The following is a 144,179-nucleotide window of genomic DNA, read 5'->3' as shown; positions in this document are numbered from 1 at the left end:
AACAGCGGTGAGTCCAACCTCAGTGAGTGGAAGCTGTTGATAGAATCTGAGAACTGGATCGGAACCCCTCTGTGTATGGGGGAGACAGAGAAAAATGAATAAGCGAATGGATAAACCACTGGGGTTACTTAATAAGAATCAGCAAAGCCAATGCCCCATCAGAGGAACTTTAAAAAAAAGCAGTAGGATTTATAATCTGATCATGAGATGGTTTCCAGTTTGACCCCTCAGGTGTGCATCAGGATTGGGTGTGACCCCATCATCAATATGAGTCACGGACATGACTCTCTTACTGCTTTATGGATCCTCCCAACTCTCATGTTTTCTGAGTCTTTGATTCTGTGACCCTCCCTCTCCCTGGAAAACAGGATGTCAAAGAACATTCTCTGCCAGGAGCTGCAGCTGTTCTCCTTGGCCACGTTCATTACCCAGCCAGCTGCTAGCAATCCTCCTTACCTGGAAGACCTCAAGCTGTTCTCACCTGGGCACTGGTCCCCACCAAGGAGTAGGAGGATGGGACAGCTATATCTGAGAGAGCAGACTGTTTTTGTAGCAAGTTTTGCTGAAGGCTGGTGCAGTGTTTCTTCTATTCACTTTTCTCCTGGCCCTAGACTTTCTGACTTCCCGAGGCAGCCAATCTTCCAAAATTATCTTTATTCCCTATCCTATTCTGAGGAAGAAGAGTTGACTTTGTCCTTTGCATGTACCTCTAGCATCTCAGCCTCACTCATTGACCCTTACTGCTATTCTTGTTTGATTCTGGAAGCTGTACTATGCCTTTTTCTAACTGGTCTGTTTATTTAACAGCCAGGTCAAGTCTGGTCTGCTATCCCCAGACAGGCTACAAATGGAGGCCTGGGGTAAATGCAGCCTGTAGCCCCCAACTCTGTTCTTTGACATATTGAGAATGCCTTTTTTCCTCCTAAGTTCGTTTTCTACCAAGTCTGCCAACCTTGATGAACCAAAGGAGGTATACCGAGATATTCTAAGTCAAAGCAGCAAGATACATACTGGGTTTGGGATTGGAAGACCTGGATCCCAGTACTGTTTTCCATCGCAACTAGTTGTATAACCTTAGGTACACAAGTACAGCCTAGGTGTAACAAAATCTCTTTGGGTTTCAGCTTCCACATCTGTTAATGCAAACAAGAATACACAAGCTGTGCTCTCACAGGACAATGGAGAAGTTGGAGCAAGACAATGAATGTAGAGGTGCTTCAATACCCATAAATTCCTCTAGAAGTGAAAAGGTTATGTTATGATAGCTGACTAAAGAACAGTTATAGAGAATAACTCTATTCTCCTCCTCTGCCTTTAGACTCTTATATTAAAGGAGGGAAGTTGGAAGAGAAATAAGTGGGGGAAGGGTCTCGCAATTTGACATCACGTAAGAAGAATTTTATTAATTCAACATTAATTAAGAATGTTGTATTGTATATATTTGTTCTACTGTATATATTTTGCTAAGTAAGGTAGATTCATATCTGATTAAGATCTTGATCCTCACTCAAAAAGCTGAAAGTTTAGTGAGTGACATGGATGGAAAATAGACAAGTTCAATATAGTGTGATAAAGGCAGTGATCAAAACATCCATGGATCATGATTGAAAGCACAGAGAAGGGCCATTGGACCTGACCTGAGAGAGAAGCTGAAAGGAGACTTCTCAGAGGTGTTAATTTTGAGGCAAGTCTTGAAGAGCCAAAATTTGAATATTCATCTCCATACTTGTGTTTGATCTTCCTTTTCAGATGGAGTGGGGAGCTGGTAAGGGTGACAGGCAGTGGTGTTGCAGGAGCCTGAGCTGAGCCCTAGGCTCTGCATCTTGAATATGGGTTGGCAAAGCATGAACCAAATAGGTAATTATTAGCAGCAATGCTCAATGGGACATTTGAGTCATCCAAGAAGTAGGCAGCCCAGAGGCACACCATAAACTCCAAATGGGCGGGATGAAAAGCCAAGAAGTTCAGAAGGATGGGAGCTTACCTGAAGGGTGTTATGACATGGAAGACGAGAAGCAAGAATGAGGCATTCACTGTCAGGTTGGAAATGAGCTCCATATAGTGCAGGGCCATGCCTGGGAAATCAAGTAGATCCTGGGGGAGCAAAGAGAGAGAGCTTGTTTACAATGCATTGTTTTCATAGATGACAACATTAACGCTCAGAGGAAAATGAACGAAACCCACATGAGCCTAAGTTGAAGACACACCATTGCAGAGTATAAATACAGTTGAATCATCAAATATTAGGGATCAAAGGGACCTAAAAAAAATGCATTCATCTAGTCCAACTCTTTATTTTATAGATGAGAAAACAAAATCCACATTTGAGGTGACCTGTCCAAAGTCTCATATTTAGTTAGTAGCAGAATTGGGACCATCAACAAATAAAGCCACCGTTATTGAGTGCCCACTCTGATCTCCTCATCTCTGATCTCCACAAGTCATCCCATCCTATCTGAAAAACCGAAGTTCAGAGAAATCAAACAACTTACCTCAACTCACAGAGCTAGTAAGTCACGGGACAGAGATTTCAATATCGGTCTGGCTCCCCCAAAAATCTGACTTCATTTTGCTACACTGTGCTGTTCTGTGTCTCTCCCAGGGGTTAGAGAAATGCAGAGGTTCACATAGCTCCCAAATGTTCAACTCAGGATTTGAACCAAAGCCAATGCCTTTCCAGTACTCTAAATTTACTTACATGAGCTAATTTTTTAGCCTTTCTGAGCTACCCTAGCCTCAGTCAGACTTTATTCTCTAGAACACGTTGCATCAGATCAGCATAAAAAACTCACCATATTTCACAGTCACAGCAGCTGAGATAAGATGGCTTTGTTTGACCCAAATTCAAGCTTTCTTAGTGACAAAAACATGAAGACAACTTCAGACAAATGTTCCTCCACCACCATACTGTAATTACACATTGTCATTAAAATTGCCTTTATTGGATTTTTTTCTTTTCTGTACATATGGAAATTGGATTAATTAAAATAATAAAACACTCCATCATTTACATAATCCCACCAGTGCACATCAGTTTTCTCAAGACAACAGAGAAAATAACTTTTAGAAGTAGCAGTGAAGAAGGAATATTGGCAATTCTTTAATATGTTTCTACTACTTTGGGTGAGGAGAGAATCAAGGGTTTTTGGTTTGGTGGACATCAGTGAGTCAATAAGCATTGAGCTGAGGCCACTCTGAGCACTGGAAGAGGAGGCAGAAAAATTCAAGACACAGACCCTGGACTCTTGAAGATTAAGCACCTGGAAGGGGAGACAGGACTCATGGAGATAAAACCACAGTCAATTACAGAACAAAGCAATAGATTTATGGGTGAAAAGAACAATGTGGCACAGTGTAGATGAAGTCAGGTAGGATTCTAAGATAACGAACAAATGCCTGCTGATATTCCCATTCATTCATTTAGTCATTCATTAAATACTTAGGGGAGCCTACTGGGTCAGTCATTACTGGGGAGCTGGGGAAAATCATGAAGGAAAAGAGAAAGAAAAACAAAAAGAAAAAACTAGCCTCGTGGAAGTCATGTTCTAGTGATTGGAAATGGGAGTAGGATGTATATACATATCATCATACATATATATGTCAGTTGGTGGCAAATGATACAGAGAAAAATAAACCAGGGGAGAGGGATGAGAGAAATGCTAGGGGGCTGCAGACTAAATAGGCTGTCAGAGAAGGTGCCATTTGAGCAAGAACCTAAAGTTTGTGCAAAATCGAGCCATGTCATTATCTAGGGATAGAACATTCCAGGCAGAAGATAAAAAATATTCAAAGGCCCTGAGGCACAGATATTTAAGAAACAGGAGATCTATGTAGCTGGAATGGAGCAGCTACATAGTAGAGAAAGTAGTGAGTGGCAAAGCCAGAGAGATAATGAGGGAACGCTCTATATCTGTGCTGTCCAGTATGGTAGCCACTAGCCACATGTGGCTACTGAGCAGTTAAAATGGGACTAGTGTGACTGAAAAGCTCAATTCTTAATTTTATTTAATTTTAATATATTTAAATGGAAATAGCCACATGTGGCTATTATATTGGACAGCGAAGATGAGTGTTGTAGGCCGTTGTCAAGATTTTGGCTTTTACTCAGAATAAGAAGAAAAGAAACTGGAGGAAAGCAGAGAAGTGACCTGACAGACTTAGGTTTTAAAAGGATCACTCTAAATCCTCTAATGAAAACAGACTGTAGGGTCAAGGGCAGAATCAGGGAAATCTGAGATAATCCAGGTGAGAGATGATAATGGGGTGGATGGTAACTTAGATGGGGGTGGGGGCAGGCAGTGGTGGATATGGTGAGAAGTGGTCAAATTCTAGATATAATTTGAAGGTAGAGCCCATGGGATTTACTACCAGATTGGACGTAGGATGTGAGAGACAGAGAGAAGTTATGAATGGCTCACAGGTTATCGTCAGAGCATTACACAGAACATTCACAGGAAAAAGATTCTGAGAACTGTAGGCTCATTTCTCTGTGCTTGGTGGCCTGGAAAGTTTTAGACTAATTGGAGATCATGCATATATTGCAAAGTCATTTGAGATTAAGTGAGATCACATATGTGAAGTGTCTAACATGGAGTTCAGCACATAGTAGGTCCTACTATGTTAGTTTTCTCCTCCAGGAAGCCACAGTACAGACGCTTCCAACAACAAGAGCCCTATTGACTAGGAGGGGCTGGTGCTTTTCTCATAAAGAACCAGATAGTAAATCGTTTTGGTCTTGTGGGCCATACAGTCTCTGTCACAGCTACTCAACTCTGTTTTTGTAGCAAAAGCAGCTAGAGACACAAAATGTAAATAAATAGACATGGCTATGTTCCAATAAAACTTTGTTTACAAGAACAGATAACTGGCTTTATTTGGCCTGTGGGCCATAGTTTGCCAACCCTTGGATTAGAGGAAATATTCATTTACTCTACAAGGTCACTTTAGAGAGACATATAAAGTGACCCATATGTCTCGCTTATCAGTGACGGTCCCAGTATACAGCCGCTGTCCAAGCATAATTATTAATACAGACTGCTTCCACTATCAAGAGTGCCCCAGTCTGAATGAAAAACTATGTGGTCATAGGTGTACACCTCTTTGTCCTACACAGAGAAAAGACGGGGTAGCAGCCACTACCGATTGTACAAAAATGCAATCTTGTTGTTATCCCAACCTCAGAGTGTAAAACATGGCTCCTTTTCACCAAGACTTGTACCCCAGTTGGGAAGATCAGGTTGCAATATAAATAATTCTAAAGTAAGTCTGACTATGATAAGTAGTGCAAACAATAGACGTGATAAGAGTTCTTATTGGAAATTTTCATTTTCCGAGCCTCCCGTGAAATAATGGTTTTATTTCCCTTAAGAAAATCACAAGAACTTGCCAAGTGGATACATCATATAGTACTTCATGATCTCTTTTTTCAGAAGTTGGGAAGATTGAAAAATGTCATCTCAGAGAGGACAAAATGACTGAGTTGAAAGGTTTGGTCAGTCAATAAGAATATCCTGAAGGCACCTTGTGCAAAGAGCACTGAAATAAGAATTACAAAAAAGACACAAAAGAAGTAAAATAAAAGGAATGATGATAGTGAGCTCATGCTTTTTATCGGCAAGGCTCTGGGCCCCCACTAGCTGACAGACACACAATTTCTCAAGATGAGTGAAGGCTGATGGCAGCTCTCCCCTCCCTACCTTGACCAGGTGGCTAGAACAAAAAAACCACAAGTCTACTCAGCAGCCCTGCAAAGAAATATATAACACAGTTCTAGGATGAAAAGCAGAATGCAATTGACACTCTTTTATAAAAGGATCCTAAGTTTGTCTACAAAATAAATTTACCTGACATACCTGTGTTGCTCACCTAGATTGTCTCCAATGTGCCAGTGTGGGACAGTTTACTGTCAGGAACCAGAACCACACACCAAGGTTTTGGGCTCCTTTTTCAGCCCTATCACTTATACAGAATAGCTCTCTCAAGTGTGAAGTGATGTGTGTGTAAAAGTTATCAGCATTTGTTAGTTGTCTCACCCAATGATCCTTCCACCCCACACCACATACACACACTCATGTAAAACACATACACACGAATCAGCTGTCTCTGGGGAACCCACATCTTCAAGCCTTCTAGGAATCATCTGTCCTTTACTTTTCAATCAGAACTACTATAGCCCCTATCCTACTTTCTGGGCAAAGTCCAGCACCTGCCGTCTTCCTCTTCGCACTGCTCCCTGCAATGTTTCTCAGGATTCCCATAGAGCTTAACCTGTCCCTTGGTCATCTCATCTGAGGATTCAGCTTCCTGCTTCTGCTGAGTCCTCAATCTCCACTTTGCATCCCTCCTCCTGCAACTGCTCTGTCCTTCCCGCACATCATCAACCCCTTGGGAATCCACCTTGGTCCTTCATTCCACACAAAGTACTACTGACATAAAGCGGACCTGTATAACCAAACATCACTCAAGATTTGAAGCAATGGAAATGGGGCCTATAATATCTAAGACATCATCTTAAAATTGAAAAGTATGGGGCCAGCCTGGTGACATATTGGTTAAGTTTGCATGCTCCACATCGGCGGCCCGGGGTTCACAGTTTCAGATCCAAGGCGCAGACCTATGCACCACTCATCAGGCCATGCTGTGGTGGCGTCCCATATCAAGTAAAAGAAGATGGGCACGGATGTTAGCCCAGGGCCAATCTTCCCCAGCAAAAAGGAGGAGGATTGGCAACAGATGTTAGCTCAGGGCTAATCTTCCTCAAAAAAAAAAGAAATTGAAAAGTAAGACATTTTGCTCCAAAATGCATCCTCTCCTCTCACAATCTCTTGCTGGCAGTGTTTCTTTCCTTAGGCTTCCTGTTAGCTACCTGCCAACCTAGGGGCCTCTCGTTCTCTGTAGCTCCCCTTCACCTGTCTCCTTTCTCCTAGTTCCCTTGCTTCTCACATACCCTATCCCTTCCTAGGTGGCCCTTAGAAATTCAAAGTTCCCCTCAATTTACTAGGTTTATTGTACAGAGCAGTCCTACTGTCTACCCTCCTCTCCTTTGAGATGACATCCTGGGAGGAAGGGTGTTCAAGTTTCACTCTTAAAGAAGCCATCATGGTAGACTCCTAATGCTCCACCTCCTTTGGTGTAAAATAAACTCCTTCCTAGCCTGCAAAAGTGGTTACATTCAATTTTTCTGCTGTTTAAAATGGTAATTTTTCTTCCTGCCATGCAAAAAAAATGAAGAGAAATTTGTTTCACAATTAATATGGCATGCTTTCATTCTCTACATGTTGAGATGTAGGGAATGCCCTGAAGGAGAAGCATTTAAAAAAAATTCTCTAGTCCAATGGACCAGTTCTACACATACCCGGAACTAACTACAAGTTTCTGATGGCACAAATATGCATTTCTGGGTAGGCATTTTTTTTTTCACCTTTCTTTACCAGTGTTATTCTGTATTCTGTTCTCTTGAGATTAGAAAAAAACGAGTCCCAATAACATCAGTATCTAAAGAAAGCAGATTATGAGGAATTGGCACCCAGAAGCTGTAATCTGGAACCAGGAGCTGTCCTTAGATTGCTGTAGGTGTGTTGGGGGAGGTGTTTTTGGCTCCACATCATGATCTGAAGTTAGAACCAAAAAAGAATAAAATTAGGAAGTGTTTCCTCCTTTGTAAATTGGAGGATTTCCAGATCCTGCCGCCTCACCCTCACTCCTCAAGCCCAACAAAACAGAAAAAGTCCTGCACAGAATTTTCAGAAACTTTTCACTGTCCACCCAGGAGTGGTCTCAACAAATCCAACTCTGACAGGCCAAATGATGAAGGTGTGCAGGAAAAATAGAACAGAGACAAAATTCTAGTTGACTTGAGAATTTTCTGTAGTGTCAGGTGATTGGGAATAGGGACAATATTTTGAGGACTTCTTGATCCAAACTCAGGATTTGTGGAGATGTCACTAAGGGAAAAATTATGGATGGGATAGATTTGGGGCTCAAGGACTGTCTTTTCCTTTCTTCTTCACTCACTAGAAGGATACTAAATTTAGCTAACCTGTGTCCACCTACTATTTGAGAAGCTCTGTGCTATTTTATTTGTATCATTTATCCTTTACAATGAACCCATGAGATAGGTACTGTTATGTTCTATTATTATCTCCATTAGCTTGAACACAATTGGACAAATAACCAAATGAGTTTTAAACAATCTAAATCTAAACAGCAGTTGTGGATAGAGCGAATTGTCCAGGGAAAACCCAACAAGGGGAGCCTGAAGTAGGAAGGAGGACGGGGGGACAACTAACATTTAGTGGTACCTACTCAATGTCATGCAAGTTGTGTGATTTCTCCCTTTGTTTCACAAAAACACAAAGGGGTTATTATTATCCACATGGTACAAATGAAAAAACTGACTGCAGAGAGCTTCACCATCTTGTCCATGATCTCAAAACTAGATAGTGGAATTAGAACCGAAGTCTCCCTAATTCCATTGTACCAAAATATCTGGGAACAGAGCTGAAGAGCAACCGTAATTCAACAGCTAGTTTTTCTAAGTACTATTTTGGACAAAGACTTAAGGTTTGCCTGATGAAAAGTCAAAGAATTATGGAGGTACTGTTAGATACATGTACCTGGTTTAAACCACACTGCTCTAGAATAACTAACAAATATCCCAGTCATGCCCATGTGATCCCAGTCACGCACATGTGACCCAGAGTAACCTGAATCCAATTTCCTTGATCACCAGAGAGCATGTTGAGTCTATGCTGCTGCCCTGGCTCCTGCCTCTATTGAACTAAAGGGAACATTCCAAGAACTCAGTGGATGGGACCTCACTCTCTTCTCAACCATCTGCATGAGATAATAGCACGAAGTCACAGAGGTGAGAACAAAGCTGAGAGACTAGTCCCAGAAAGTCTACACCAGGATGACAACAGAGCCTTGGCATTTTGAGACCTATCCCTGATTTCTGATCCAAAGATGACCCTTTCTGTGAGGGTGTCCTGTTTCTCCTCCCCCTTTGGACTTCACAGTCACCATGAACTCCCAAGTCAGCGTGTAGGCACCAGCTCATAGGCACCAATGCTGCTTTCCTAGGTGGCCTTACAAATAGCTGTGGGAGAAAGATCAAATTTTTTTCACGACATGATTTAAAGAAATCATACCTCTGAGATTTGGGGGGAAGGGGTGTCCATGTGCATGTGTATGTGTGTGCACATCTATGTATGCATGAGTGTGTATGTGTCCCTTGGTCCCTTGAATTTCTGCTGTCTTTTGAACAGATCTCAGGATTCATTTAGCAGATGGTCTGCCAAGAGCCTGATAGAGCCTAACCTCCCACGTTAAATGTTTATGGAACTGCCAGAGTAGGAACAGGGTTAATAAGGATAACTCAAAAAAATCCCAGAAAACAAGCAAGTCTTTTTTATTTAAAATACCAAATCAGTACACTTATTTGTAGCACTTTATAGTTTACAAAATGCTTTCACATCCACCATCACATTTGACCCTCTCAACCACCCTTCCATGTATATATTTATTTCAATTTTATATATCAGGCAAATGAGGCTCAAAGAGGAGAAAGAATGGGTCCAAGGTGACACAGTTATTAAGTAGGAAAGAGGGGGCCTCCTCATTTCATGATCTTCTGACCTCAAGTTTCACGTCCTTTTACGGTCTCACTTCCCTGCCTATTCCTGTCCCCCCAAGAGGCACAATGACAGGAACGAAAGGGACAGGCAGTCATCCTAGACAGGATTCCTCATCCTCCAAAGCTTTCTATACACACTTTAAAAAATTAGAATCAGATGGTGTTCTTCCCATGTAGCAACATTTTTTTCCTTCTCAAACTGATTTTTAAATACCAAGGACAACTATAATAGAACAAATCCAAGGAAGCAGAACAGTATATAAGAACAGGCCCAATTGGCAAAGATTTTAGGAAGGCCACCTCTCCCCAGTCAGGGTACAACGGGAAGTTAACTATTTGTTGATGAGAAACTCTAAGACAACTCTCCTACCAATGTATGAAATATTTCCTTACTCTGACACTTGCATGTGAGTGGTGGAGATAAGGAAACAGAGTGTGGGTGTGCAGAGTGTATAGCTGTCTGTGAACTATAGCTGTATAGTTCTTCTCAATCTATGTAACAAAAGGAAGGTAAAGGCAGGAACCCTTGAGTCAGCCAGATGAACCCAGGAAAGGTAGTAACCATTCTAAGAAGAGAAAGAAGAATCTATAGAAAGGTTACACACTCAATAGACCTAGAAAGAAACAGGGTCTCCCACCATCCTACAAGATCGTAGACTAGATAGCAGTCTCAAGGGGAGGGCTGGCTTAAAAGACTCTGGAAGACCTCACTAATCTCAGTGCTGAAGAAGTAATAGCAACCAGAGGCAGAGCATCCAGTGGTCAGAACCTGATGGATACAGTACTGGGAGAGAGATGTTGGGGAGGAGTCGAAGGTAGAGAAAGGCCTGAGGGAAGAAGGAATCATTATGACCGGATAGTGTAGATACAAGATTCCCTACTGTGTTATAGCTTTATGAACAGGCTATAGCGATATTTGTGCCCATAAAAACATATGCTCTCTGGTGAGAATAATGAGCAATTAATTCTTGTCTTGAAGGCTCCAACTCATTTTTAAGGAAGCTATATGAGATAACACAAAGGATCAGATTGTCAAGTCAGACTAACATGAATCAGAGATCTTACCCAGTTCTCAAGCTTTCCTAATAATTTCAAAGATACAGATAATCATGAGGCACAGATAAAGCAAGGAAAGGCTTGGAGACTTCTGATACTGACCCCAAGTCTCTTGTTCTTGCCCCATCAGGTCCCACTCCAGGCCCAGATTAACCTATGAGTCTCTAAGCAATGTGTGCAGTTCACATCACTTACACAGAACAGGTCATCTCAAGCTCAGGTAGCAACATAGCTTACCTGCCATTTTCCAAGGAGCCATGACCTATAAATCCACAGACTCAGGTTTGTGTAGGACAAGAGTCCTGGAATCCTTCTAAAAGCATTCTATAAATAAGGACTAAACTTATTTTCCAAGAAGCCTGGCATTAGCACGTTTACTAGGAAATTTGATGGGGTCTCTTGCCTTCTTTCTTTCCCAGAAGTATCGCCCCCAGTAAAAAGAGAGATAGGACTGCAGGCCTCCTCCTGCTGACCCTTCCCTTCTAGCATATGACTACATGTGAGATGGCTGTGAATTGTCCTGCTAGTTGGCCTTAGCTCTGATGATTTGGTACCTTAAAGTATTGCCCTGCTTGTCTCCAGATTCTGACCAGGGTTAGAGTTGGAGGTGGAGAATCAACTTAGAGGACAGATGATTCCTTATTTCATGTTGTTTCCACTTGGTAACCATAATTTTTATTTGTGTAACATTTTTCACTATACAGAGCATTTCTACTTGTATTATTCCAATTGATATGCAAGACAATCCTAGAAGGAGGGCAAAGAAGATACTGCTTTATAAATGAGGAAACTGAGGATCCATTTCAGCTAATAAGTGATGGGGCTGGGATTTAAGCCCAGGTCTGTTTGGCCCCCAAGTCCACGCTCTGTCCGTTGCACAATGCTACAGGTGCTTTGAAGAGCAGACAGATAGTTTGACCAAGGTAGAGAGAAAAATAACAATATCCGTGTTCCTCTTAAACTCAAAGCATTTTCCCCAAACTCTGCTTGCACAAAACTTTTCTAACTTTGTCACGGTCGTGGTAAGGGCTAAGAGTGCTGTGATGGAGGACTGCTCTGGCACCATGAATCACTTTTTTAAGAACACTCTGGTGGAAAGAGATGGATGATCTATCTCTGCAGCCTTCATCTACCTTCTGACAGGTATGACATTGGTAAGGGGAGTTGGATGCACGTTCCTTCTCCGGCCTCTCTGTTCATCCTCTTCAATAAGACGTTGATGACTGGCTTCTGGCAGATAAATGAGCAAAGGAAAACTAAGAGGGATGGATGGAAAATTATCTTTATAATCAATTTATACATTCAAAAGACGGGATGCTATGTTGATCCCAAACAGGGACAAAGCATGAACTGCAATATCCATGCCATCCTCCTGGTCTGGCGTCAGGCCTGCTTGGCTCCCAATCCCAGCACAACTGCTTCACCCCACAGTAGGGCCCTTTGAGCCCTCAACTGCCAACCTGTCCTAGGACCACACCAGTTCTGAGTCAGGAGGTTACCTAAAGCTCTTGCCCAACATTCCGTGATCCAGCTTTGTCACCTGGATTGTAAGGTAGCTCTGGCCTTAAACTCTGTTCAAGTTATAGAATTCCTCTTTTCTAAATCAAGTGACAACCTTATGCCCTAGTCTGGCTAACTGTCCTTCTGCCTTTTTGCCTTCCTAGGATCCCAATCTCTTTAGGTCCTTCAACCATCTTACTCTTCTAGGTAGAGAGGAACTAGAATCCAGGTCCTATATTCATAATCTCTGGACATATGCAGTCTTCTGAAAGCCTTCCCTGAAAAGCTGACCACATCGGTTGGCTCACAACAGCCTTCTATTTTCACACTGTATTGTACCACCTGTTGGGACATTCCCATTCTTTCTTGTTGAAACCCACCTCTTGTATCACCCAATATTATCACATTATCTAGTGTTTGTTGCTGTATTATTTAGGAACCACGTTATACATTTAGGCTGCATATTTTTCCAGCTTCACTCTGTTCCCTAAACTGCTAGTTCATCCCAGTAAGCAGATAATCCTAACTCTGGTCTCATCCCAGTCAACCTTACTTCATGGTTCTCAGCAAAAACATTCCATGCCTGGCTGTGTAAAAACACCCCGCACAGAAGAAGGTTCTTTGCCACTAAGGAAGTACTGGCCAATCTTCAGGGAGCAACCCTACTTTATTGGTTTCATTTTATGATACTCCCTCTTCCTAAAAAGGTTTTTTGAATTAATTTTCAAATTAAATATATTTAATTACCTGTGAAAAAAAATTTTGTGGCAACCCTGGGTAAAACTGACGACATCTGGAGGTATTACAAAACTAAAATTAGGACTCTTCTTGAAGTTAATTTTAAGTCAGGGTCAAAATGCTGAGTGAATAAGTCTTAATAATCTTTCCTTTCCCAGATCCTAATCAGCAGCACCAAGTCATATCATACCCACAAGTATATTCTGACTTCTTTATCAGCCAGAAGGAGAAGAGAGAAATCATCATTTCATCAAGACAAGTGTTCTGAGGGGGTGAGGGTGAAGAAGAGCACAAATCATTTATAACGTCTCTTGGCAGCAAGATGAGGGCCCATCAGAGAATGAGAGAAGTAATGATGGCTTTCCAGATGCCTGATTCACTCTCTTCATCCTTCTCAGGGAAATAGTCAGAAATGGTAATAAACACCAGAATACAAAAAGAGGCTCTTTTTAGCCTTCAAGAGATAATTCAACAACTAATTCAATAGTAGAAGAATGTTTTAAATAATACACAACATTGGAGAGAGCATAGTTTTTCAATCACTTGCATACGTTGTTGATGGAGTGCATTTTGGGACTTTCAGTCTGAAAAAAAACAAAATGCTTTTTGTAGTATGGCTCAAAAACCTTTAGAAGTTAAAAGTCCTCAACTCGGTACCTCTTCTAAGAATCTATCTAAAAGAATAATCAGAGATGCAAAGAACATTCAAAAAAGCACTATTTATAATAAAGAAAAATCAATACAAATAGTTAAATTAAGACACACCCAAATAATGGAATGCAGGTAGCCATTAAAATTATATTCTAAAAATATTTAATGATGTGGGAAAGTTTTCAAGACATAATGTTAGTGAGAAAAGCCTGAAACAAACAGAGTATATCTTGTAATCTTATCTGTACACAAGATTGTGTCTGGAAGGTTAGATTATAGGCAATAGAAAATTCTTCTCTAGACTTTTCTGTATTTTCTGAATGCAGAGAATGGCTCAGACACTGACCAAGCCAAGGACTAGACTCCCTGCTCTGTAACTGTCCTGTCTACTCAGCAGAAAACTCCTTCTACATGGACTCCACTCTCGAGTGCTTTTGCTGCCTCCCCAAGAGCTCAGATTGCACCACTGCAGCTGGCTGTTGGGAAAAGAGAACAAATCTAATTGTCCTGGTAATTTCTCAGCCACCAGCACAGCTTGAAAATGGGGCCTTCCTGTTCACACCTTTGGCCTCACACCTGGCCACAGTTTACAATGCTTATTTTTGGAAATACAATGGGTGAAGAATTTCACGGAAACAGAAGAAATTAGTTGTTAGGCTGGGTTCTGGGCACATGGCAGGTTCTTAATAAATATATGATAAACAAGAGAATGAATGACTGAACCAAGCAATCAATCAATTTATCAGTGATACTGGATTCTTGCCATACACATAAGTTATTCAGGGAACCGGGATAAACCTCTCATCAGCCAGATTTCTCTCCTGTATGCTCTCAAGTTCTCCAGTGACAGACTGGAATTCACTAGTCATCAAGAACCTCAGGCTCTTGGCTTCATTTCAATTCTGTCCCCTGCCTTCCATCCCAGTCCTTTTCAGACATGGACTCATGAACAGGCTGCTCTATTTGGTGGCTAAATCCCACAGGTGCAGATGTTGAAAAATATACTTTGAGAGGATACCTTGAATGCCCCCTCTTTCTCTTGCGAGGGACTGTGAATGGCCCAGCTGCTGCCCAGGGACCTTCAGGCAGCGTGATGAACAGCAGGGGCATTACAGCAAATGCTGAAGGGGAAAGGCAAGGTTTCAACACTAGACAGCCCTGCTACAAAACCCTAGTTCTGAAGACCAGAGGTGAGGTCAAGTGCATGGTTATAGAGCCAAGAGATCAGAGGATGAAGATCAGAAACTAAAGAAGATCAAGATCAGGCAAATGGTAAGGGGCAGGGGTGGGGAGAAGTTCCAGAGTGGTGGCTACAACCACACACAGTTGTTTTGTTTTGTTTTTTTAAATATTTGGCTAAACTGGCCTGGTATAAAGAGCAAGAGGCAGAGCAGACAATAACGATGGGGCGGGAGGAGTCGATCAGGTACTAATAACTCACTGCTTTGGTCCTAACTACAGTGTATAGCTCCAGAGGATTAGGAACCCCAGCATCATGCATTCTCACTGGCCAGGCAAAGCCCAGAAGTTAGGAACCAGCTATGGAGAAGTGAGAAAATACGCAGACAGAAGCCCTGAGGAAAATCTCAAGTTTCTCCCTTAGAGCCATGTGGCCCTGATGTCTTCCCTTGTCTGTATGCACAGTATGGGACACACAAGTATGCCTGGCTCTCAGTCAAGACTCAGGAGACGCTTGCTGAGGGCTGTGTGTTTGATTGTAATATTATGATGTTAACCAGGACCTCAGAGAAGAACAACCCAAATGATTTCATCTTTGGATAAGCGTACAGAGGGTTGGGGATTATGAGAGGATACACTTGACCTAGAACTGCAGAATTAACAGCACCTCTGGCAGCCATGGAGACTGGGTACACTCTCCCCATCTCTCTCATGAGCTGTATTCCCTCTGTCTCTCCCAGTTTCTCTCTAGCATTTAGTCTGTTCCCTTTGCTTCACTAACCAGTTTTCCTCTGCATCAAGAATGTCCACATCCTTGTAACTCTGAAATGCCATCACATCCTCCCTAGATCCTCTCTCTGCTTCTGCTTCTGTTGCTAAGTTAGCACTGTCTCTCTCTCCCCCTCTCTCTCTTTATCTCTCTCTCTCTGTTTCCTAATTCCCAAGAGCAAGGATCTGATGGGTCCAGCTCATCTTTGAAGTCAAGGCCATATTATAAGTCATTGGCAAGCCTATGGTTCAACTGAAAAAGGAGCAAACTAATATCTACCTTGTAGGACCATTGTAAGGCTTAAAACAAGGTGAAAATGTGTAATGTACCTAGCGTACGTTGCGCATATAGACACTCGAAAGTTGCTTTCTATTCCCTTTTGCTGTTTAGTGGCATTCATAATCGCCTGTCTCTCCCACACCCCTTTCTCGGTGAAATTGCCCATCTAAAAGCCCATGACATCCCCCTCCCCATTTCCAAGGCTGTTCAGAACATAAGTATCTGCTCTTTTTACAGAAGAGGAAATTTAGGCCCAGAGAGGGTAAGTGGACTTTCCCACGCTGTCGGTAAGTGGCAGAGCTGGGATCCAACTAAGCCAAAATCTTTGCTATTTTAATCGTGCCACGAGAAACTGTCTTGAACAGCGGGAAAATACTGATATGAGAGAGAACCATTTCATCCAACCTGGCACAAAAGAGCCAAACTAAAACAATCAGAATCCCTCATTTATAGATGTTTAAAATTTCCATTCAGAGACAGCTTCTGACAGGAAGACTGCAGATCAAGTGAGAGCCTCCAGGAGACAGTTGCTGCCTGAAGCACACAAAGAAAAAGTGCAAAATCTCAAGGTGTGATATCAGAAATAGGTGCAAATCGATGGCATGGGTTGCTAAATCATACCTACTTCAGCTTCTGGAATTCCAAAGTTTATAAAGCACTACTTTTTAAGGCAGAGTGGTTTAGAGAAGGGATGAAATAATTTAAGAGAAAATTATTTGACTTAACCAGGTTCAAATGTACTGTTCTACTTATTATATTATGAATTCGTATAAAGTTTTACTAAGCAATCAAATTAATCATTTCCTCCGACTTGTGTCAGCAAATCAGTATGCCATAGATAAGTATCAGTTCAGTTTCTTCCCTTTTTGAGGTTGTTTCCTCAACCAGGGAAAACATGGACACACTAATTTTGGATTATCTGTAATCTTCTCTAAGTGAGTTTTTTAAAAAATCATTCTTATTTGAGATTATCTTAATCTAGTAAGATAATCATTGTGGCTGGGAAAATCCAGGCACTGTGGCCCAATAGATCTTCAGCCATGTGCAGAGAAAGAAATGCTCAGTGTGCCAATGGCCCGTGAGCTGCACCTATTGGCCCAACTTTCTGGAGCTTAAGCAAAGATGATGCAAATGACCACTGGCTCACCGCCACCACTGCCTGAGGAGCCAGACTTGTAATGAAACAGATTGAATTTACAGGAAAAAGACTTCAAGAAAAGAGATGACCCTTGTCAATCAGAGGAAAAGACAGATGTTGCATATGTCGAGTATAACTGGTGACTCTCTGCAGAGCAGGGTTCATTGCCAGCAAGTTAGGACATATCCTAGCCAAGTGATTTAAGAGGAAATCCTGGCCTCTTTGTTATTTTCATCTATTTACAGTTTATCCAATATTTGACCTTGAAGGAGTCAGAAGCCTTGCGTTGTTATCATATTGAAGCAGTGATGCAATTAACAAGAAAACTATAAACAAACGTAAGTAAAGAATATAGTTTGTGGTAAAGGAGGGGATGACCATTCATTGAGGTCTTCTGGGTGTTACATAGCACAAGAGGCTTCACAACAAGGTTTCTCAACCACAGCACTATTTATTGACATTTTGGGCCAGATGATTCTTTGATGTAGGGAGCTGTCCTGTACACTGTAGGATGTTTAGCAGGATCCCTGGCCTTGACCCAATACATGCAGTAGCACCATTGCCTTCCCCAACTGAAAGAAGCAAAAATGTCTCTAGACATTGGCAAATGTCCCCTGCAGGGGGAAACTTCCACCAGTTGAAAATTTCCGCTTTAACAAAAATACTAATAGCTAACATTTATTGAGAGTATACCACATATCAAGCATTGATTTAAACCCTTTCTTTTATTTTTATGCTTTTTATGGTCAAATACATTATCCATAAAGCATAGTGCACAAAACAGAAATGTATAGCTTAACTTATCAAATAGGGAACATCCAAGCAACCACCAGCCAGGTTAGGAGAAAAAAAAAAAAGAACATTGCCATCTTTAGAGGCTTCCATTGGACCCCATCCCAATCTCTACCCACTGCTTGCCCCACAATGTGACCATTATCTTAAACTTCCTTGTTTTACTTTATAGTTTTCCTACCTAAACATGTATCTCTATCGTTTACCTTTCATGCAGTGTTTCTCAGGCATTTACTGGTGGATGTGTACTATCAGAAAAAAAAAGAGTAAACCAAAAAGAAAAAGATTTGGATTCAGGAAAGGGGAAAAACAACACCAGAATTCCCAAGAAGATGGGGAACGGTAATTCCAGAATAGCAGCAATCAGTCCACATTGGAGCAAGTAAGACAGTTCCGGGACAGATTTCTTCAAGAAAATGAAATCTGGGGACGGCCTGCTGGCGCAAGCAGTTAAGTGCGCATGCTCCGCTGTGGCAGCCCGGGGTTCGCAGGTTCGGATCCCGGGAGCGCACCAACACACCGCTTGTTAATCCATGCTGTGGCGGCGTACCATATAAAGTAGAGGAAGATGGGCACGGATGTTAGCCCAGGGCCAAACTTCCTCAGCAAAAAAAAAAAAAAGAGGAGGATTGGCATGGGATGTTAGCTCAGGGCTGATCTTCCTCACAAAAAAAAAAAAAATGAAATCAATATAATGCCTGATGCATCTGAATATATATTGAGAGGTGAATTGGACAGCTGATGGAAATTTGGGCTTGATTTTGGGAAAGTTACATAGAAACCTATGCAAACAAATAAAAGACAAAATTTCACTGTTGAAAACAAAAAGCAGTGCAAAATAGGTATTCTAGCATGCTACCTGACTCAGCAGTAAATATTACATTGTCATGGTGTAAATCCTGAGTATTGATCTAACTGATATTATGATATAATTTTAGTAGTAGGACAGGAGAATGGGAAGTATGGTGATGGGGAGTAGGGGGATTAAAAGAGAGTTAAATTCTCAAAAGTTAGGAAGTCAATAGATAATGCCTAACAGAAAAATGTTATTTTAAAATATGGTGGTAATATCGAAAGAATCCACTAACAGAGATGAAAATGGTTGTCTCTTAAGAGGAAGAAATGGGGGTAGAGTGAGGGTTACTGTTTTTCATATCAAACCTTGTAAAACGGTTTGACTCTCTAAATCATGTGCATGTAAACTTTTGATGAAAACGAATACTTTAAAAACTGACTTAAAAAGAGCTACTTATGATGGAGGTGAATCCGTAAGTGGTACTTGAAGCAAAATGAATAGGAAATAGTTTGGTATGTTCACAAACCCAGATTTAAGGTAGCTTTTCCTGAATGACCATTTGCAAACAGGTTATGAGGTGGTTTGAGATGCTCCAGGAATGAAATGAAATGGCAGTCAACTCGTCTCATTCCATTCAAGTAAAGACTTGCAGATGTGTTTTCAAGATCCAGGTCACCGAGGTACAGGGAAATTAACATGCTCAGGACGAAAGCTCTTCTTCCCAGTGAAATATTCACTCATTTTCCATATTTTAACATAACCCTTGCATTCTAGGTCACACTCGTCAGAAGGAAAACCATCAAGAACTTGGTAACTATTTCAATTATCTCAATCTTGAGAATCCCTGGCACCGCAAACCTCCAAATCCTCTATTTTTCCAAGGAGGGATCTGATATTCCTCAGTGGCCATTGAAAGCTTCCTAGGGTGGACACAGGGTGCAGCCAAGTGAGCACAGATTTTTGGATCAGATGTATTCTGGTTCAAATCCCAGTTCTACTCTTAATAGGTGTGTGACCCTGGTAAAATTACTTAATCTTTCTTAATCTCACTTTTGAAATCTAAAAATATAAGGATAATAATGCCTACCTTGCTCAATGGTTCTCAAGATCACAGAGATAATTTTTCTAAAGCCCTTGGCACATAGATTATTCTCTAGTAAATTTAGCTAATGTTATAATTATTGTCATTGTTAAAATTATAATAACCGTTATTATTACTACTGCTGTTGCTAATGGTGTTCTATCCAATTCACTGCACAGTGACTTGATATCACAGCTGCTGCTTCCTGTGTCTCATTCTCCAGGGACTTTCACCTTGCTGAGGCCACTGGTGTTATCCATGCCATTTCTGCCAACTGGGGTCAGGGTCTGTCTCACCATTGTCACCAGCAGCTTTATAAGGCTTCCTATAAGGTCATGTGCTTTTTAGTTTTTTTTAGTCCTCCCTCTTACTGAACTTGGAACAAATGCTTCTGAGGGTTGGGTCAGATGGAATTTAAATGACAGTATTCATTGATAGGATAAACATTCATTCAGCAACTACTATGGATCCAACAGTGTTCTCTGTGCAAAACATTCAAACACAGATAAGCCATGGCCTCTGATGCTCAGAGGCTCAAGTGTGGTAGAGGTTAGCCACTAAACTAGCATTTAGAAGTGTCCCTTTCTAACACCACCCTGTGGTTTTCAGGTTTCCCAGTGGAGCAGACTGTGTTTTCCAAGAGGACTACAAGATCTCTCATCCCACCAGTTCTTCTTACAATATGACACTGAGATTCCTGCCATAGAGAGTTTGGGTCTATGTTCCCTCCCCTTGAATCTGAGGGAGTCTGTGATTTTAGAGAAAGTGATGCTATATGACTTCCAAAGCTTTGTTGTAAAAAGTGATACCTCTTCTATATGTAAACACACACACATACAAGCCAAAACTTATTATTTGGAAAGAACAATAATCATTTTGCTCATGAATCTTCAATGTGAGCAGGGCTCAAAGGAAACAGTTCACTTGACTCCAAGTGGAATGGCATCAGATGGGAAGGCTAGACTGGCCTGGAGGATCCACTTCAATGGTATGTTACTTGTTCCACATCCACCCTTCCAATGGATCCCGTAGTGAAGGAGCCTTGTCCCTTCAAGAGGACTGTTCCAGGGAGTTCCACGAGCGACCAACAGCAAAGCAAGAGAGGACCTACCCCAGTTAATCATGATGGAGTATCGGATGAGTGGCTAGTAGTTTGGAGGAATCCATACTTGAACACAGAACAGATTCAACAGTGAATACAACCACAAGCTGCTCCATGATTTGCTGGCAAATGGGATGATGATGCTATGGCACCATCTCTATTATAGATATGATCTTAGCTCATTTTTTCAAATGATCTCCCCTAGAAATATAAGTACTTCCTAGTCGAACCTCTAGATGCATTTCTAGTTAAAACTATCTATGTAGCTTCAGTCAATCTTAACTATCTTGAGCAACTCTCAGTCTCTAAATCATTGGAAATACGTTAGTGCACTAAGTGAAGAGGCAAGGGAGAGGCCAACATAATGAAAATAAGAGTCAAATTGATGTGCTGGGAAAGATTAAAAACAACCAAACTTATATTGTTTGAAATAACCCTCAGAATTGTGAGAAAGGAGAAAAGCTATTTAGAATGGAATACGTAGCCATACCATTTCCTATGAAGGTTTCAATTTCCCATTGTAATTAAAACAATCCGTAAATTCTATATTTCTCTGTCTTAGGTCCCTATGAACAAAGACAATGTCCAATCCATATTACATGCTCCAAGCACCTATCAGATGTTGAGAGTCCTGTTGGTCCTTGAAAAGCAATATTGACTAAGGATCTTAAGCTGATTCAAATGATGAGTTGCCTTGGCTTGGACATAGTCTGAAAACACTATATTATAACAAAATGTTTTTAACCTCGTTCTGAGAAATAACCCAAATCAAATTTCTAGTCAACTGACTTAAATAATGAAATTTGAGAACCTGTGTGTGGGAGTGAGGCAAACTCAGTTTCGCTGCTGGATTTTGGATTTCTGCTCGCCTGTAGAACCTCTCAGCTAGCATTTTGACTGCCCGTTTCTAAGCATCCATCGTTCCCTGCCAGGAACAGCTTTGAAGACTGTGGGATGAGCCTGACGCCTGGCTAAATCATTCATGATACCAACTTGGAACAGGTCTGACTCTCCCTATAGGGTTGACTGAGAAAAATTTTTGTCTCTCCATTTATAGATACCCAGTGCTTAGTGTGTTACTACTAATGGCTACTTCCAAATTTACATCTTCAATCCAGAGTTTTCTTCTAAATCCTACACTTTAACATCTAGCCACCTATTTAACAACTCTGCTTCGATGTCTAAGAGGCATCTCAAATTCAACATGTCCAAAACTAAACTAAATTTGAGATTTTCCCTCTCAAATCTCCTCCATCCAAGACTTAATCATCTCAATTGATGGCATCTCCGTCCTTCCCATTATTCAGGTCAAAAACTCTAGAGTTATCCACGACTCTTTTCTTTCTCTCACACCACAAGTCAATCCAACAGCAAACACTTCTGGCTCCATACCCGGAATATCTCATCACCTCTTTGTCTGGGCACAGAGCCCTGACGGGGGTCCCCGTTTCTCTCCTGGCCCTCTTATAGTCCATGCCCAAACAGCAAACAGAATTATCTTTTGTAGATATAAATCAAATCATGTTATTTGTCTGCTTAAAAATCCTCCAATGATTTCTCCTCCTATTCAGAATAAAAAGCCGAAGTCCTTTACAATCATTTACAACATTTAATTATAAATTTGGAACTCTTCTGACCTCATATTCTACCTTCCACTCTTCATTTACTCCACTCCAGCCTCTCTGGACTCTGCCATTCCTTGAGCGCACAGACATACTTCTACCTCAGGGCCTTTGCACCAGCAGTTCTCTCTACCTAGAACACTCCAGGTAGAGAATATTCTGGAGAATACTCTAGAATACTCTGCACCCCCAGACATCCACACAGCAGAGTCTCACTACCTTTAAGCTTTTGCTCAAAAAAGCCTTTGTCCAAACTGCCTAGGAGAGTACCTGGAATATTATAGGTGCTTAATACATATTTGCAGAAGAAAGGGAAGGAGGGAGGACAGGAGTGCAAGATTTAGTCATTCTTGAACAATTCAGTTCAATTGCCCTCTCTGGGCCTCACTTTTCATCTTGAAATACAACAAAGAAGTTGAAGCAGATGAACTCGAAGATATCTTCCACTTTTATAAGCAATGATTCTATGAACCCTGTATATCCAAGGGGGTTCACAAACAATGTAAAGAACATTTGGGCCTTATTATGATGCAGAATCTCAGAACAAGCAGGAGGCCTGATAAACTATGGCTGAGACTCCTTCCCTCTTATTCCCAGCCTGCCATGATGCTTTCCTGGCTGAGTCACTTCAGCCGTCCTCCAGACAACACTGATCCTGGAGAAGCTGGAGTGTCTATCCCACGCCACCCCCTGATGTACAGGCTATACAACCAAAGACTCCTTCATGAGATCTCAACACATGTCTCTGCCAAATTTAAGTCACTGGAAATTACCATTTGATGTCCCCTGGTTAGACTGTGAGAGCTATACTTCTGCCTTTGACCCTATGCCCCATGACTTTTTGGTTTGCATCATGTCAGAGCTGCTGTGAACATCACCCCTGCCCTGCTCAGTAGATCATAAACTGCTCCATATCAGCAAAAGGCTCTATGAATCTCACTGCTCTTGAGCACAGAGTCCCTGGAATAGACGCTGCCACACCTGCTTTTCCCCCATCAGACAAATGCTATTTCCTGAGAGAAGGATACAGGGTGAGCTGCAGGAAACACAGGTTCCTGGCCCTGTGGGACACTCACTATGCAGAAAGACAAGATCAGCCTCTGCTGGCTGATTGCATCCCCACTGCAGGGGCCAATGGAGAATTGGCAAGGAGGACCCAGACTATCGAGAAGTCAGCAAGATACTGCATCATGGCGTAAAGAGCAGATGCATCAGGGAGGCTTCTTAAGACCCAGAGAATGACTTGTTCCTAAAGGCTTGTCAAGGGTCAAACTTGCTATGGACAATGAAGATGAAGCTATGCATCTTCTTATAAAGTCTGACCACTGACTCCTATAAGAGGTGGACTGGTCTTTCTGCCCGCAATGTCTCCTACCTGCTTCTCCACCCAGAGAACTCCTACTCATCATTCCAGACCCCAATAAAATGTCTTCTATGAAAACTTTCCCAATCCTTCTCCAACCTAAATACACACACACACACACACATCAATAAATCTTTGTTTTCTCTATAATATCTCAACACTTTGTTCACAATTTGGTTAGTCAATCCACAAACACCTTGAAGAAAAAGGCCCGTATTACAAATGCTTAATTGTGACAACTTCTTATCTCATTAATTGAATATACATTATATATTTTAATGCCACTACCGAGTGATGAACAACTATAATAATGAGTAATAAAAACATATTTTCAGAGCAAACAATAGCTAATACACATACACATGGCCATTTCTCTTTAGTCCTCAAAATTAGCAATTCTCATTTGCTTTTATGTAAAGATTTTTAGTTCCCTCCACAAGAAACAACTAAGAACAAAATGCCAGACAGTGTAACATAAAGTGACACAACTTCACAGTTTTTCTCTTAACTTTACCGGATGAAAATTACTTTCCTGCTTAACAATTTTCAACTTTACCTCAAACAGAAGCTGCTCACGCTTGCCAAGAATATAGATATCAGATCTAGAGATGACAGCCATATCAATATTAAATTCTTATTCAAAGTTAGTTTTCAAGCTTGAAATCCTATCTTATGTCACTGCCATTTTGAAGATTGGAGAGAAGAGAAGAGCAGGAATGTTCAGTCCAGCTGGTGGGGGGATAACGAGACAGCTAGTTCCTGCAGCAGATTGACATTTGGTGGAGATCTATCAACAGACCTTCATTAGACACTGTGGGTCCAGCCTATGAGTAAGTGAATTGTCTCTAGTCTGGTCCTCACAGAAGGTGGAACAGTGTCCTCATGAAAGACACTTTTAAGGAGAAAGAGACTTGGATCATGAATGGGAATGAGAGGGCAGTCCAAGAGAATGGACAAAACTAGGGAGTGTTCCTCCATGCCAGAGGTTGACAAACTTTTCTGTAAAGAGCATATACTAAATATTTTCAGTTTCGTAGGACGTATGGTCTCTGTAGCAACTACTCAACTCTGCCATTGTAGCGTGAAAGCAGCCATAGACAAGACAAAACTGAATGGACCTAGCTGTGTCCAAATAAAACTTTATTTTCACAAACAGGCAACTAGCCGAAGCTTGCTGAGCCCTGCTCTAAGCCAATGTTTCCCAACATGTTGTATACATCCCACTACGGGTACATGGGTACACTGGGTGATTTTAGGTAACTCACAAAGAAATACTTAAATCTTAAGTTATATTTGTCATTTAATGTCTACTAGAAAGAAGTATGTAATTACCTTCTCAAACTCACAATGTCATGGACATTATTGCTTGGGATAGGCTAAATTTATTAAGTGGAAAAAATGAGTTGACTTAGAGGAAAATAATAAGTAAATAACAGGAGCATATTAATATTGCAAAAATCTTGTAGGTGATATATGAATGGCCAAAGCCTGGAAACACTGCTCTAAGCTGTACTTACATCCTCCCCACCAGCACATATGACCTCAGTTCATTTTATGATCACTATTATCATTATGCTGAGCCAGTCGAAAAGCCACTAGGAGGCCACTTCAGACCTTTGGACTAGATTTTCTCTCTAAGGAAGGGCTAGTACTCACAGATGGATTCACAAGAGTGAACTATGGTTTGTCTTGAAGTCTTTCAACTATTATAAGACCATATCTATAATTCTATTTGCAATAAATTTTTGATGATTTTAAAATTAAAGAAAAATAGACATTCCATCTTTTTTTTAATTTAAAAAGAAAAAAGTCATTCACTTTATTAAATCACAGAAACTTTGTTGAAAGGGAAATCAGAGATCATTATGTAAATAGCTGTGTGGGGTTTGCTTGAGGTGGGGAGTAGGGAAATTGTTTTTTGTTTATATTTTTAGCTCCTAGTATGCCACCATCATGTTTCAGCAGATGCTATGTCTCAAACCATAAAGAATAAAAATTAAAAGGTCAAAGAATGTAAGATTTTTCTCACTCTCACCTCTTTTCTGGATAGTTAAGCCTTTTGACAATTTACTCTCAAAGTCCCCTTAGACTTCTGGTAGAGGCTTAATTCCTAGGTGAGATAAGCTGCCTTCTTCCTAGAAGAGAAGATCAGCTGAGCATAGGTATCAATCCCACTGTGTTCTCATTGGCCTTTATTATTTGGACTTCTACAGTCAGTGTGGAACAAGGAATAAGTCAAGCAGAAGTCTAGACTCAGGAACAAGACATAGCTGGATTCAAACTCCAGCTTGGCCATTGTGTGTCATACTTTGTAGAATTGCGGTAAATATTCAAGATAACCTATGTAAAGTTCCTAACATGGTTTCTGACTAGGGTTGTTAGATTTAGCAAATAAAAATAGAGGCAATCTGTATTTTATCTGGCAATTCTAATCTGGCACAGTGTACACTTGAAATAAATTTTAAAAATTGTTATATTTATTGGAAACATAACCTTTCTGTCTGTTCATAGTTTTAGTTTCAGGAAAAATAAGAACATGTCTTGCAGTGAGCACTTAATTGACTTATTTGTTTTCTCAGAAACAGAGACTTGACTTTAGATTTAGAAATAAAGAGGAAGGAAAGACAAACTCTGCATTAAACAAAATGGATGTTGAAAAGGAGCAAGCAAATTGAAAAAAAATAATAATGCTTATCAGAAAAATAGTCTCTGGGAAGGTAATATAGTTACATCCCTTGACTGCAATTTTCTCAAAATTTTGCATTGAATCGAATCCAGTTCTTGATAGCTTTCTATGGCTTATTTAAAATGGGACATTTTACCTATTTTAGTAAAAGAGGATGAGATTAAAGTTCAAGAGGCACCTGAAGGCCCCACCATTTTTCCAGAGTAGAGAACAGGGCCCAGGCTTTCCAGCTGACACCACGTTCATCTCTCATAGAAGCTATGACCATGAAAGTCACGTTTGCTTCTAACCATGGGACAACATGTGCCGGTCAAGTTGGTTGCTGTACAGCATCTTTTTCTTCTTCCCAAGATGACTGAGTAAAAAGAAGTTAATGTCCTCCATCCCAAGGGAGTATAGAGAACCAATGATGCTCTGTAATTGGCTTGTTTTCTAGGATATTTCTTCTTATAAGCTTTCTGAAGATAAATGACTGATGGTATGTCTACACTCACTCTGTCAATACAAGATAAGCAGGGGGAAAAGGCTGCTCTCAAACCTACTTCAACTGTGAACTTGAAATAATGAATTACTTGTCTTAACCATAACAAAAATATTCAGATGTGACTTATCTGACCATTTCTAGGCACAGTATTTAAAGTTTACAAAAAAAAAAAAGGAACAAAACATATCTGCTTCCTGCAGTACGGCTAATAAATATTCTGAAAAGCACATTCATTAAAATATAATTAGATCCTGAATGAACTACAAAATCAATCTTTTCAAAGCATTGCTGAGCTCACAAGAAAGTAAGGCACATCACCAAAAGGTTAGGTGGAGGAAGGGTGGGAAAGAGAGAGTAAGTTATAACCAGAAAGATGAACAATGAGGAGGAGCAAAAGTCAGTGTTTCCTTGAGGGAAAATGCCAAAACCAGGCTTTGAAAGGGAGACTAAACCTAGGGCAAGATGGGAAGCTAATCCCTGTATTAGGCTTAGATTCTCAAAGGAAGTTAAAGTGGTCCCAGATTAGTAGCCCCACTGGCTCCCAGTAGAAACACATAAAAATCCTGTCTAGTGACAGAAACTCCGAGTTCTGTAATCTCAGTAATCTCACGGAATAAGATCAATTAAATAGCATCTCACAGCACAAAATTACCAATACACAGGGAAACAAATCACTATGAATAAAAGTAGCATGAAAATATACTGTGTTATCAGATATGAAACATGAAATATGAAAAGAATGATTAATGAAATAAAAGATAAAACTAAAAATGAACAAAAAAAAGGCATATCAAAAAGCCTTTGTGGAATTTAAAAATAAGCAAATTGAAGTTTTGCAAATAAAAAACATAATAGCTGAAAATAAAAACTCAGTAGAGGTCTTAAACAGAAAATTGTTTAATATAGCTGAAGAGATGTTACTGAACTGAACAATAAATCATGTTGGAACATTGGACTTTCATACAAAAAAAAAAGACTGATCCATACCTCACACATCATACAAAAATTAACTCAAAATGGCTAATATACCTAAAGATAAAACCCAACCTTACAATACTTCTAGAAGAAAATATAAAAGAAAGAATTTTGTGATATTGAGTTAGGCAAAGATTTATTAAATACAATACCAAAAGCACAATTGATAAGAGAAAAAAATGATAAATTGGAATTCAGCAAAATTTATAACTTCTGCTCTATCTTTTGAAAGACACTGTTAAGAGAATGAAAAGATAAGCCACACACTTGGGAAAAACATTTGCAACTTATATTTCTGATGTGGGATTTTTATTCCAAATATATAAAGAACTCTCAAAACTCAATAATAAGAAAACAAACACCCTCCCCAACAAAAATTGGACAAAAGTATGAACATACTTCACCAAAGAAGATATACAGATAGAAAATAAGTCATTAGTCATTAGACATCATTAGTCAAAATTATTAGCCATTAGAAAATACAAAATTAAACCACAAGATACTACTTCACACACAATAAAATAGACAAATGAAAAATAATGACAATACCAAGTGCAGGCAAAAATGCAGAGCAATTGGAAGTCTCATACATTCCTTCTGGGAATTCAACATGTTACAACCATTTTGGAAAACTGTTTATCAGTCTCTTACAAAGTTAAGCATATGCTTACCATATGACCCAACAATCCCACTCCTAGGTATTTACCTAAGGGAAATAAAAACTTATGTTCAGGGCCGGCCCCGTGGCTTAGAGGTTGGGTGCGCGCGCTCCGCTGTTGGCGGCCCGGGTTTGGATCCCAGGCGCACACCGACACACCGCTTCTCCAGCCACGCTGAGGCCGTCTCCCACATACAGCAACTAGAAGGATGTGCAGCTATGACATACAACTATCTGCTGAGGCTTTGGAGGGAAAATAAATAAATAAATAAAAATTATAAAAAAAAAAAAAAACTTATGTTCACACAAAAACTTATACATGACTGTTTATACATCTCCATTTATAATGATCAAAAACAACCCAAATGTCCTGCAACTGACAAATGGATAAATAAAATGTGGTACATACATTCAATGGAATAATACTTAGCAATAAAAAAGAAAGAACTACTGAAATACACAACAACATGGATAAATTCCAAATGCATTATCCACCATTTGTTCAAAAGACTATCCTTTCTCCATTTAATTTATTTTGCACTTTTGTCAAAAATAAATTGGCCAATCATGCAGACAGAAAAGCCATAAGGAAACATCAAACTTAAATTCCATGTTAAATCAAATGGACTTAACAGATACTTACAGAACATTCCATCCAACAGCAGCAGAATACATAGTCTTCTCAAGTGCACATGGAACATTCTTAAAGGTCGATCATATGTTAGGCCGAAAAACAAGTCTTAACAATTTAAGAAAATTGAAATTATATCAGGCATCTTTTCTGACCACAATGGTATGAAACTAGAAATCAATTACAAGAATAAAACTGTAAAATTCACAAATATGTGGTGATTAAACAACATGCTACTGAACAACAAATGTGTCAAAGAAGAGATCAAAAGAAAAATCAAAAAATATGTTGAGACAAAAGAAAATGGAAATACAACATACTAAAACTTATGGGATGAAGCAAAATTAGTTCTAAGAAGGAAGTTTATTGTGATAAATGCCTACATTAAGAACAAAGAAAGATCTCAAATAAGCAACCTAACTTTACACCCCAAGGAACTAGAAAAACAGGAACAAACTAAACCCAAAGTTAGTAGAAGGAAAGAAATAACAAAGATCAGAGTGAAACTGATACCACACAAATACAAAAGATCATAAGACTACTATAAATAATTATATGCCAATAAATTAGACAATCTGGAAGAAATGGATAAATTCCTAGAAACACACAACCTATGAAGACTGAATCATGAAAAAATAGAAAATCTGAACAAACCAATAACTAGTAAGGAGATTAAATCAGTAATCAAAAACCTCCCAATAAAGAAAAGTCCAGGACCAGATGACTTCACTGGAGAATTCTACTAAACATTTAAAGAAGAATTAATACCAATCCTTCACAAACTCTTCCAAAAATAGAAGAGAAGGGAAACTTCCAAACTCTTGGGATGAGGCCAGCATTATCCTGATACTAAAAAACCAGAGAAGGATACAACAAGAAAGAAAAATTACAGGTCAATATCCTAGATGAAGATAGATGCAAAAGTCCTCAACAAAATATCAGCAAACCAAATTAAACAACACATTAAAAGGATCACATATTGTGATCAAGTGGGATTTACTCCAGGGATAGATGCAAGGATGGTTCAATATCCACAAATCAATATGATACATTACATTAACAAAACAAAAGATAAAAAATTATACGATCATCTCAATAGATGCAGAGAAAGCACTTGATAAAATTTGACACACTTTCATGATAAAAACTCTCAACAAACTGGGTAGAGAGGGAACGTATCTCAACATAATGAAGGCCATATACGATAAGCCCACAGCTAACATAATACTCAATGGTGAAAACCTGAAAGCATTTCCTCTAAAGATCAGGAACAAGACAAGGATGCCAACTCTCACCACGTTTATTCAACATAGTACTGGAATTCCTAGCCAGAACAATTAGGCAAGAAAAACATATAAAAGTCTACCAAATCAGAAAAGAAGAAGTAAAACTATCTCTATCTGCAGATGACATGATATTACAAATAGAAAATTCTAAAGATGCCACACACACACAAAAAAACCTGTTAGAAACTAATAAATTCAGTCAAGTTGCAGGATACAAAATCAATATACGAAAATCATTTGTGTTTCTATACATTAACAATGAACTATCAGAAAGAGAAATTAAGAAAACAATGCCATTTACAACTGCATCAAAAAGAATAAAATACCTAGGAATAAATTTAACCAATGAGGTGAAAGATCTGTACACTGAGAGCTATAAGATATTGATGAAAGAAATTGAAAACATACAAATCAATGGAAAGATATTCTGTGCTCATGGATTGGAAGAATTAATATCGTTAAAACGTCCATACTACTCAAAGCAATCTACAGATTCAATGCAATTCCTATCAAAACTCCAATTGCATTCTTCACAAATATAGAAAACACAATCCTAAAATTTGTATGGAAGCATAAAACACCCTGAATAACTAAAGCAATCTTGAGAAAGAAGAATAAATCTGGAGGCAGCACACTTCCTGATTTCAAACTAAATTTGATATTTGACAAAATTACAAAGGTATTACAAGCTATAATAATCAAAATAATATGGCATTGGCATTAAAACAGACCTATAGATCAATGGAACTGAATAGAGAGCCCCAGAATAAACCCATGCATATATGGTCAATTAATTTATAACAAAGGAGCCAAGAATACACAGTAGGGAAAGGTTAGTCTCTTCAAGAAGTGGTGTTGGAAAAACTGGACAGCCACATGCAAAAGAATAAAACTGGATCCATATCTTACACCATACACAAAAATCAACTCAAAATGGATTACAGACTTGAATGTAAGACCCCAAACCATAAAAATCCTAGAAGAAAGCACAGAACATAAGCTCCTCGACATCAGTCTTGGCAATGATTTTTTTGGATTTGACACCAAAAGCACAGGTAACAAAAGCAAAAATAAAAAGGTGGGACCAAATCAAACTAAAAAGCTTCTGCACAGCAAAGAAACCATCATCAAAATGAAAAAGCAACCTACTGAATAGGAGAAAATGTTTGCAAATCACTGATAAGAGGTTAATATCCAAAATATACAAGAAACACATACAACTCAATAGCATAAAAACAAACAATCTGATTTTCAAAATGGGCAGAGGAACTGAATAGACATTTTTCCAAAGAAGATATACAAATGGCCAACTTGTACAGGAAAAGATGCTCAACATCACTAATCATCAGTGAAATGCAAATCAAAAACACAATGAGATATCACCTCATATCTGTTAGAATGGCTGTCACCAAAAAGATAAAAGATAACAAGTATTGGTGAAGATGTGCAGAAAAGGGAACCCTTGTGCCCTGTTAGTAGGAATGTAAATTGGTGTAGCCACTATGGAAAACAGAATGGAGGTTCCTCAAAAAATTAAAAATAAAACTACCATATGATCCAACAATTCCACTTCTGGGTATATATCCAGAGGAAACTAAAACAGGATCTTGAAGAGATATCAACAACCCCATGTTCATTGCAGCATTATTTACAATAGCCAAGACATGGAATCAACCTAAGTGTCCATCGACAGATGAATGGATAAAGAAAATGTGGTGTGTGTCTATATATATGTATACACAAATATATGTGTATGTGTGTGTGTATATATATATATACACATATATATACAGGATTATATTATATAGAATGGAATATTATTAAACCATAAAAAAGAAGAAAATCCTGCCATTTGCAATACCATGGATGAAACTTGAGGGCAATTATGCTCAGTGAAATAAGTTGGACAGAGAAACACAAATACTGTATGTGGAATCTAAAAAAAATGAACTCTTGGAAACAGAGAACAAATTGGTGGTTGCCAGAGTGGGGGTGGGGATGGAGGAAATGGGTGAATTGGCCTAAGTTACAAACTTCTAGTTATAAAATAAGTAAGTTCTGAGGATGTAATGTACAGCTTGGTGATTATAGTTAACAATACGGTATTGTATATTTGCAAGTTGCTAAGAGAGTAGATCTTATATATTCTCATCGCAAGAAAAAAATTGTAACTATGTGAGGCGATGGATGATAACTAAACTAGTAATCATTTCACAATATATACATACATAAAATCATTATGCGATATACCTTAAACTAGTACAATATTATATGTCATTTATATCTCAATAAAACTGGGGCAGGGGAAGCAATTCAATGGAGGAAGGAGAGCCTTCTCAACAAATGGTCCCAGAGCAATTGGACATGCCTAGACAAAAAATGAAGCTTGACCTAAACCTTACCTATAATACAAAAATAAACTGAAAATAGATCATGGACTTAAACGTAAAATGTAAAACTATAAAATTTTTTTTTAAATAGGAGAAAATATTCACGTCCAAGGGCTAGGTGAAGAGTCTTAGACATGACACTAAAAGTATGATCAGTAAAAGGAAAATATGATTAGTTGTATCTCAACAAAATTAAAAACTTTTGCCCTGTGGAAAACCCTGTGAAGAGGATGAAAATACAAGCTACAGGCTGGGAGAAAGTATTTGCAAACCACATATTCAACAAAGAACTTGTATCTAGAATATGTAAAGAACTTTCAAAACTCAACAGTAGGGGCTGGCCCAGTGGCACAGTGGTTAAGTTCACGTGCTCCACTTTAGCGGCCCAGGGTTCACAGGTTCGGATCCTGGCATGGACCTACACACCACTCATCAAGCCACGTTTGGCAGTGTCCCCACATACAAAATAGAGGACGATTGGCACAGATGTTAGCTCAGGGACAATCTTCCTCAAGCAAAAAGAGGAAAATTGGTGACAGATGTTAGCTCAGGGCCAATCTTTCTCACCAAAAAAACCAAAAAACAACAAAACCTCAACAGTAAAAAAGCAATCCAATTAGAAACAAGCAAAAGATAAAAACAGACATTTCACTGAAGATTATACACAGATGGCAAATAGGTTCATGAAAAGGTGTTCATCACCACTAGCCATTAAGGAAATGCAAATTGAAACCAGACTGAGATATCACTACACATATATCAGAATGGCTAAAATTAAAAATAGTGACAAAACCAGATGCTGGTGAGGATGCAGAGAAACTAGATCCCTCATTTATTGTTAGTGGTAACATAAAATGGTGCAAACACTCTGGAAAAGTATATGTCCATTTTTTCCAAAATTTAATATGTGATCCAGCATTTGCACTCTTGGGCATTAATTCCAAAGAAATGAAAACTTATGTTTACATAAAAAACCTGTGTACAAATGTTAATAACAGCTTTATTTGAAATAGCCAAAAATTGGAAACATTCCGAATCTCCTTCAGCAAGTGAATTCTTAAACAAACTATGGTATATCCATACCATTGAATACTTTTCAGCAGTAAAAAGGAGCAAACTATTGATACATACAAAGATTTGACTAGATCTCAAGAAAATTATGAGGAGTGATGAAAAGCCAATTTCAAATAGTTACATACTGTATGATTTCATTATATTACATTCTTGAAATGACCAAATTATAGTCATGGAGAACAGATTAGTAGTCACCTTTTTGAATCTCTAGGTTTGAATCTTTTGCAAAATTTTGGACGATATGAGCTATTATTTCTTCAAATTTTTTTCAGCCCCACAGTCTTTCACTTTTCCTTTTAGAACACCAATAAAAAAAATGGAGGATCTTTTGTTATTGTCCCAAAGATCCCTGAGGATCTGTTTATTTTTTTCCAATTCAATTTCTAGCTGATGTTCAGATCTGATCATTTCTGTTGATCTATCTTTAAGTCCACTGATTCTTTGATCATCATTACCTTTCTGTTAGCCCATGCAGTGCTTCTTTATAATGTTGTGTCAATTATACCTCAATAAAAAAAAAACTATATTTTATGAAAAGTAAAGGATAGTGTCAGGGCTCGCCCAGTGGCACAGTGGTTAAGTGTGCTCTCTCCGCTTTGGCGGCCAGGGGTTTGCAGGTTCGGATCCCGGGTGCGCACCGATGCACCGCTTGTCAAGCCATGCTGTAGCGGTGTCCCATATAAAATGGAGGAAGATGGGCACAGATGTTAGCCCAGGGCCAATCTTCCTCAGCAAAAAAAAAAAAAAAAGAGGAGGATTGGCATTGGATGTTAGCTCAGGGCTGGTCTTCCTCACACACACCAAAAAAAGGATAGTGTTTCCCTCTGGGACAGATGGACAGATACAGGTAGAATGGAATGAAGGAGGAGCACACAGAGAACTTCATGGTACTGGTAATATTCTATTTCTCAACTTCAGTGGTGGGTTCACTGAATTTGTTTTATTATGCTTACTAATTGCATATATGTCACATGTTTTTATTTATCAAATATTGTGTTCCTATCTTAATTAGATCCTATACATGCCAATATGTAAATATCGGTAAGACACAGTATATAAAAACAAAACAAGGCTCAGACTATTATGCATAGTATAGTCCTACTTTTATAATATACTTTGTATGTTTACATTTATATAATTATACAGAAAACCATAGAGGAAGTCTGGAAGGATGTATCACACTCTTAAGAGTGGTTAAGTATAGCAAGTGAACAAAGTGGAGGTAGACTCTCCCTAGTAACTTTATGTACCACTACATAGTTTTGTTAGTTTTGTAGTGATATGTTAACATTATTATTTAAAATTTTTTTAAAAAGGAAAGGAAAGGAATGTCATGTGAACACCTGTCACAAAAGACTCTTTGTTAAGTCACATGAGCTCAAGATGTTAAAAGGTAACATCAACTTATTTCACCCACATGGTTTTCCTTTTATTGGAGACCTTTCAACATCACTTCCCAGCCTGGGGAGGAGCTGTAGGAGATCTCACCACTAAAGCCAAGACTGAAATCCACATCCTCTGAGACTGGGCTTGTTCTCTTCCTCCTGATCACATGATTGTGACCTGCTGCCTTTTCAGAGGACTTTCAGGTGCGTTGAAGCAGAGGGTGAAACCGCAGCCCGTGGCAGGACCAGCCTGCGGATTCTGTCTTGCATACACAGCGATGACTTGCTTGGTATTTAATTTTTTCTTAATATGTTGTTAATACTAAAAATTAATCATCTTCACATAAAACCTTCACTTCCCGTTTCTCTTTAAAAACATCAAAATATGACAACACAGAGCCTACATTTTCACATGGCAGAAATCTGCTCTGGGCGTGTAGCAGCCACCCCTGCAAACAAGGCAGGAGTTTTTAAATTATTCACAGTCCCCACCCATCCCTTTTGTCTCCTTTACACTGAGACTGAGCAACAGTTTCCATTTATCACCGCGCTTGTGCTGCCATTTTTATTAAAGAAGAGTTAAAAGTAAGATAGTTTTTGTCTCCACATCTTTAAAACAAGTTGCAAGATTTAAAAAACAAAAAAGAAAGAAAGAAGAAGCCCAGTGTTTTAAGAGAATAAGAGAGAGCATATTTCCTTGTTGGAGGGGTTTCTTTCCCTGTGAGTTCAATATAAAAAAAAATAGAAATAAAAGTTAATCTGAGTTAAATAAATGTAATTTAAGGTGCTCCAATGAAACGAATCATAACAAAGACTCATATCTGAACAACTTCAGATATTTGAGTTTGTGACTCTGAATTGAAAGAATATTGAACATTTCCCCCTAATAATAATATCCATAATAGTTTCCAACTCTCTTTACTAATGATTTCTGTATTTGTCTAATCCAGAAGTCTTTGCTCTCTCATCTCTACTATGACTCGCTATATGACTAGGCTAAGAGAACATGTCATTTATCCAAGAATAGGTACCAAATATACTTAGCCATCCACTCAGATACATAATTTCCACATGTTTGAGATAAAATGGAAAGGAATGACAGTTACCTATTTCCTTAAGATTTTGAGCCTCATTTTAGTCCTGGTCTGATTCTCTTGGGGTTCTGGGTGAATAACAAAGGCTAATGTATTGGCCATATATGCTATAATTGGAAAATATTTGAGTTTTAGATGAGAAGATTCCTGTGAAATACTTTAAGTGTTCAGAAAGGTTTTTATTAAACTTGCTAAAATTATGTCCTTTCAGAAGGCTGTTAGAATAGAAGTTTATTTCCCTCAATTCTGCTTATGAGATTATGGCCTCTATCTACAAAATAATTCATGATTTTATTATTTTCCTAGAATATTTCAAATGGAGATGGAAAAGAACAAGGGAATAGAAAGTGAATTTTGGCAAAATACCAGACACTGGTACACAGCATTAGTTAAATCTCACAGCAACCACAGAAAATAAAGAATTTTTTGTCCCGTTTGTGCGTGCTTATACCGATGAAATAACTTGCCCAAAGTCACATAAACAGTAAATGACAGAGTCAGAATTCGAACTCATGTCTGTTGCAAAACCTCTGCTCCTTCCACTACCAAGGCTCTGGAAGTGTAGGCCCAGCGCCATCAGCACCAACAACACCTGAGAAGTTGTTACAAATGTAAATTCTTGGGCCTCACCCCTCACCTTCTGAAAAAGAAACTCTGGGGCTGGGACACAGTAATCTATGTTTTAATAGGCTTCTGGGTGATGCTGGTGCACACTCAAATTTGAGAACCACTGCATTGTGCCAGACCAATTCACAAAAAAGCAGGGACACAGGCCTAGTGTTTAAAAGAGAAAAGGTGCTGAGCAGGGCAGACTCTTCATAAAAAGAGTGCAGACACCGGGTGGCCTCTAGCTTAGACCTGGGAATAGCCTGCGAAAATGATTCCTATTTATAAATACAGTCACGCGTCACTTAACAACAAGGATACGTCTGAGAAATGCATCATTAGGCGACTTCGTCATTGCGTGAACATCCTAGAGTGTACTTACACAAACCTAGATGGTACAGCCTACTACACACCCAGGCTGTATGGTACTAATCTTATGGGACCACCGTCATATATGTGGTCTGTCGTTGACCAAAATGTCATTATGCAGCACATGCCTGTACACTTTGAGAATGAGACTTCGAGGGAAAAGAAACAGGCATAGCTGATGCCCTAAAGGGAAATGGAATCATTTAGCTGTTCCTTTTGTAGAATTTTAAAGCTGGAAAGAGACTGATAACTAGTCCAGTTACAAGACTCAGAAAGCTGAACTGATTTGCTCCAAATCACACAACTAGTTGGTTAGCAGCAGAGCCAGGCTTGGACACAGGCTTCCTAATATCTAGCTCGTGCTTATTCTATTGAGCCTCCAATTCTTTTGCTCTACTTCCCATTAACCATGAGATACAACGTTGCATTTTTCTCTTCCCAGTCACAACATGGAGCCTGAGATGAATTTAACTTTGAAATCCTGACAACAATTCCAATTTTTTACTCAACCTTTCTACTTCCTGGCTCTTGGCCAAGGAAGCCAGCCACCTGTTCTTAATCCATTTATATCAGCTGGAGAATAACTGAGTGAGAGATGCCAGAAGTAACCTGGTCCAGAAATAGGGCATGGGGCCCCCTGTTAAGGAAGCTGCAGTCGGCAAGGAAATCGTGGGGACAGATGGCAGGCAGAGATGTAATCAAGAATGAAGACACAGCGAGTGCCTGCTGTCATCTGGAACTTTTTTCCTTCCTAGGTTTCCCACCTCATCATAAGCCACCTTTGTTGGAAGAGGCACAATGAAGAAATTAAAAATTAGATATGAGGGACCAGGAACGTTGTTGCCAGTAACAAAAGTGTAGAGGACAGAGATAGAAAAATAGGTCCAAGGCAGTAGGGAAGAATTAACTAAAACCCTGATTGGCTAGACCCCTGGCAGAGAAGAGTGGGAGAACAGAATTCAAGTTGCTACATAGGTTTTCCAGATGAGAAAGGGATGGAGAACAGGGAACAGAATTCATGCAAATCTTAGGAACTACTAGGTGGATATGAAAGGGGAGAAAGCTATTTGTGCAACTGCAAAGCAAAAACGAGACAACGAATCTGACTTCCTGATTTGGAGCTGAGAGAGGTGCTGCAGGGGACCAGTGATAAGCTGAATGTGAGATGCAATGCCAGCCTGATAAGTTAGTCTTTGTTACAGATAATTTAAGGTTGGAAGAGAAATAACATTCTGGTTATGTTTTGTTCCAAACAGAATTGAATTGTGGATTTTAAGGTGATATAAAGATGAGGAGGTAAGTTGGTACAAAGGAGATAGCATGACTTGCTCCCCATAAGAGGTGGCCCAGGGTAATGAGTGGGTGGGGCTCACTAGGACAGGAGTGGGGGCACATCAAACCAGCAACTATGTTGGAACCCAGGTGCCAGATCAAGAAGAGAATTGAAAATGGTCCCAAATGTGGTCAAATTACAAAGATGTGCAGAGTCAGAAATAGGGATTCAGGGAGAAAATATAATAAAGTAGGAGGTGAGTATCAAATCACCAAAAATGTCAGCTCGCATTTGTGGCGTTCTACGTTAAGCAGGAGCTGGTTCCATAAGTGGGTTTCCTGGTTTAATAAGTTAGGGTCAGAAGTTGGGCAAACACTGGTTAGGTGGCCTTAACTAAGTTCTCTTTCAACAGCAGTCTGCTTATCGACAAAGAACGACTGAAATTTTTCCTCCTGGTGCCACACTGCAACCCCCACCAAGTGATTGTGAAAATCAGATTAAAAGTGACTTCTGTAGAAAAGGCTCTGAAATGCAAGGGGCTCTTCAAACGCAAGGTGATGATATTATGATGTCATCATTTCTCTGACTCCACTCTGGGCATCGGTTCAGTGAGGGGCAGTGTGCTTGTGAGCTCGTAGGCTGCAAGGGGAAACAACTTGGAAATGATGCTCTTAGGGCAGCGGGTAAGTGAAAAAAATACAGTGAAAGTCCCCTTATCTGGCCAGGATTTATACTCCTGTTATCAAAGCCACCAACCGTTAGACTCTTGATTGTTTCCCGTCACAACAACAGGAGGGTTGATTCTCACTTTCAAGATGCAGCACACACTCTAATTCCTGTCTCTGACACTTACTGCGAAATGGACGATCTCATTCTTAGGGACTCTATGATTCTTTAAGACAGAGGAAAGAGAAGCAGAGAGTCTAGCTTACCTCCAGGACTTTTTGCTGAAGCAACCCACTAGGTTATAAACTCTGCCTTGTTCATGTCTGTATGAGCATAAAGCAAGGCATCCTCCAGGATATGTCTAAGCATGAGAATAGAGAACTTATTGCTAAAACTACGCGATGAATGAATTCCTGACAGAGACATTGCTCATTGTCTACCCAATGGCCCTTCCTCCCTCTCCCACCACCTACTCCTCTGCCCCCCAACTCACACACATACTTCTTCCTTACTAACCTGATTTGTTCAGGTTTGCAATACAGCCATTTAAAAATAAGTAAATTCCCAACCTTCCTTGTGCACAGCGGTGGTCCTACAGCACACGTCTGACCAGTGAAATATAGGCAACAGTCCTTTGACCATGGGGTGACAAACAGGAAGATGAAGCCCAACCCAATAAGGAAAGGGATGGGGAAGACAGACCCTGAGTCCCCAGGGGCATCGCTGGGCAGCTGCACAAGCCTGCCTCTATGCTTTTTATTAGGTGAGAAAAACAAACCCCTTGTTTAAACTTCTCTCGGTTGGCCTTTCTTTTATTTTCAGATGAATATATTCCTAATTGACAAGAGAAACTTTCTAAGGGATTTTGGGACTTATTAGCCACGTCAGTTCATTTGAGGCATTTACTGGGAAGATAGTGACGGCAAGTAAGAATGATAAAGAAATTCAGTAGAGATGACACAGAGGGGCTGATGTTTATCAATACATCATCATTTTGACATAAGTAGAAAAGGCTAATGGCATTTTAAAGGCAGCAAACTGTGGACATGACTCTTGCAGGGTTGCTCAGTCTATTAACCTATGAATATTTACTGAGCCCTGTTCTGTACCCAGTGTCCTCTTCCTCCTCCTTTTGTCAATACCATCCTTTGAAACTCCAAGATTATTCATTGGTAGAAAAGGAAGGATCTTACCTCCAAGGATCCTAAAGTGCTTCAGCAAAATCCGTAGAGAGAAACACCATACACTGGTGTACTGAGAACTTTCTCTAAGTTACCCACTCACCTAGCAATGGAAGTAGAAATAGATACACATCTATTCTACTTTTTCTGAAATTTCTATTGATTCATTCATCCTATGTGGACAAGAAAATTTGAAAGCCAAGCAAAAATGAGCTGTGTTTCCAGCCCTAATAAAATAACACATGGAATGCTAACCTTAATCATGTGATGCTGCTTTGTAATTATGCGTAAGTGATAACTAATACACATGGATGATGGTAATTACTTGTATGCAAACAAGCCACTTTGTCGGTCTCTCTCCTTGTTTTGTTGGTTTTCCGATGTCTAGAATTAGCAGCAAAGCCCATGGAATTATTATTTTAGCATCATCATATATGCACACGCATATTCACTCAGAAAAATATAAAAGATACCAAATACCTGGACTTTCTCCAGGCAAAGGAGGGGCCGGCCCGGTGGTGCAAGCGGTTAAGTGCGCGCGCTCTGCTGCGGCGGCCCGGGGTTCGCTGGTTCGGATCCCGGGAGCGCACCGACGCACTGCTTGGCAAGCCATGCTGTGGCGGCGTCCCATATAAAGTGGAGGAAGATGGGCACAGATGTTAGCCCAGGGCCGTCTTCCTCAGCAAAAAAAAGAGGAGGATTGGCGGATGTTAGCACAGGGCTGATCTCCTCACAAAAAAAAAAAAAAAAAAAAAAAAGAATTAATTCTCCAGGCAAAGGAGAGTGCTTCTTGTTCATAGCCTGCCTTCCCATGGCCCTGCCCACTCATTGCCCTCTAGGGCTGAGGTTTTCTCGCCTCCACCCACGTACCAGAATCCTACCAACCAGTCCTCTCCTCCCTACTCACTTCAGAGTTACTGAAACGCCAAAGTGGTAAGTCCCGGATGCCAGAGAGCGGGGGAAAAAAAAGCAAGATTTCCAGGCCATTGGACTATACAAACAAAAACATCACCTGTGCAGCGCAATGTGCTTAGCACTCTTCCAAGTGTCTTACATACATTCACGCATTTAATTTTCATAAAACCACCCGTGAGGCAGATACTCTTATCATGCTCATTTTGTAGGGAAGGAATGGAAGTAACACAGCTAGTAAGTGGCAGAGACACGGTTTGAACCTTGGCAGCCTGGCTCCAGAATTTGGGCTGAAAATGCTACTCTCTACACTCTCCCTCCTGGCACATTGTAGGAACCCTGCTGTTTATTCTGTCTCCCTCTCAACCCCTAGACCCAGTTTTCACTCTTCTCTGCCCTTTTCTGTGTCTTGGCAGGCTGAACCTTACCTGCATCTCCCAGGCTTTTCTCCTTGGTGGCTTCCAGTTGGATGTGGCCAATGTAAAGGGCTGGCAGGAAATAAAATGGTGGGAAGAGGATATTTATTCCCCTCTTCAATCCTTCCCACTCCCTCCTTACTTCACAACAGTTCTAGCCATGGCTACAGCTCCTGCTAGGCAGCCACTCTTCCATCACTCCTCTTCTGAGTGGAACACTATCTCCTCTTCCTTCTCTAGGCCTAGGGGAGTTGATAGCCTCCTCTGGGGCCCATCTCGGGGTGTTTCCCCATCCTTTGTTGTTTGCCTAACTCTGTTCACACTTTGTAAGTAGTTGCTTAATTAAACTCTCTTCACCTAAAATTTTCAAGTATGTCATCTCTTTTCTTCCAGGATCCCAATTTATACAAAGGTTCATATGACAAAGACACCCTCCCTGGTCAAGGGTGAGGGTCTCGCAAAAAGGACACACCACTCTGACACTCAGCTCCATATCCTTAGCAGCATCTTAGTTCTTTAAAATAGGTTAATGGGGGCCGGCCCCGTGGCTTAGCGGTTAAGTGCGTGCGCTCCGCTGCCGGCGGCCCGGGTTCGGATCCCGGGTGCGCACTGAGGCACCACTCCTCCAGCCATGCTGAGGCTGCGTCCCACATACAGCAACTAGAAGGATGTGCAGCTATGACAGACAACTATGTACTGGGGCTTTGGGGGAAAAATAAATAAAAATAAAATCTTTAAAATAGGTTAATGGACTGGAGACAAAGAGAGACCATTTAGATTAACAAAAGGGTAAATATGTCAGGAAGATATAATAATTATAAATGTATATACATCTAATAACAAAAATTCAAAGTATATGAAACAAAAATTGACAGAACTAAAGGGAGATAGACAAATCCACAATTCTGGCTGGAGATTTTAACACATCTCTCTCAGAAATGATAGAATAAGTAGATAAAAAATCAGTGAAGGCACAGAAAATCTGAACCACTGACCCCTCTTCACAGCGTTACCCACAATACCTATACCAGGAGACACATCTTCTGTTGGTATTTAGAGATAAAATAACTTTAAATGCTAGCACACTGGTGTTATTGTCTATCCATCAAAGTGCCAATGAACTATGAAATCCCTTAACCAGGAGGATGTGAAAAGTAGAGGGCTCTTGAAACTTGGAAAGGCATGTAAAGGGGAAACTTATGAAGAACCACATGAAGGAGATGCTGGAGACTCAAAAGACAGAATATCGTTTATGATTCAATCCATTTATATAAAGTTCTGAATTTCGTCAATATGTTAGAAGTCAAGTTAATGACTATTCTTGGGAGATGATGACTGGAAGATGGCGTGAAGTGGACTCCTAGGATACTGGTTATACTTTACCAATTGATCTAGGTTCTGATTACACTGCTGTGTTCAATTTGCAAAAATGCCTTAAGCTATACCCTCGTGATTTGTGCTTTTTTTGGGGATGTATATTATTCTTCAACAACAAAACATTTTAAAAAGACAAACTCTGTGAACTTCACACTTTTATTTCAGTTCTTGGCTTGTCTTTATGAATGTTATTTGGAACAGAGAAATAACACATGCAAAGATATTTCAGATCCCATTGTGCTTGGCATGTGTGCACTTGAGGGAAGCATTAGCCCTCAGCGCAGTACCACAAATCACAAAGTGACCTGCAAAGTGAATAAGTAGGAATTACATTTAATAAAATAGAACTTTCATAAGTTTAGGTCTCCCTGTTAATTCCTGGCTGGGATTACTGGCCCCAGTTCTCCACCCTTCCCTGTATCCACGTACTATGCTATGAGCCTTTGAAAAAAGAAATTTCCTCCTGCCTCCATTGGCGGAGCACATTTCCCCCATCCTTGCCTTTGGGCTTGATCACGTGACTTTCTTTAGCCAATTAGAAATGGGCAGGAGTGCCAGTTCCAAGACTAGGCCTTCAGAGGCCTCATGTATTTCTATTTACTATTTTGTGCCTCTGTCGGTGCCGTGAGAAGCGTTTTCTCCAGGTAGTTGCTCCCCTTTATCCTGAACCTCAGAATGAAACACATGGAGCATACCTGAGCCAGCTGGACCCTCAACTTGAAGCAGACACACCCCAACAAGCCAGCAGACAGATGAGCTAAGTAAATACTTATTGTAAACAACTGAGATTTTTATAGTTGTTTGTTACACAGCAATAGTTAACCACTACACTAGCCAAGAGCCAGAAATATGCAATTGAAGCAAGTCGTACAACTCTGTCTGATTCCTTCAAGCCATAAGACCTACTCATATACAATATAGCTTGCACCAGATTTTTAAATATTTAAATATTAAATATTATAATAAATATTCTTATGATTATTGCAGGCTTCTGATGTTCATGCATGGTTCACAGTTTTAGGGTAACTAAGGGCCCAGATGAAAACTAGAGAAGTATGCCGGATGTCAGGTCAGAGAGGCAAAGGAAAGTTGTAAATAGACCACAGAGTGCCTGAGTTTCCTAGCTTCTGGCTTTGTGGTCTCTTTACAAATGTCTGCCTTCTGCAGTCCTAAGTTAAGACTTCTACTGCCCAGAAAAGCCTTGTGTACCACATTCTTTGAAACAGGCCTCACCTTCCTCCCCTACACCTTTGAGCCGTGCCTCACCATGGAGGCTCTGGCATGGCAAACAGATCCCAGGAAAATTGAGCAAAAGAGCCTTTCACTAGTGGCAAAGTAGGCCACTCCTTCACATCATGTCTAACGAGAGGGTTAACACTTTCCTCTCCCAGACTGCCATTTATTCTCCTCCCTCAAAACTACGTGCTCTGATCCTGTGGTATTAGAACCCCAGCTCAGGTCTGCCCCTCAGAGGCCGTGAGTGAGTCACTCACCTTCTTACCAGTCCACATCTCCATCATTTCTCTCAAGCTGCAATGAGAAAGAATGAATTCTGCCTTGGCAAGCCCTGGAAGCTCTTTGGTTTTAAAATTTTAGAAGGCATGTGGTATTAGAACCCCAGCTCAGGTCTGCCCCTCAGAGGCCGTGAGTGAGTCACTCACCTTCTTACCAGTCCACATCTCCATCATTTCTCTCAAGCTGCAATGAGAAAGAATGAATTCTGCCTTGGCAAGCCCTGGAAGCTCTTTGGTTTTAAAATTTTAGAAGGCACTCCTGAGAGCTTGAGCAGCGTTGGCAAAAGGGAGAGTACATCGATAGTCTTTGGCAGAAGTGCTGTCTTCCCGACATTCAGAAGCTCTTGGAAAGGCTTCATTTGCATACTCGGCCCTGTCGCAGAACTGGGCCTTGTAAATCCAGAGTCTAGCATCTGTCAAAATAAGAAGGCACTTTAAAGTATCTGATAGGAGTCTGAGGAGGATGCCCAACATGGATTTCAATTCACAGAGCAACCTACTTTTTCTTGGGGATAAGCGAATCAGAAAGGAAGTAAAATTTACTAGAGACCTAAAAGTGCCTGGCAAAGTGCTTAGGATTTTCATGCATCATCTCATTTAACCCTCAAAACAGCCCCATAAGGTCATTATATTTTTTTTTCCTTTAGGGAGGCTCAAAGAGATTGAATGACTCGCTCAAGGTCACGTGGCTAGTAAAAATGAGAATGCAAATTTGAACATGGATCTATTCCATTGTGTTCTTAGAACTCAAAAGACGAATGTGACTACAGAAGAGCTAAGATAAGACGTAAGAAAACCACCAATGACAGGTATTTTCCAGAAGTCCACACTGCTTTATCTGGATGGTAAAGGCGGGTATAAGTCTATCCCTAGAATTCAAGCTGGACCTTTCAGTTCACTCTGTAACCAATCAAAGTTAGTAGTGTTGCTATCCTACAGACAGATGCACTGCGAAGATACTTTGAGGGGAAACAGGATGGACCTGCCTCCATCCCAGAGAAAGGATGGCAATTGTGGAGTCTCACCAAGACACATCTGAACACCAAGAACAAAACTCTGTGATATTCATGTGCATTCTGCCTCTCTACATTTCAGAACCTAGACAAGGGCCGCTCTATGAAGCTTGTTATGATTTTGAAACGAATTTGGATTCCAAAGTAAGTAATACTTGCAAGTACTAATTATGTGCCCATCACTGGGCTGGGACTTCCACCTGCATTGCCTTGTTTATCTTCCTTGACAATTCTGTGAATGAGGACTCATTATTGCCTGAGAAAACTAAGATTCAGAGATAAGTATCTTGCACAATGTCACATAGATAAGAATGGTAAAGCTGCATTTCAACTCAGCTCTTTTGAAGAGTAGTTCAGAATTCCTAGCTCCAAACTGTGGTGGCCTAGGTTGTAATCACTTGGATTTTTTATAACTGTAAAAGTAAGAGTCCTACAATATTTTGAACAAGTCCAGCATCATTGGAAGAAAGATGCTACCTCCAAAGGTGGGAATTTGAATTATAACCAGACTGTACATAAGAGCAGAATTCACATCTGACTCTTTTTAATAAATATTCTTAAATGAATGCTTTTTAAAAGAAACGCAAAGCAGGGCTTACACATCTAATTCTAACAGCATCTTACTTTACAGACATCCGCTGTGGGTTTATAAGGTCCTTCCTTTGTGGAGCAATACCACCTCATTGATCAGTCAAATGGCCAGCCCTAAAGATCCCCAAATCCAGGAAAAAATAGGTTTTAGGAAGGTTTTGGGTTTTTTTGTTTGTTTTGTTTTGCTTTTTGTGAGGAAGATCAGCCCTGAGCTAACATCCATGCTAATCCTCCTCTTTTTGCTGAGGAAGACCAGCTCTGAGCTAACATCTATTGCCAATACTCCTCCTTTTTTTCCCCAAAGCCCCAGTAGATAGTTGTATGTCATAAGTGCACATCCTTCTACTTGCTGTATGTGGGACACGGCCTCAGCATGGCCGGAGAAGCAGTGTGTCGGTGCGCGCCCAGGATCCAAACCCGGGCCGCCAGTAGCGGAGTGCACGCACTTAACCGCCAAGCCACGGGGCCGGCCCCGGAAGGTTTTGTTTTAATTCCTTTTAGGAAATTAGATCCATGATCACCAGATGGATTCCTAGGAGATTCCTAGGAGTTCTCAAAGGTGTGTTATCAATGTCTTATCCTCAAACATGTAAAAAGGAAATGGTATGCTTACTAGGATATGGTCATTTAGACCAACGGATATACCAGGGTATTTTAGCTGGAATTATATCAACTCATCGACTAGAGGGGCTGGTAGGAAGCCATGATCAGCAGGTGGAAGGATAGGTAGACATATAGGCACACTGAAATAGGGAAACTAATTCATTATTACTTATCAATTATAAATTTTCCAACAAAATAAGTTTGATGGAAAAGATAAAAACAGTAATAAAAACAAAAAATGAGCAAAAAAAATATGAATAGGCAATTCATAGGAGAAACCCAAAATCTAACATTACTAATAATCAGAAATGTAAGTCAAAATAAGATGCCACTTTTTGGTCATCACATTAGTAAGAAAGTCAGATGATAGCAAGTATTGGCAAGAATGTGCAGAAATGGGAAACTTCATGGACTGCTACTGGAATTGTGAGCCTGTTCAACCATTTTGGAGATAATTCTGCTTGTAGATAATGAAGATAAATGTCCAGCATCCATACCCTAGCGTGTAATCCCTAAAGAAATCCTTGCCCAGGTCCAAAAGGAGTCAAGTATGTTCATCAGAGTTCTGTTTGTGGAAGCAGGAAATTGGAGGCTGCCTAGTTTATTCATGAGGGAAATGGAGAAACAAAACGTAGACTCAAACTGTGGAATACTCTGCTGGAATTAGAAACAATGAACTAGATGTTTAACATGACAAAATGACATGACTAAATCTCAAAGAGTCAGTGTTCAACGATAAAAATAAAAATCAGAGAGCCAGCCGTGATGGTCCAGTGGTTAAAGTTAAGTGCTCTCACCACTTCGGCAGCCCAGGATCGTTTCCTGGTCGCGGAACCACACCACCCGTCTGTCAGTTGCCATGCTGTGGCAGCAGCTCATGTAGAAGCACTAGAAGGACTTACAACTGTGATATACAACCATGCCCTGGGGCTTTGGGGAGAAAAAAAAGAGAAAGATTGGCAACAGATGTTAGCTCAGGGCAAATCCTTCCCTGTAAATTAATTAATTAATTAATTAAAATAAAAATCAGAATAAAAGCAGTAGTGCAATACTATGTGTGCCAACTTAAAAAATACACACACACGCTATATTTTCTAAGAATCCACACATTGTCAAGGACATGTATCTGACACGTTAGAGAGGGGGCATAGGGAGGGATAGGGCCACAGACAAAGAAAGGAAGTGAGGCTAAGGCATAGAAGAGAAAAGAAAAATAAAACAAGAGAGGGAACTGTGGCAATAGTGTGCCATGAACTGAAAATGCCAGTCTTCACTCTCTGCACCAGAGGTTCAAATAAATCAAGTACAGACCGCGTAAGGTGAGGAGAAGGAGCAAAGTAAAAGGGGGAGTAGAAAACCACTGAGATCAATAATGACGGTCAGGCTCTTTCCACCAAGATTTCACCATTATCAACAGGATAAAATTCTCAGGATCACAGGGAGCACTGATTGTGTCATTTAGTCCCAATTTCTCCTCTGTGACTCTGCTAAGGAGCTCCAAGACACACAAGGTGTCCACTGAGAGCCTAGTCCCATCCCCAGCTCCCCCAATATTTGTCCTCCCAATACAAATAACTGTCATTGTCACATCTGAACTTGCACCCCAGTTTAGTATAAAACAAATTGCCTTGCCATAGACAGAAAGGAGAAAGGGAAACACTGGCTTGTCTTGGGGAGGAAAACACAGCATCTCTCATTGCCCACCAGTGCTAACCCATCATTCTACATTTGCCACCAAAGTTGAAACTTGATTAGCAATGGCTCTGTTGTGGCTTCCCAGTTATCCCCAGAGTAGGTTAAGAAATTCCAGGAAATACCAAGTCAGGAAGAGACACAAGTCCTCAGAAAGATAACTGGAGGTAATTAACTTCCTAAACCACCATCCAGACTGCAGGCTCCCCCTAGCTCTTAATAAACAAGCAAATAAAAAAATCAGAAGCAGTTACATTTGCTGCCAGGGAGCAATAAGAAAAAAAGAAAATAGGCTCTACAAGTGACCCATATTTTCTAAATCATAAGTCAAAACAACAATGGGAGGAATTTCGTTGAGGTGTGCAGTTGTCTAAATATGCGTCAGCTGAAGAGTCCATCATATAAAGTGTGGAGGGCACAAGATTAAGGAATATACTACAACAAGAATTTCAAAGGTTAAATAACTACTAGCGTCCAAGTTCATATTTAAAATCAAGCTCCAGACATTCATTTAGTTAACACATACAGTCATAGGGTGGCCAAAAAAACCCAAAATTGCTATGGATAGATTTGCAAATGTCAGGTGAGAAAGTCATTTTTCAGACAACATATTATACATTTTTAAATATTTTTAAAAAGTGAGGACTGGGGTTACACTGAATTGAATCAAATGAAAATTCAAGGTCAATGCTTAAAGCTGTTGTCAAATGTTAGAACAAACCTAGGAAAATTTCAAAATTCTAGGATTAAGAGGATGGGGAAGATAAATAATTTCTAAATAATCTAGAAGTTTAGGGGACCTATACTACCTATGTGACTTTATGAAATACTTTTTCATAACTGGAAACGTTTTTCTTAACTCCCATTCCCCAAACACCACCACCACCACCTCATCATTGTCCCATTTAACTACATTAAACATTCAGAGATATTTTACATGCTTTTCTGATGGGTTTTCATCCTTTGTATGGCAATGGTTCCTAACACTTTGCAATCAATCTGCTCTAGCCCCTATTAGAAAAATTTCAAGTAATATGTGATCATTATATCTTTTCAATTTTCTAGGTGAACTAGAATCAAAATGAAATCTAAATGAGTTCTTTACTACTTGAAGGGGAAAAAAAACCCTGCATTTTCACATAGCTTAGAATCAAATGGGAAAGACATTGAAGTAGAAGGACAATACCATACAGCGTAATAAATAACATAGCAGCAATAATCCTACGGGGGATTTTATGGGGAATATAAACCATACTTGGGAAGGGAGGAAGGAAGGTCAGAGAGAGCTGCCTGGAGGACATCATGCCTCAGCAAAAACCAGCAAAGCAGGCCAGAGACAGGCAAGGAAAGAACAACACGGACTGAGTCATCATCTCAATTTTCTATATCCAAACGTTTCAATACCCCAGGACATTTAAGATCAACATGGCATATAAGTGGAACTTTATAACAACAGGCCAATAACTTGCAAGTGCTTATGTTGCACATCTACTTAACTAATACCAGAGGCCTCTATGCAGTGTATTTAATAGCCTATTAAGTGATGCCGTATGGGCCATCACTGATTTTTAGAATCACCATTCTGGAAATCTCACCCATCTTTGGTTTTCTCTAAGAAGCTGTAATGGTTCTCTGCACCCTGGATCAACATTCCCTTCCCTTCTCTAGAATCTAGAAAAGATAATATAGGCAATCAATAGAAATTATAGTATTTTCTCTAGCCACATTTTCAGACATAGCTTTATTGCATAAAAAGAAGAACACATGGATAGAAATATTAAAAAACTGGGTTGTAGTGGCAGCTGCACAATTCCATAAATTTACTAAAACCGTTGTATTTACCTGTACAATGGGTGAAGTTTAAGGTATGTAAATTATAACTCAATAAAGCACACTTAAATGTTGAACTTTTAAAACTTTATATATTATTTTAATGCATTTTCCATGCATTTCTGTACACATTATTTATTTTATAGAAGCATTGGCCTTGCTTCTGCATCCTCGTTCTCACCCCAACCAGCTCTGTGACCTCAGCAAGGTGGAAATTTCTCTGAAACTCAACTTCCTCACATTAAAGATGGGTTTTAATATTATTTATGCACCTTGCTCATAGGGCAGGTAGGAAGATAAGTGAGAAAGTGAAAGATCAATGCCAAGCAGGGTCCTAGTAATTAACAGAAGCTCCACAAATATTAGTTTGCTTCCTTCCTTCTCTTTCTTGAAGTGTAACATTTGGTAACCAATTTGCACATTGCATCAATAACACCCCTTCTACCAAGGAATTTGCATCCCTGCCTAAGAAGCTATTAGTATTCCATAGCAGTGACTTGCTCCCTATCGTCTTGGCAGAATGCATCCTTCCACCTCTCTGGTCGATAACCTGCCTGGCCTGTGGCTCCCTGCTCCCCGAGAAGTGACAAATCCTCCCAGCTTTCCTCCTTCCCAGTGGCCTTCTGAAAGTGATATCATTTTGGTTTGCACTTTTCATTTAAGATACAAAAGCTTGTTTCAAGCAACAGCAGGCTTTCAAAAGTGCTTCCAGGATTCTTAATAGTAGAGGTCATGAGATAGAGAATTGCCACTCAGAAAAGAAAGAATCAGCTAGCATGCTTCTCCTCTGGCGGCACCCAGAGTTCACCAGCACCCTCGGACTGTATAGTTAACGCCTCACCCAAGGAACAAGGGGGAATTAAGATGTCTTGAATGAGAAGCAGCTGAGAATGGGAAGCTTTAGCCCTGACGCCAATTGCAGCTTAGACCTGACGTGCCAATGTGCATTTCTCTTCTCCCATGACTCATTTTGGGCAAATGCTAACAAGTACCAGTCACTCTCCTCATCTCAACAGGCTCCGGTGAGGGGCTGGGATCATTGCTGCAGCCTTCTGCTATGCCAGCAGCTCAAAGCAACCCTTCCTTTGTGGGCTTTAAATTAAGTCAGGCAAGGCCACTGAATTTTTGGTTTCTCCTCTTTTACCTTCGAAGCCTGCAGCCCCCTTGTCCTCTTGGTCTGCTAAGTTCTCTCTAGTGACCTTCTGAAAATCTGGCCGGCCTGACATGGAAGAGAAAGAATGGTGTACTTTCCAGAAAAACGGATGTTTCACATCACTTCTTCTCCGTCACTAACCAGCTGGCCAATACCTGAATTTCACCGAAAGAGCTTTATTCCTTTAGTCCAAGGCTTTTATTCTCAAAATATAACTGTCAGGATGTTTATCATAGGATTGCACATTACATTAAAAAAAAATGGAACCAATGTAAATGAGCAAAAATAAAAATATAAAAGAAATTTTGCACAGCCGTATGATGGAGTATCAAGTAAACAGTAATCAAAAACCTCCCCAAAAATAAAAGTCCAGGACCAGACGGCTTCCCTGGTTAATTCTACCAAACATTCAAAGAAGACTTAATACCTATCCTTCTCAAACTCTTCCAAAAAATTGAGGAGGGGGGGAAGCTCCCTAACTCATTCTACGAAGCTGACATTACCCTGATACCAAAACCAGACAAGGACAACACAAAAAGAAAATTACAGGCCAATATCACTGATGAACATCGATGCGAAAATCCTCAACAAAATACTAGCAAATCGTGATACAACAATACGTTAAAAGATTATACACCATGATCAAGTGGGATTTATTCCAGGTATGCAGGATGGTTTAACATTCGCAAATCAATCAACGTAATACACCACATTAATAAAATGAAGAACAAAATCACATGATCATCTCAATAGATGCAGAGAAAGCATTTGACAAGATACAGCATCCATTTGTGATAAAAACTCTGAAATAAAATGGGTATAGAAGGAAAGTACCTCAACATAATAAAGACACATGATGAGAAACCCACAGCTAATATCATCCTCAATGGTGAAAAACTGAAAGCTATCCCTCTAAGAACAGGAACCAGACAAGGATGCCCACTGTCACCACTCCTATTTAACACAGTACTCAAGTCCTAGCCAGAGCAATCAGGCAAGAGAAAGAAATAAAAGGGATCCAAATTGGAAAGGAAGAAGTGAAACTGTCACTATTTGCAGATGACATGATTTTATATATAGAAACCCTAAAGAATCCACCAGAAAACTTTAGAAGTAATAAACGAATATGGTAAAGTTGCAGGATACAAAATCAACATACAAAAATCAGTTGCATTTCTGTACACTAACAACGAAGTAGCAGAAAGAGAAATTAAGAATACCACCCCCATTTACAATTGCAACAAAAGAATAAAAATACCTAGGAATAAACTTAACCAAAGAGGTGAAAGATCTGTACAATGAAACTATAAAACATTTCTGAAAGAAATTGAAGAAGACACAAAGAAATGGAAAGATATTCCGTGCTCTTGGATTTGAAGAATTAACATAGTTAAGATGTCCATATCTTCCTAAAGCCATCTATAGATTCAATCCAATCCCTATCAAAGTTCCAACAACATTTTTCACAGAAATAGAACAAAGAATCCTAAAATTTATATGGAACAACAAAAGACCCTGAATAGCTAAAGGAATCCTGGAGAAAAAAAGAACAAAGCTGGAGGTATCACACTCCCTGATTTCAAAATATACTACAAAGCTATAGTAACCAAAACAGCATGGTACTGGCACAAAAACAGACACACAGATCAATGGAATAGAAATGAAAGCCCAGAAATAAACCCACACATCTATGGACAGCTAATCTTTGACAAAGGAGCCAAGAACATACAATGGGGAAAAGAAAGTCTCTTCAACAAATGGTGTTGGGAAAACTGGATAGCCATATGCAAAAATGAAAGTAGACCCTTACCTTACACCATACACAAAAATTAACTCCAAATGGATTAAAGACTTGAATGTAAGACCTGAAACTGTGAAAGTTCTAGAAGAAAACATAGGCAGTACGCTCTTCGACATCGGTCTTAGCAACATCTTTTCAAACACCACATCTGACCGGGCAAGAGAAACAATAGAAAAAAATAAACAAATGGGACTACATCAAACTAAAAAGCTTCTGCACAGCAAAGGAAACCATCAACAAAACGAAAAGACAACCTAACAATTGGGAGAAGATATTTGCAAACCATACATCTGATAAGGGCTTAATCTCCAAAATATATAAAGAACTCATGCATCTCAACAACAAAAACTACTAACCCAATTAAAAATGGGCAAAAGACCTGAACAGACATTTCTCCAAAGAAGATATACAGATGGCCAACAGACACATGAAAAGATGTTCAAAATCACTAACTATCAGGGAAATGCAAATCAAAACTACAATGAGATATCACCTCACGCCCGTCAGAATGGCTATAATTAACAAGACAGGAAACAACATGTGTTGAGAGGATGTGGAGAGAGGGGAACTCTCATACACTGCTGGTGGAGTGCAAACTGGTGCAGCCACTATGGAAAACAGTATGGAGATTCCTCAAAAATCAACGATAGAACTACCATATGATCCAGCTATTCCACTGTTGGGTATTTATCCAAAGAACTTGAAAACACCAATTTGCAAAGGTACATGCACCCCTGTGTTCATTGCAGCCTTATTCACAGCCAAGGCACTTGGAAGCAACCTATAAGTGCCCATCAAGGGACGTAATGGATAAAGAAGCTGTGGTATATATACACAATGGAATACTACTCAGCCATAAGAACGATTGTAAATCCAGCCATTTGTGACAACATGGATGGACATTGAGGGTATAATGCAAAGTGAAATAAGTCAGAGGGAGAAGGTCAAATACCGTATGATTTCCTTCATTAAGTAGTAGATAATAGCAACAATAAACAAACACATACGGACAGAGATTGGATTGGTCGTTACCAGAGGGGAAGGGGGGAGGGTGGAGGGTGAAAGGGATAATTCAGAGCATGTGTGTGGTGATGGGTTGTAATTAGTATTTTGGTGGTGAACATGATGTAGTCCATGCAGAAATAGAAGTACAATGATGTACACCTGAAATTTTTGCAATGTTATAAACCAATGTTACTGCAATAAACAAATAAGCTAAAAAAAATAAATAAAAATAAAATAAAAAATAAATAAATAAAAAAAATTAAAAAAAATAAATAAATAAATGAATACAGTGGGTCATTTAATTTTCACTCAAGCTAGTTTGAATTGAATGTGAATCCTAAATGAAATAACATGTTTAAATTTCAATGGGATATTTGATTCATGTTTTTTTTAAACAGGCTTCCTTGGCTCCATGAAAATCTAGCAATGTGGTTGGGCACCTGTTTCATTGTCCCCATTTCTCTACGACATTCAAGAGTTGGTCGCTGAGAACATCCAAGCTCTTTAGGGAACAACACTGCCTTGCTCAGTGGGTGCCAATCAGCCTCTTTAATAATCCAGCACAAATTGCTCTTTAAATAAGTACATGCACACACATACAGTTTCTTACACATATTCTGTATATACACACAATCTATGTGTTCAATGTGTCATGTATATAATTATCAAATGTGGAGCAACCAAACTTCTTGTGTGAAGAAGAGTTAATAATAAGTAGTGTCATGGGGTCCCAAGTTGATCACTCAAGGCTGAGTTCCCTTGAGTTCAGATGTCTGGGCATGTTCGGCAGATTGCTGGAATTGGCACGTGTAGAATCAACACGTGAGGAGTCATGACAGCAATAAAAATGCGTGAAAAGCAAAAATAAAATAAAATAAAATAAAAATCATGTTTGCAACTCATATATTAATAGCTAATAAAAAAAGGACAAAAATTATATAGTCATTCTAATCAAAACAATGCACACACACACACACATCCCACACAATATTTTGCATAGAGAAAATTCTGGTAGGAAATGTTCAAAAATACTGACAGTGTTTTTCTTCAGGTGGTAGGACTATGAGTGGCTTCTTTTTTTGTTAAATTTCTACTGTTCTATTTATTTTCCCTTTAGTGAGCACGTTACTTTTCTGATGAAAATAAAAGACTTTAAAAAACAAACTTATGAAAATTCCACACGCCTCTAGAAAAGATAGAACTTTATCTTGTTATTGCAAACTGTCTCTAGGAGTAATATTCATCATTTATGTCCAAGATGTGTCAGTTTCCAATTTTCTAAGGTGCAAGTTTTAATTGAGAGGAGAGAAGACTTAGAGCATTGAGTATTGAGTACTGAGGAAGAAGGAGGTGTGACGTTGGTGGCCTAGGAGGGAGATTGGGGCCAAACTCACAATACATCACCATCCCCTACTCATATTGCCCCTTCTCAGAAACCTGTAAACCTTGACACAGTGATGAGAAGATTGCACATAGGCAGGGAGGGTAGTCTAGTGAGAAAAACACTGGATTAGAAGTAACAAGATTTTTCAGAAAGAAAAAGGCAGCCCCTGACAGCTATCACAGGTTAGCCAGCAGGCACTCACAGACAGACCTTGAGATTCTCTAGTTAATAATGTCACAGAACATTAACATCAGACAAGATCACTCTTGTCCAAGTCAAAAAGACCTCCCAAGAATAGCATGCAAACCACAAAAATATCCTCCCATAGTGGTTATCAATTACAGTTTTGTAACTGTATCTTTATCAATTATAGTTTTGTCACAACACCATTTCCTCCCATCTCCTAAATAAAAATTAAGATACCCAATTGTAGAATTGCCCTGCTTCCTAATAGCACTCAATCCAGAATAAAGCCATGCTTCCTTGAAGCCTCTCTCAAATCTCCTAATCCAAGATCAACATTATAACAAGCTTCTCCTACAGAAATGCCCCTTGTTCCCCATGGTGTGTGCCCTCCTTTGTTGGAAAAAACACCAATAAGCCCAACTTGTCTGCTAGCAGTCTTTGGCTGGCGAATACGGACCTCTTATCTCTTCTCTTTGTTCTGCCACTTACGGATGTGGTCTTGGGCAGGTCAATTGTCTTTACTGAGCTTCCTTTTCCTCGTTCTTAAAATGGTTACAATAATTCCATCCCTCTCACCTCTCAGGGCTTTTGCTCCCAATAACAGCAACTGATAAAACAAAAAATGCCAGGTCTTTGCTGAAGGCAAATTCAAAGGAAATGAATGGTATGATGTAGTTTGGAAAGAGCTAATTCAGTGTGGAGTATCATCCTGGCACCTACACTTGCTAACTGCATGATGTTGGGCAGTTGGGCAAACCACTTAAACTTTCTGAGTGCCATCTATAGGAAAATGATGATAATAATAGTACACCTACCTCATAGGATTTTTCTGAAGCACAAATGAGAGAAATATATAAGAAACTTAGTTCAATACCTGGGACATAGTAAACGCAATAAATGTGCCTAAAAAGATTATATATATATAATGATGATCATATATATATATATGTGATGGTTCTTAAGCTTATTCACCTTGGTTTTCCAGACATCAAAAAAAAATTTTTAATGAGTATATGTGAGTGAATTATATTTGTAATTATTTTATTCACTGAACAAAAAATTTTGAGCACTTTCTACATGACATGCTGTGTTATAGCCTGAGAGTGCAGTGATAAACTAAACGGTTACCATTCCTTTCAGACTAATGAGGGAGATAGACATTTAACAAACATACAAATAAAGTATATTTACAATCGGCACTCCGTATTTGCAGGTTCCACATTCCCGGCTTCAACCAAGAAGGGATCGTGTACATAGTACTATGTTTACCATCTGCGGATCCGGAACCTGTGCATATGGAGGGCTCACTAAGGGACTGGAGCATCCATGGATTTTGGTAGCCAGCAGCATCCTGGAACCAATCCCCGGTGCATAGTGAGGGATGACTGTACAAGTTGTGATAAATGGTAGAGCAGAGTTTCTCAACCCTGGCACTACTCACATTTAGAACTAGATAACTCTTTTTGAGGGAAGCCATTCTGTGCATTGCAGGGTGTTTAGCAGCCTCTCTGGCCTCTACCCACTGGATGCCGGGAGCACCCTCGCCCCTCAAGTTGTGACAATCAAAAATGTTTATAGATACTGCCAAATGTCCTCTGGGTTGGGGGACAAAATTTTCCTTCCCCACTCCACATTAAGAACCACTGCTATAAAGGAAAAAAAGAAGAGGATTGTCTGAGAGAGCCGAATAAAGAGACCAAATTTAGGTTAAGAGTTAAGAGAAAGTCTGTCTGAGGAAATAACTCTGAAGTTGAGGCCCCCAAGGCGGTCAGGATATAGCTTAGCGGTAGAGGAGGACACATATTCAGGCAGGGGTCAGAGCCCAGGTAAAGACCCTGAGCTTGGAGTTCTGGAGGAATTAGAAGTCCTGCGAGGCTGGAGCGCGGTGTGGGAGATGAGACCGGAGAAGAAAGGCCATTCATATGGTCTATTAGATAGGAGGACAGTTAGGACACCTGGGTCCTGCTGTGGTTCTACTGACTTTCCACTTGCAAACATCGTTTCCATCTTCATTTGGTCTCTGCGCTTCACCATCTCTACAACAAGGAATTATGGCAAGTGAGACTAAAGGGGCAGCGTGACAAAGACTGAGAGCTATGCATCAAAATCCAAGTTTTCTTTTTCCTGGGCAAACAGCAAAACTAAATGTACCACTCTTTCAGTCCATTCAGGCTGCTATAACAAAATACCATAAACTGGGTGGCTTATAAACAACAGAGATTTATTTCTCACAGTTCTGAAGGCTGAGACGAACAGGATCAAGGCACAGGTAGATTTGGTGTCTGGTGAGAGCCATCTTCCTTGTTCATAGATAGCCATCTTTTCCTTGTAACCTCACGTGGAGAAAGGGACAAGGGACCATTCTGGGACTTCTTTTATAAGGACACTAAGCCCATTCATGAGGGCTCTGCTCTCAGGACCTAATGACCTCTCAAATGCCCCACCTCCTAATACCATCACCTCGGGAGTTAGGATTTCAATATATGAATGGGGGGTGGGGGAGCACAAACATTCAGACCATAGCAACCAGCCTCCCCCGCGTTGGGTACTCCCATACAGCTGAGTTCTGGCCAATGGAATGTGAGCAGAAGTGATGTGCACAACTTCCAAGCCCAGCCTGTGAGATACTACCGTGCATGATCTTCCTTGCTCTTGCCTCTCATCTGACTAAACGTCAGTGTCAAGGGTAATTATGGAAAGAACGTATTGAAGACGGCAGCTCATCTGTTAGTCTGGGTCCATCAATGACTGCATGGAGCAGACTCCCATTCGCCCACCAGCCTCCTGATCAAGAATAGCCACATTGGTTTGTTACATAAGACAGAAGTAAGCCCTGAAATTTGGAGGTTTATTTCTTACTGAAATTTGCATTATCCTAACAGATATAAGCAATATCTCAGGAAATAGCTATCTCTGGATGGAGGACACACATTTCCCTTGGTCAATCACTTAGCGTAGAAGAGTAAAACATCCTGCAGCCTTCTTAGGCAGCTGTGGGACATTCAGGGAACAGTAAACTCCCAGACAACTCACAACTATAAGAGGGATAGTTTTAGCCTTAAACTTTTCATGAGGAGAATATACTGAAAATGAGCAGGAAAGTCCTCTCTTCTTTTAAAATAGCATGTGGAGAATTTCTTTTGCAAACATTTTAACACTGTAACCAGTCAAAGGAGAAAATCCCAGAACAATAAAAAGTTATGAAACCAAATATAGTATAGCTTAGAAACTCTAAAACCTTCTGGAAAACTACCACTACTACCACCAAATTGAAACTTAATTAATTGCAAATCAATTAAAGGGCATAAAATACCATTTGAAAAGATGCATTAAATCATTTATATTCCTAACCTAAAGGTCTTTTATGCCAGTGTATCTCCTTTTTTCCTACCAGACTTTTCCATCTAAGTTTATGAATCCAAATGTCAATAGCTAGAGGTGACTTCCACTTTTCAGCAATCACACACTTAGCAATCAACCAAGCAAAATGAACAATCTTCTGTATATTTATTCAAATGCACAACTCTGACTCTATGCATAATGTAAGGAGTGGATGTAAAGAGGTTGTCCCAGGGAAGAACTCTTGTAGCATAAGCCAGAATAGACACACTTTCAGCTACAAGTAATAGAAAACTCAACTTTCAATGGGCTGAGGATATTATCACTCAATAAGAAATCTGGTATTAAGTGATAATAGATGTATTTAACATTGCAACACAGTGTATATGAATGTGTGTAAATATGTGTATACACACGTGCATGTGGTTATGTATATATATACTGAAATAAAAGTTCAATGAGACAAAATATACTACATGCAATGTACTCTGATATTTTCTATTCTGTTTTATTTAGTTTTATTTTTAAAAGCTGTTAGTGACAAACAACCCAATTAAAAAATGGGCAAAATATTTGAACAGACACTCACAACATAAGATATACAAATGGCCAATGAACATATGAACAGATATCATTAAAAGATAATCATCAGAGAAATGCAAATAAAATTCACAATGAGATACCACTAACACACACTAGAATGGCTACAATTTAAAAGATCGATGATGTTAAGTGTTGGAGAGAAGGTAGAGCAATCGGGACTCATCATTAAGTTGCTAATGAGAATGTAAAATGGTATACTTTGGAAAACAGTTTTGCAGCTTTTTATTAAGTGAAATACACATTTGCCATAAGACCCAGCAATTCATAGTATATCCCCAAGAGAAATAAAAACACATTTTCTTACAAGGACTTGCACACGAATATTCATAGCAGTTTTATTCATAATCCCTCCAAAAGACAGAAACAATCATCACCTGTCCATTAACAAATGAATGGGTAAGCAAACTGTGATAAATCCTAACAAAGGAATACTACTCAGCAACAAAAAGGAACTGTTGACACACACAATATGGATGAACCTCACAGAAATTATACTGAGTGAAAGAAGCCAGACACAAATAGTACTTATTGTATAATTCCATTTACATAAGATTCCACATAAAAGAAATCTGTTCTTAATGACAAGAAAAAAATATCAGTGATGTCTGGGATCTGGAGGAGAAGACTGACTACAAAGGGGCACAAGGGAATTTTTGGGGGAGATGGAAATATTCTCTATTTTGGTTATGGTAGTGGTTCCATGGGTGTCTACATTTGTCAAAACTCATGGAACTATACTTAAAGTGAGTAAATTAATTTTAGCTGCACTAATAGGTAGTGACTTACCATTTGACAAACACAACTTTATTACTCAAAGTATTTAGACTCAAATAATTTCAAAGGGCTTTCTGGAATCCAAATAATTGGTGTAATAATCCAATAGGCTGTCCTATTACCCGTGATTAGATTAAATGGGGTATGTCTGTCAAACATGAGACCTGGTACCCAATAATTCCAATTAGCACAGGCCCCAGAAATCGTTTTCATCCTTACTTAGACCACAACTAGTAAAGCACACTAGTAAAAATCACTTTACTGTTTGAAGAGAACTTTCACTTGCATATTATCTGACCCGAGCAATAGTCTAGCAAGGCATATATTTTTAGCCTTCTTTTACAGTTGAGGAACTGAGGGTTAGAGCCGCAGGGTTAGTATACACAAGATGGACTAAAATCCACTTGTGTCTGTGGACTGTTTTCCCATTACATCACAGATGGCTTCAAGAGCACTGAATCACGGGCTCTTGACTTTTGGTTTTAATTTCCTTGTTATTAGGACACTCAAGCACCAGAAGACGTTTGGTACATCATATTTGCTTTCAAAAAATAGAGTTTAGTTCTAATGCTATCATGCCAACCCACAGATCTATATTATATGGTTTCTATAAGATCAAATGGAAGTCACCTAAAAATGCAGCTTTAAAAAAAGATGTTCTTTACCTAAACATTTCCATTATTCTTCCTCTGAAGAGTTGAATACTCTTTCCTCAATGGATTTGGCTAGTTAATCAAAAAGAAGAAACCATCCATAGAGGGGATCTATGACCTCTTTGTCAAGGGAAGTCAGATTATTCAATGCCAAGAAAGGCTATTTTTATTTTCATCTGATGGTCTGCAGGATGTTTTAAAGGTCAACACCGTGGAAGTAAAAGGAGAAGCTGTTTAAGAAGAGCTCCCACAAATCTCTCTCCTCTTAACAGCCTCAAGTCTGTGTTATCAGCAGCCAGTTACTTTGGGTAGTTAGAGCACAGTAACATAAAGAGGACAAAGAACTGCGTCCACCCCTTGGGAGGTCATTGAAGTAGCTTTAACATGTTCTGGAGCCACCTAAACCATCGTTGACACCAGCAGTCACAATGTGAGTCCAGAAAGGTGGATCTCCCTTAACTCACGCTGCTACTGGAAACACAAGTCGTTTGGTCAGCTAATGGAAGGTAGGGCATTTGACTGCTCACATTATCCTAAGAGCAGGACTCTGAGGGCCAGGTCTCAGGAGATAAGAAGGATGGGATGTGTTTAGTTGACAAAAAGCAATCACTCTAAGCTGCAGCAAAGGAAAATTTGCAAAAGCCACTCATTAACTCTGTGATTCTAGGCAAACCATTTTGGTTCTCTGAGCCTTAGTTTCTTCATCTAGAAAATGAGACACTCATTCCCTACCTCACGACGTTGTGAGGTTTAAATGAGACAAAGGTGAAAGAGCTGTGGGAATTGTGAAGAGTGGTATGAGCATTCACAGTCATTCTATTCTTTATTGGAATCTGCTTTTTGATAGAAGAAACTATTTTTTGCTCAGGATCTTTGTTGATTCATTTAATAAAGGTTTGCTGAGTGCATGCTATGTCCCAGACAATGGGCTGTGTGTTGGAAATACAGAGGACACAAAATGAGATCTTGATGCTCAAAAACTGTATAGTCTGTGGGGTGGGGTGGGGAGTGTGGGGGTGGGAAGGGAACAGGAAAGGGAGGTTAAGTGTGGTATGATGTGGCACCTAGATCCCCCTTTGGTGTCAAAGGACTTATTCCCCCAGCTGCAGGAAGTACTGTCAGTCCCTTAAGAGGGAATGCCTGGGCTGAAGAGAATCACCTTGCCCAAGGTCACGCCCCTTTCCTGGGGAGTTCATGCCGATAACCAATCGACTTAAGCATGTAAAGGCAGAGTCCCCTTGCTCCAAACTGGGACACTTCTGAAGGGTCATTCCTCTTCAGAATTCCTCATAGAGCTGGCTGACATTGGGCCTGTATCACAGCTCACCTTCTTCCTCTGACCAATCCTATTTCCTTCTTTTCCTTTCCACAAATATTGATCCCAGAGAGCTCCTTAATAAAACTCCTGCACACTGATATCCTTCTCAGAGTCTACTTCTGTGATGATTAACTGGATGTGTCAACCTGGCTAGTCTACGGTACCCAGTTTTTGGTCAAAGACCAGCCTAAATGTTGCTATGAAGGTATTTTTTTGGGTATGCTTAACATTTAAATCAGTAGACTTTGAGTAAAGCAGATTATCTTCCATAATGTGGCTGGGCCTCATCCAATCAGTTGAAAGCCTTAAGAGAAAAGACTGAGGTCTCCTGAGGAGGAAGGACTGAGGAGTCCAGACTGCCTACAACTCAAACTGCAACATCAGCTCTTCCCTGGGTCTCCAGCATATATATGTATATATATATATATATAGTGATTGGTTCTGTTTCTCTGGAGAACCCTGACTAATATAATTTCCCAGAACTCAACTACAATAGCAGGCATTTATGATACAGTGACTAATGATCTGAGTTAGCACTAGGGCTGGCTTCATACAGTCACACAGGGCCCTACACTCAGAAGAACTGAGTTATATGCTCTACTGTCACCATCTTGAAAGTCTCGATTATTTTATCTTCAAATTTGTGTTTCGTAAGTGAAGCCCGATGGGACAATGGAGCATGCGTGCGAGCAGAAGGAGCTACGTATAACATGCATATTCACTGCTCCCTGCCACCCCATTCACATATAGCACTTGTGATGCTCTGTGACCAACTCATTCCAGTGGACCCACAAGGCATGGGGCTCAGTGAGACTCAAGGGGAGCACAGGGTAAGAAGGTTGCTTCTGCAACTGAGTAGGCGAGTAGGGGGAGGGGCGGCTGACAGCTCCGAGAGGCCACACTTCAAGGTCTAACCAACTTGCTCCAAACACAGAAAGAAGGCAATGTCATTCTAACAAACACGTGTGACCAAGAAATGCCATTATATTCTTCTTTATTCACGTTACTTCCCTGTACTAGCCAACCACTTAAGCTGAAAATAATGACACAGAAGGAAAGGAAAATATCCAGCAACCCACAGTCCCTTTCCCTCCAGTCCTTTCTTATTCGTCAGTAAGTGGAAGGTAGATAGTGTTGGTAGAATGTCCATTTCTCGAGAAATGAAATTTAAAATGTTGAGTTAGTGGGTCAGCCCCTTGGCTTAGCTGTTAAGTGTGCAAGCCCGCTACTGGCAGCCAGGGTTCGGATCTGGGCGCGCACCGACGCACCGCTTCTCCAGCCATGCTGAGGCCACGTCCCACATACAGCAACTAGAAAGATGTGCAACTATGACATGCAACTATCTGCTGGGGCTTTGGGGGAAAAAACAGGAGGAGGATTGGCAATGGATGTTAGCTCAGAGCCAGTCTTCCTCAGCAAAAAAAGAGGAGGATTAGCACGGATGTTAGCACAGGGCTGATCATCCTCATACAAAAAAAAAAAAAAAAAAGTTCATTAAAATGTTGACTTAGTTTTGTACATATTTTCCACTGTCTGGTAAGAAAAAAATACATATGCGTGTGCAAGCTATGAAAAATGACTTCTGTAATTTTGGTGATCCTACATATAAGGTAAATGCTCTGATACAAAACTGGCATTGCACAATATAGATATGAATGATAAATTTCATGTTAATTAACAATTTAAAATTTTATTTTTTCTTTGCTTAGCATGGCATTAAATAGCAAACAAATGGACAAGTCAAGAGAGACCACAGTAGAAAAGAAAAAGCTTTATATTGTAGTACCTTTAATGGCACTTTTTTTCCCTACTTTTTAAACAAAGGGTCCCACATTTTTATTTTCCACTAGGCTCTGCAAATTATGTGACCAATCCTGATTAACAACATGTCTTATAGGTACACAGAGTTTGAGGAAAACTTCTCAAAAGCTGAGTCCTAAGAGACTGTCGGAAATAGCTGGGGAAAGTGAGTTGAGGGAAATGGAGGAGGAGGTTCCCGGCAGAGGGAACAGGATGTACTAAGTCTTATAGTCTAGAGAAAGCATGCCTTTCACAGAAAATTAGAAGCCATTTTGTTTATCTGGATCTTGAGTTGGGCAGTAGGGTTGGGGGATCAGGCAAGAGATGAGTCTGAACGCTACAAGACAGATCAGATCACAAAGGGAATGGTACGCACTTTGCAGGTGATGGGAAGCCAATGGAGGGTTTTAAACAAGAGTATGACAAGAGAACATGCATTGTAGAAAGATCTTTAGGACCAGGCTTGATTTTAAGGGTCTCATGCACAGAGCTCTGGGCTGCTGTTGCCCTATGAGTCCTGTACTGTCTAACCTCATGGCCATTGACTTTCCTTTCACCCAAATGTTACAGTCCTAGTCGTCAAGCATAACACCACACACCGATTATCAACCCCAGGGTGAGAGGATGCTAAACACTTCTGCCCACTGCGTCTTGGTATTAGAGTTGCCAAGAAAAACACAACGCAGGAAAGCACTAGAGAGAACAATGCTTTCCCTATATAAAAAAGAGACAGAGCAAGATCAGCCTCAATAGTGGACGACGGTCCCCCATGGCCAACAGGTCTTTCCCAGCAGCCAGATGTAGGGCAATTTGCCTATGTGCACCTCCCTTGTGCTGCAATGGAAGGAAACCTACCCCTCCTCACAGAGGACCGATAAAACAATGAGGTTGGCCAGGTGCCGTGTGATACATACACTTTAAGCAGAGACAAAACTACTTGTTGCATCTGAAAAAGGGAAAGATACTCCCACTCAAGATAATAAGCCCAGCACAGGCTGTGTGGGCTCTTTATCTCCTGGTAAGACCCAGGCCCGTTCTCATGCGGCTGAGTGGGAGTTAAAAGACTACTGGCAGGAGACTGCCTTTCCCAAAACTACCTATCCTTCAAAGTCCATATCAAGTGCATCTCCTCCTTGACTCTTCCAGAATCATTCTAAAAAGTGCCAAGGCAATTCACTGGAGAAAGGGTAGTCTTGCCAACAAATGGTGCCAGAATTATTGGATATGCAAAGAAAATAAACTTTGATCCATATCGTGCATCGTACACAAAAATTAATTCAGATGGATCATAGACCTAAATATGAAACCTAAAACTAAAAATTATAAAAGAAGACATAGGAGGAAATCTTTGTGATCTTGAGTTAGGCAAAGATGTCTTAGATATGATACCAAAAGCAGAATTCATAAAAGAAACAACTGGTAAAATGACTTTACCAAAATTAAAAATGTTTACGCTTCAAAAGCTGCTGTTAAGATAATGAAAAGACAAGTCACAGATTGGGAGAAATATTTGCAAAGTATATATCTGATAAAGAACTTGAATCCAAATATATAAAGAATTATAAAAAATAAATAGCAAGAAAAACAACACAACTTTAAAAAAGTGAGCAAAAGATTTGAATATACAATTCACCAAGGAAGATGTATGAATTTCAAATAAGCACATGAAAAGATGCTCAACATAATTAGCCACTATAAAATTGAAAATAAAATCTCAATTAGATAGCACCACATATTTATTAGAATGGCTAAAACTTTAAGAACTGACTATATCAAATGTTGGCAAGCTTATGGAAGAACTAGAACTCCTACACTGCTGGTGGGAATGTAAAATGCTACAACCACTTTGGAAGAGTGTTGGGCAGTTTCGTAACAAGTTAAATGTACACCTGACATATGATCCAGTCATTCCACTCCAGAATTTACCCAAGAGAAAAGAAAGCATACATCCCCATAGAGACTTATACACAAATGTTCATAGCAGCTTTATTTATAACAGCCAAAAGCTGGAAACAATGCAAATGCTCACCAACAGGCGACTGGATAAACAAACTGCGGTATATCCATACAATGGATTACTACTTATCGATAAAAAAGGATTGGGCCATTGATACATGCAACAACATGGATGAATCTCAAAATAATTATGCTGGGTGAAAGAAATCAGACATTAAAAATAGTACATAATGAGTCCATTTGTATAAACCTCTAGAAAATGTAAGCTAATTTGTAGTGACAGAAAGCAGATATTGGTCACCTGCAGATCAGGAGAAGGGAGGTGGAGGAGAGATTATAAAAAGTTGCCACAGGGAGAGATTACAAAGAGGCATGAGAAAATTTAGGCAGGTGTGAAAAATATGTTCATTATCTTGATCGTGTTGATAGAGTCACAATTGTGTGCGTGTGTGTGTATGTCCAAACTTTTCAAATTGTACACTTTAAATATATTCAAGTTATTCTACATCGATTATATATCAATAAAACATTTTTGGAAAAAAAATCTTTTGTTGCCTGGGGATTCGTAGTACTATTTTGTCCCTTTTTGTATACATTTAAAATAGTCCAGAACAAAAAGTTAAAAAGAAACACCTTTGTCTTTTTGGTACAACCTAATCAGCGTCATGGAACTAGAAGTGGCCCGGAGATGACATCATATCGATTCTCCTCCTCCACTGGGAAAGTCAAGGAGTGCTTTCAATGCTTATGCATGTTGTAACCTAAGTTGTGTTGCTGGAATCTTCAGGAACACGCTGGGCTTGCACAAATTTAATTTGACCCCTAAAATGATCCTCATTTCTTCCGCTCTATACTACCTGCTCCCTGCATGCCGGCAATAACCAAATGTCTGTCACTGCTGGTGGTAAAGATTTCCCCGCAGAGTCTGACTCCCATGAGAACAAACAGAAGCACAGAGAAAAGCGATGCAGAATATACACTTGATTGCTCAATCAGCTGCCGTCTTTCCCCCAGGTAGCTCTGGCTAATTTAAAGTCAGGCAGGGGCTGGAATGACAATCAGACTTGATTTTTCTTTTTGTGTGTGTGTGAGGAAGATCAGCCCTGAGCTAACATCCATGCCAATCCTCCTCTTTTTTTTTTTGCTGAGGAAGACCGACCCTGAGATAACATCTATTGCCAATCCTCCTCCTCCCCCCCACCCGTTTTTCTCCCCAAAGCCCCAGTAGATAGTTGTATGTCGTAGCTGCATATCCTTCTAGTTGCTGTATGTGGAACGCCGCCTCAGCATGGCTGGACAAGCAACGCCTGGGATCCGAACCCTGGCCGCCAGTAGCAGAACGCAGGCACATAACCGCTAAGCCATGGGGCTGGCCCCCGGGGACCTGATTTTTCATCCCGGCTCCACTGTTAACTAATCTACAACCTTGGGCAAGCTGCTTCCCCTCTCTGCACTCAGTTCCCTTCTCTGTGATACGAGGGGCTTGGTCTCTAGTCCATCTCCAAGGTCTCTTCCAGGACTGATAATTACAACTTTTCTCCTTCTTTTTTCTATATCCTCAAATAATAAACTGCAGGGTGAGACTCATCAAAGATTTTACAATATGGACCCTGGGCTGTCACTGGTGAGAGCTGAGAGGAGTGCTCCGAGATGGATGGTCTCATCTGGGTTATAACGTCAAGTTCACTATACTGAAGTTGGAATACGCATCTTGGTCAGGCATCGTTTGTTGAAAAGGATAGAACCCCATTTGCACTTCTCAAGCAAATGGGAAATTCTCTAGAAACTGCAGGGATTTCTTAGAACTGAAATGGATGAAGCACAGCTAAATCTTACAAGAGGCTGAAACCAGGGCCCATAAATTCATGAAGTGTTATCAGCCCAGCTCCCTCACTCTTGTGCTCTTACACTTTCTCTCACCCATATAATCTCTCTCTCTCTCTCTGTCCCTCTTTCTCTCTCTCTCTCTCGTGCACATATATGCACGCACACACATACACACACACACACACACACACACCCCTCTGACTCTGTCTTCACAAAGACCTTACTCTCGTCTTTCTGCAGAGCAGCGTTCTGTGCTTTACTGGCATATGGTGAGAAATGGCTCAAAAGCTCAACAGGACCTCCCACTCCAACACCCAGCACCACTCAATAGTCTCTCATTTGAAATTGCAGATTCCCAGGAGGGGAACTGCAGGGGAGCCAGCTTAGGGTAGGTGGTTCCCTGGGTGAAAACAACAGCTGTTCTGGTGGGGGGTGGGGGGAGGTGTGTCAAGCGGTACATAGAACTGCTCCAGCTGGGGGGAGGGCAAGGGGGAGTTCTTTTAGAAGGGGGCATGAAATGATTGGTGTAGACACCACCTCTGATGAGGTTTGGGAATCCAACTTAATGGCCAGGGAGCAAGCTCTTTCCCTAATAACATAAGAACAGAGTTCTTAACTCCTTAGACCTCTCAGACTTTACAGATGAGGGGCTGAGGTCCAGCTAGTTGTGGCAGCGCTGGATCTGGAATTCTGGCCACTCAATTTCCAGCCCAGGGTGCTCTTTTAGGATGAGTTCTGCCAGAGGCTCTCCTCATGTCCAGATAGTGCTGATGTAGTCAGTCTAGTGTCAGGAAGGATGCTGCTTATGATGATTCTGTCATTAAATCTTAGAAAAAAAGGATGGGCATTTGTGAGAGATTGTGTTTTCCAGATGAGGGCAACATTATCCCTTATCCCATGTGCTCTTCTTACACTGTATCTTGATATCCCTCCAGTGAGCGGTGAGGTCTATGTCCCCTCCACTTGAAACTTGGCAGATCTTTGTGGCTTCCTCAACCACTAGAGCAGAAGTGATGCTATGTAACCTCGGAGGCTGGATCATAAAAACGCAATTCACGTCCACCACGTTCTCTTGGGACACTTGCTCTTGGAACCTAGACTCCGTACCATGAGGAAGCCAAAACCAGACCACGTAGAGAGGCCACATGTAGGTATTCAAGCGGAGAGCCTAGCTGAGGTCCCAGCCAACAGCCGGGATCAACTGTCAGACATGTGAATGAAGAAGCCTCCAGATGGTTCCAGTCCTGCAAGCCATGGAGAAACTCCCAGAGTTTGAATCTGAGGCCCCAGATATCAAGAAACCATCTCTGCTGTGCCACTGAATTTTGGGCTGGCTTATTACACAACAATAACTGGAACCACACTGGTAAATTATCTACCAGTAAAACCTTTGGGTCTTAGAGACAATTTTTCCTGGGTATCTTTACCCTATCCATCATTTTAAGAAGAATGCCTCCCACTGGTTGCCTGGTTAGAAAAAAAAAAAAAAAAAAAAAGACACATGCATTAAACCCCAAGTCCTGTATCTGTGGACACTTGTTTCATCACCCATTGCAGTAACTAATTAGTGCCCAGTGTCTGTCATTTTGTGATAAGGCAGGATTCCCTGGTGACCCATAGAAGCAGCCCAAAGATTGTCTTAACTCCCTGTACTCCTTGCCGTTCTTAGAATCTTTTCAGTTGTTATTGACTTTTCCCCCAGCTGTGGCAAAGTTAAAATATTCCAGGTGTTTCCTTTTCTCGGTCCATGGGAGAAGCCTCAGTATTGACTCTAGCAACTCTGGAGGGCTTCAAGGTCCAATTCCATTGGGTGGAGAAAGCAGGGCTCCTAACCCCATCCTGCTGGCCATGGAATTCCTGGCTTTGGCATCCATGTGTATTTTCCCATGACCACCGCCATGCTTCACTTTCATCTGTTTGGTCCCCATCACTTCAGTCGTGCTCTGATAATTACACATCAACAGAGCCCTCATGTTATTATTTGCGGAATAATGCATGATTATACCTCCAATACAAATATTTATCATGTGCCAGGCACTATGCTGAGCAGTTGGGATACAAAGGTAAAGGAGACGCAGGGAGCTCTTTAAGAGGCTCACGATCCTCATCACAGAACTGGCAGCTCCTCTCCCATCAGCTGCCTGCAAGAGTCCCCGCTCAGTTTCTTGCCCTCCAATCACTTGTTTTCAGGGGTAAATAAACAATAGCAAAATTGCCACTAACTAACTGTGAGACTTGGGCACACTTCTTAACATGCCTGGGTCTCCATTTCTTCATCTGTAAAAGGGGGATGATACCACCTGGCACAGATGTTGTGGGAAAGGTGAAATACAACAGAAGATGCAGAGTCAAAGCTTAGCGTTTCAGAGGAACGCAATAAATGCTACTTTCCTCTCCTGCTCTCTCTAACTCCATGCTACTATCCCCAACCTACTCTGTTTTTTAATTGAAGAGTCCTTTTTAGATCTCATTCCTCTGGTTCCCCACTTCTCTGATTTTGGGAGAAAGTTTCTGTGAAAAGAAGAAACGGCAGAGTAAGTCAAAAAGACTATAAATTTGAAGTCTAATATGCACCCTCCCGACAGTATCTTAAGAGTCATCCAGTCCCACCCTCTCATTTTACAGAGGTACCTACATCTCCTTTTTCCCTTTCATTCATTTAACAGTCCTCCTCGTACGCACAGTAAATCCAGCTTCTATGTCTCTTTTTTAGTCAAGTGGTGAATCCCTCTTTGAATTCTTTCCAAGTTCTAAGCACTCCTCCAAAGCAATGGTTCTCAACTAGGCTGTATAGGTGCAATGTGTGTGAAGGGAGGGAGGGGGGAGTGAAGCAGTTATAAATATAGGGAGGAGGCAGTATAGTGTAAAAAACTGTAATATTATAATAAAAGACCATATTTTGAAAAAAATTTTTTAAGATGTTTCTGTTTCAAAAAAAAAAAAACCCTGTGGTAAATTTTTTGCAGAAATGGCCACATTCCGTGTTGCCCTGTAGCCACACCTTTTGCAATGTGGCTTTGCAGCTCCTTCCATCAAGAGGTGGAGTTGATTTTCTCGTCTCTTCGATCTGGACTGGTTTTGGTTCCAGTTCCAAGTCTAGGTCTCGAGAGGCTTTGCATACTTCTGCTCATCCTCTTGGAACCCTGACATCACAATACGAACAAGCCTGGGCTAGCCTGCTGGAGGCCAAAACCCCACATGGAGCAGAGCTCAGTGGTTCCAGATGAAACCATCCTAGACCAGCCTACAACCAGCCAATCCCCAAATATGTGAGTGAACCTAGCCATGACCAACTGAATGATCACCCAACACATAGCTGAGCACAGATGCGTGCATAAGTCCAGCTGAGACCAGAGGAAATGCCCAGCCAACCCATAGACCTGTGAGCAAAAATACATGCTTGTGGCTTGAAGTCACTGAGTTTTTGTGTAGTTTGTTTTGCTACAATACCAAACTGATACAAAAACTATAGAAAAATAAAACTGAGCAAAATCTTCTTAGTTGATGGAGGTTCTCAAAGCAGTGGAGGAGGTAAGAGTGTCTGCATCTCTATGGGTTGCAAAGAAAGAGGTTTGATATTCTTCATTTTCTTTCAACGAGAATACCAACTAAAACAGGCTGAGAAACACTGCTCTTAAGCTATAAAGCCTCAAGGGGCCTGAATGCTGTTCAAAGAGCCTGATTAAAATTGAGTGTTCATTCACCTTTAAACTGAATGTCTGCTGTTGGAAATAATTAGAAAATGAACCTGGGACTAGGGAAGGGGGAGATTAAGGTAGGCACCTATTGGCATTGCCTTTCCAACCCCACTCCTGCTTCTGGGAAGTGCTCCTTTTGATCATGGAGTTTAAATAGGAGTTGCCAGCTTTCTACCTTGCCTCTCTGGCATCATCAGTGGTTGATCCAGAAATGGGCACACAACCCCAGAAAACTCAATAGAATCCTTGCATGAGATTTTAAAAATTGGAACCAAGAGGAGAGGACCCCTTCCTCTCTGTTGACAGAAGTGGAGAATGTGAATGCATGGCAGATACATTTTCCAGCACTCTCGAGGAAAGCCACCATACTAAGAGAAGTAGAGATAAGAGGTGACCATCTTATCTTGGGAGCCATCTTGGGAGCATCTGAATTTCTGGTTTCAGTCACTTCCAGCCTTTCAATGGTTTGATGACATGAGCAATAAACTCCCCTTTTCTCCTAAGCAGGTTCAAGTTGCTCTCAAATGCTTGCAACCAAGAGTCTGATGATGAAATCAACAGCACAGAACATCTTGCTTTTGCAATGCAGCTTTGAAGAAAATTTTTTAAAAAACTGGAGAAAAATAAGTTACATGTGGCAGACGACAGAGAAGCACCACCTCACATTCTCCTTCAAGAGAGAGCTCGCTGCCTAGCTGGAAGGAATGTGGCTGGCTGACAGCCTCCAGCTGTAAGCACTCTCATGGTCTGCCTCTACTTTCAAGCCAAGGGCATGCTATTCTAGGGGCAGCCCTCAGCTAATAACTAAGCAAGACACGTGGTACAAGAACCAGCTATTTCCACCCAGTGCAGGACTCCCGTAGTGGACAATCCCCCTCCCACTCAAGCCCTCACTAAACTCCCCATTGGGCTAGCAGAAGCTTTGCCAGTTCAGCATCACAGTCTAGACTCTCTCTGCTCAATCCCGCTCCATCCTTTATCCTTTCAAAGGTGTTACTCCTCAATAAACCTTTTGTATTTCTAACTCAGTATCCCAACATTTTAGGAAGCCCTAAATTTGGTGCTCAATGGCCTAGCAAATTTTAAATAATACAACCAAGACTATGAATATCTTCATAAATATCTCATCTAGAACAGGCAGAAAGAAAGGGACCTTTCTAGAGCCATGAGCAGGCAGAGATGACAAATATCTTCTTCCTTCCTTAACCCAAACTCTGGTTCCCTGGCTCTGGGTTCCTATATCTTCCCACCATTCCAGGGGCCACACTGCAATGGAGTAGCTAAATCAAGACCACAAATCAGGAAAGCCTTCCGGATCTCTCTGTTATACTTGTGGTGTCAGTGGACTTGCCTCCACACCCCTGTCCTCCCCTCCCACCACAACCCCTTCATTTGCCTCACCTCCTACCCCATCTCTGGAGCAGGATATTAATTAATGAACTGTCATTCTGAATGATGCAGGCCTTGCACATGTCTGAGCTATCAATTTTGGATGCTCCCTATCATATCTAACCTTGAAGCTCCCAAATACATGATAGATAGCTGGAAATAAGCCTGAACCAGACTCTTCATTTTATTTTCTACTGGTATATTTAGAAAGCATTAGAATGGGAAGAAATTACAGCTTGTTCACACCTTGACTAACATAGTCACTGGTAGGATGGCTGACCTTCAAGCTGATAGGATTCCTAGCAAAACATCATATTTCTCCAACTTGATTAGCATAGAGCACATTCATTTCATAATCAAGAATCAAACACTTTAAGCTCCACTTGTTTATTGGAAGTTTTGCAGATACCATTTCTTCAACTTTGTTCAAATTCAAAGATACAATTATTGTTTTGATAATATACAATAACTGTAAATAGTCTCCAAAGATGGCCACCAACAACTTCCGAGTCCTTTTGCCTTCCCCTTGAACCTGAGCTGGCCCTGTGAATGCTTTGACCAATATGGAGGAAATGATGTTCTGGGACTTCGGAACCCAGGCCTTAAGAGAACTGGCAGTTTCTGCTTCCTCTCCAGGGACCCAGCTGCTTTTCTATGAGAAATTCGAGACACACGGAGAAGACACCATGGCAGCTATGTGAGTGAGCCCTTTCAGACATTCCAGCACAGTTGAGTCCCCAGATAACTGCAGCCCTTGCCTATATCACAAGAAACAGAAGAACTGCCCAACTGAGTCTGGTAGAGCTCCAGAATCATGAGAAATAGTAAAATGATGGTTATTTCAAGCCACTAAGTTTTGGGATGGTTTGTTACTCAGCAAGAGATAAATTAAACAATGGTTTTTGGATATTCTTACTTAAGAAGCAATATGAAGGTATGAAGATGTGGGGAATGAGCATTCACACACTGCTAGTGGGAGTATATACTCAATTTATACTGAATACAAAAAACAAAAAAGTACTTTATACAAAAACAGTTAATTTGGAGGGAAATTTGGCAGTATTTATTAACCTTTGAAATGCACATGCTCCATAATTCAGCAATTCCACTTCATCTATTCTAAAAAACCACCCACACGTGAACCAAGGAACAGATACAAATATGCTTATTTCAGTATTACTTGAGAGAGAAAATGAAAGAGCGAGAAATGGAACATCCATCAATGTAGGATTGGCTATGTGGCTAATATGACTACTGTGTATCTGCTGAAAGAATAGGGTAGATCTATAAGAAATGACATAAACCGTTTTTCCAATATATTATTGAATGAAAATAGTAAATTGTACTATGATATATACAGTAAGAAAACATTTATGGCCAAAATACACAAGACAAAACCACATATTTGTAATTGCCTAAGTAACTAAATGCATAGAAAGTCTGAAGGAGTTAACTGTATTCTTAGTCAGGATAGAATAGGCTATTCTGTGATAATAAACAACTCCAGGATTTCAATAGCTTAGCACAACAAAAGTTTATTTTATCCACACAAAAAGTGTGATGTGGGACAGGTGGCCCTCCTATGTGGTTCTCCTCCAAATGGGGACTTGGAGATCTGAGTTGCTTCTATCTTGTAGTTAAACAATCCGGTATGTGTGGCCTTCAGGGTCTCTGCACCAGGGAAGGGGAAAGGAAGTGGTGGGGGGACATTGGCTTGTAACTGCTACAGCATAGAACTGACAACATGTCATTGTTGCTCACAGTCCATCGACTAGAACTAGTCATACGGCCCCAAACTTACCACAGTCCCATTTTTGAGACATTTACATCTATTTCCAATATTTCACCATCATAGATAACACTACACTGCATGTTCATGGGATAAGCTGAAAATCTCTTATACACCACTTTATGGTTTCAAACACATTTCACATCCATTATTTCAGTTTAAGGTACATAAAAACCCCATGTGATAAGTAAGCTAGGTATAATTCTCTCTATTTTGCAAGTAGGAAAATTGAGGCCTCGGAACTTGACCAAGATCTCATGGCTATAAAAGAGCTGAGACTCAAAATGAACTGCGTGATGCTGAGTCCAGTTCTCTTTTCATTAGAGACATGCCAATCAGCTTCCTGCCCTACATCGTAGCTTTTAAGATGGCCTCGGTATGGGTGAATAAAAGGAACTTAGAAGAGAATAGATAAGGATTTTAAGGAAATGAAAGAAATAGCTGTTTCAGGAATCTGGGTCACAGTGATTTTGAAAAATATTTGTTTCTATGTCTGTCTCCTTGACTAGAGTATGATCTTCTAAATGGGATTGGGCCACATTCACCTCTACAATACCAGTGTCTGGCACAAATCTTGACCCATGTTGAGCACTAGATAAATATGTATTGAATGAATGAATGGTGACAACATATGCCTTCTATGTCCCATACCATAAGATCATAGTATTTTCAACCTTGAAGAAATCTAGCCCCTTGCTACTCAAATGTAGTCCCTGAAGCAGCAATGTCAACATCGCCAGGAACTGGTTAGAAACGAAGACTCTCAGACCCCACTCCGGAAATGTGGAATCAGAATCTTCATTTCTACAAGATCTCAATATGAATCATAAATACTTTAAAGTTAGAGTAAATTCAAATGCACTTGTCTTGAGTAAACTCTTCTGTTGTTTGGATTGGGAAGTTCTATAGATGCCCAAAGCCTTGGGTGCAAGCCAAGCTGGAAGCAGTCCCACCACTCTGACCTCAATGATCTGATGCTTCTTTACACTATACCTTCTTCTCAACATGAAAGAAATGTACAATAAATGGAGTTTTTTAAAATTCAATACATTTAGTGTCTGTGCAGGATTGGGAGAGGTAAGGTAGTCTTTAATGACATGATTCTGACACCAGTTCCAATGTGTGGGTTTTTTTCCCCACACCAAGCAATTCTCAAACACCAACTGGGTGTCCTACAATTCAACTTAATTCTGACACTATCTATCCAGAGACACCATCGGATATCACAGGTTAAAGGCTCAGTCACACACGAGTGCCCCACTTCAGATGCCAATCACAAGTCCAGGCTGTACTTCTGACCGACTGGCTATAGTAAATCAGAGGTCCCCATGACCCACTCCTTGGGTTCAATTAATTTGCTAGAGTGACTCATAGAACTCAGAAACTAGTTTACTCACTAGATTACTGGTTTATTACAAAGGACGTTCAAGGACACGAATCAACATCAAGATGGAGAAATACATACGGTGAGGTCCCAAACAAAGGAACTTCTGTACTCTTGGATTTTGGGGCCTGGGAGAGTGGTAGGTGGATGCGTTCTGGTTCACCAATCTGGAAGCTCTCCAAACCCCAACCTTTTGGGTTTTTATGGAGGCTGCATTACGTAGGCATGATTGATTAAATCATTTAACTCAATCTCTAGCTCCTCTCTTCTCCCCTGAGGTCAGCAGGTGGGACTAGAAGTTCCAACCTTCTAATCACAGGGTTGGTTCCCCTGGCAACCATCCTTAGGTGTCTTACAAAAGTCACCTCATTAACATAACAAAAGACACCTGTATAGCCCTCATCACAGGAAATTCCAAGGGTTTTAGCAGCTCTGTGCCAGGAAAGGATGAAAACCAAATATATATTTATTATAAATCACAGTGTCACAAATGATACAACTAACACATTATACTTGTAGAAAATTTAGAAAACACAAGAGATTGAGTGGACTGCAAGAAGAACCCCAGTGTTACAGGTGAATCTTCCTTTTCTCACCTGCTCTAGCATCCCCTTTCATCTTCCAGGACCTCCTCCCCATGGCTGGCCCTAGTTCTCATGTCTTACCATCATTGCATGAAGCCGTCAGGGCAGAGCAAGTTAAGGACAGCCCAGGAGTGTACTCCACAGGAGAAAAAACTAGTACTGACTCTGCTCGACATTCTCACAAAGGTGATCTCCAAAATCCATATACTACCCATTAATGCCGATATTATGTGCATTTCACAGAGTGGGGAACTAAGCTCAAAGAAGGTAAGTAACTTGCTTAAGTCACTCTATAAAGGCAGAATCTTTGGTCACAAAGTCTAAGATGGCCTGAGATCAACTCTTCTAGGCTGGCTTAGGTGGAAAATAGTGAGGCCAACAACCTCCATTTCTCCATTTTAGGATGATGCAATGGAGGCAGAGGTCTGCTGGCTTTAGAATGACAGTTTCTGGGTCTCTTTAACAACACTGGCAGGAGTTACTTGAGAACTGCCCAATTCTAAGCTTCCTGGCAGTACTCCAGCCAAGTTCAGAGCCCTGGGGCCCTGAAGGTCTGCTCTGAACTCAAGACTGTAGATAGCTCTTCACCTGCATGGAGATGTGGCTGCTCTCCACATCAACTCAGATGACCATCCAGAGCAAGCATCGCCACTGATTCAATGTTGTCAGCACAAGGTGGGAAGGTGGCTAGGAAGCTAAGAGCCTCTAAAAGTCCTCTGGGAGCCTAGCTGCATCCAGATCAAGCAAGAGTTTCCAAACATGGGATCTCCAACATTTCTGCTTCTTGATGCACAAAGCTGGGCAACAATTTCAAGGGAGAACACATGAAGATCAGGGAGCTTTGTTCCTCCAAGTAGAAGTGGCTCGTGATTTGATAAGAAACATGATTTGGTAAGCAATCACTGTTTAAATCAGAGGCTAAAATCATAGATTCTTAAGATTGTCAACATCAGGAAACTGAGGACCAAAGATGTAAGAGGGCCAAGGCCACACGGCTGGTAAGGGGCCAAGAAAGAATTAGAATCTGGATCTAATTCATACTTTTCCCATTTGTGAGACTATCTTTGCAATGTTTATACCTATTTAGTAGCTGTCTCCTCTTTTCTGTCAATATTATTTCCCAAGGTGATCTCTTCCATTCCCATGGCTATGAAAATCATCTATATGCCACAGACTCTAAAATTCTTATTTCCAAGTCTGATATCAACTCGGATTTTGGTACCACATCAAAAGTATATATCTGATAGCTTACCTGACATTTCCACTTGGATATCTAACAGGCATCTCAAACTTAATTTTCCCCAAACAAAACTCTTCATCCACATCTCTATCCAAATTTGTTCCACCCTCAGTCTTCTCCAGGTAGAGAAATATACCACCCTCCACTTGGTTGCACCATCCAAAAAACTAAGTCACCTTGAATACTCTTTTTCCCTCACACCCTACATCCAATCCATTAGCATGTCCCATTGTGTCACGGACCAATTATCCCTATGAACTCAAATGTAGGTTCAGAAGCATTTAACTATTTAAGAGATGCAATCACCAACCACCCTGAATCAGACCAAGCACCACCATAAGAGCGAGGCCTATGACCTTTGCCTCATTTTTAATGCTAAGATCTCCTCTCTGGGAGGAGCTTAGGCCTTATTACCATAACCTTCAGTGTATGTGGAAGTATGTTTTCCAACTGAGCCTGCGCAAGAGAACACCCATCTCTCCCTTTTGAATATTCATTCCCCATCCAAAATAAAAGGCCCCTGCTTCTCCGGGTTCAGGGACAGCCATGATTTTGGAAATGATTCCTCGTGGCCACCTGTTTGCTGCAAATAAGTTCTACTTTGTATGACAACCTCTTCTGCTTCAGAGTCGGATTGTAACTTGCCAGGAAGCAAACCCACTTTTGGTTCGGTAACAACTGGCCCTAATTCCAAAATGTCCCAGATCAATCCACTTCTCATCATCACCACTGTTTCCATCTTCTCTCACTTAGATTTCTCCCAATCAGTCTCCTTACTTCCACTCTTGTCCCCTCCCCCCACCCACTACCCATTTCCTAACACCTAGAACGATCTTTGAAAGCAAGCAGCAGGTCGTGTCACTACCCTGCTTCAAACCGTCCAAAGGCTTCCCAGTGTATTTAGAATAAATCCAATCTTGACCCCCATACGACCCCACTGATCCAGCCCCTGGCTGCCTGTTTGACTTCATCTCCTACCGCTCTTCCTCTCACTGTTTCCACCCCAAACAAACTGACCTTTTCTCTGGACCTTGAACGTGCCAAGCTAATTCTAGTCTAGGCCTTTGTACCTGCTCTTGCCTTGCCCCAGGTTCTTCCCCAGATCTCCTTATGTGTGTCCCCTCCCCATCACTCAGATACGTCTGTTGGCAGGGAACTCCCTCAGGAAGGCCTCCCTGACCATTCAGTCTCAAGTAGCTCCTCGTCCCCTACCCATTCTCTAGCACATCTCTCTGCTTTATTTGCTTTATAGCACTTAGCACTATATTTTGTTTTATTTGTTCACTTGTTTATTGTCTCTCGCTCCAGCACTACATCTCCTCCCAAAAATGTTAGCTCATTAAGGTCATGGACCACTGTATCTTCATCACTGAGAACAGAAGTCCACAGCTCTTTCCATAAAGGGCTTTGCAGGTCAGTCTCTGTTGCAACTACTCAACTCTGCCACTGTAGTACAAAAGCAGCCACAGACAATATGTAAACAAATGAGCATGGCTGTTTTCCAATCAAACTTTATTTACAAAAATAGGTGGTGGGCTGGATTTCACCCAAAGACCAGAGTTTGCAGGCCCCTTATCTAGATGAGCACTTGGCATGTAGAAGATTCTCAGTAAATATTTGTCAAATGCATAAATGAATGAGAGATCTAAACAGAACACTGTCTGGGAGGAAATGCTAAAAAAAAAATAGAAGGGAAAATAAAGACTCAGCAGGATGACTCTTGTATGCATCTGGCAATAACTTATTATTAACAGAGCCTTATTGTCTCCTATGCACTTAGCACTAAAATTTGATATTTCTCTCTCTCTGAGACTTAGCAAAGAGCTGAGCATATACTTTGTACTAAGATCAGACTGATCAGCTGGACCCTAAAGTCTTAGAGACACATAAGACCCAACTTAAGGACCCCATCTCTGTTAAGACCAGACAGAGTCTGAATATAGAAGAAACGGTGCGTCCGATCAAGTGATGATAAAAATGACCCACGGTTTCTAAACCAAGATTTTTAGTAAATTACTCACCATCAAAGTTTTCCTCCAATTCTGCTCCCATTGAATTACATTTTTAGGTCTTTTCGACTTCAATTTTCCCTCAGATATCCCTTATGATAGATAAAAATTGTAATTAAAGCACTGCAATTTATTGTGGGGCTGCACCTGCCAAAGATAGGATTACTCAGTTACTGAAAGAAGATATGAAGACAGTTGGAGACTTGATTTTAAGGAAAAACACCTTCTGGTTTGAGAACAGTGGATTCCCAAAGCCCTGGATGGGAACGAAGCTCAGGTCTGCCCCTGGAAGGGTAACTGCCCATCTTTGAAATGCATTTAAGAATAACAGAGCGTGAGGGCTCGGGAGATCTCCCTCTATAATCCAGGATAATAAATCAACAAATTACTGGTGCCAGAACTGTTTCAGCCACTGCAGCTCCACTGAGAGGAGAGGAATTCAGAATTCATTTTCCATAGAAACAATAGTGTACACAGTGCCTAGATTTTATTGAAATAGTGCTGAGACTCTGAACATCAGACACATCAGGGGTTGAGAGGCATTTATAGGCACTTCACCACCATTTCTAAAAACACCTGTTTCAAAAAGACGGAGACTTTAAGTTCTAAGCAAATCATCTCCAAATAAAAACCTCTGGGGCACAATGTGTTCAGAGAGGAGAGAATGATACATTCAGACCGTCTAAGTGGGAAAGAAAACAAAATGGGGGATAAACAGATAAGAATCATTCTCTAATTGTTTTCTTTTGGTTTTCCTCTGAACCATAGAAGATACTAGAGTTAACAAAATTTCATAAACTAAAGGAAAGCAACTTTCCCTCCTGCCCTTAGAATTCTGATTTCTGAAAGAATGGGCAGTGAATCAGGAAATGAGCAAAAATGTATTTTTTGCAAATCTCTAGTCTTCCAAAACGCTTCCAACGCAAATCCTTTTTGCAGTACTTTTGTAAAAGCTCAAGGTGTGACTTTTCCAGAAAGTTGCTGATGAGTGCCATCTACTGGGAACTACCCAAACTCTGTCGAGAAATTTCAATGCACTTACTGATGAAATTCAGGACTCATTTCCCAAAGTTGCCTCTTGGCATATAGAAAGAAACTCCTGGAAACCCAGGCAGCCTTCAGGGTTCACCGGGAAATTTTGTCTTGGTTTTTTGCATAGGTACCGGGATAGAAGTAGGGGTTCCGTTTCCAGGGGAAAAGATGCAAAATGAGCCCCTCAGGAAAAGAAGACTCCGGAACTAGAGCTTAGGAGTAGAATCTAACAAGCCATACGTCCCTTCCTCTCGCTGCCTTCAGGTGACTGGAAAGAAAGGTTCAATCATCTGAATATCAGATTACCCTCAAAAGTCTTCTCTCCTGTATTGACAAAATAGGATCATGAATATTCAGTCTGAATTATGTCCCCCACTTGACAATGACTGTCGCTGTCTGGCTAATAAAATAATATGCATACGTGTATGTGATACCACAATGGCTGATCTCTCAAATTCTTAACAAATTATATTCCAGTTGGATCTACTGACTAAAAACGGCACAATCCTGTGAGGTAAACAAAATTTTCATCTCTGGATTTTCTCACCTCACCGCTAGAGCACCTTCTGTCTGTGGTACTAAAGATTTTGCACCATCGCTTCTGTTTTCCTCATAAATCCTTTATCATTCTATTGGTCTCCAGAGTGTTCTTCTCAAGTAAGTGGAAAATTTGGCTCACAAAAAAGTTTTCATATAAAAGGGCAGCGATAGAGTCACCCTACCAAGGACAGTGGATGGCGGAGGATGAAGTTTCACTAAGCAGGGACAGTAACCTGGTGGAAAGAACATGGATTTGAATTCCAGCTCTGCCCCTTACCAGGAGGACTTTGATCAAGTCTTAACCTCTTAATCTTCATTTCTCACTCTGTAAATGGGGTGATTTTGCCTTGTAACTTTGTTATGAGAATCAAAAGGAGATTTTGTTTTATGAGTCGACTGGCATATATTAAGTGTCAAATTTTCCTTTCTCATTTTCTTTTTTATAGGGCCTTTGTAGGTAGTAGAGGTAAGAGCTCTTCCCACGATGTCTCATCAGAATTCAGAGCAGTTACTTTCGCTGTTCATTCCAAGGAAGATCTGCAGTGTATTATTGCAGAGTCAGCTCGTAAAGTATGCATGAACTCTCTCCAAACTGGTGTTTTTAATGAAGAAATAAACCACTTCCCTGTAGGTGCCTATAAATAAAAAGAGGGAAGATTTCCAATCACATTTTTGCATGCACCGAAGGTAAATACCTGCATTTCTCAAGGGAATTGCTGAAAAGATATTAAGAAAAAAACTTACCTGTGCAGATATGTCAAAAATTCCCAAATGCCACCCTAACAAAATCAATTTACAAGAAACTGGCAAAAGTTTAAGGAAGGTTTTTTTTCTCTATTCTAGCTTTCCTTTGCTTGATTCATGAATTGCAGCCCCAAAGAACTTTATCTCAAACCAGCAAACACACACAAAATGTTGTTGTCGTATACATTGGTAGTTTAGTTAGACAAGCATTTGCAAATAATCTTAGCTTTTAATATCATCATGTTGAAATTTCAATAGCAATGAAATGATTTCCACTGTTCATTCATTTATTAATTCATAAAATACTTAATGAATATCTAATGTGAGCCAGGCAGTGTTCTAGCTGCTGGGAATAAAACTGAATCAAACAGCAACGCTTCCTGCATACATGGAGCTTAACTTTCTAGTGAGAGGAGACAGATAATAACATGTAAACAAATAAATAAGCAATATACAACTTCAGAGATTAATAAATACTATGAGAAAATATAATAGGACAATGCAGTTCCCTAGGAGTCATCACTCAGAGTCTCTGAGGGAATATTTATTGAGCTGAAATCTGAATAACAAAATAGAGCCATGAAGAAATATGGGGACAGAGCAGTCAGGCAAAGGGAATAGCAAGTGCAAAGGCCCTGAGGAAGGAGGCAGATAAGCATGTTTAGGGGTCAAAGAAAAGGCTACTGTGGCTGGGCAATAATATCAAAGAGGTCATGGGGCATGCTTCTCAAGCTTGAATGTGAATACAGATCACTTGGGGATCTTCTTAAAATGCAGAGTCTGATTCAGTAGGTCTAGAGTAAGGCCTGAGATTTCACATTTCTAACAAGATACCAGATGATGCTGATACTGCTGGTCCATGGAGTCCACTATGAGTGGCAAGAACATAGGGCCTTGTAAGCCATGGGAAAATGTTTGCATTTCCTGCTAATTGCAGTGGAAAGCCACTTTATCTGGGGCTCTTACATCTCTAGAGTCCTTCTCAGTTACACAAAGGTCTCAAACCCCTTTGGTATTTTCCTCCCACCCAGCACAAAGCTGAGTACTGGATAGATACACTATAAATGCCTGTGTTAAATGATAAGGCTGATTATCTTAACCCTGCTTTGTGGTTCATCTGGTGCTAGAAAAGAGTAACAAGTATAGCGTTGGAATGAGGTGAAACAAAGTTAGTGAATGGAAAGATGACAGACAGACTTTGAATCATGTATTTATGGGTTCAAATCCTACACTAACAGCTGAAAGATCTTGGGCAAAATGCGCAACTTCTCTGAGCCTTGACTTTCTCACTTATAAAATAGGAATAATATCCGCTTCATTAGGGAGACATGAAAATAACATGCAAAAGTAAATTGTAAGGCCCTTGCCGTAGTCGGTGCTCAACAAATATTCACTCTCTCCTCTCCTTCCCCAGCCGCACTCGTCTGTCAGCACCACGGCATTTGTGTCAAAACCATCATAGTCTGCAAATTTTGTAAAGCAAAGCTGATTTCCAAATTAAGAAATCAAGGCCCACATCCCTGTAAAGTACTGATTATGGCCCCATGACATTTGGTTTTGCTGCTTTATAAAGACAATCAGGTCTAGGTTCTAGCCCTAGTTTTATTACTAACTTGCTTGACAATCTTTGGTAAGTCCCTTGACTAGTCCCTTGATCAGTGTCTTCATCTGTGAAATGAAAGACTTGCAGCAGGTGGTCCCACCTAGCATCTTCTGACTGGTTGCCCTGGTGAGAGTTCTGAGAGAGTGGACTTGTCTCCCAGGAAACACGGCAGATGTCTTGTAGCTGAGATAAGTGGGTGATGAGGTCCAAGTCCATTGAGAAGACAAGTAAAACCCTTGTCTGTTAACCTTAACCAACAAATAGGCTCATTCCCTTCTCTCCAATCCCATTATTCCAGGAACTAGAGTGCCAAAAATATCTCATCCTCACTGGATCTTTAATATTTTTGAAAGCAACTGATATCACAGGGAAAACTGGAGAACAAGACTTAATGCAATCAAATATATGCACTTCTCTGTTTTTTGTTGTTGTTGTTTTGTCACACAATAATATTATAACCTTTTATTTCCAAAAATATCTTTGAGATGAAAAGAAATCTATAAAAGTGATAATATTTTAAATACTTGAAAAAAATTTAAGTAGGATGTTTAACGGTTTATATCTATTCTGATCTCTATACCCCCCCTCCTTCCTGACCCCAGCTTGTGATTTTTATTGGCTTTTATTTCTTTCTCTGCTTGTTTTTTCTTGTTGTTGTTGTTTTACAATTAAACACAATAGAAATTAAAACAACTGCAGCAGCAAATGCCTCTGACACTAGAGAATTACAACTGTTTTGAGAGGCTTAGGCTGAAAAAGGAACTTATGCCTCTTGTCTAAAGGTATATATTTCAGCAAAAAGGTTTTTCAATGAAGACTTTGAAAGGAGTGGAGACTATTTCTTAAAAGGTCAAATGCTTCACCCCAGAATGTTTTCCCATGTCTTACAGAGGAGACCAGTTATTTTCAGATGTGTCAACAAAAGCACCCCTTCTCTCAGATACAGCCGAAATGAAGAATTTCTTTTTAGCCTTATTTACCCTCTGCCTTAGCCGATTTTGCCGTTTACCGTCTTTACCCTGATGTTTTGAAGACTTGGAATGCTGAAAAAAATGGAGCAAAGATCTAAGAACCAGGTAATGGTGGCACCCAGTGTGATTTCAGAGAGCACATGGCAGCCACAGATCGCACCATGTTTAAGAGACTGAATTACGTGTACCAAAGGTAGACACTAAATCCTCCAAATTATACGTGTTTTTCAGATTCATTGATCTACAGAGCAAGCAAAGGAGCAGGTGCTGCTTACCCAAAACATTGGCTCCCTTAGTATCAGCTCTGCTCTTTCCTGGCCAAGGGCGCCCATCATTACCTCCCGTGAACTGAACCCGCAACCTCACCACCCTCCACACACACCCACTGCTGAAAATTGTATTGGCAATTAATTTGTCAGGAAAATGCTAGGGGATGTGAACACTGGTAATTTTATACCATAGATATTCAAATTAAACCTCCAGCCTGAGTGCTTTCAGTGTCAGACTGTAAAATAGTTGCAGAAGAAGAGAGAAACACAATCTTCCTCCTGCTATCTCCTGATCAGGGGCGAAAAAGAATGTTCCAAGTGGATGTAATAAACTTGGCTCCATCTGTAGGCTTGACTTGGGAACATTAAGAACAAAAACACACTAATTATGGGTGATGCTCCTTGTGTTCCTCTCCAAGTGAAAGGGCATGGGTGGTTGTTTGTTCTGTACCATTCCTCGAATGCTGAAAATCTTTTTAATGAAGAACAATAGCTTCCGATACCAATAACTTTCAGGCGCCCACTCCAATTCTGCACCTTATTTTCCCAGGATTACTGTGGTTTATAGACCTTGGTCAACTGACAGCCACAAAGAAGCACAGGACAAAAGAGCATCAGCATAACACCAACTGGAAAGTCCCCCAAACTATCTCACGCAGAGAAGGAAAGCCTTTGGGACATTCAAGCTGAATCAAAGGGGAAAGCATAGATAGCCACAAGATTCTCCTGTGGCTACAGTCTTAAAGAGTCACTTCATTAATTCTTTTAAAGGAAGAAAGAAAACTAACCTTGTTTGTCTACTTCAGGCCAAGAACTGTGCATACATTACATCACTCAATCTTTACATTAAACCCATTAGGAATATGTTGGCTGTCATCATTTTACAGATGAGGAAACTGAGGCATATGGGTTAAGTAGCTACATAACTCAAGTCTTCCTAGGCTCTTCTCTATTCCAAATGATTCAATTTTTGTGTCAAGAACCCTTAGGGCAGGATGGGGAATGCATGGGTTAGCTCATGGAATTCTTTCATAGGTTTCCTTAATCCATTGTATATAGATTAAATAAACAGTATCTTTCACACATATATGCACTAATAGTTTTGAATGTGCATAGATGCTGTTGGTAAAATATAAATGCATTTAAAAGTGTTACTGAACTCATAGCATCTTCTCATTATTGCATTTGTTTTCCACTGATAGATACTAAGGTACAATATCATCACATGGATATATGAATATTTTTCCATGAGGGGTTATTATACTCAAGAACTACTGCTGTTCACCATACAGCTTCTTGAATCTACTCTAGTATATGCTGCAAACTGAGTGCCACAGAGTTAAATCATGGCACCACGTGGCTTACTTACATGAAAAGTGGAAGCCATCAACATCCAGTTTTAAGCTCAGGAAAGGACTACTTCACTATAGCAAAGACAACTATTTCTCAAATTGTAATCTAAGGACTATCTGGGACTTGATAAAAAAATCATATTCCTGAGCGCTACCTCAGACCTATTAAACCAGACTGTGTGGAGATGGGGTGCAAGAAATTGCACTTTTTGCAAGCTCCCTAGGAGAGTCCGTCACTCATAAAGTCTGAGAACCACTAGTGAATATTGATACAATGAAGTAAGTGCTGGCCCAACTATACAATACTGCATCTAAATAAGATTTAAGGGATGAACAAATGTATATAGGATGTAAGGCCTTGAGCATGGTGGTTTTTATCCCTGGAGATCATAGATTATGGGCTATACTGTTCATCACTTCACACCAAGGCAAAGAAAAATCCTTCAGTGTTCGAATCAGTAACACAGAACTGATAACACATTGTTAGCCAAAGAGGTTTCTTCCCCCTATTCTGAGATGTAAGGATGCTTTGCCACACTAGATTTGGGATCTGTTTTTTTTTTTAATTCTCTATATTTCCTACATAATATAGACAATATCATTAATTAATATTGATATAGTCTCTGTCTTAACTGTAGCTGTTTATTTCATTTCATTTGTTTTCACACTCAGACATCCTCTCCTTGTCATATACCAAAAATTGGGAATGGGAGTTGATCCTAGTGAGTCTGTTAAGATGCCTGTTGTCATGAGCAACTAACCAGCTTTAGGAGCTGTTAGGAAAATGGAAACTCCAATGTGATGAGAAGTGTGGAACATTGAACTCTCACAGTCTGGGATGGCAAGAAGGTTCCATCTTGAAGGCCACCTTCAATTGATTGGTAGTGGCCTCCTGGGGCATTGTGTTGAGAAAGATTCCGAGACCACATCCAAGCTCAGCAGAAAAGAGTAGTGGGATTGATCATGGCAGCAAATTGCCAGGCATTTATTTATTTTTTTTGTGTGAGGAAGATGGACCCTGAGCTAACATCTGCCAATCCTCCTCTCTTTTTTCGCTGAGGAATACTGGCCCTGGGCTAACATCCATGCCCATCTTCCTCCACTTTATATGGGATGCTGCCACAGCATGGCTTGACAAGGGTGTGTCGGTGCGCGCCCGGGATCTGAACCGGCAAACCCCGGGCAGCCACAGTGGAGCACGCGCACCCAACCGCTGTGCCACCTGGCCGAAAGTGCCAGGCCTTTAATATTCTTGCTCTTAGTGATTCAGTATTTGCATTGGAAATGCCTGCCAGGTTACACAGCACTCAAAGTCAGCGAATTCTGGAAACCTCCCCTCTTTCATATCTTGCATCTAATGTAAGAGAAACAGTATCCAGAAAGAATGCATTTCCCAAAGCTACATTAACTACTTGGGAATGCAATACCATTGCTAGAACTTAGTTTTCTTTTCTCCCCATCCAGTTCTGTTTAGGACTCCCAGTGATGTCTCACAATGAGATAAGTTCCCTTTAATCTTAGCCATGTCTGTTACATAGCTTCTGGAAAGAAAGTTGAGTAAATCTCCACTATGCCAGGTCAGTGGGCAGTCCTCCCAAGCAGTGGGTGGTGACCTCTTGCCCCCAATACCAAGTTGGCCCACAAACCACCAAGAAATAATCTGGAATAGTCCAACCCTAGAAGAACCAAACAAGATAATGACTGGTTCTGCTCTCCTAAGCAGGAATATATTTCCAGGAAAGTTGGGGGACAAGGGGATTCTCTGGATAAAATGGGCTCTGTGAAACGGGACAGACTGAGTGAATGCTGCATCTGCTGATGTGCTCTCTTCCCTGGAACCTATTGGGTTGAGGGACGGATTATAGCCCTACAGAGGTGTGGTTATAGAGTCTCCTTCCCAGATGCACTCTGAAATGCATCATGATAGAGTCAATAATAGGCTGCATTCCTCCTGATGGACTCTCACACACAGAGATGCTCACAACTTTATAGATCTCTCACAGTTAGATACAATTCCACCAACCCGGACAACTGGGCCTAAAAGGCAAATTAGCATCACAAGCATTTCAGCATCTTCCATCTCTTGGAAACACTAAGTAGCTCCCTTTCATTTCTTTGTTCTTTCCTTTTAATGATCTTAAATGGCTTTCTCTTTACAAAAAAAAAAAAAAAAAACCCTACATAGGACGTTCCTCCAATCTCTAGGGCCGTGTATCATTGGTACCCATATAAAGAAACTTGTTTGCCACACAAGGAGCCTTAAACAGACTCACGATAGAGTACAGGTGTTGTCTACACATGGCTTACAGAAAGCAAGGGAATGAGACCAGAGTGCAAGGATTGCAGCAAGGCTAGCGAGTGGTCCATGCAGCTGTACCCTGTGATGCTTGACAAAAGGAGATAGTCATAAGGAAATATGTCTCATTCCCCAAACACCAGGCTTTTCCTGTTTATCACATCTTCTCTCTACCTAGCCAGATATGATTAACTACAAGGATAAGGGGTAAGAGGAGAGGGGCAAGAAGCTGCAACTAGGCTCTCCTGCTAGATTTTGCAGGCAGACCCCACTGGCAGCCCAGGTACTAGCTTATTTGGGGACTTTGTGCAAACTAGAAAAAGGCGTCCCTTTCTCAAAACACTCTACTGCCATCTGCTGGAATGTTGTCAAAATAAATATTCATATCTAGGGTGACTGCAAGTGAATGTTGCCCCCTGGAGGTGTGCCCTGTCACTGCACAACCCAAACAAATTGAGGTCCACTTTAAAGGAAATCTAGTCTGGCAGGTGGAACAGGAAACCCGAAGACTGTGCAAGCATGCCTGTGGGCCAGAAATCAGTCTACACCGGGAGACCACAGCACGTAAATCAAGGAAAGGCATAATCCACAATGAAGCACTCCAGAGGGAGGCAGGGGTCAGAAGGCCAGTGGGGCCATTATTTGCCTCTGGTCACACAGCCAGTTGTTGATGGAGGCAGAGGGAGACTGACAAGCCCAAAACAGGCCCCAGCACCAACCAGATTGAGGAAGCAGGGCAGGTTCCAGCTCAGAGAATCAGACACAGGTCTTCAGAAGGTGACTCTAAGCCTCAACGACTGAGGGAGAAACTGAGGCTGCAGGTAGAACCAGCCAGCTTCAGCTGTAAAGACAGAAGGGCTGCAAAGCCTGGGCTTGTGGCGAAGTTCAATAGTCATTCAACAAACATTTATTGAGTGCCTACTATGTGCTAAGCACTGTGCTAGGTGAAGAGGCTACAGAGATGAATAAGTCATGATCCTTACCCTCAAGGAACAAGACTCAAGGAACTCTTATTCTGATAAAAGCTACAAAAACAAATTTTTTGGTGAATTTTGCAATTCACCAAAAAAAAACCCAATAAATATTTAATGAGTACCTATGACATGCCTGGCCCTGTACTAAGCACAAGACATATAACAGTGAACTAGAAACAGTCCTTGCCTGTAAGGAGCCTATAGCAAATAAATAAGTAATTGCAACACAGAGTGTGCAACCACCACTAGAGCAGTTAGCACAGAGGGTGGCAGGAGCACATAAGAGGGGCACTTACCCCAGTCTTTGGGGACCTGGGAAGGGTTCCCAGAAGAAGCAATAACTAAGGGGAGACCTACATAGAACATGGTTCCTGCCCTCAAGGGGTTTAGAGCATAGGCCCGAGCTATCCAATACAGTGATCACATACAGCTGCTGAGCACTTGAAATGTGGCCAGTGCAATAAATTAATTTTAACTCATTTAATTTTAAAACTAAACCAATGCAAAATATTTTTTTCCATTAAACACACTTTATTCTTTGTTAGGATTACATTTCATTTCAACCATTGCATTGCATAAGATATTATTGTTGTATTGTAATATGCATGTACTTTTTCCTTTTAGAAAATTTGAAATTACATATGGGACTCTCATTACATTTCTATTGGATGGCACTGGCCTAAACCAGAGAGAGTCATATAATCAGAAAAGTAAAGCAAAGTATTCATTATAATTGCTGGGATAGAAATAGTTTCACCTACCACCTGCTGTTGCCTGGAACTATTAAGACAAAATGCTGAGGGCCGGCCCTGTGGCTTAGCGGTTAAGTGCGCACGCTCCGCTGCTGGCGGCCCGGGTTCGGAACCTGGGCGCACACCAACACACTGCTTCTCCCGCCATGCTGAGGCCGCGTCCCACATACAACAACTAGAAGGATGTGCAGCTATGACATACAACTATCTACTGGGGCTTTGGGGGAAAAATAAATAAATAAATAAATAAAACAAAATGCTGAGAAGATCCTCGATGGCAGAGAAAAGAACACGAATTGAATGCAAATTAATGCAAGCTGAACTTATGAAGAAATAGGTGACACGTGCTTAGCCAGAGGGGGGAAAAAACAATATATTTTAGAGGAGGACCTCATAATCTGGGCAGAGACAGGTCCCTGCACTGGGGTAGCGTCCCTGACTGCTACAGGTGTGGAAATATGATACTCACTATACTACACCAGTCATCGACATTAGACTGCAAGTTACAAAAAGTCTAACAGAGGGTGGCTTGAACTTTCAAGACATTCACAGTTTACTTAACAAGCCCAGAAGTTGGAGTCTATGGCTGGTTCAGCAGCGCAAATGAGTCCTCAAGGAACCAGCAATTGCTGTCCTTCCCTCCACCATCCTAAGGATTTTTTTTTTAACCTTAGGCTTGTCACCTCAAGGTCCCAAGGCAAGAAGCGATGGCGATGGGAGCAGCCAAGTTAGAGAAATTTCCCTTTAGCTCATTGACACTCAAAGTTCTACTCCTAGCTTCCAGGGATGTGGAGAAAGGAATTATCTGCAGAGGAGAGCCAGAAAGCCATGATACACTTACACTAATCACAGTGTTGTATTGAGGCTGGACCTGTTGCTGCTGGGAATTAAATTGGGGTTCTGTAGGCAAGGACTAAGAGAAAGTAACTCATGGTGTCTGCCACATACACCAACACTGAGAGTTGTTTCATGATATTTCAGTACCCCCTAGTCTAATTCTTAGCAGGCAATTATCTAAAAGATAACCCCTTAACTGAAAACACAGGAACCATCTATGAAGGAAGAGAGATCTGTAAGCACTAGCCAAAACAAAGCTGTAGGAATCCAGTGGCAACCTGCCTACGATTCTTATTCTCATTTAGGAAAAGGAGTGTCATCTCAGCCCATTATCTTCACTGAGGAAGACAAGTGTGGGATTCACAATGACTGAGAAACTGTTTTTACTGAGAAAATAAATTGTTTTTAGCATTGCTATAAAGAGATGAGAAAACTGCAAAGTGCCCAGCATTCTTGAGCCAAGAACATTTTTCAAATGTCTTCAAGTAATAAGTGCTGTAAATTGGACACTGTGCATAGTAATTGTTAAGACAAATTTTATGGAAAAGTATGCTAATGGGAGCTATAAACTGAAGACGAAAGAGTGGGAAGTAACAATAAATACCAATAATCTTGGCTGCTGAAGAAAAAGAACCTCATTCTGACAATCATGTGGAAATTAAAACATGTCTTCATGATTTATTGAAATGCTGGTAAATCACTCACGTGGAACTGGCCTCACCAGGAGAGGCCAAAGAGCTAATCCTCTGCAAGCACGTGTCAGTCCATAGAAAGGAGTGACATATTCATAAGTCAAAGGAAACTGAATTATGTTTAACAATTAGAAGTACATGTCAGGGGCCAGCCCCGTGGTTTAGCGGTTAAATGCGCATGCTCCGCTACTGGCGGCCCGGGTTCAGATCCAGGGCGCGCACCGACGCACCGCTTCTCCGGCCATGCTGAGGCAGCGTCCCACATACAGCAACTAGAAGGATGTGCAACTATGACACACAACTATCTACTGGGGCTTTGGGGAGGAAAAAGGAGGAGGATTGGCAATAGATGTTAGCTCAGAGCCAGTCTTCCTCAGCAAAAAGAGGAGGATTAGCATGGATGTTAGCTCAGGGCTGATCTTCCTCAAAAAGAAAAAAGAAGTACATATGGGCCTTTCATTTCAAAAGGCATTTATTAAGTTTCTACTCGGTTCTGGACACTGAGGTAGGTCCTGATAATACAGAAGCAAAGAGCACCAGGCCCTAGACTTAGTCTGTTCGCAGCCTAGTGGAAAGACAAATGGGAAACTAGATCAATGCATTCATTAGAACAACAGATCTCTTTCTAATAGTGAAGAGAGGTTCTAGGACTCTCTCACAGAGGAGGTGATGCTTTACCTGAGTTCTAAAGACGAGGAGACATTTCCCAGGAAGGCAAAGAGCTGAAGGCAATTCCTGGATGAGAACACAAAGGCAGCAATTTGAGAAGAAGAATGGCGTTTGGAGAACAGGCAAATAGTTCACGTGAATGTAACAGAACAGGTTAGAATGGCTCTGGAAGAACAGCAGAGAAAAAAGCTGAGAAGACATGCACGGGATTGTGTTACAATACAGTGGAGTAGTAAGTATACAACTTTGATGTTGAAAAGAACTAGATTTGTGCCCCAGGCCCTTCACTACCAACTATGTGATTTTGAATAAGACATTTACATTTTCCGTGGCTCAATTCTTCTCTTCATCTGTAAAATGGGGATAATAAGTACGTTCCAGGATTCGTGTGTGGATGAAATATAATAATGATTCTAAAAGTACTCAGTGAACTACAAAATAATGTACGGATGTCCATTATTATTTTTATCATTATACATGTATTATTGTCAAGCTGGGTATAAAAGCAGAGCAACCTGCATTTATGTTGCCATCCAGAAAAAAAATGCGACTACTGTTTCCCAGCAAATTAGTGGCAGCAAAATGGCCAGCAAACTACCCTAAGCGGTGAAAACTCATCTGATAGACGAAACAATGCTACTTAATTTACCTGCACTGTGACTATAGTGACAGACAGATGCTAAAGACAGAGAGCTGTTCAAGAGAGCTCTGAACACTTAGTAGATGGGCCTACCAATGTAGTTTGGCGATGGTTTTATAGGAACCTTTAATGAAGCTGTTCATTTCCATCTGAAACCTGTTAGCTGCTGGGCACGCCCCAGTCCTCTCCCAGGGAAAAACAGGGAGCTTTGTTTTTGGAAGCAATAGTGAAATATATTGGCTACAGCTTCATTACCGCTACCTCCATCCCAATTGTGTCTGGTTTCCATGGAACTTGGTTTCCATGGCAACTGTTTACAAACCCTCCAAAAGGACCTTTCTAAGGCACTCTGCTAGGCTATGAGGTGGTGACCAAAGCCAGGGCTGTCTCAGGTCAGTAAATCTGAGCTCTAGCCTCAGCTGTGTCATTAAATAGTCAACATCCTAAATACTGAGAAGTGATCTCAGTTTATTAGGCTCTGATTGCTCCTTACGTGAAGAAAGAAGGTTAGTCTGCTCTATTCCACCTTTGTAAGGCTACGTGAGTTCGCTCATTCAAATGAATACTTATTGAAGGCCCACTGCACGCCAGGTACTTTATGAAGTGCTCTACCAGGAGTCCACGTAGCTTTTGGTCCACCAGGATGGTTGCAGTGGTTTCCTTCAGTCTCTTGCCAATTTTCTCAGCCATCCAAGTGAGTTTCTCAACCAAAGTTAAGCCTTTTTGGAAAGATGAAGTTACTCTTTCAAAAACTTGCATCTTTATAAATAAATGGCAATGGCTTTATAATATTTCTGACAGAGTGAATCTGGCTATCAAAGTTGTATCATAAACTTTCCAAGGAGTTCTGGTATAGGAATTCATGAAGCTAAGGCCCCAGGGAACTAATGTGTCAATATCCATAAAGACCCCGACATCATTTATTGGTGCACTTAAAGTGGGGAAAAGATAGACTTTGCATTGGAAGGCCCAAGATTAAAGTTCTAATTCTTTCATTCATTACACGTATAACCTTGGATAAGTCACTTAATTTCTTGTCTGCTATTATTGCAATATCTGAAAATATTAAGACTATCTCTCAAGCTTGTTGTGAAACTCAAATAAGACATAGTATACATAAAAATTCTTTTGTAAGAGCTATATGTTGTTGGGGCTGGCCCAGTGGTGTAGCAGTTAAGTTTGCATATTCTGCTTCAGTGGCCCGGGGTTCGCCGGTTCAGATCCTGGACACGGACCTACTCACCGCTCATCAAGCCATGCTGAGGTAGCGTCCCATAAAGAAGAGCTACAACTCTGCAACTATGATACACAACTAGGTACTGGGGCTTTGGAGAGAAAAAAGAAAAAAAGAGGAAGATTGGCAACAGATGTTAGTGCAGGGCCAATCCCCCTCAAAAAAAGTAAGAGCTATATGTTGTTATTTTCTCATACACCAACCATTCCTCTAATTTTAAAATGGTAGCATAACCAACACCAAGAACCAAGACTGGCAGACAGCCAGACCAGATGGGGAAAGGTAGAAAAAAATAAGAGTGATCCTCTGAAAAAAAGAGATGAATTGTGATCGATATTTAGGCCGGGGAGGAGGGGACTACTGTCTTCAAATTCATGAAGGACTATCATGTGAAAGAGGGAGAGATTTGTGAAGTTCAGATTGTAGAACTAACTGATTACAATACAGTATAGCAATGTGGCCATACTGGAATCAGGCTTTGGAATCAGACTGAACTTGAGTCCAATTCCAGTTCTGTCATTCTTTCTGGATGAACTTTGGCAGGTTATTTAACTTCTCTAAGCCTTAGTTCTTTCATCATGATAATGGAGTTAGTACTACTTGCCTTAAAGGGTAGTTGTGAGAATTAAATTAGATAAGGGGTGTGAAAGGCTGAGCAGAGCCAATAGCTCATAGAATTTTTCTATAAATAGTAGCTATTTTTATTAAATGATGAAGAGGTGGAGGAGGAGGAGGAAGAGGAAGATAGACTAATGGGTGGAAGTGTCTGGGAGATGGATTCAGTTCCATAAAAGGGAATCTTTCCCATGGATAAATGCCATCCAACAATGAAGAGGGTATGGCTGCTCCTGACTCATTGCCCTCTCTGAACAACCAGAGCCCTGGGTGGTGCCTTAAGCCAATGGCCTTTACCCAAAATGTTTGGTCTGAGGGAGAAGCTGTGCCCTTTCCTTATTTGAGAGCTGGGATGTGTGAAGCTGAGGGATCAACTAAGGGGGCAGTAGTGCCTTGGGAAAGAACTAATTCAAAATCCCGGAGGACTATGCAAATACATCACCAAACAATGGGAGCTGGATAAGGAGGGAGGATCCCCAAAGGAAGCCAAGAGTGGAGCCAACAGGGAAGAGGGAGAGAGAGAGAACCTGGAGTTACTCCTCACCAACAAGGAGGCAGCCACTGGGGTGTGTGTGTGTGTGTGTGTGTGTGTGTGTGTGTGTGTATACCCAAGGTTATGCAGTAGGGATTGTTGGAGCAAATGAAGGCCCATCCAGAGGCAGAGGCCCTCTTGAGGCACTAGATTCTCAGTCACTAAACATTTTCCTGCAGAGGCAGAGCGCCATCCATCAGGAAACCTAAAGGTGGTGTTCCATCACTGGCAGAGAACTTGGTCTACATATATGACTTCTACAGTCCCTTCCAACACTAAGGGTTATACAGTTCTGTGGATTATAAGGTCCCACTCAATTATTCCCTGTGTAGCTATCATCTTTCCTCCACCCTTTTCCATACATTCAGTCAACATATATTTATTGAGTACCTACTAAGTAGCAGACACTGTGCTAGTTACTGAGGAAACCCGGTTCCTGTCCTCAGGGAGCTTATAGTCTAGCAATGCCATCCAAAAGACATATAATGTGAGCCACAGGTGTAATTTTACATTTTCTAGTTGCTACAGTAACAAAAGCAAAAAATTAAGGATGAACTTAGTCTTAATAATACATTTTATTTAACCAAGAATATCCAAAATATTACCATTTCAACATGTAATCAATATTTTGAAAATTATTAACGAGATATTTTACATTCTTTTTTTCACAGTAAGTCTTTGAAAATCTGGTGTATCTTTTACACTTACTGCACATCTCACATCTCAGAACCAGCCACATTTCAAATGTTCAATAGACACACATGCATAGTGCTCCCATATTGGACTGTGCAGGTTTACTAGAGAAAAGAATTATTTCAGAAAATAATAACTATATAGACTGACAGAGGAGAGATGCTCTGTCTTATAGGGTTTGCAATGGGGTACTGGTAACTGTTCAATAACTAGCTTGGGAGGAGTGGATAATTTGTAATATTTGCTGATTTCCGTGGTGCCTTAATCAAAATTTGGGGCCAACTAGGAATAACACCTTCTTCTGGGACCATGAAATTTTTCTTCAAATGCTAATAAAATAGATCTGTGAAATGGGGATTACAATAATTGCTATGAAGCCACAAAGGGATAAAATGCATAAAGGAGTCTTACAAGACCCTCTACAAATGTAAAGTTTTATTATTGACTTTTGCAAACTTCAGTCAATGAGTTTTTATTAATAATACCAGCTTCCCCACGAAGTCAGGAGAGACTGTTACTAAGGGAAGGAAGGCAGGTGACTACTTAATGGCCCTCAGGAAGCTCCAGAGTGTCATGTTCCTACTGGAAAGAGGAGGGCAACTGCTGATATTGCCCAGACTCCAAAACATACTCCAGCTGTCTGGGAAAAGCAGCTTCCTAGAGAGATCATTAAGAAACCGCAGCAATTTCTACATGTCTCTGTGGCTCTAATTATTAATGAAAAAAGGGGGGAAAGAGCATGATTTACTCATGGTTGTGTAATTATCACAAAGTAATACAGCTTCCCAATAAATATTATCAACTAATTGCCATCAATCCTATTCCCCAAAAGCCCCAGCTATGATTAACGTGCTTTCCATCAAGGCTTCTCACACAGTGGAACTGGAACAGATGGTTCCGGGTGATCAGCAGATCCAGGTGATATGGGGGTGAATATTAATAACTACCATTATTTATCAAGTATATCCTTGGGCTGGCTTTAGCCACAAAGACAGGTACATTCTGAGCTGCCTATTTAAGCACTAAGGGTTATGATGACACTCAAGATCTGAGCCACATAGAAGCCCGCCAGCCAGCATCTCCCCAGTGATCAAACAGAGCAGCTTCATTATAATCAACACTCCAGAGTTTCATTTCGGAAGATTTTGCTTTTCCTTATGGCAACGTATGAACTCTGTAATTCAGGGTAGTTGTTGCTGATCTTCTGACAGGGACGTGGGACACAAACACAACCACCAAGATGTCTGGTAAAATGTCCAGAGCAGAAAGCCACCTAGTGCCAGGGTCTCAAAGAGGGAGGTAGAAGAGTTAGGATTGCCAGATGAAATGCAGGATGCCATGCGACACCTGGCGAATGCTTACATTAACAAATCATTTGTTGTTTATCTGAAATGTAAATTTAACTTGGTGTCCTGTATTTTTCTTTGCTACTTCTGACAACCCTAAGAGTACCTTCCAGCATAAAGGTGCAATAGGTAGCTAATTTGTCCCATCTCAACCAGTGATGTCCCCCTCCCATCCCTTGCACTAGGAAAAGGGATTTCCTGTGATGAATATTTATTTCAGGCTGAAATTTTATACTTTGAGGCAGGCTTGAGGGATCTCATTTTCTATCTTTCCTTTTACTTCACAAAAATACTAAAAAGTCTCCCTATTACTATAGGCCAGAATGGTCAGTCTTCTTGCAAGTTATTTCAAGACCCAAGGTCAAGACCCCGTGATAAAGATTGGTCTTGGCACTGTAATGATCATTACGGGCCACATTCTCTATTAAACACTTTACATACACCAATTAGTGCTCACAACTAGTTCATAAAGAAGTTACTTTTTACCCCTCCTTTACAGACAAATCAAATTTCACAGAACTCAAGCACCTTGCCCAGGTCACATAGCTAATTAAATGGCAGAGATAGGATTCAAATTCAAGTGTGATTCCAGAACCCACGCTAGGATATATCTGGTGTAAAATCAACCCAGGGAGCAATTTGGGAAGCTTCCTGTTAGGGAATTGTAAGAATCTTCTGGAAATAAGAACTATGTCGCCGCCTTTGTAAGGTGCTTCCTTCTTCAAAGAAAACAGATCTGCTTGATTTTAAAAATTAATTGACAATTGGGCTTCATTAGTAGGATAACAGGGGTCCAAGAATGGGCCCGAGCTGTGTTCACCTTGGAAGTTGGGCTGCTGGGACAAGTCTGGAGGGTACTAGGAGCAGGGGAGAGAGGCCAGCATGAGGGGAAGTGTGGTTATTAGGCTCTGAGGGGTGGAGGTGCCTGTGAGAAGAGCACGTCATTCCCCCTCAGATTGTTCCCTAACCTCTGTAGACTCAGGTCTGAATCATGGGGAAAGAGGGCTGCAATAAACCAGTGAGTAAATACAGCTTTTTTGTTTGTGATCTCCGTGGGCCATTAAGAGGACGTTAGCAGCCGCAGGTTCTGTGGTGACAAGACACACTTGTTAGTTAGGTTAGCGTCAGTGGCTTTTGGACCGGGATTGGTATCACCGACACAGCAACAGCCCATCAGGGAGTAGCAGGGCAGGGCAGGGCTTGGAGGAAATCACCACAGCAGATCAGAGCGTGAGAGGAAAAGGCTAGAGGCAGATTCAGTGGGGGGTCAAGAGCCCAGGTGAGACCTGAGCCAGGACCATCCAGAACCCTGTGGAGGAAACCAAGATCCCACCAGGCAGGTGGGGGCAGAGGCGAGAACCAACCAATCTGGGGTTATTTTTATAAAATACTCTTAGCGTCTGGCTGACTCTCCCTGGAGTAATTAGGGTACATTAAAAACAATGGAAACTTCACTTTTTTTACACAGCTTTCAAGTTCAAAAATAGTCTTCTCCCTCAATTCTAACAAGACAATGAGAAAGAAAACGTAAGGCATAATTACTGTGAATTGTTTCAAAATGTACATCCTAGAATGTCTATTCACATACAATAAGTCTATGCTTATACAGACTCGTTAAGTCTTCTTATGTCATTAAAAATTATTAATTCCACAGCAGGCCTAATGTTAGGTTCACTAAAGGGATTGCATTATTTAACCCCATTAAGCATTTCATAACCTTTTGTAGGAATCAGTCAAAATACTTTTATAAATGTCTACTATTTTCTTCTCATACTTCTTTGAAAATCATAAATGCAGCTATTTTTTCCCTTGGATTTGTTTTGTGCCTTGCAGATTACCAAGCACTCATAAGATTATTTTCTCTCGATTTCCTATAAACTCTATGGGATGCTCAGGGTGGCATGAGTTGGTAGTAGTGATAAGTTATTATTTGTTGAGTCTCCATTAAGGGTCAGGCACCGTAAAAGTGATGGACAATAAGAGTTAACATTTGCTGAGGGTTTATTACTTGCCAGACACCGTTATAAGCACTTCCTATGAATTAATTTATTCCAAGAAACTTCTGATATAGACCATAAAGCCTGACATAGCCATCAAGGTGTCCTGCTTATTGGGGTCAAGAACCTCTTAAAGATGTATCATTTTCCTGGGAAAAGGCTGAACCTAGCCATGTGCTTACACACTCCTGTGGCATCCCATCCCTTGACCTAGTGGTACCAGACAAAGCCTGGCTGGAAGCTGACCCAGAACCAGTTGGCACATGCTCTGAGGGAGACTATATGGCTGTTGATTGACTTAAATACAACATTGGCTTAAATGATGGGGTAGAGTCCAGCCCCCATGTCTCTTGAGTGGCTAAACCATTTCTTAACCCAAGGAAGTCATAAAGAGACACAGCATCTCAGCTATGTAGGGTCTGGTCCTCTGAGGCCCAAACCAAGAGACAGGAATAGATCCAGGGTCTTGGGCTTCATCTCATCAGGATTCTCCAAGGGAGCGATTCACACATAGGAATTCCAAGGCCAAACTGAAGTGGTGAGTTAGCAAGCAAGGACACAAAGGATGAGTTGTAAACTAGGGACTGAAGTTGTGGGGCTGGGAACTGAAGACGTAGACTGTATTAATCATGTTTCCTCCTCTTCTATTTTTTGGAAGAGTTTGTGAAAAACTGGTATTAATTCTTCTGCAAATGTTTGATAGAATTCACCAGTAAATCTATATGGGCCTGAGATTTTCTTTGTGGGTATCTTTTTAAACTACTAATTCAATCTCCTTACTTATTATAGGGCTATTCAGACATTCTACTTCTTGGTTTAGTTTTGGTAGTTTGAGTCTTTCTAGAAATTTGTCCATTGTATCTAAGTTGTCTAATTTATTAGCATACAACTGTTCACAGTATTCCTTTAACATCTTTTTTTGTTTTATTTCTGTAGGGTTGGTATTAAAGACTGAAAGTTTGTGTCCTCCCAAAATTCATATACTGAAATCCAATCCCCAATGTGAGGTTATTTGGAGGTAGAGCCTTTGGTAATTAGGTGATAAGGGTAGAGCCCTCATGAATGGGATTAGTTCACTTATAAGAAGAGGCCAGAGAGCTAGCGTGCTCTCTTTCTGCCACGTGAGGATACAAGGAGAAGTCAGCCATCCGCAACTCAGAAGAGGGCTCTCCCCAGAACCCAACCATGCTAGCACCCTGATCTCAGACTTTCCAGCCTCCAGAACTGTGAGAAATAAATTTCTATTGTTGATAAGCCATCCAGTTTATGGTATTTTGTTATAGCAGCCTGACCTAACTAAGACAGTCGGTAATATATCCCCTCTTCATTTCTGATATTAATAATTTGAGTCTTCCCTTTTTTTCTTGGTCAATCTAGTGAAAGGTTTGTTAACTTTGTTGATCTTTAAAAATAAATAAACAAACAAAAAAAGCAACTTTTGGTTTTGTTGATTTTCTCTATTGTTTTTCAGTTCTCCATTTCATTAACTTCCACGCAAATCCTTATTATTCCCTTTCTTCTGCTTGCTTTAGGTTTAGTTTGCTCTTTTTTTTTTTTTTTTACAGTGCCTGAAAGTGAAAGGTTAAGTTATTGATTCTAGATCTTTATTCTTTCCTAACACAGGCATTTACAGCTATAATTTTCCCTCTAAGCACTTTAGCTGCATCCCATAATTTTTAGTATGTTATGTCTTTGTTTTCATTCATCTCAAAGTATTTCTTAATTTTCCCTGTGACTTCTTCTTTGACCCATTGGTTATTTAGGAGTGTTGCTCAATTTCCACATTTGTAAGTTTCTTAAACTTCTTTCTGTTATTGCTTTCTAATTTAATTCCATTGTGATCAAGAATATATTTTGTACAAAATTAATTTTAAAACAAATATTTTAAAAAAGTTGACTGCTTTCCTGTATATCCACAATGAACAAGTAAAATTTGAAGTTAAAAACACAATATCATTTACATTAGCACCCTCAAAAATGAAATACTTAGGTTTAAATATAACAAATATGTACAAGGTCTAACTACAAAACTGATGAACCAAATCAAAGAAAAGCTAAATAAATGGAGACATATTCTATGTTCATGGGTAGAAAAACTCAATATTGTCAAGATGTCAGTTCTTCTCAACTTGATCTATAGATTCAATGTAATCACAATCAAAATCCAAGCCAGTCATTTTATGGACATGAACAAATTCATTCTAAAGTTTGTATGGAGAAGCAAAAGACCCAGAATAGCCAAAACAATATTGAAGAAGAACTAAGTTGGAGGACTGACACTATCCGACATCAAGATTTAGTATAAAGTTACAGTATTCAAGACAGTGTAGTATTGGCAAAAGAATAGACAAATAGATCAATGGAACAGAATAGAGAGCCAGAAATAGACCCGCATAAATGTAGTCAACTGATCTTTGACAAAGGAGCAAAGGCAACACAATGGAGCAAAGATAATCTCCAACAAATAGTCCTGGAACAACTTGACATCCACATGCAAAAAAATGAATCTAGACACAGACCTTACATCCTTCACAAAAAATTAACTCAAAATGGATCTTGGACCTAAATGTAAGATGCAAAACTATAAAACTCCTGGAAAATAACATAGGAGAAAACCTAGATGACCTCGGGTATGGTGATGCCTTTTTGGACACAACACCAAAAATACAATCCACAAAAAAAAAATTGATAAGCTGGACTTCATTAAAATTAAAAACTTGTGCTCTGTGAAAGACAATATCAAGAGAATTGGAAGACAAGCCACAGACTAGGAGAAGTATTTGCAAAAGACACATCTGATAAAGAACTGTTATCCAAAATATACAAAGAACTCTTAAAACTCACAATAAGAAAACAAACAACCTGATTAAAAAATGGGCCAAAGACCTTAACAGATACCTCACCAAAGAAGAAGTACAGATGGCAAATAGGCATATGAAAAGATGCTCCACATCAAATGTCATCAGGGAAATGCAGTTTAAAAGAAAAACAAGATAACAACTATACTATTAGAATGGCCAAAATCCAGATGAATAGGCAGAGCTCAGAGGATTTTTAGAGCAGTGAAAACACTCTGTATGATTTTGTAATGGTGGATACAGATCATTACACATTTGTCCAAACCCATAGAATGTACACCACCAAGAGTGAACTCTAAGGTAAACTATGGACTTTGGGTGATAATGACATGTCAGTGTTGGTTCATCTTCGGTAAAAAATGTACCATTTGGTGAATGATGTTGATAATGGCTGTGCATGTGTGGGTGCAGAGGGTATATGGGAAATCTCTGTACCTCCCTTTCAATTCAGTTGTAAATCTAAAACTGCTCTAGACAAATAAAGTCTTTAAAAAAACAAATATTTTGACTAAAACTGATAGAACATAAAATAAATTTTTAGTTTTAAAATAAGACCCAAAATGTATCAAAATGGTTCTGCACTTTTTGAAGGAAAAGTGGAAATTTTACATCCATTTATGAACTGTATCTCCCAGTACGCAGCACTGTGCCTTGCATATGATAATTATTCAAACATTAATTGAATGAGTGAATAAGGGAACTGATAAATGAATGAATCCATAGATATATAGAGATGTAAAGAGAGAGGGAGAGGAAGAGGGAATGAGAAGATTTTATTGCCATATTGGAAGAAGACTAGCCCCAAGAGATTTGGCTTAACGTTCTTTCTGAAAAATCTGTCATAGCACAAAAGAAACTTCTGGCATCAGAATTCTGTCCTGAGTTCCTCCTGCCCTGGTCTATCAGTCCAACCAGACAAGCATTTCCCATCACATTATGCAGGAATATTACAGCAGCTATGAAAGAGAAAATGAGTTCTTTACCCAAAAAGTTTGGGAAATGCCAAAATAAACAAAGTTAACCTTATTTCTTTATAGCTGGGCTTCTCAGAAACTTTAATATGCAAATCTGGTATAGGGGAGCTGTAGCATGCAGTATTTCCCAATTTTCTTTGACCAGGAGAGTTTGGAGAACTCACTTGGGAAACCCTGGTCTCCACACATGATGCTTGGCAAAGAATTGGCACTCAGCAAACACTTGTTGACTTGGCAGAGGGAAGTGCCTCTAATGCTTGAATACAAAGATGTCTCAGAACTTACAAAGGTGTCGGGGTCAGAAGCAGACCCTGAATCCGCCACAAGTAGAATCAAACACAAGTAGTCATGTGGGAGGTGAAGGAAACACTGATAGGGGACTCGGGGACCAAGACAGGGAAAAGGAAGGCAGCATATAAAGGGTGCATGATCAAGTCAGCCATCAGAGTAAGTGCCTGGAGCTCAGTCTCACTGGAAAAACTCTGGAGGCCACCTGCTTCAAAGTTATCCTGCCAGAGGGACAAGGGAGCTGGACTATTTATCCACCAGCTCCCACCAGTCATTGGCTGAGAACTGCTCTCAGAGGATGTTAACCCCTAGCATTTCTAGCTTGCCCAGTGGGTGCTAAAGTGGTCTCTAGTGGCCAGAGAAAGCCCTCAGGCCAAGAAACGCAGGTGCCATCAGCTGGATGGTAGGCCCGTGGGATATGGGTGGAGTGCCCAGAGCATCTTCTACCTAAGAGATCATTGGCAGTTTCTGAAAATTCCAGCCAAGATCTTTTAGACCTCATTTTCTAGAAGCAAAAAAGGAAGGATGCCGGCTGACTCATATTAAATATACACGCACTTTCTGGTTTGGGATTTAAATGTGGGGCAACTGTATAATCTAGTGCAGACAAAAAAAGACACAAGATAATAAAATGGGAGAACCGGGCAGGGGGTGCAGAGGGTAGCTGTTCATAGGGTTAATACACATGAAATAATTTTTAAAAACACGCATATATTGGTTCCTGCTAATATTTGGTCTTTGACCGACACAGACCTCCTGAATCCCTTGTGGTGTCCTAGATGACAGGAGCATCTTTTGTTCTAATAAGGCAATTCTTTTCTTTTTTTTTTTTTTGGGCTGGGAAAGATTCGCCCTGAGCTAACATCTGTTGCCAATCTTCCTCTCTCTTTTTTTTCCCTCCCCAAAGCCCCAGCACACAGTTGTATATTCTAGTCGCAAGTCCTTCTAGTTCTTCTGTGTGAGCCACCGCCACAGCATGGCTACTGACAGACGAGTGGTGTGGTCCCATGCCTGGGAACCGGGCCCAGGCCACCAAAGCAGAGCATGCCAAACTTTAACCACTCGGCCATCAGGGTTGGCTCCTAATAAGGCAACTCTTGATGGGCTCCTGCATGGGGGCTCGTCACCAGAAAGACCAACCCACGATTAGAAGCTTGGAATTTTCAGCCCTAGCTCCCATTTTCCAGAGAGGGGAGAGGGGCTGGAAATTGAGTTAATAATCAATCATACCTACATGATGAATCTCCATAAAAATCCCTACAGTATGGGGTTTGGAAGTCTTCTGGGTTAGAGAACACATTCACATGCCGGGAGGGTGGTGCAACCCAACTCCACAGGGATAGATGCTCCTGCGCTCAGGACCCTTTCAGACCTCACCCTATGTATATCTTCATGTGGCTGTTCATCTGTATCCTTTGGCATATCATATATTATCTAATAAACCAATAAACATAAGTATTTCCCTGAGTTCTGTGAGCTGTTCTAGCAAATTTCGAACCCAAGGAAGGGGTCATAGGAACCCTGACTTATAGCTGATCGGTCAGAAGTATAGGTGACAACCTGGGACTTACAATTGGTTCTGAAGTGGGGGCTGAGCCCTTAACTTGTGGGATCTGAAACTAACTCCAGCTAGACAGTGTCAGAACTGAATTGAATTGTAGGATACCCAGCTGGTGTCGGGGAATTGGCCAGTGTTGGAAAAACCCACACATCTGGTGTCAGAAGAGTTGAGTGCAAGTAGAGAAATAACAGAAGAGTTTTTCCTTATGTTTATATATATGTCTAATTGCTTTGAAGCATCCTCCTGTCTGTGGAGGCTTACTCCAACTCGCTAAGCCATTTTAAAGGGAAATCATCATATAACAAGGTCCAGCCCTACAATCAAATCTTAACATTCAGTGTTATATCTACGGACTTTAATGGATGTTTGCCAGTTTACTTCGTGCTTCCATAACTCTATTCCCACTCTATTCCCACCTGACAACTTCCAAATTTCACAAAGAGCAGTGCTGGGTAATTCTAGGGATGAAGTGGGGTACCCCAAGGCATGCTCCACACAGGACTTATCCAGCTGACCTCCCACCCTTTCTATAATGTTGTAGGAGGAAACAGATGGAATTCTAGAATCACAGTGACCCTGGCCGAAGACCTCAGCATCCTTTAATTAGTAGTATGACTCTAAATCACATAAACTCCTTGCACTCCAGGATCCCCAACTGTAAAATGGATATAAAAACACCTTCATTACAGGCTTGTTGTGAGCACTAAATGAGACGTGTATAAACAAGCTTCACTAACTGCAAAGTGCTGCAGGAATGTTAGCAGTCATTGTCTGTCTTATGCCTCATAGACCCACAACCTTGACCTCAGCTGGTGAGGAGAGGATACATTCCACAAGCCCAATGAGAACTAAACATTAATTCACAAAGGGCGAGAAGAAAGAGGTTTCCAGTCAACTCTACTTCTAGGGGGAAAAAACAAATCAAATCTGTCCTGAGCTTCCAACCTTTTATTATGCTTGAAAAGGGAAAAGTATGCTTCAAAGTACACCCCTCCCATTTCAGAGTGAATCATGTTGCTAATCACCAATAGTAAAACCAAACTCAAAGGGAAGAATGCTTGGTTATTTTTCTCAGCATTTGAAAGATGAAGCACTTAATTATGCATTCTGTAATTAGTTTGTAATTCTCACAAAAGGCACAGGAGGAATGTTAATGGTGGCTGCACGCCGTGTGGAGAGGGAGCAGCATATTTGATATTTGAGGGCCATCCTGCAGAAGGGGTTCACTGAGTACATTGGAACTGCCACCAGCTTTGTTCAACTACAAAGAAGTCCTCAAGGCAGCTCCCATCAGCACAGTGATGGTGGAGGCGGAAGGCAAGATTCTTTACATGTTAAGGTTGGCCAAGGTCATCACCTAGGAAGTTTACTGCTTAATTATATCAATTTTGTGGTACTGTTGGTCATCTCCTGAGAAAGAGATCAGGGAGTGTGTTGAGATGACATTTTTGTGTTGGATGCTCCCAGAAGTCATGGGGTTTGATTGCCTCCTTCTGCTAACGTTATGCGTTCCTCCCAGAACTGGTTCCCTTGGGTAGCAAGCCATTACCAAAAGCATTTCAAGTTTGAAGGACTATAGAACATGTTGGAGGTAATCAGGACCAAGAAGCCTGCTCTCCAGTCCTACGACCAAGCAGTGGGAATGTATCCCCTCTGCTGCTACCGATTCACTCAGTAGATTCCTGGAAAGACCTCACTCCTGGGGAAGAAGAGTTGATACTTTATGCAAACTACCAAGTGTGACTTACATTCCAATATGGTGGGATCTGCCTGCTCACAGAAGCAGAAAGATGATTGGGTAGACTGTGTGCAAAAGTGGCCCAATTATTCCTCTCCCTGCATTCACACCTGTTAGCAATGTGACTTCTCAATCCTCCCATCAAACGTCTGTTTCCTAATCCTTTGAGTCTGAGCTGGCCTCGTGACTTGTTTTGGCCAAGAGAATATGGCGGAAATGACATTGTGCCAGTTTCAAGCCTACGCCTCAAGGGACCTTGCATTCTTTTTCGTGGAACCCCGCCAAGCCACTGTGTAAGCCAGCCTGCTGGGTAATGAGAGATCCATGGCCCAGTCACCCCCCATTGCCTCAGCCAGCAGCCAGCCAAACCTCAGAAGCAGAGCCTCCTAGCTGACCAGCAGCTGACCACAGACACACGTGAACCCAGCTGTACCCATACAACCCACAGAATTGTGAGCTAAATATATGGTGGCTGTTTTAAACCACAAAACTTCAGGGTGGTTTATTATACAGCAAAAGTTCCATAAAAAGATGTATCCCATACATAGCCCAATCTGGGGGCAAATGTTTCAGGCAAGATGATGCCAGAGAAACAGAAAACAGATGGTTTCTGAAGGATAAGTGCAAATACTAGTCAACGGTCAGCTCTAGAAAGAGATTCCCCATCAGAGCCATCTGTGGAGCCCCACCACCTGTAGCAAGACTTAGCCTGCCCACTTGGGTGAGTGTAAACACCAGCCTCTGGGTGTTGCTCTGCATCCCTGGAAATAACCCCAACTCCAGCTCTCACTCTCCTTTCCTTGGGCTCAATTTCCCTATTTCTTTAGCCAAGTTTTCTCCCTACCTCAGTGCCTGCCGTCTACCTGCCCCCTTTTATCTTGATGACCTGATTGAGCTCAGCACAATTCTCCTGCTCCTCCTTAGGCTCCCCTTCACCCTCCTGCCTCCTGGCCTCTGTCCACACCACTGGACAGGAACTGCCTGCCCCGAGGTCACTAATGGCCTCCTCAGCCCCACGTTCAATGGCCTCGTCTCCATTTTCCTCTCATCCAACCTCACTGCAGTACTCAACATTGTTCTCCGTGACCTCCTTTTAAGAGAGCTTACTTAGGAAAGTTTTCAAAGAACCTTATGTTAAAGAATCCTTTCACTCAAGAAAGTCTCAAGGCTTGAACGTGATTACAGTGAGATTTGCAAAGTCAGAATCCCTTCCAAATGATAGCAATATTTCTGACTCCAAAGAGATGCCTGTGACATAAAAAAGGTGGTGAAGACATGCTGAGTGTGATTCTTCATGTTCTTAGCATGTTCCAAGCCAAGTCTAACTTTTTTGTAAAATGGCATCATTACATCTAAAAAGATGGAAGGTGGACTCTAAGGAACTCTGGACCAGGATTCAGGAGTTCAGAACTGAGTCCCAGTTCCGCCACTTAACAGCAGTCCATCTTCGTGAGCTGCCGTGCAAACGAGCATTTGCCGAGCAAATGTTGTGAAGACATTTGAATGTCTTCAAATCACAGGCCATCGTCTATGAAATGGAAATAATTGTCAGACTGTGACTCCTTGAGGGTAGAGATTCTTTTTATACTTCTTGATATCCACAGAGCCTAGCACAATGCCTACAACATTGTAGGTGGTCAGTAAATGTTTAAATGTTCGTTGACTGAATTTTGGAAAAATGAGGGAAAGACCTGCAGTTTCTGTATATAAAATCATAAACCCTACTAGTATCACCACCATATCCTTAAATGCCAAACCGGAATATAAGTCCCTAACTGTGATTTTATCCCCCTACAAATTGGTCCTGGATGGTTATGTAAAAACACATTTTCCCCTGGATGTGGTAGACAGCAATGGAGCAAAAGAGGAGCTAAGTCATTGCTCCTCAAACATGGGCATCAGAATCACCTGAAGGGCTTGTTTTTAAAAGTCTCGATTGTCGGGTCCCACTCTCATGGACTCTGATCTGGATTGAGTTGGGGCCCAGGAGTTGTTTGTTTGTTTGTTTTTAATTTTATTTATTTATTTTTTTCCCCCAAAGCCCCAGTAGATAGTTGTATGTCATAGCTGCACATCCTTCTAGTTGCTGTATGTGGGACGCGGCCTCAGCATGGCCAGAGAAGCAGCACGTCGGTTCGAACCCGGGATCCAAACCTGGGCCTCTAGCAGCAGAGCGCACGCACTTAACCACTAAGCCACGGGGCCTGCCCGAGTTTTTTTTTTTTTTTAATGAATCTCTCCAAATGATTCTGATGCAGATGGTCTTTTGTCACAGTTTAAGAAACGCTGCCCTCACCCTTCAAAAGCTTACATTTTGTCCTGAGCCTTCCCTCCCACCTGCCTGAGGAAGGGCTCATGGATGTCATCCATACTCTGGGTGTCTTGCATTTTTAATTATCTCAGCCCAGACCCAAGACTTCAAATGCATCTAACTGCTCTGCTGCACAGAGAGACATGGGTTTCTGGCCTCTGTAGGTGGCTGGGTTCTGCCCCAAAATAGTAATTCCAAGCTCATGGAGATGTCTTCATGAGACAGACTCAGTCCCCTACGAAGTTATGAGTCAGAATATCTTTTTCAGTCTTGAAAGTGATTAGCAAAGTGGAACAGAGTCTTTGAAACATTGTTTTCCTTCATAACAAAGAGATGAGCACGCATCTATTTAAGTTAGGACCGTCGTTATAGAAACTACCCATTTCAAACGAATGATAAAGAAGCATCACATACTCCACTGAAATGAACCAGCTCTTATGAGAGCTCGGGAGATCTTATTAGTTCTAAACGCACATCTTGGCTGACTGACTGGACATCCAGATGTGTTTATCTCTAACCATGGAGACTCTGGAGCTCTCCCCTTCCCTCTCACACAGGCCTTGGGGCTCCAGGAAATCCCAAACCCTTTATTTCACAGGCCTATTGAATGGCTATCACTATTGCCCATCAGGACAGCTGCACACAAGTGAGTCTCAAAGTGTGTCTTGTATAAAATGCAGATTCCAGGGCCTCTGTAACACCTAGATAATGTGTTACAGTAGATCTGGGGTGGGGCCTAGGAATCTGTATAGTTAACAAGCGTTAACAAGCACTACAGATGATTCTAAAATTGGTGGTTTATGAACCACTCTGCTCTATGCTTTACTTGCACATAGCACTACTTCACAAACATTGATTCAGCAGACATTTCTAAGCATCTACAGAGCTAAGGGAGTTATAATCCAAAACACTTGTTACATATGTAGAGGATATGCAAATAACAAACTAAGAACAACTAAATCAATATACATATACAATATGAATTGCACATAGAACTCCAAAAGTATATCTTGCTTGAGGATGAGAGACATTCATAATACATAACTGAGAAGAGAACAGGGTTACAATGGTTGAACTTGGGAAGAGGTTATGAACTCAAATAGGAATACTGGACAGCAGAAGAGGTAAAGGCATGACAGAGCTGGATGCTAGATAATAGGGAATGCTAGGGACTGTGGCATACCCTCTCCAAGGGGACACCTGAAACTCACAGCTACCAGTTGTGAAATGTGAGAATGGGGAAACATTGTTGCCATATCATCTAATTTTTTAAAAAGTAGTCTAAAACTGGATACCTGTGATATAAAATCTACAGATTTTTAAATATTGGCTCATATTTACTTTTTCTTAAGTCTGTAAATTCAGTTAGGCCCTCAGGACATCAGTACCAGCTGAAGTCTTCTGGGAGTAGCAAATAAGATAATTGCTCTATTTGTGAAAAAGAAATCCTCCAGTGTTGTCAAGGAGCACAGAGGAATCCCAGGGGCCATCTAAGAGGACAAACACCACCGATGTCCTTTAATGTGGCAGATGGGACCAGAAGCAGGGGTTTATAAGGAGAACTAGAGTTCAAACCATATGTAAAGAGTCCTGGGAAGAGAGTTCAATGAGGGGCAGAAGAGAAGCAAGACAAGATTTTGCATCAACCCTGGGGAAGACCAGAGACTTGGCCCAAAGTAGAGAAGGTGTCTGCATGAACAGAGGCTGACTCTGGGAGAGATGGGATGGGAGCTCAGTCCCCAGGTCCCGAAGGTTGGACAGGTTAGATGTCACTGTAAGAGTTGGGCTCAGAGTCAAGTTATCTGAGGCCAAGGGGTAGGATGTACCCACTTTTGAGGTAACAGAGGCCAGGGACTCAGAGGCCCATCTCATAGCCACAGAGGAGACATAGTTTCAACTCAGATTGACAATCTAAGGGCCTGTTACAACAACTTTTATTTTTGTTTGTTTGTTCACTTGCTTGTTTTGGTTGGCAAGCCAATTGCGATTTTATTTTAGAAGATAAAAGTAAGAACTGACATCAGAACTGGCATATTTTAATGAGAAAATGTAAAAAAGATTAAGCCACTTTCCTGAATGTGTCTCATCTTCTAATGATGGATATAATTCTTAATTTAAAGGCAGGAAAGGAAAGAGACCCAGATGCTACGTGTACTTCCACCACCAGCAGACTGACTATGTGACTGGTGCAAGTCAGTATCTCACCTCCCTGGTTTACACATTCTGAAAATAAGGTGTTGAAGGGGATCATCCCTCAGGTTCCTTTCAGCATGAACGTGGTCATCTAGATCTGAATATTTAGGCCTTGTCTGCTTACAATAACAGAAAACATAAGCCAAAATGGTTTAAGAAGAAGAGAACTTATTATCTTATATAATTGAAAAATCCACAAGGAAATCAGGTGTGGATTGATCAGGGCTCCAGTAATGTTCCCCAAAACCTTTCTTCCTCTTTATTTCTTGGTTCTGCCCTCTAGATGTTGAACCCATGCTTAGCATTCACATGAGAGCAACATGGTTACAACAGCACAAAGAGCTACATTGTCTTCTATTCAAATCCAGTGGAAAAAATACTTGCCTCTATCCCATACGTCTCAGGGATAGTCTAAAGATATCTCATTGGCTTAGTAATGAACCTATGCCCCAATTAAAACTAATCTTGGTAGCCAGAAGGCATGAGATGATTTGATTGGTTTAGGTAACACATGGAGTTGGGTACCTCTGGAGTTGGAGAGTGGAATTTTACTGACAAAAAGGGGAAGGTGAACCCCCTAAATTGTTAGTAGTAAAAGAAGGATGGACAGACACTGGATGTGAAAACAAAAGCAAACAAAATCTGACCTTGTGACTTCATTAGACACAATAGTGATACTCATACACTGTCTTTTAAAACGCATCCCTTCTAATAGGCTCATTAGATGACACAAGGTATTACTCTCATAAAAATGCAATAGAAGAAGCAATTATAATAATCTGCTTTGCGCTGGTGTTTGGGTCATTTCCAAAGCCTTTAACACACTGGACAGACTGCTTTTTGGCTTTTTGTTTGTTTTGTCAGAAGGCCTCTCTGTCTTAGGTACTGAAATCAAGAACTAACCCAAAGCACACGTAACCCAGCCTACTGCTCCGGGTTCTTTTAGAAGAAAGTTACCACATTCTCCTAATTGGGACTGTTACCTGTGATTTTTCACTCTGGAAATGCCTTTGTAGACCTCAAGAAGATAAGCTGATAAGCATAAACCCAGTTCTACTCATTAGGCATGGAAATGAGAAGATACAAAGGCACATGAGGTCTGGGGAGAAAATCAGACAGAAAATTGTCTAATTAGATTTCATGGAGTTCAGGAGAGCCAACAGGATAGAATTTAAGATAGAGATTTACTAATTAGCAGCCAGAATTCTCTGCTTGCATTCTTCGTACTCTCATTGTGTCTAGAGAAACTGCTCCCTGTAGAACTAAGAGCCAGAAATGCCTAAGACCTTTTGCCTTCACAAGCCTGAAAATGAATCCATTAGTACCAAAAGGCAGAAAAATGCAGCTTCATGCTGGCGACAGTCAAATCTCCCCCCTTGATTTTGGCTCTGTCTCTTTAGAAAAGTCTTGGGGTTACCTGATGGGTGATCTAGCAAAGCTCCAATTAAGTGGATCACAAACAGCAGGAATGACTTCTTGTGTAACTGTATTGCAGCTTGCTTTAACTCACCGCCTGTGGTTATCCTATGAGAAATAGTGGTGGCACTAAACTTAGGAGATTTATAAAAGGGAAGAAATCTGGGCCACGTTTTGAGGTAGTGTCATTAAAGTTTCAAACGCAGAGAAATGCAGGAAGGCTGTTGTACCGATGGTGTGGGTCTCGTTAGTGTGAAGTTGAATTCCTAGTTATCCCTACTGACCCACCCCACAGGGCTAAAGATGCTGACTACTCTTCTAATGCACGAGCAGTACACCAGCGTCTTACGTCTCTTGATGGTTAACTTGCAAATTGAACTTGCCTTTTTGAAACTAAGTTATAATACTTGTAATATTTAATTTGCTACAATTTACTCTGCCATTGAATTTCTTGAACATGTCTTTTGTGGAAAATTCAAAAGTAAATGTCAAGCAACTGAAAAATAGGTGCAAAATTGTTATGGGAACAGCTTACCTCACAAGAGCATTGCAAGTTTTTTTTGTTTTTTTTGTTTTTTGTTTTTTGTTTTTGTCCTAACTGTGAAAAAGAATGAGACAAATAGGGCCGGGCTGGTGGCGCAAGCGGTTGGGTGTGCGCACTCCGCTGCGGCGGCCCTGGGTTGGCCGGTTCGGATCCTGGGCATGCACCGATGCACCGCTTGTCAAGCCATGCTCTGGTGGCGTCCCATATAAAGTGGAGGAAGATGGGCACGGATGTTAGCCCAGGGCCAGTCTTCCTCAGCAAAAAAAAAAAAAAAAAAAAAAAAAGAATGAGACAAAGATGACATGAACCCAGGATCTGCAAATCCAACATTTTGTGCCACAGGTTCATGAGCAAGATGTGCAGAGGGGAAACCTCAGAAAATGCATTTTCTTTACAATGTGCTTTGGTTGGCTTAAATTACAGTGGTACGTCAGCTGTAAGAAATCATTTCCCAAAGCAGAGATCAGCAAACTATGGCCCATGGGCCAAATTCGTCCCACCATCTTGTTTTGTAAACAAAGTTTTATCAGAATCCAGCCCCATTCACTCAGTTAAGTGTTATCTATGGCTGCCTTCACACTACAACAGAGATGACTAGTTGTGATACAGACTGTATGGCCTGCAAAGCCTAAAATATTTACTATCTGGCCCTGGAAAAACAGAAAAAGCTTTTCCAACCCCTGTCCCGAAGGCTGAAAGCCAACGGCCTCCTTGGTTCTCCGTATCTCAGCACCCAGGTTTCTTCACTCCAATGGCAAGAGCAGGCACGGAAAGAGAGACCCAAGAAGATGTGGACCCCAGAGGAAAATGGAACATTTCTCCTTGATACCTCTAGCAGAGCAGCCCAGGGTCACCCATCCTAGACTTTCTCAAGGCAGGAGGCTCCTCCCAATGAGGCTGCAGCTCCAGTCAGCCCTCACAAGAAAAGAATGCACTAGAAAGACTCAGGAAGAAAACACACCCCAGTGAATCAGAGGGTGTGGTGGTTAGTTGGATTACTCTATTGTCACACCTCAGAGTTCCATCCTTAATTCCCGACAGCTGGGTATCTCCCCACCTCAGGTAGATTATGTAGTTTTGCCATTTCATATTGTCTTTTGTATCCGTCTTCCAAGGAATGAATATTTGCTATAGATATATTAACAACTATGTGCATGAATATAAGATGTGGAGCAATCTCAAAAGTTTCATTTTTCCCGTCTCCACACCCAAAACTATTCTTCCTAACCCCATGACCCAATAACCTTCTGGCTGTAACCCATCATGTCAGCAATCCTTCTTACCAGGTGGATTTCTGTGTGTGTGTTGTATTAGGGGGTAAGGGGAAGGTTAATTACCCTCCCCTCAGAGGTTAACTCTGGTCATATCTCTACCTGCCTTGGTATTACAAATCATTCTGAAAAATAAAGGTCTAGTGGGAAATGCCCCTCATTCTATGGCCATATCGAACATTTGCCATGCACATAGAAGATTAGGGTCTCTAAGACACAGTGCAATAGAGAAACCTATTTAACTTTGTTTAACCCAGTGTATTAGGCAGATATTGCCACAATAGTGCTGCATAACAAACAACCCCCAAAGTTCTGTGGCTTACAGCAAGCATTTTTTTAACACTCACAAATCTGCAGATTGACAATAATTTGGCTGAGCTAGGCTAAGCTCAGTGGGGGGCATCTCTGCTTCAGGCTGAGGATTGGCTGGGCTTGGCTTTAGGCTATGGGTTGGACTCAGGTCAGCTTCTGGAGTATTCATTCTTGGACCCAGAATGAAGAGGCAGCAGCCACCCCGGTGAAGCTCTTGCACAAGCGTATTTCAAGCCTCTATTCATGTCAGGTCTGCTAACATCCCATTGGCCGAAGCAAGACACATGGCCAAACCCTAGTCAATGGGCAGGGAAGTACATCCGGCCCAATATGAGGCTGTGGCTTGAGCACTGGTGTGTAATTCTACTACCTTCTGAGAATACATTAGCTTTCTGGCATTCCTTACATCCCACTCTGACCCCACCAATATTTCAACTACCATCCCAGCAGTTCTCAACTTTTTTGACCACAGGACTCTCTTTTGACTCATATCTACCAAAATTAGTTCCATGGAATTTACTTCACGCTAATCTATACACAAATGACTATATGCATAACTATAGAATGAGGCTTGATTTTCAAACACAGTCCGCTGTGAGTAAGAGGAAAAGAGGAAAGAATCTCTGAGACTCTGTCCTCTCTAAACATACGTGTGTTTTATCTATGCAATGTCACCAGAAAGAATCTGAAATTGCAAGACTGGCCTCACACAGAATTTGAGGTTTTCCAAGGCTCTGCCAGGAAATGATGCAGAAATCCTTTGCAGATTATGTGTCTTCCTTTCGGGGTTGCAAAGCCAAGTCTTTTCCTCTTGCAGCTGTCATCAGGCGATCAGTGCAGACTCATTAGAGTAGATTTACTTCAGTAATTATCCAATTCTCCTCATTAGCAGGAGTCTCAGGAATCTGGCCTGGGAGCCTGAGCTGGTTTGTGAGTGGGAGATGTCAGCTTCTTTGTCATCTGTTTGGTTCTCAATTTCAAGGAGATCTAAGAAGTAGCATCTGGGGGGAAACTGAATTGAGAGTCAAGCATCGGATGAATTGGCTGATTAGACAGGCAGAAAACAAGGACTAGATACAAAAACAGACATGTAGGGCAAAACAGCCAGGTCCAGGACAGAGCGGAGGAGGACGCATTACCTAGAGACAGTTCTGTAGATTCTAGGGCCCTTGACTTTGCTGGTGAGTGAAAAGAACCTGGGTCCATTTGGACCAGTTATGAGCCACCAGGTGAACGTTGGGAACACCACAAATTAAACTCAGCAATCATTTCATATTTAATATAAGGGGTTTATTTTAGATTAGAAAATTCTAAAACATGCTCCAGAGAACACAAGTCTGTGGTATGCTGATGGATATTACATGAAACAGAGTTCAGTGGACGAATGAGTTTTAGAAACCCCTGTTAGCTTATCTTGGAGAGATTTCTTGGCAGGACTTCATAATGATAATGTTTATTTTAAGTCTCCAAGAGGAACATATGGTTCACAGCATTTCGCAAACTGATTGATTACGAAATCCACCTTTTTAGAGCATTTTGGCAAAACACACTTTAGGAAGCATGGATATAGTGACACAAATCAATTAACTTTGCTTTCTACTTACAATAAAATAAAATAAAAACTTCGCTTTCTACTTACTTTGCGCAGTACCAGAGTAAAGTTATAAAAGAAAAACTTAAGTATAACAAATTAATTTATCACCAACTTAACTGTATTACTCACCTCATCTCTCACTATTTTATTCTCTTTTTTCAAAATGTGTAAGGGATAATATTTTAATATGATTGTAGCTTTTTCTTCTGCATTTCCTCATACTGAACTTCTCATCGTCCATCAGAAACATCTATTTCCCTTGAGAAGGTTAATGATTATAATAGCAGGAGTGCAAAAAGAAAAACTTCTAATAGTCAGCTTCAGAATTCCAAAGTAGAATTTTGCAGCAACTTAATGGTCTATAAAAGCTAGCCTTTTCAAGAGAAAAAGGATTTCCTATGTCTCTTTAACCCCCATTAACCGGCTAAGGGCTAGGCCTAAGTGAGCTAGTACAGTTTCTTCTATGCCTGTGCTTCTCAAACTTAATGTGCACATAAGTCACCTGGGGATCTTGTTACAAATGTAGATTCTGATCCATTATGTCTGAGTGGGGCCTGGGATTCTGCATTTCTAATAAACTCCCAGGCGATGCTGATGCTGCAGGACCATGGACCACACTGAGTGAGAATACACCACAGGGAGGCTACTCCTTGAACATTTGGCAGCTCACCATGAGGCTTGCTGCCTCAGTGTAGACAGAAAAGGAGAGGTAGAGGAAGCAGAAAGCCCTTCCAACCCGAGGGATGGGGGAAGGAACAAAGGAGGCAGAGGAAGGTAAGATGTACCTCGATCTCCCTTCTTTGGACCAGAGTCCCGGAGAACAGAGATGTATTAGGAAGGGGTGGAGGAAATTTCCATAAAGGAAAAGACTTGTGTCCATCTTGTGGTTTCCAATGCTGGAATGAAAATACTCAGTGTAGGCACCCTGCCTCAAACAAAATTTGATGATGAGAAATGATTACACAGAGGGAAGACCTCTGTTAACTCTCCAAAGTTGCCTTCTTGTCCCATGGTTGGTACCTGAAGCTCCCTGGAGCCCCTGAGAGTCACTCTGGGGAGTTCACAGCAGCATCACAATAGGGAGTTCTGGCCAGACTTCAGGGGCACCACAGCACAGCAAGAACCAGGGTGAGGCTAAGTTAACAGGGAAAACTGGTGCAAGGAGAGAGGCCAGACCATTGGGGTTCAGAGGAGACACCAGCTGAAGACCCCTCTGATGGAGTTAGTTGACCTTGGGGTTCTCCAAGCCAGGGAGCAGTCCAGCTCAGCCCCTCCACCACAGAGATCAGAGCAGTTCCGAAAAATAATGCAGTCCAAGAATCCCATCCCCACCCACCAGCCAAGTGACAATAGGCCTCACATAGGCCTCAACCCCTAATGTATCCACCACGACTTTGAAGAGGCACCAAGAGTGGGGACAGGAAGAGAGTGTTTATACAAAGAAAATAATCATAAACTTCTAGAGACGGTTTAAATTACTGGGTTGGACTAAAATTACTCCATTGGACTAAACATTAGGATCCAACAGGGTAGATCGGATCAGTTCACTAGGAAATAAACTATATACTCTCTGCACATAGAGTGTAGTACTAGCTACTCACTGAACCTGGGTTCAACTGTGATTTCAGATCTGTTAAGTACTTACAACAACTCGCAGCCATTTAGAGGTATTAAATGCCTCCAAGTGGTTAATTTCTTCTCATTTAAGTTATCCTTCTTGTTATGTGGAACTTCAAACGACTCTATTCTCTTCCTCAAAAAATTTTTTATGGATGCCGTGATACCCTGAGGAATGTCCTAAAGGGAAATGCCTTCTTGAAAGAATGCAGCTTGGGAGTCAAGATGGCGGCGTAGGCAGACTCTGAACTCACCTCCTCCCATGGACACAGCCAATTTACAACTACTCGTGGAAAAATTACCCCTGAGACAGAACTGAAAACTGGATAAGAGGAACTCCTGCAACAACGGACAATCCTAACTGGGGTAGAAGAGGCAGAGACTCCCTTCTGGAGAGGAAAAACGCCGCCTTCACAAGCCGCCAGCTTCACGGCCGCTGGGAGCAGCTCACAGGTACGCAGCCTCCCTGGAGGCTCGGGGCCCTGAGCCGGGGAGCGCCCCCGCTGTGGGCATTTTGTGGACCCAGCACAATTGAGACCAGCAGCATAATATCTGACTTTGCCTGCTACTAAAACATTGGGGAGCACCCCCAGAAAACCCGGTTCACAAAGAAACTAAAACTGGCTCTTAAAGGGCCCGCGCACAAACTCACCCGTTCCAGGAAGCATCCTAAAATCACCAGAAAGAAAGGTGCACGGTGCTTCGGTGACAAGAGACTCACCTAATAGGCCCTGAGTGCATCTCGGTGAGGGGTGAGACCTCTCCAGGGACTGGGACATTGGCGGCGGCCATTGTTGTGGCCTGGTGTGAGCGTGCTGACACAGACGCCATTGGAGTTCTCCCTGAGACCTGCTAGCCCAGGGTCTGCCCCACCCGCTAGAGCACCGATTTAATCCAGCTCAGCCAGGGCAGGCAGCCCACCCTAGAGACTGGCCCCACCCAACAACAAGCCCTCAGGCAACGTGTGGGCCTGCATAGATTGGTGACTGGATTCTCTGCAGCCTGGCAACTGAGCCGACTTCAGTGGGGCAGGGTGTGCACAAGGAGCGGGTGGAGAGTGTGCGGCGGTGGTGGAGTGTGTGGGGCTCCTGCCGTGGAGAGACTGGGTCCACTTCGGGAGGTCAGGGCACGCACACGGGGCAGGACTGTGTTGACTGTGTGTGTGGACCTATGGGCTGCAGGGCTTGTCAGTTGCAGAAGACTTGTGTTTCTCAAGGACCCACATAGGGGGTTTGCCCCACCTTCCAAAGCCTGAAACAATTGGGTGCTCCCGTGCCTGAGGCCAGCCCCACCCAGCTGCAATCCTCAGAGAGCTGACAAGAGACCTAATAGGCTAGAGGCTTACAGCAATTGTAAGGCCCTGAGCCTAACAACCTGCCACGCTGGGGGCCTACTCACTTAAAAGAAATACTGCAACACAAATGTGGTATTAGAACTTGCAGCCAACTGTGCTGGGGCTCCCCACACCTGATAAAGAGACTGAAGGGCCCACAACAACTACAAGCAGCTGAGCATTACAACAGCTGGCCAGGAGCATAACTCGGCCTCCCTGGGTGCCTACGGGGAGAGCAAACAGGCCACAGCAGAAGGATACACGTAGCCCACTTAGGGGTCACCCCTGGAACATTGAGAACTGAGGGAAGCACACTGGAAGCCTCCTAAGCCATCACTTACATAAGGTCACCTATCCAAGAGCAGGAGACGTAGCTGACCTACCTAATACGTAGAAAGAATGCATATCCCGATACTGGGCATTAAATAATTGAATAATACTTCTCTGACTCACCCTTAACTTATGCTGCCAGGAAGAAGTGTAGTGTTGTCCAAGAATAGCCCCAGCATCCTTGGTACCGCCCCAAGATGAACACGCTTTCCCTTGGATCCCAAATGCAGGTGATTTGACCTACCAAAGGGATTCACCAAAAAGATTTAAACTTCCCTCCCAAACCAACAGCAGATAGAGAACACTGATTACTGCACGATACCTACACACACACACACACACACGGGGTCCTGGATCCTGAAGCTATAGCAATGCCTCTTAGCTAACAGCGCCTCACCACTGGAGAGGGGGATTTTTCAGGATCTCTGTGATGTTTCCTTGGTGATGGGTGATATGTCTTTGCCTACTTCACCCCAACCTCCATCTCCATTCCCGTGAGAATCACTGCCGCAGAGAACCACCCTTACTGATGGGAAAGTGTTTTATCTTTCAAGTTGCCCAGACCAAAAAAATAAATAAAGTTGAGAAACACTCTACATCAGAGAAACAAGAGCTGCTGTGTCAACAACCCAAATACAGGCTAGTGCTTTACAGAGTGTATTGGAGAGACATGAAGCCCTCTACAAAAATTAACTAAAGAGGAGACAGTATTTTAAACAAGGGTATAAGCAAAGACAAAATGACCTATTGGCGATTAGTAATAAAATCTCCAAGAAGCTAACATCTCAGGAGATATGGGAGATACAAAGCAAGGCTACCCCACTACATCATAATTACTCTCTGGACCACGATTGTAAAGAATAATCTCCAGCCCTTTAGTGGCTGGAAGACGGATCTCTTGTGTCCTTTACTGTCTCAGTGCATAGTCAACTGTACCTAGTTCTCAGTACAGAATATGGTTTCAGGAATTCTCAATAAAACCTTTTATAATCTTCACAGAATTCTGGGTATAATCTTATCTATACGGACATGTCCTGAGCAGATCTTACCTATTCACAACATCAAGATTATGGTGTCCCAACTGGCAACATCTCCTCCCTAGCAAAGTGTCTTGTTGTGAGCTACTTGTGTCAGATGCATGTGGCATCAATGTTTATTTCCTCCAAGTGAATGATATACTCTCGTTGCTTAAGGAAGCTGGACCCTGTTCCTTCAGAACATGTTGGAAACCATCAAACAAAACAAAGCTTAACAAAGGTCAAACCAGTGTCTTTATGCCCCAGCCCACCACTCGCTCCAAACACCCTGATACAAACGGGCGGCCTCCTCACAGGCATGCAAACAGACTGAACTTTTCTCTCTTGGCTCATTGAGTGTCCTCCTCCCTTCCTAAAGCATACTCATCCATTAAGGCTCAGATCAAATTTCACTTCCTTAAAGAAGCCTTCCTTGGCCACTCAAACCTTCATTGATATCCCCCTTCACTGAAACTTCTTGAGCAAGTATTGATTGTACCATAATTGCAATATTTAATCACGCACTGTCCTGTATTCCTTAAGGGTTTTTTTGTTTTTTTTCTTTTAATACTAGGGCATTTTCCAAAAAGAATTTAAAGATCTTGCTACTAAAGTGTTTCTCAAATAAGGGATTATGTTCCAGGCTTTTTAATGATCTGGTTATGCACTGTTCTTCATGGGAGCTCTACTGTTTCCTGATCCTACAAGGGCAGTGGCCCCTAAAATACTGTACATCAGGATAACTGCCTCAGAAGAAGCTGGTGTTTCCTGGCAGCCCATTAGCTTCCCGATGATCCCACCATCCCACTGTGACACAGCCGATGCTCACCCTGCGCCTGACTCACCCAGCTTCCGTTCCTGACTTCAGCTCCTCTCTTCCACCCACTAGCCTTTTTTCATGAGGGGTAACTGCCTCTGCTTCAGACCCAGCTCTCCTCATTTAGGGCTAAGCTTCAGCCTGCCCAGGTTAGATGTGTCCTGAGCAGACACGCTTGGGGTAGCCAGCTTTTGGCTGCTGTTCTAACATCCTCCTAATTGATGACCTTGGTTCACCTGGTCTCTATGGGCCATTTGGCAGCTCTCTGCTGCCCCCTCCTGGCAATTTGGTGGTATTATGTCAGATCTTGCAAGGAACTCAGCCAGTTGCCTTAACTCTTTAAATTCTAGTAAAATCCTGTGAATTTGGCATGCCTCGTGACAAATGGTCACTTAAGTCTATCACATGAGAGATATTTTTAGGTTTAACTACTGTTTATTTAGCACTTATTTGATTATCTCACATTCAGCCACTCACATCAGCTAGCCCTGCCTTTATTAGATACTAGTAGATCTAAAAGGCTCTCCTAAAAAGCCAGCCTTCTGTACCAGACTTATATATATATAAAAGAAAATGGGAAATGTTACTATACTTGGGGCACTGAAATTTTAGGGAAGTCATTATATCGCTCTCTTTTTCTGATTTCTCATCCATACAATTATAGGGTTAGGTCTGATAGTATGCAATGGAAATTCTCAAAGATTACGTTAAAGAATTACCTGGTAAGCTGGTTAAAAATTAAAAATTCTGGATATCACCCCTAGAGACTCTAATTTTCCAGGTAGGGTCCAAAGATGTCTATTTTTAACCAGCACCAGACAATTCTAATGCAAATTGTCCATGAGAAATACTAGTTTACCAGCCATCTTTTATCTCTATTTATTCTATTCCTCAATTCAACCAAAACCACACACTCTGAGGCTTAGCAATAGAGTACCAGCCTAACAAGCACCTAGGGTAGAAGCAGGTTTCTGTGAATAAGCATCTTTCATAAGCACAATAACCACGAACTCTCCTTGCTGTGTGACGATTGCCGTGCCCAAAATATGCCTAACACCAGCATCTGATATAAGAGAGAGTGTTGTAATTTAATAACTCTCTTCCATAATTTATCACCCTGGACCTGTAGCACACAGAGATGATAAATAACCGAGTCAGCAACTATTTTAGTGCCCAACAGACAAGCAACTGCTATTTAGAGCACACTGTGGTGTCCTTCCTCAGGCCAGGAGACAGGAACTCAGAGAGGTTTCTTTTTTTTTAATTATTGTTATTTGCTTACTCAAATGAAGACTTATCAGACTAACTAGGCTCCTTCATGTTGTTAGAGCAAACACCAAAGAGAAAGAGATCTCCGCCAGCTTTCACAGCCGCTGACAGTATCCTTCCGCTGCATCGCCAGGGTGGGGCTGGGTAGCAGGGCTTCTCTACCTCTAACGTGCACTCGAATCCCTGGGGCTCTTGTTAAAATGCAGATTCTGATCCAGCAGGTCCAGGGTAGAGCCTGAGATTCTGCACTTTTAACAAGTTCCCCGGGTGATTCCGATGCTGCTAGTCCACAGACTAAGTAGCAAGGCTTTCTTTAGGGATCTGCTCTGGAGGCAGTGACCTGCCTTGCAATCCTGGTGTTACCGCTTATTAACCGTGTGGCTCTGGGCAAGTTGTACTTCCAGCCTTAGTTTTTTTGTATGTGTGTGAGGAAGATCAGCCCTGAGCTAACATCCATGCCAGTCCTCCTCTTTTTGCTGAGGAAGACTGGCCCTGAGCTGACATCCTGCCCATCTTCCTCTACTTTATGTGGGACACTGCCACAGCATGGCCTGATAAGCGGTTCGTAGGTGCACGCCTGGGATCCGCACCCAGGCGGCCAGCAGGGAGCATGCGCCCTTAACTGCTACGCCAGGGGGCCGGCCCCAAGCCTTACTTTTTTCATGTGTAAAAGAGTAACTCCTTTCAAGGGTTACTGTGAGAACTAAAGGAGGAATGACTGTAAAACAGCTGGCCTGTGGAAACCTTCCAATAAGTGTTCCTCATTGTTGCGGTGTGAGCACACACCTTCATGGAACACCTGCAGCAGACTGTAATCACAGTTTTCAGGTATTGTTCACATCCTTTCTGGATCATCTTCCACCCTGTCTCAACAGTCTTCAGTCACCCCAAACTATATTCAGTTGTTGATACAACTGGAGAAGGAAAAGGTGACATGATGGGAGCAAAGACATTTGAAGATACTACACTGCTGGCTTTGAAGATGGAGGAAGGGGCCATGAGCCAAGGAACGCAGGTCTAGAAGCTGGAAAAGACAAGAAGACAGATTCTCCCCTAGAGCCGTCAGAGAGAGCGCAGTCCTGCCTTTAGCCTAGTGAAACTGACTTCAGACTTCTGGCCTCCAGAACTGTGAAAGAATAATGCCAATCATTATTTGACTGACTCGGCACTGTATTTTTCCTATTTCATTAGGGCCCGACCAAGATTGTTCCCTTTTTACCCACCCCACTCAAATGGAAATTCCCTAAGGCCAATGACCTTGTCTCTAGCAGCTAGAACGGTGCCTGGCACACAGTAGGTGCCTGATACAGATTTATTGAATGAATGAATTACAGCTATCCCCTCATCATTCCCTCTCTTCAGGAGCCTGAGTACAACTCCCTGAGCTCACCATTATTCTTGTTTACCCAAAACTCTATACTAGAGATGCAACCGGATTCTGAGAGGTGAATTCAAAGCCACTTCCCATTGGCCACTGACAAAACAACATAAAGGAAAGGTGAGCCCTTACTCCTAAAAGCAGCAAGTCATTATTGGAACAGAGAAGGAAGGAACATTTCTTGATTACAAATGAGGAAACTAAATCTGAGAGGTTAAGTCACCTGCCCAAGGTCATAGAGTAAGGATTCTTCTTCAGGCTCATATAACCAAAAAGTTTTTACTATACCAGTGGTTCTCATGGTGTGCTCCCTGGACTACCAGCAACTGAACCCCTGGGAATTTGTAGAAATGCAAATTCTCAGATCCACCCCAGAGCCACTGAAACAGGAACCCAGGGAGCCCTCAGACGCTGTGTGTAACAAGCCCTCCAGGGGATTTTGTGCCCACCAAAGTTTGAGAACCATTGTCCTCTACCATGCTGCTCTTAGCATCTTCAAACCTACTCCTGGGAATGTTTAAATGTTACATCAGAAGACCCAATAGTTACCCTAAGCAGTATAGACTTGCATGATGCATAAAGCTACTAATAAAGAGAGAAGAGATTAGTATTTCTCATAGGAAGGAAGTTTGAGAGTATGGGGGCTCAAAATTGGCCACCCCAAAATGTATCTCTTTGGCTTGATTATTTTTAAGGACAAAAGATTCTGAAAGAAACTTTGACCTTTCCCCTAACTGCCTAAAAAAATTTAAGAAGTCCTGTCCCAGGAAGGAGTTATATCACCATAGAGAACTCTGTGTATGACTGAGAGGATCCTTACTAAGCCCATTTTTGTCAAGCCCATTTTATCTCTCTCTCTCTCTCTCTCTCATCACATTGTCTATAGACGGCCCAGAAAACATTTGTTTCCCAAACATTTGCTTTTCCATCTCCATATGAATTGCCTTCCTCCCCTTTGGAGTCCCAAACCACTACCCGCAACATCCTCCTTTAGGGAGTGGCTTCCACCATTTTGGCGAGTTACTCAGTTCTCCTGAGTTTCTCCCATGTATATATATATATTATTAAACTTTGTTTGATTTTCTCCTGTTATTCTGTCTCACGTTAATTTAGTTCTTAGACCAGCCAGAAGGACTTAGAGGGTAGAGGAATAGTTCTTCCTCCCCTACAAGAGAAAGCCAAAAAATGAGAATCCCAATCCCCCCTCACTCCCGCCTCATGCCCCTCCTCCCACCTGCTATGGTCCCTGGACCCCTCAGCACAATGCAGAACAGATCCCTTGACGCCTGAACAGCCTGCGAGACTTAGGGGAAAGTCCTGAATTATAGGGTGCTCTGAGGGAGAAAATGAAGGAATACTTTCTTGTGAAGGGAGAGAGCCCTTTGTATTTACTATTTTATATGAAGGGAGACAGAGATGAAAAACATGATCTCGGCAATATTAAGCAGATTAGATATACTTAAGGACAGGAGAGGAACCATAAAATTTAAAAAGAAACATAGTCTCTAAGGGTGACATGAAGTTTGGGATTTTCTTTAAAGTACTCCTGCAAAATAAAGGGGATGGAGGAGGCAAAATGTTGACAAGTCCTCAAGTTGGGGAGTGGAAGTTTGTGATAATTCCCTCCACTTTTGGGTGTATTTGAAAATTTTCCATATTAAACAGTCAAAAAAAAAAGAAAAGAAATATAGTCATAGTGCTCAGATGAGAGGTAAGAAAAAATACTGTGAACATCTCAGCCTGATAAAGGCATCTGTTGAAACAAGGAAGAGGCTAGAAGTTCCAGGAACTTAATAGGACAACTACTCCATGGTTTTGACCTCAAGATCTGAGCTGAAGTCAGTCTCACCTGTAGGTTCCAGAACGCTAGCAAGATAACACCCTCACCCTAGAAAAGAAAAATGCCCATATTCTTACATATAAGGGTTGTTATGCAATTTTTAAATAAGACATACAGTCATGCACTGCATAAAGAAGTTTTGGTCAACAACAGGCCACATATATGACAGTGGTCCCATAAGATTAGTACCGTATAGCCTAGATGTGTAGTAGGCTATACCATCTAAGTTTGTGTAAGTACCCTCTACTATGTTTGCAAGACGCATTTCTCAGAATGCATCCCCGTCGTTAAGTGACACATGACTCTAGTAAAAAATTATTCATTATTTATCTATAATTCAAATTCAACTGGGTGTCTTGTGATATTGTGATTTATAATAATTATGTATTTGGTCATTCTGTTACTGAACCAAAGTGGGTTTGCTCCCAGGCTAGTTAAAATCAGACTCTCCACGAGAAGTAGTTGTCACATAAAATAGAGTTTATTTGCAGCAAATAGGATACCATGAGGAATCATTTCCGAAGTCGTGGTTGTCCTCAAGCATGGGACCACAGGGGCCTTTCATTTTGGATGGGGAATGGATATTCAAAAGGGAGAGGTGGGTGTTCACTTGCACAGGCTCAGTTGGCTCATCTGCGCAGGCCCTGCTCTTGCGGTGGGGCTTGGTGTGGTTCAGGGTATTTGGTGATTGCATCTCTTAACATAACAAAAAAGAAAAAACAATTTAGAGAAAAAGTTAAATTCTTCTGAAACCTCTCTTGAGTTCCTCAGGGCAATTGGTGACAATTTAGTGAACAAAATATCTTTCTCATATATATTTGGTCTTCCACCACAGTTCCTGGCTCACAGCTCCCACCCTTGGAATTTCATAAGTGTTGAGAGCAACAAAAAGTGTCTTTTGTTATGTTAATGAGATGGGTTTTGGAAAGCACTTAAGGATGGGGGCTGGTTGCCAAAGGAGCCAACCTTGTGATTAGAGGGTTAGAACATTCAGTGCCACTCCTGACATCAGAGGAAAAGAGAGGGGCTCGAGGTTGAATCAATCACCAGTGGCCAATGATTTAATCAATCGTGCCTATGTAATGAAGCCTCCACAGAAAACCCAAAAAACAGGGCTCAGAGAGCTTCTGGATTGGTGAACACATGGAGATTCGGGGAGAGAGACGTGCCTAGGGAGGGCGTGGAAGTTCAGCATCCTTTCCCCATGCTTTGCCCCATGCATCTCTTCCATTTGGTTGTTCCTGAGTTATATCCTTTTGTAATAAGCCAGTGACCTAGTAAGTAAAATGTTTCTCTGAGTTCTGTGAGCCACTCTAGCAAATTAATTGAACCTGAGGAGAGGGTGGTGGGAACCTCTGATTTATAGCCAGTCAGATGGGCTTGCATCTGGCATCTGCATGGGGAAGATGGGCCGTCTTGTGAGACTGAGCCCTCAACCTGTGGAATCTGATGCTATCTCCAGGTAGATAGTATCAGTATTGAGTTGAATTCTTGGAAACACAGCTGGTATCCTGAGCATTGATTGTTGGAGGTGTGGGAAAACCTCTCCTCCTAAGAATTAAAATTGGGATCTGGACACATTTACCTATATTTTTATTTGCTAAATCTGGCAACCCTACCAATATTCTATTATCTAACCAATATTTGACACCATCATCGAAGGTTGATCCAAGTATATTTTCTACCTCAATCCATGTAACTTCCTCTCCTCTCTGCTCATCCTCTCTTTATCTCTCCTCTTCTTTCCCAATACATTTTCATCCCCCTTTTTTCCCTGGTGTCTGTATCGTATGGTTAATTTCCTCCACAGTAAATCTACTTTACTCATGCAAATCAATGGAAGACTTTCTCAAAATTATATCAGATGGTGATAAATCTAGATTCAAAACTAAGTCAAATTACCATCTCACTGGTGTTGGCATTTTCCGAACCACTACATTTCTTTCCAGTACTGGAACCCAAAAGTCAAGAACTTAGGAAGATGGAGGAAGAGAAATGAGAAGACAGGAAAGAGAGCCAGTCTGGCCCTGGATCCTCCCCTCCTACCCGAGAGAGGGATATTTTGAGTCTAGCTGTTTACACCTTGAGAAGTGAATCTAGATAATTGGTCACTTTTTTAAAGAAAAGACAAATTTTATTTTGCAGAAGAGAAGTTTTTTTAAAAGAGAAAACAAGGCAAGAGAATCAAGGGTAACAAATATTAATACACAGAGCTCTTTTTGCTAACATTTTGTAAAAACAAAGAATTTCACAAGTGTTCTAATTAGTCGTCAACCCCTGTAGGTGGTTGGGTGGCATGACTTATTATCATAGATTTACAAAGAGAGCAACAGCTCAGCAGGGTGGAGGGACTGACTGGGATTCTGATGGTAGGGTTTAGTGTGTAAGAAAACTGGGCTTTGGGTATGAAGAGTAGCGCCCAGGCCTTACTGGACCTCTGTAATCACTGGACAGGGTGGTATCAGCGTGCATCTGCTAGGAATCTTCCTTTTGCAGGTGACAGAAAACAGGACAAACAGGGAATTTACTGAGTCTCATGACTGAAAAGTCCAGGAGTTGTCTAGCTTCTGGTGTGACTTGCTCCAGGGGCTGAAACAATATCACCAGGTCTTGGTTTGTTTCTCTCCACTTCTCAGCTCTTCTTCTGTCCTAGCAGCTCCATCCTCAGAATAGACTGCCCCTGATGGTCTTCGGTCAGGAAAAAAAAGCTTCAGCTTTGCATACTTTCAGGCTCAAGGCTTGCAAGAAATAAACAAACAAAAAAAGGAAACTTTTCTCAAAAGACCAGAAAGGATCCCTTTGAGAAGTATTGGCTGTACTTGTGTTGTGACTCCGTTCCTTGACCAATTGCTGTAGAGAGAGAAATGCAACTGTCTGATTGGCTTAGAGCCCTGAACCAAGCGTGAGCCACCCCAAAGCCTGTGGCTTGAAATAGGATAAACTCCTCAAATGACTGTTTTCTGCCTTGCAATCAAACCTTTGGATCCTGAGAGGTAGCACACCCAACTGGCTTTTCTTAGACCGCAGAAGTTCTGAGCTCTCTCCTGGCCCTTTCTCAGGTGGGTCAACCTGCCTGCTGTGTATGAGAAGAATGCCCTCTGGACTCCTTTCGGAAGAGTCTGTGCCTGTGGATATCAGTGCCTGCTCCTCAGAAACAAACTCAGAAGTGAGGCAGCATGAGAATGAGAAAGGAAAAGGCTGGTGACATCAAGTAGTGACCCATCCAAAGGGTACCATGGATGTTCTTCAAACCCAGGCTGCAGTGTTCTGCAAGGACTAAGAACTGGATAGAAAACAAAATGGAATGAGATAAAATCCAGAGGCTACATAAGGGTGCCCAGTTATGTTGCTGATATTGAAAGGCCAAGCTGATATGTGGTTAGCTTTTCAATTCCCTGAGAAGGGAACCTGTAGGTAACCCGAGGGTAACCTGTGACTGCCACAGGATTATGGGTAAAACCCAAGCTTTATCACCTTCACGGTTTCCTTTCTGCAATTTGACTCTAAGATGACTAGTCCTACCAACGTGTGAATCCAGTGAGTGGATGTAGCAGCTATGTACTGTTTTTAATCCATCCAAGATCTATTACTCTACCTTTTTTTTTCTGGTAAAAGCATCCAATTTTTCTTTAGAGAACCACTCACTCCCAATCTTAGTGTGGTTTGAATGGGGCGGAACTAACTCCCTAGCTCTAGAAATGGGCAAAGAATGAAGGCCTAGTCAAATCAGAGAATTCCATGGCCATTGCCACATGATTGGTTCAGAAACAGGCCAATGAGACTTAATCACAGGACTTTTGCTGGAAACATCCAGAAGACAAACTTCCTTTTGTCCTGGGGTGGCTAAGAGCGAGGAGGTAAGCTTGGTCAACTTGCCACCACTGGGAGAGAATCTGCCTGAGAAAATGCTAACAGAGAGAAAAGCAGATCCAAGAAAAGGAGAGAAACAGATTCCTGGTAACATGACTTGGGTACCTGGATCCAGCCATGTTTGAAGCCAAAAATGAAACCTAGAGTTTTCATTTAAATTCTTGTCTTGCTAAAACCAATTTGAGTTGGGTATCTATTTTGTGCAACAAAATAGATACCCAACCAGGGACACTGCTAGCCCATACACACCCATGTGAAAATTAGCCCTGAGGGGTTAATGCTCAGGAAATCAATGGCGTGTTTGTGCACATTAGAAAAAGGCTCACTTTTCTCTAGGGACAGTTCTGACTAGTTTGGCTAGTGGATGTTGACACGAAATAATCTGTAACCATTCTATAGATAAGAGAGATAAGGTCAGTTTTACTTGAGCCAGGGTGAGGATTATAACCCAGGAAGGCAGTTTCCATAAAGGAAGAAAGTGTTCCAGAGAAGCATGGTTTTCAGTACAGTCTTATACCTTTTTAGAACAAAGAACATACATTAAACACACCCAGGATACATATTCATCAGAGTTTCGAAGAGGTATTTAGTTGCAAATTAGCAGGTCAACACAACCCTGATGTCGGGAAAGGGATTAATCTGGCTGTTACCGATAGAGTGTTACTGATACTAGGATACTGGCGTCAGAGGGGAAGTATGCATTCTTATCTTAAGAGAGTGCATTCTTTAATGGTTGAAGCAGATGTACAATGTATGTTTGATAGGCCATAAATCAGGCTTCTCTAGTTCAAGCCAAATAAGTTTCAAACCAGAAGTTACCCCATATACCTCAATATGTGAAAATCACTTGTCATGGACGTGGGCTAAATTTCAAGCTACTCATCCTCTCAGCTAGGCAGCTTTGCATAATGCTTTAACTGCATATATTTGTGCAGCAGCCTGAGCCTGGTTAACATACAAAAAGTTTGAACTTATTAACTCAAATTAACCTCTTATTGACAAAGGCTGTGGTTGCGTTAGGACACAGACTCACCAACCTAGAAACAGACAATAAGGGGATGACCAAATGCACCAGTTATCAATTCACACAGTCGGTGCTCAATAAATGACTGAATTTTACCATTATAAGGAGATAAGACCCCTTGGATATCAATACCAACCCGGACTGAGTACTAGAAATAGATAAGAAGGGCTATCCATCTGGTAAATGTGGCAGGACATCTGGTCAAAGACAAAAGCCAGCATCTAGAATTTGCCAAATTGGACCAGCAGAACAGAATATCCTAAAAATTGGGTGATATGTAGCAGGAAGCTTTCCCCAAAGACTGACTCTGGTGGTTTTAAAATATGCCCACAAATTCCCCGCCCCTTGAGTGTGGACTACCCTTAGTGACTTGCTTCTAACAAATAAAATGTGACAGAAATGATGGTTTATGACTTCAGGGAATAGATCTTAAAAAACATGCCTTGCTCTTTCTTGGAGCACTCATTGTAGAGGAAGCTAGATGCCATGTCATAAGGATATTCCAGCATTCCTATGGAGAATTCTAGATGTCCTCTCGCAAACAGCCAGCATTAGCACACAGCATTGCCAACCGTGTGAGTGAGCCACCTCGAAGGTGGCACATCCATTGTCAAGCATTCCTCCACTGGATAGCTTGACTGCAACCTTATGAGAGACCCCGAGACACAGCCATCTAGGAAAGCTGTTCCTGAATGCCTGCCCCTCAGAAACTGTCTAAGACAACAAATGTTTATCGTTGCTTTAAGTCAACAAGTTGTGGGGTCATTTTTAGTGCAGTAATAGATAACTAATACGCTGAGAGGAACAAGACTCCACTAAGAGCAGTGAGAGGCAGGCAGGAGGACCTCAGGCCCGGAAGAAATGGGGCAGTAAGCTAGGAACCAAGACAGGAAATCAGAAATGGCAATTGGGGTAGTCAAAGCAAAAGGAACACAGGTTTGACTGAGGCCTAGAGGCAGAGGCATGAATTCAGAGGTTCTTAGGTTTCCCCTGACTAGGAGTCCCATTGCTGCAGAGCCTGGGGCAGGACTGAGGCTAAAAGTTGGGCTAGTAATGGGCCAATTCTCCTGCAGGGGCCAAAACCTGGTAGAAATGTCAGCTTCCTGGTCTGGCTCCAGGCAGACTGAGGTCCCAGGGATAAACCACACCAGGATGAACTGCCTGGAGCCACCAGACACAGGTACCAAGGGATGAGTAGAAATCACATCCCGCGGTAGATGGAAGGTCTTAGTATAATGCAAAAGATGAAGGGTCAAAATCAGAGCTGGGAAGGAGCACATAATTGAGACAAGACAGATAGTAACATCTCAGGATGAAGGCTGGAAGAGGGGGAACTTGAATCAGGCAGACCCCCGAGGCTGGCCGTGGGAGGAAGGGTTGGGCAGGCCAGATACAAGGCTCAAACTAGATCAGTGGTTTTCAAGCCTGAATGTGCATGGGTAGCACACAGAGAGCTTTTTAAAACACAGATTACTGGGCCCCAACCCCAGAGATTCTGATTCTAAAGTCAAAGGAGGAACCTGGTAATCTGCATTTCTAACCCGTTCCCAGATGTTGGTGATGCTCCTCATGTACGTTGAGAAGCACTGAGCTCGGTAGAAGGGCTGGGATTATGCAGGACTACAGGAACAAGTCCATCACAGCAGGAAGAATCTGTAGAGCAGATATATTTGAGCAGAGAACCATTCACCTTCGCTGCATCTAATCAGATACCTGCATGTCCGATTCCTAGGCCTCCATCATATTTCTTGTGTGTGTGTGTGTGTGTGTGTGTGTGTGTGTGAGAGGAGGATCAGCCCTGAGCTAACATCCATGCCAATCCTCCTCTTTTTGCTGAGGAAGACTGGCCCTGAGCTAACATCCGTGCCCATCTCCCTCCACTTTATATGGGACACCGCCACAGCATGGCCTGACAAGCGGTGCGTCTATGCGCGCCCGGGATTCGAACCCAGGCCGCCAGCAGCGGAGTTCGAGCACTTAACCACTACGCCATGGGGCCGGCCCCTCTCTGATATTTCTTGAGCCCCACCCTCTGCTCTGTGCTACTCCTTTCACCATTGAAAATGAGGTCACTGTGAAATAATTGCTATCATTTATTGAGCAGTTACTATGTACTCTATTGACATTACAGTATATAATTCTGACATCAAACTTAGTAAGGGGAATACTATTATCATCCCCAATGTACAAATGAAAAGGACCAGAGCTTACAGAGGTTAGTTAACTGGCCCCAAATCATTCAGGGAGCTGAACTAACACTTCAGAAGTTACCCTAACTGTGTAACAGAGAGAGAGGTATTTCCCTGTGTAAGCAGGAAGCCCAATGTACCCCACAGTAAACAAAATCCATCAGGTAGCAAAGTACTGCGCAACAAACTGTAGCTGTTATCTCTTTTCAAAGAGAGATGAGACAGAGATGTTGTCTTCTTTAATGAAAGCTTGGATGCAATTCATTTCCTTTTAAAGTAGAATATAATCGAGATGCCTTTGATTTTTCTCTAAGAACCCCTGCTATACAGCAACAAATAGAAGGCAGGGGAAATCTCTATGTTGATTATTTCTTTCCTAGCCTGTGCACAAATGATCCATCGGTGGCTTATTTATTTCCAGACAAACCCTGTCTAGCTCTGTTTAGCGTTGAGTTAACTACAGTTGGAGAGCATAGTGGGAAACAACTAAAATGTCCAACATATTATTTATATAACCCATATGCTAAATACCATGGAGCACTTAAAACTCATATATTTTAGAAAAAATTTAGAATATTTAACATCATGTACAGGATATACCATTAAATGAAAAAAATCAGTTTATAACAATTTTAAAAATTATGTCTTAGGCTAATGTCTTGGTTTGGTTTCCCACAGAAGCAGACTCTGAGTCAAGAATTCAATTTCAAGTAGCTTATTTGGGAGGTGACCACAGGAGGCACTGGTAGAGAAGAGGGGAAGTGAGACAGGAAGGGGAAAGCAGCCAATGAAGGTCGCATTGTCATGCAAGATACCACCATGGGCAGCCCAACTTAACCCCACTGGGAACTCTGGAGCCAAGGTAGAACATTGCGGCTCCGAGTTATCCATGGAAGGGGTAAGGAATCTGGGTACTGAAACAGCAACTTTCGTCAGTCATTGTCTGAGGGCTGCTCCCGAGGGCCGTCAATTCTGTGGCAATTCCAGCTTGCCATGAGCAGATGTAGAATACACTCTGGCTGCCAAAAAAAACCTCAGGGGAAGAGATGCAGATGTTGGCAATTGAACTTGAGATGTAGGCCAGGGTGAACTACTGTGGTAAAGGCTGAAGGGGAAATTGGCAGAGCATCCAGAGTATTTGCTATACCTGGGTACCCCTGAACCTAGAGCTTGTTGCAAAAGCTTACGTGCAATTATTTTTTTCAGAAAGTGCGATCCCAAGGAGCAGGAGTGAGATGAAAGGGAGTGAGGCAGAGAAAGAGGTTAAGTCGGTGCAAGGGCACATTTCCAAGCTGGCCATCCTTTGTTAACAAGTGCAGTTGATTGACCTCATAAAGCTGTCTCTCGAGAGACGTGCTTGATGTATGAACTACTGCATCCCAGGACAATCTGTCCCAAGGAATGGAGACGACTTTAGTGCTGAGCTTCTGTATCTCATTAATGAAAGGTTTCCCCATGGTGAATTAACTTCTCAACTCTACCAGATGCTGCATGGGGGGCACCAAGTGGAACTCATGACCTCTCACACCTCAAAAGCAAGAGGGAAGCCAAGAGTAGGAGGCGAGGGGCATCCAGCTTGGCCAGGGGGGAAGGGACTGCAGGGTATGCCTGGGTGAAATTGAGTCCACCCATGGCAGCCAAGTAGAAAAGGCGACCAAGGGCCTCAAAAATAGTCAAGGCCAAGAGGATCTGAGATGCTGCCTAAGACACACCTGATACGTTTTTGTTTACACATGTACACACATAAAACATACACTCACATGTACAAACACAATCACACATAAAAAAGACAACAGTTAAAAAAAGACAATGGTGGGGCCGGCCCAGTGGCATAGCGGTTAAGTTCACGTGCTCTACTTTGGCAGCCCAGGGTTTGCAGGTTTGGATCCTGGGTGTGGACTGACACACCGCTTGTCAAGCCATGCTGTGGTGGTGTCCCATATAAAGTAGAGGAAGGTGGGCACAGATGTTATCCCAGGGCCAATCCTCCTCAGCAAAAAGAGGAGGATTGGCAACGGATGTTATCTCAGGGCTAATCGCCTCACAAAAAAAAAGACAGTGGTGGAGCCCTAGTGGTTAAAGTTCAGTGCTCTCACTGCTTCAGCAGCCTGGGTTCGATTCCCGGTCATGGAACCACACCACTCGTCTGTCAGTAGCCATGCTGTGGTGGCGGCTCACATAGGAGAACTAGAAAGACTTACAACTAAAACATACAGCTATGTACTGGGGCTTTGGGGAGGGGAGAAAAAGGAGGAAGATTGGCAACAGATGTTAGCTCAGGGTGAATCTTTCCCAGCAAAAAACAAAAAGGAAAAAAATCTCAGCCCGCAGTTAGGGTAACAATAACTTCACCTTCTGCCTAGAGCAGGAGCTGGCAAACTTTAAAAAAACAAAAAAAGAAGAAGAAGACAGCAGTGGAGATCCAACCAAATTTTATTCCCTCCTACATTCTTTGATATGTGTTTGAAGTTTTATACAATTGAGATATTTTGATTTTATAATGGGTAACGGTCATGTGGATAGTTTTAGAAAGCGATGCAGAATAGTAAACCTTTATTTTTCCAATCAAAACAAATTGGTTAAAAAATTACTATTCTGTGTTTTACTTGATGGGCAAGGACAAAGTTATCGTCTTCAAGAAAAGGTTGAATCTTTTTCAGAGATTGTTTAGAAAAGCAGCAATGAGTTGGTGTGGGGGTTTTTTGGGTTTTTTTGTTTTTGTTTTTTGGTGAGGAAGATTGGCCCTGAGCTAACATCTGTGCCAATCTTCCTCATTTTTTGTATCCAGGACGCTGCCATAGCATGATTTGATGAGCAGTGTGTAGGTCCATGCCCAGGATCTGAACCCATGAACCCCAGGCCATCAAGCAAAGCACACAAATGTAACCACTGTGCCACCAGGCCAGGCCCAGTAAGTTATTTTAAATATGGGAAGCATAACTCTTGCCTTATGATAAAATTAGTTTCCAAATAATTTAAAAATACCTTTTGTTTACATGTCTTCCATCATTCATTTATTCACTCGCTCAATTAGCCAATAGTTGTTACTCACCAAATACTTTCTGAGCCTCTACTATGGACAAGTATTTGCCAGTCGCCGGTGATAACAAGAAGAATCAGAAAGAATAGCCACCATCTCAAGGCCCATGTTGGAGTGGGTAAGATGGGTTATGGCAGAGAAAATTGGTACTCACCAAGCATCCTCTTAGATTTCCCAGCCTCCATTGCAATGAAGTTGGAGCCATGTGACTCGTTCTGTCCAATGAACTGTGAGCAGAAGTGATGCATGTCGCTCCTGGGCTTGAGACAGCAATGAACTGATGCGACTCCTCCAAGTCTCTCTACCCCTGGAGCAATCACCCTAGAGGCCACATTTTTCTAGATGACGTATCTACAAGATGGATGAGGACCACCAGACCTTCATCAGACCTTGCATGAATAAGATACAAATCTTTATTATGTTAAGCTCCTGAGATTTCAAGGTTGTTACCACAGTATAGCCGAGTTTAGCCTGACTAACACACAGACAAATAAAAAATTACAATACACCATGTAATAACATAGAAGGGAGGTAAATTCAATGTGCTATGGAAACAAAGAAAAGGTGAATTAACAAAGCTGGAGTTGCCACTTAGACTTCCAACGCTGAGTCATAATACCCATGTGGAGAAGCAGCTTTCCCCACAGCCTGGACTGAGCACAGACCCTTTTCTTACTCTGGGATCCACAAAACATTGACCATCTTACGGGTTACTGTTATCTGGTAGATATGCCAGAGAAGCACGTCCAAATACCTTGCCACCAAACTCCAAAGAGACCCACCAAGTGATGCGCTCTGCTCGGTGTGGTGTCTCTCACGTTAGAAGGCGTCTCCTGGCGAGCCTCAGACCCTGGACCCTTAACAATCTGACAGTGTAGCAGACTCTTATGTTGTTGCAGTGTTTTTCTTCCACCCTCGACAAGATGCAACAATAAGATGCAACGACAAGGGCACAGTACCTTTGTGACTTTTTTCCCCAAAATCCATAACCTCAGTCTAATCATGAGAAAACGCCAGACAAACCCAAAGTGAGGGGCATTCTACAAAATATCTGACCAGGACTTTTCCAAAGTGTTAAGGTTACAAAAAAACACAAAGAAAGACTGAGCGACTGTCAGAGATTGGAGGAAACTAAGGAGATATTATGACTCAAAGCAACATGGTCTCCTGGATTGAATCCTGGAACAGAAAAAAGACATCAGTGGAAAAATTAGTGAAATCTGAATGAAGTCTCTGGTTTGGTTAATAGTGTTGTACCGGTGTTTATTTCATAGTTTTGATAAATATGCCATGGTTATGCAGGTTGTCAACATCAGGGGAAGCTGAGTGAGGGGTATGTGAGACCTCTCTATACTCTCTTCACAACACTTCTGTAAATCTAAAATTATTAAAAGATAAAAAGTTTGAGGAAAGGAAGCTAGAAAGGGTCTGGTTAATAAGATTGCACATACAGAAAAGGAGAAATGAAGGTACGTGTGAGAAAGCGCCTGTGTGTATGTGTGTGAATTTTTGTTTGTTGGTATGTCTGTGTGATGGTGTGTGGGTCTGTGTGTGTGTGTGTGTGTATGACATCTGGTGTGTGTGAGGGGGAGTGTGTGTCTCTGGGTGTGTGGCCATGTTTGTGTGTATATATGCTGGAGGAAGGGTGAGTTTATGTGAACACACAGCTTTACAGTGAGAGAGTTAATGAGTGAACCTAAAAGTGAGCGCCTCCTTCAAGTTGGGTCCTAGGCAACTTGCTTGCCTCCACAGACCCCGTCTTCTAATGAAGCTGCCAAGAGGAGCAAAAGGATACAGAGGGGGCACCTGGATTTGAACCAGGGACCTCTTGATCTGCAGTCAAATGCTCTACCACTGAGCTATACCCCCTGACAGTAATAAGTCTCATATAAACACTTATTCCACTTTTATGAGTTACATCATACTTCATAAATACCTCTTGTGGATGAGATTCTTTCTGGATTTAAATTCATCCCCAATTCCCTTCCAGTCACACCACCTCCTGCTTTTCCCAGAGCACGTAAGCTCATTCTCTTCCCAGCACTTGAAGCTCGGCGCTGTTTTCTCAGTCTAATTCTCCAGCTTTTAAAATACACCACCCACTGCCCATAACTCTCTGCGCACATTGACGAGTGTTTTAAGTATTATGGGCTGCCAACAAGTACTGGACATGGAGAGAATCTGAGGATACACGAATGGACTTCAGAGGTTCATATATAACTCTGAAATTACAGGCAAATATTGTGTACGGGCATATATTGTATATTGCGCATGTTTTCACCAGAGTTTCAAAGGGGACCTCGTGGAGACAAACTGTCTCCTTTTACAGTTAAAAAAAAGAAAAGCTGGACATTCCAAGGTCCAAAATTCACCTTTGAGCACCTCTGATTCCTATTCCCTTGAGTTCCAATCTGAGGGCTTTTACTCTTGTGTATCTCCAAGATTGGGAAGAAAGGTCAGGGACATCTCCATCATTGCAGCAAGTTCTCTCCATGTGGCCCGTCAGCCGCCGTAAAGCTGAGGAGGGAACAGCGGCCAGAGCTCAGCCCACAAGCTCTGTGAGGCCCCACACACCCCTTCCCAGCCTCTCCACTCTGAGGCTTTACAGGAACCTCAGATTTCAGACCCATATGTCCAGAAATAAACTTGTCACCTTCCTGCCCAGATGAGCTTCTCCCCTATTTTGCCGTGTTGTGATAACAGCTCATGTCTACTGGCCACCTGCTGTGCGCCAGGCACAGTACTGAAAGTTCTACCTGTGCCTTCCCAGGAATCATCACACAAACCCATGATATAGGTATTATTGTTAGCATACTGATTTTACAGGTAAGGAAACTGAGGCACAGAATGGTCACACAGCTAGGAGCTGGTGAGACCGGGATCCCAGTGTAGGCTCGGGGCTGAGCGCTGGGCCTGCCTACTTAACCATCTCATCAGCCTCCTCTCTGACTTGGTTGGTGACACCACTGGGTACTCAGTCATTTGGCCAAAGCACTTAACACAACCCTGGGCTTCACCCCCTCTCCCCAGTTCCAGTTCATCGCTGAGTACTGTTGATTTTACCTTTAACCTCCACTTAGGTCCACCCCCACCCCTAGACCGGCAGTGCCACCACCTCCTAAATGGCCTTCCGGCCTCCATCCTCACATCTATCCCCCCACCGCTCCCAGAACAGCCTGTTTTGAAACAAAGTCTCTCTAGGTCACTCCCCTTTAAATGCCTTCCCGAAAAACTCCAAGTCTCTTAGCACAACACGCAAAGTTCTCTGCATTTGGATCCCTATCTGCCTCTTGAGCTCGCGCTTCATCTTCTGACGCTCCCCATGTCGCATTTGGTGCCTCAGCTGCCTCCACCTGCATCCGTCCGGCTCCAGCCTCTGCCCGTGCACTTTTCTCTGCCTGGAACTCAACCACCACTCTCCACACCCCTACCTCCACTCCACCCTCTGTCTGTCTGGGGAGAAATTATTCATCTTTGAAACCCTGATTTGCCATCAGCTCCTCTGGGAAAGCTCCGCTCCTCTAGACAGAAGGAATCGCTGCCTCCTCTGCATTCCTGCAGCTGGCGCAGCTCGGGATGGCTCACAGCACCCTGACTTCTTTTTTTACAGGCCGGCTTCCTGATGGAGAGCACGCAGAGGCCAGGAGCTACGTGATACTCACCTCTGGCTTCACACTTGGCTCAGTTCTGGCGCATCGTAGGTGCTCAGTGTATGTTGTTCAAGCTCATCTGTGCTGCGGGCAGGAGGTAAACCTGGTCTAAGGTCTGACCTCTGGCCTATGGGTCCTGAATGAAGGCACCCAAGATGGGAGTGCTGGGCTGCAGGAAACGAATTGAAAGTGGAAAGGTAACAAATTCTCAGGCTTTAGAACAGGAGAAGAGTGCAGCCCCCTAAACTTCAGGCCAGTTCGTGTTTATCCCCAGCAGTGTTTTGTGAATAAAAGTGCTATCCCTTGACTTTCCTCTGGGCACAGTCACTAAATCGCTGCCTTGGCCTTGCAGCCAAAAGGTTCTAAAACTCGACGGACAGTCCTAGCACCTTGGGAGCATTGCTAGGCGGAATACTGTCACAAAGCTTTCAACACTAGGCGAGCAGTATGAGTAGTATGAAGTCATTGAGCCTGTGTGCTCTGAATTCAAATCCCGGACCTGCTCTTCGCAGCTTTTTGACCTTGAGCAATTACTGAGCGTCACCAAGTCTCAGTCTCCTCATGTAAAGTGCAGATACTGACAGCATGTATCTTGTAAAATTTTGGCGAGAAGTGAAGGATATAATTAATGTAAAGAACCTAAACTGGTGCCTGGCATATACACAAGGGACATTAGTTGTTATTCAACCAGCTATGAGCTACAGAAGATAAAATCAAAGTCAATCCATACTCTTTGAAAGCAAAAGGAGAGATGTACAGGGGGCACCTGGATTTGAACCAGGGACCTCTTGATCTGCAGTCAAATGCTCTACCCCTGAGCTATACCCCCAGTTGAATAAGTGTGTTTTTATAATCTATCTCTCTCACAGCATCCTGGTTCTAAAAACTTCCAATGACTCAGGGGAGCTATAATTAGAGAGAATGCTGCCTGGAATAAGTCTGGGCATTACAAGTCTTAGAAGTTTATTATGAAAAAAGACAGGACTCCTGAGAACTAAGTTCTCTGAGCCAAGAAACTCGTCTTAGACTTCCCAATACCCAAAGCCTCTCTTGTCCACCATATATCAAATAAAGTGAACCTCAGTTCCAGGTAAAAATCATCAGGCTTTCCACAAATGGCGACATCAATATAATGTGGATGATTGGATTCCTGTCACGCTTCCCTTAGCCAAGGCCTAGCCACTGAGATTCTCATTCCTCTTCATGACTTCACGGAACTGAGCTCATAACTGGCACTCACTAGATATTTGTTGCATTAAATTGATCCTGGAAAAAATATACATGAATAAAGATTTGTGTGAGAGATTTTCCAAGCCTTAACTATAAGATGATTTTAGTCATACAAAAACAGATGGTTAGATGGTAGTTTTATGTAATATAACTTGCCTGAAACTTGGAATATTGTCAACTCCAAAAGGTCATTTGATGAAGAGAAGCAAGGCTCCAAACAAGAGCCTCCTAATCAATTAAATAAATTATTTATCCTGATCTGACTACCATAGATGCCTTTTCAACTTCCAAACACAGCCACGATTAGAGACATCGGTATTTCTTGGTGTCATAAACATCTCCTCTCCCCCTAAAAAATTGTTCAGTTGCTTCTTATGGAAATCTTGCATGTTTAAACCTGTTGGGAAGTCTCTCTTCTGCCGATTTCCCAGCCCACATTCATTATTCAGGTCTTTTCAAAGGATCCTAGGTTTGGGATGGTCATTTTGTGTCAGGGTTGCGGTTGGCTGGGAGCCCAGGAAAGGCGAGAGACTCCATTCCCTTCTTTGTCTCCCCTGCCTCAGGCTAGAATTGAGAGCTGAAAAAAGCATCACAAGGCACACTTTGCTCATTGTTATTTTCTCACCCTGGACATCAGTGGGAGTCGAGATTTTAGCAGTAACAGATGTACTGTGTGCTTTATAACAAAGAACCCCGACGTTGGTAGTGATTTAGAGACCATTTATTCCAACCACTTCTTTTGTAGACTAAGAAACACAGATGGAAGGAAACTGAAGAGCCTCATTTAAAGTCATAGACATCAGTAGCAGGATCAGAAGCAAGGGTCCACCCTCCTACCAGCTCCTCAGAGACAGTGCCTGGAACAATGCAGGTGCTCAAAAAATGTTTGTGGGATAAATATCAAACTGTAGTTATGGAGAGGTAGACCAAACATCCTGACTTCCTCAGGACTCTCCTGGTTGTGGCTCTGAATGTCCTGTGTCCCAGGAAATCCCTCAGAAAGCTGGATTGGGGATGGTTGGTCACCCTAGATATTGCCTTATTTTTTTTCATCCATGGTATTTCTCAAACCTAATCATTCACAATTTTTACCAGTTCCACATACCTCCTGTACTAGTATTTACTTACTATTTGTCTTGATATCATCTCACTGTTTTTTATTGAGCCTCATTCTAAGCAAAAATATCCCTGAAGTCATGCCGATTGTGTTTCTTTCTACTGCACATCAAAATAATTACATAGCTATTGAAATATGTTAAAATTGTACTTTACACATGTTGCACTTACAATTTGTCATGCATGATTGCAAGCACTTTACAAATACTGATTCATTTAATCCTTAAAACAAGCCAATGAGAGAGGAACTGTTATCATCTTTACTTTACCATGAAGAAACTGAGGCACGGTGAAGTTAAATAACTTACCCGAGTTCACACAGCTGGTAAATTTGTCCGTGTGTCCTGAAAGTCATCTTGGAAACCCTCAGTGGTAACCACAGTGTGATGGTAAATTTTATGTGTCAACTTGACTGGGCCACAGAATGCCCATGCATTTGGCCAAACCTTATTCTGGGTGTGTCTGTGAGAGTGTTTCTGGATGAGATTAACATTTGAATCAGTAGACTGAGTAAAGCAGATTGATCCTCCCTTTTGGGCTGGCCTTATCCAATCCACTGAGGGCCTGAATAGAACAAAAAGACCGAGTAAGAGGGATGCCTCCTGCCTGACTGCTTTGAGCTGGGACATTGTCTTGTCATGCCTTCACAATTAAATTGCAATATCAGCTCTTCTTGGGCCTCGAGCCTGCTGTGCTTCAGACTGGTGCTCACACCACCAGTTCTCCTGGTTCCCAGGTCTTTGGACTCAGACTGGTACCACACATTGGCTCTCCTGGGTCTCCAGCTTGAAGCTTGCAGATCTTGGGACTTTTCAGCCTCCATTATAAATCTATTTATATCTATGTATACACACCCTGTTGGTTTAGTTTCTCAGGAGAATCCTAATACGTGCGGCAAACTCTAGGAAGAATAATTGGGCCTGCACCGGCCTTGAGGATACTGTCCACGTTTGTCGAGATTTCAAATACCTCCTGAGGCCCAGAACAGCACCTGCTGCAGGATAGGGCTTCTGTAATGATGGTTGAACCGCTCTGCTGTTGTTTTCCTAACTTTTGTTCCCTTCACCATCATGATGTCACATGTGGATCATTGTCAAAACATAAGCAAAAGTCAAAGTTCATATGTGTTTCAATTATAAGGTTTACAAGCCAAATAATCTAGCCCAAGTTCCAGAGCCTATCACTCAAAGATTTACATGGGAGCTACAAAAGAGGAGGGGATTACAGCACAAACCATCTTGCAGAGAGAGACCTCGGAAAAATTGTGGCAATATTCAAAATATGATCATCCAAGGGGTTTTGGAAACTGAGTTT

At 41.5% G+C, this 144,179-nt stretch overlaps 2 long non-coding RNA genes and 2 other non-coding genes across 7 annotated transcripts; all 4 read right to left on the bottom strand.

The window, feature by feature from the left end:
* Positions 1 to 67,584: 67,584 nt before the first annotated feature.
* On the bottom strand, positions 67,585 to 119,586 carry LOC147916981 (uncharacterized). Of its 3 annotated transcripts, XR_015552170.1 has the most exons (5): positions 119,485 to 119,584; positions 81,341 to 82,505; positions 80,311 to 80,445; positions 70,640 to 70,716; positions 67,585 to 69,672 (listed from the first exon to the last, which is right to left on the bottom strand). It is a non-coding gene; the product is annotated as an uncharacterized LOC147916981 (long non-coding RNA). The 3 variants fall into 3 exon arrangements; XR_015552169.1 differs by having other exon boundaries at positions 80,311 to 82,505; positions 119,485 to 119,586; XR_015552171.1 differs by lacking the exon at positions 119,485 to 119,584 and adding an exon at positions 84,228 to 90,593 and having other exon boundaries at positions 80,311 to 82,505.
* A 9,273-nt stretch (positions 119,587 to 128,859) lies between these two features.
* On the bottom strand, positions 128,860 to 143,278 carry LOC147916978 (uncharacterized). 2 transcript variants are annotated; one of them, XR_015552167.1, is made up of 4 exons: positions 143,174 to 143,278; positions 140,532 to 140,688; positions 137,024 to 137,258; positions 128,860 to 129,484 (listed from the first exon to the last, which is right to left on the bottom strand). It is a non-coding gene; the product is annotated as an uncharacterized LOC147916978 (long non-coding RNA). The 2 variants fall into 2 exon arrangements; XR_015552168.1 differs by lacking the exon at positions 128,860 to 129,484 and adding an exon at positions 132,854 to 133,293.
* Positions 138,667 to 138,738, bottom strand: TRNAC-GCA (transfer RNA cysteine (anticodon GCA)). Its single transcript has one exon. It is a non-coding gene; the product is annotated as a tRNA-Cys (tRNA).
* Positions 141,277 to 141,348, bottom strand: TRNAC-GCA (transfer RNA cysteine (anticodon GCA)). Its single transcript has one exon. It is a non-coding gene; the product is annotated as a tRNA-Cys (tRNA).
* Positions 143,279 to 144,179: the final 901 nt, after the last annotated feature.

Source organism: Ceratotherium simum, chromosome 5 (genome assembly GCF_057802395.1).
Source record: "Ceratotherium simum simum isolate JZ-2026a chromosome 5, ASM5780239v1, whole genome shotgun sequence".
Lineage (NCBI taxonomy): Eukaryota > Metazoa > Chordata > Mammalia > Perissodactyla > Rhinocerotidae > Ceratotherium > Ceratotherium simum.
The sequence above is the reverse complement of the archived record's forward strand: the minus strand, read 5'-3'. Positions and strand labels throughout refer to the sequence as shown.